Source organism: Pan paniscus, chromosome 7, assembly GCF_029289425.2.
Source record: "Pan paniscus chromosome 7, NHGRI_mPanPan1-v2.0_pri, whole genome shotgun sequence".
NCBI classification, from domain to species: domain Eukaryota; kingdom Metazoa; phylum Chordata; class Mammalia; order Primates; family Hominidae; genus Pan; species Pan paniscus.
In genome coordinates this window covers 149,276,035-149,405,366 of record NC_073256.2, presented here as the reverse complement: position 1 = coordinate 149,405,366, position 129,332 = coordinate 149,276,035, and the positions used below count along the sequence as shown (strand labels likewise).

General features: G+C 36.2%; 1 protein-coding gene across 8 annotated transcripts; it reads right to left on the bottom strand.

Annotated features, from left to right (window-relative positions):
• Nucleotides 1–8,265: 8,265 nt before the first annotated feature.
• Nucleotides 8,266–117,493, bottom strand: EFR3A (EFR3 homolog A). Of its 8 annotated transcripts, none has more exons than XR_008626514.2 (24): nt 117,241–117,493; nt 81,210–81,286; nt 76,912–77,039; nt 75,158–75,308; nt 71,711–71,832; nt 67,786–67,935; nt 65,848–65,985; nt 62,082–62,160; nt 53,325–53,460; nt 51,117–51,284; nt 45,607–45,721; nt 44,650–44,701; nt 42,720–42,892; nt 42,318–42,393; nt 37,437–37,598; nt 36,674–36,805; nt 35,474–35,541; nt 34,030–34,157; nt 25,246–25,337; nt 19,931–19,979; nt 19,030–19,133; nt 18,454–18,503; nt 11,052–11,157; nt 8,266–8,828 (listed from the first exon to the last, which is right to left on the bottom strand). XR_008626514.2 is itself a non-coding variant. In XM_024929850.5 (23 exons), the coding sequence occupies exons 1-23, from the start codon at nt 117,248–117,250 to the stop codon at nt 11,139–11,141; spliced, it is 2,379 nt and encodes a 792-aa protein (XP_024785618.1). In that variant the 5' UTR covers nt 117,251–117,482; the 3' UTR covers nt 8,266–11,138. The 8 variants fall into 8 exon arrangements, 6 of the variants coding, with proteins under 6 accessions (XP_024785618.1, XP_008953716.1, XP_034822503.1 ...); XR_010113034.1 differs by lacking the exon at nt 117,241–117,493 and adding an exon at nt 116,232–116,369; XM_024929850.5 differs by having other exon boundaries at nt 8,266–11,157; nt 117,241–117,482.
• Nucleotides 117,494–129,332: the final 11,839 nt, after the last annotated feature.

Sequence of the window (129,332 nt, the reverse complement as noted above, 5' to 3'; positions counted from 1 at the left end):
TATCAAAGGTCAAATTCTCCACCTATCATCTAGTACAATGCCCTGTTGCCTTCTCTAGGGTTTGATTCCTGCAAATATCTCCTCTTTGTTCTATATCAATCTCTCTCTCTCTTCTATATCACTCTAATCTGTGTAAAAACACAGCCTAAACTCTCCCATCTATAAAAATCCCTCCCTTGACTCTACATTCTGCTTTAGATATCACCCCCCATTTATTTATTTGTTCTCATAAGACAACTTCTCAAAAAATGTTTACATTCCCCGTCATCTTTTCAATAAGGCACATAACATCATTCAACAGAAACTGTTCCTGTCAAAGTCACAAATGACCTCCATATGCTGCTTGAACCACTGGACACACGTCTGTTCTCATCTTAACCTTCCAGCATAATTCCACACTGACCACTCCTTCCTTCTTCAACATTTTCCTGTTACCAGTAATGACTACACATTCTACTAGTTTTCATTCTACCTTTTTGGTTACTTTCCCTCAGTCTTCTTTGCTTATTCCTCTTTCTTTAGCAACCCTCTAAATGTTACTGTACTTTAGGGCTCAGCCCTAGGCATCATAAAAGAAAAATTTTGCACTAGATACTTGTTAAAATGGCAAGGCAGATTTTATTCAGTACTATTGCAGTAGAGGAGAGACCTCTGGGCAACTTCAGCTCAACTCTGCGAAAACAAAAGGTGAGAGGCCTTTTTTCAGGTATACAATACAATATTGTAAATTACTGTCCCCATGCTGTACATTAGATCTCTAGAACTTATGTTGCACAATTGAGACTTTGTATCCTTTGACCAACATCACACCATTCTTTCCTCCCTTAAGTCCCTCTTCTCTGCTTCTACAGGTTTGAGAATTTTAGATTTTACATATAAGTGAGATTGTGCAGAATTTTTCTGTGTCTGGCTTAATTTGCTCAGCATAATGACTTCTAGCTCCATCCATGCTGTCACAAATGGCAAGATTTTCTTTTTGTGGATGTAGCTGAATATTTCATTGTGCATATATACACCACATTTTCTTTAATCATTCATCTGTCAAAAATATTTAGGTTGTTTCCATATGTTGACTATTGTGAATAATGCTGCAATGAACACAGGAGTGCAGATACCTCTTTGAAGCCTATTTTTAATGCCTTTGGATATCTATATCTATCTATATCTACATGTATAGAGAGGAGTGGGATTGCTGGATCATATAGCAGTTCTATGTTTACTATTTTGAGGAATCCCTATACTGTTTTCCATAATGGCTGTACCAATTTAAATTCCCACCAGAAGTATAAAAGAGTTCACTTTTCTACACATCATCACCAACACTTTTTTGTATATTTGATACTAACCACCATAACAGATTTGAGGTGATATTTCATTGTGGTTTTGATTTGCATTTCCCTGATGATTATGAATGTTGCACACTGTTTTATATGCTTTGTTGGCCATATGAATGTCTTCTTTTGAGAACTATTTAGCTCCTTAGCCAATTTTTAAACTAGATTATTTGTATTTTTAGTATTGAGTTATATGAATTCCTTATATATTTTGGATACAAACCAAAATGTCTAAGAATATATTTTTTCTCACACTTTGTAGGTTGTCTTTTTACTCTGTTGTTTACTTTGGTATGCAGAAACTTTTTCATTTGACATAGTTCACTTGATTATTTCTGCTTTTGTTGCCTTTGTTTTTTGGGTCATCTCCAAAAAAATTATTGCCAAGATCAATGTCAAGAAGGTTTTTCATATATTTTCTTCTAGGATAGTGTCAAGTTTTATGTCTAAGTCTTTAACTCATTTTGGGTTGATTTTTGTGTATGGTGTGAGATATGGCCCTAATTTCTTTATTTTTTCAATGTGTATATCCAGTTTTCCAAACACCATTTGTTTCCTTTCCCCATTGCGTGTTCTTAGTACTCTGGTATAAGATCAGCTGACCATTAGTTTGTGCATTTATTTCTGCACTTTCTATTCTGTTCCATTGGTTTGTGTCTGTTTTTATGCCAACACCATACTTATTATAGCTTTGTAATATACTTTGTAGCCAGGAAGTGTGATGCCTCCAGCTTTGTTCTTCTCAAGATTGCTTTGGCTATCCAGGATCTTTTGTGGTTCCATATGAATTTTAGGATGGTTTTTTCTATCTCTGTAAAAAAAATATGCCATAAGGATTTGCATAGGGATTGCATTGAATCTGTAGATCACTTTGTGTATTATGGACATCTTAATAATATTAATTATTTCAATTCTTGAAGAATGTTTCTCCATTTATTTGATTCTTTTTTAGTTTCCTTCATCAATGTCTCATAATTTTTATTAAATAGGTCTTTTACATCTCTGGATAATTCCTAAGTATTTTATTTTCTGTTACAGATGTAAATCTGATTGTTTTCTTAGTTTCCCCTTAGCATAGTTTGTTGGCTGGGGTGTGCTAAAGGAAATGTACTGAAGGATGTAAGGGGGACTGGTCTACGTGATTAGCCATTTGTGTTTGTTAATTGCTGGTTATCTGAAGGCAAAACAAATTTATCATATGTTAAGGACAGGAGGCAGTTTTGCAAATGAGAGCAAGGTGGGAGATAGCTCTTTTGTAAACTGGAGCAACGTTGAGGGAGCTAGCTCTGCTGTCTCAGTTCCTGAGCCTACCCACCCTCAGGAACTGAGACAGGAGAGCTCTCTCCCTCAAAGTTGGCCTGTAAAAGAGACGGCTCCTAGGTCTGTGAGGAGACATTTCTGAGTGGTAGAAGATTTATATCTCAAAGGGGCAGGGAAAAGATTTATAGTTGCTAGTTCTGTAAAGTAAATGCTCTAAGAAAATGGAGGTCGGGGCCTAAACTCAGGTTTTCGCTGGAATGAAGAGTAAATTATTTTGTCAGCATTGAGCTTTCTCAGACAAGGACTTAAGTGGGGCTGGGGTCCTTATCCTAAGGGTGTGCCCTTGAGCTGTTAGGAGCTATACTGGTGTTTGCTCAAGCCTCCTAGTGTGGGGAGTGGACAAAATTGTTTGTGGTGAGAGTGGAAGTTCTCAAAGGCCTAGTCTGAGGCCTACTTGAGAAGAGGGCTCAGAGCAGCCTGACTTGATCTCCTTGGTCAAGGAGAGTCTTTATCAGTACTCTCTTCTTCTCTCTTCATGTAACCTGCTGATGATTTCCATATTTACGGCTCAAACGCTGGCCTTTTCCATGACTCCAAACTCGCATATTTGAATAGTCACTTGGATTTTTGCTTGATAGTCTGTAAGCATCTGAAACTTAACTTGGCCAAAACAAACCCGTTGATTCCTAGCCTGATGCATCCTTTCCCACTATGAACTTGCTCTTGCCCCACTCTTCCTGCCTTAGTGAATAACACAGCCAATCACCAAACCTAATCTGGACTAAAACCTTGGAAAATTTTCCTGTATCTTCCCAATTCAACCCATCAGTACACTCTCCTGGCTCTACCTCCCTTGGTCTACATCTCACCAGCAACAACCAGCTGCTCAGGTACTGAGAATGAAGTAGGTCTAGATTCCTGAAAAGTCCTGCCAGGGAGAGCGGTATTTGGACTAGAAAGCCTTTATGGAGAGCTTTTTTTTTTTTTTTTTTTTGAGACGGAGTCTCGCTCTTTCACCCAGGCCAGAGTGCAGTGGCATGATCTCGGCTCACTGCAAGCTCCGCCTCCTGGGTTCAGGCCATTCTCCTGCCTCAGCCTCCTGAGGAGCTGGGACTACAGGCGCCCACCACCGCACCCGGCTAATTTTTAGTATTTTTAGTAGAGATGGGGTTTCACCGTGTTAGCCAGGATGGTCTCGATCTCCTGACCTTGTGATCCGCCCGCCTTGGCCTCCCAATATGGAGAGCTTTTTAAAGGGGTGTCTTGCAATATGTCTGTCAGGTACAGCTTAAAGTGGTAGTTTGCTTTCTATTTACAGTAGTCCCCCGCTTATCTGCAGTTTTGCTTTTTGTGGTTTTAGTTACCTGTGGACAATTCAGGTCTGAAAATATTAAATGGAAAACTCTAGAAATAAACAATTCAGAGTTTTTAAACTGTGCACTCTTCTAAGTAGTGTGACAAAATCTCTCACCACCCAAATTCATCCCACCTAGGATGTGAATCACCCCTTTGCCTAGCATATCTGTGCTGTAGACACTACATGCCCATTAGTCACTTAGAAACTATCTGTTATCAGATTGACTGTTGCAGTATTGCAGCGCTTTTGTTCGTCACCCTTATTTTATGTGTATAGAAGTACATTGTTATAATTTTTCTATGAGCTTATTGTTGTTAGTCTCTTACTGTGCCTAATTTATAAATTAAACTTTATCATAGGTATGTATGATAGGAAAAAACACAGTGGTATATAGAGTTTGGTAGTATCCACGGTCTCAGGCATCCACTGGAGGTCTTGGAATATATCACCTGCAGATAATGGGGAAATAAAGTACATTTGTTTTATCTTAACAGCTTATGAAGAATTTCACCCTGGTTGGCTGACTGGTAAAGGCAGGATTCAGGCATCCCAGATCCCTGGTAAAAATACCATCTTATAAAAAATTCAGGGTTTATGCTTAACAATCTGCAGGGTAGGTTTAGATTGTGAAGGGCCTTGAGTGTCTGGCTAAGAAATGAGCATATTGGTTCTTTTAAAACACATCAAGTTCACTACTTCTGCTTAACAATCTTTAATGGTTCTCCCTATAAATACTGTTAAGCAGAAGTAGTGAACTTATGTTTTAAGAGATGATTCTGACAGTGCTTAACTGAACTAGAACTTAAAAGTCCCGCCATGTCCCATTCCCCGCTGTGTGTCTTGGAGTAAGCACCAACTTCTATCCTGCTTAGTTTCCTAAATCACTGTTCATTTCATGTCTTTTCCCTTGGGCCCGTCTTGCTGGCTGCGTAGCGGAGGGAGGGGACAGTCCCGTTCTGCTCCAGAAGGCCAGAGTGAAGGCGTTAGATTTGATGACTTCTAAGGATTATTCCAGGTCTGACTCAGTGAAAATAGTCTTCATAGCACCACACTGTAGACTGAATTACAAAAAGCTAGAGCCGAAAGGGAATTTAAAGGTGATACTTTCCCTGAGATTACAGAATTCTGATGGTAACTTCTCCCCCCACAGTATACATCAATAATGGATGGAGAGAAAGACTTTTTCCCCCACTTTTGAGTTTATACGGTTTCTAGGCTATTTTTAGATTTCAAATCCTAATACTTTGAAAAAGGGAACAGGCAAACACATGAACAAGCAGCTCTTATAACTTCTTGGTATCTTTCTCTTGATCCCTTTCGCAGCCCCTCTTTCTAAAGCTATGTGTTCCCAGGTGTCTATGTGGGGCCAGCAGCTTTTCACAAGTCACAAACCCTCTCTTCCTTGGGACACGCTCATTCATTTTCAGTTTTAATTGTTGTCAATATGCTTTTGACTTCTGAATCACTACCAAATCTCTGAATTCCAGGCCTGAATATTCAACCTCATGCTAGTATATGTTACTTGGATGCTCCCCAGGCACCTTAAATTTAACACATCCAAAACAGGACTCATGTTAGAGTCACTTCCTCAGGAAGCAGAAAGGCTGGTGTTATAACGACGATGGAAGCCCTATAATGTTGGGCAAGGAAGTTTGGGTCCTATTGTGTATAGGAAAGTCTGAGAAGTATTTTAAGTAGTGCTTCCTACACTTCAGAAAGATGTATGTGGCAGCAAAATAAAAAATTGGAAAGAGTGCAGACTAGGGACAAGAGGCTACAGCCATAAAAAGACAACCCCCAAAAAGTAAAGATTCAGAATATATATTTCTCCAAAGAAGATATACAAATGGCCAAAGAGCACATGGAAAGATGTTCAACATCATTAGTCTCTAGAGAAATGCAGTTGCCAAGGCCTGGTGGGGAAGGGGAAATGTGTGTCTGGTAAGGAGTATGTGGTTTCTTTTTGGGTGATTTAAGTGTTCTGGGATTAGATAGTGGTGATCAGTGCTTCACATTGTGAATATATTAAGTCACTGAACTGTACGCTTTAAAATGTGAATTTTATGGTATGTGAATTATATCTCAGTAAAGCATTTTTTTTTAAAGGAGCCTACTGTGCACTGAGTTGAATGCCCTGGATCCCTAATTTCGATTTCTTTATTCATTTAGATGACTTACAATTATCATATTTGGGATGATTACTTTTTATATTTTCTTGCTGTATTAGGGAATTGAACGGTATTTCTAATTTCAGATATACAAAAGTTGATGTCATAATCAGAAGTTTACTAGTTTAGTTAGTTGGTGAATGACTACTGTCAACTTTAAGTCTGAATTTCAATGTTCTCATCTGTCAAACATAAGCTTTGAATGAACCTGACTCTAAGATTCTTGCAGCCCTTAAGTCTCTTGAATCAGGAATTCTACAAGTGTATAGCTGTAACCTTTATGCAGGTGAGGTAGGATAAGATAAGAAAAGCAAAGGGTCAGCAAATACAACAGCGCAAGAGGTATTATGGCCAAAACCAGTGAGCAAGATGGGGGACATATGAAATTATAAACCAAATGCTCCCAGATTTAGTCTTGTTCTTAACTACCAGACTAGATGGTGCTATCTTGGACATCTTTTGCTTGACTTCACATCCTCTAATCCTCACATATCCCTTCAGACCCTGCTGTGATAACAATTTCCACACGGACTCTGACTGTCTCATGGAAGTGGAATGGCAATGCCTGCCTGCTTGCTGTACTGCTGTACTTCCTGCCTTCTGGCACAGGACTTCCCTGAGAATGAGGTATGGGAAACTTGGGGTAACAGCTCAGCACTCAAGCACAAACAGTCCAAAAATGTGGGGGAGTTAATGACCACAGGGCCACCTTCAACCATGAACAGAAGCCAAATAATAAATGCTTTCCCAATTTTTCACCCCCTGGGAAGTTTTGAGATTATTTTTATGAGACTCCTTAGAATGTCCAGTGGAATGGTTATCCAGGCACCTCAAGTGAGACAATCAAGAAATCCTCTTAATCGGCTTTTTCTGCTTCCATGTTAGATCAATTCCCAAAGTAATACCTCCACATACACCTTGTCTCAGGCTCTGCTTTAGAGAAACCTAGTCTAAGACAGTGCCTTCGTAAGAGTCTGCATCTGATTCAACGTTAAGAGTCTGCATCTGATTCAACGTACAGGTAAGAGGCTGAATACAGCAAAAGTAAGAGGCAGAGTTTGATGTTCCACCTTGCCTCCGCTTTTTCATTCATTTGAACTTGGCACTTGAGATTAATAATTTTATCAGATGAGAGAACAGGTAACAGGATCACAGCAAGTTAGAGTTGGAAGGAAAGTATATGGGATAGCACAGCAAACACAGCGCTCATTTTATACCCATGCAAACAGGTTCAGAAATGTGGAATGGCTGGCCTAAGACTACAGAGCTGAGGGCTGCCCAGTTGCCTATGTCCCAGTGTAGTGAACTCAAAGATGATTATTAATCATTTATTGAATGCTTACTCTGTGTCACGTAGGCGGGGCACAGGGAACCTCTTCTAAGGGGTTCACTTACTCCTCACAGCTAACCTCGGAGGGCAGAACTTACCATACTCACTTTACAGATGAGAACTTCATGGATCAAAGTTCAGTCATTGGCCTAAGGTCACTTAGGTAGTGGTGGTGCTGAATTTGTGAACAACAGCCTGAGCTCCTCACCGCTATGCTACATTGCCTAACAAAGGAGGTTCCTGAACCACATTTAGGCTATGATGCACATCTTTGTAAGTGGTAGAATAAGCAAACCAGGTGGGGATAGGGTACTGAGAGTGTGTGTGTGTGTGTGTGTGTGTGTGTGTGTATATATATATATATATATATTTTTAAGAGCTGCTTTGTGTAATTTACAGGACAAGGAGGTAAGGTTGAAAAGACAATCATTAAGACTGACACAGAGATGGCAACTACACTTTCACAAGCACACACTGTGAACTTTACCTTACTACGTCTTGTCATTGTCATGACTAGCAGTTATCATTCTGATACTTCCAATGTACATGGGAACGAATTCACTTGGCATACTGATTTTTACTAAAGCTCTTCAGTTTTTGTTTTTGAGATGGGGTCATGCTTTGTCACCCAGACTGGAGTATAGTGGCATGATCCTAGCTCACTGCAGCCTTGAACTATTGGGCTCAAAAGAAGCAATTCATTTTTAATTTAAGCAAATATTGAATAAATTTAATTAAATGTAACAATAGCTATAAAAATGAACTTATATACAAGTAATCTATGTTTTATTGCTTACATATGAATTGCACAGTGAATTTTTACATTTCAAAAACTAACTTTATTGCATTTAATACAGATATAAGCACGAATAAGACAAATTAGTTCCATTTTCAGACAGGAAGAAAAACATTTTGGGTAGGGAGAAGTTAATTGCTGGTAAAGTGTAGTAGTATTATTATTCTAAAAGATAATGAGTTCAGAAGTATTAAGGAAATATGTGTGTGTGTACGCATAGGTATTCAGGTAAACACCAATAACAATAAAACTCTATAAGCGGTCACAGACAACACAAGTACAGGAGGAACATTTAAATGTTAACTGTTCAATGTCATGAAAGAGTGATATAAGCAATTCTATACAGCAAAAAGAGAATGATTAACAATTTATTGAGTTTTATTTATCTACAAAAATATAGCAATACAGTGAACTTCATCAAATCCTAAATATTCAGTACCTGAACTGGCTACAACACCGTGTGCACACCCAGTTCCTGCAGAATCTCTTGCAGATATGGGAGAGTCAGCCAGTGAAAAGATCCATTTCTTGGGAATCCTTGTCAACAAGACCAGTTCAGAAATCCAGGATATATAGAAGCCTACTGTAATTTAAAAACAGTAACAAAAACCCCAACAAAACCCAAATCAACAAAGACCAAGATAAAGGTGTGATAAACATTAATTGTAATGGTTTTCCTTTACATGCAATACATGCATTTTAAAATCACTAAGAAACACGAAATTTTGTAGAGCAAAGTTTGTGTTTCACATAAGTGCAAATGAATATATATTTTATTTTTTATACTATTAAATTATATATATTTTTTCCATACAAAAGCACACAGTGTTAATCTATAAAATGACATCCAAGTGGATGATGATTGTTTTTGCATGTCCCCCTGCTTAGATTTTTTTAAAATGTATAGTCAAAAATTAACATCCTTCTTTAAAAATACAGAAGGAAAAAAGGGCAATAAAAAAAATACAACTTGGCTTTACTGACTGGTGAAGCATTTTTCCTGATCAAGAGGCAAAGTTCCAGTGACAACTGCCACAGGGCCCTTTAGTCCTCCAGTGGTAACGACTCCACTGTCACTCTGAAACAAGTCTTGCTGATCTACATTTATTTAAGAAGCAGCCCAGGATCTTTCAGTGTCATTTCATAGGTTTCAATGACTAGACTGGTTTTCAAGATGTTGCGCTTTTGTTTAAGTATTCAGAAATTTTCAAGTATGCTTGTCCTATTATCGTTTCCTTACTTTTGTCTGTTTCTACTAAAGGTGCCCAAATAGCCATAAACACAAACATCCCATTCTTCACTGCATTTTTTTAAACAAAAACAAAAGCCAAAAATTAAACTGTATTCTAAGCTACAGTTTTTGATATGTATGCTGTTTTATGTAAAAAGAAATGGAATCTGAAAAGATAGAACTATAAACAGGTGACTTTATAAAAATGTCCTAAGAGAATTTTATGAGTTACACAGAAAGCTGTTCATTTTACCATGTGATAGAATTCACTAAGATGTATGTAATGTTATGGGTCTGTCAGTGTTATGTGTAGAGTGCACCTGTGATCTTGGTAGCTGAAATCAAAAGCAGCTTAAATTGACAAACTTTAGCATACTTGACTGTTAAAACACAGGCAGCTTTTCAAATATAATATAATTGATTCTAAACAGATGTATACAAGTCACAGTTCAAATCTTACAAATTAAAAGTCCATCTGGAGAATTTTTTGACTATGAGGATTTAAAACAATATACAAATGTAAATAAATGTGCTCTTAATAGAAATCAAAATGTACAGACTCTTCACAGGTGAACTAATAGCTGTTTTAAATGTCTTTTTTCTGCACTAAATATATATCTCATTTAATTAATGGAGCCACAGCAAAATACTACTATAATTTCAAAGCACAGCCTGTAAACTAATACATCTTATGATGTAAAAATATTGCACAGTTTGGTACTCCAAGAGTAAGCTCTACACTTCTCAAGCAGAATGGTCAAACTCTTGGCAGGAAACACAATATTACAAGAACCAGACAATTTAAAGTATGGCGTTTTTAGGGTTATATTCGAGGAATGCTATTCAACAGATGTCCTATTATTGTGAAGAAGATGAGGAATGCCTATCACATATTATTATAGTAACTGGATAGCAGGGTGCCTATCCCAGCTTATCTAAAGCATGGGGACAAAAAGCCACCGAACAGTTTTGCAGCCCCAGGACTAGGAATATATTTAAATGTATCTGCCTTTGTAGAAAACAACAACAAAAATTCTACATCTAAAAGGCTGTGTAGATGCTTAAGAGATAAACAATTTATACAGTTTCAATCCTCTGAAGGCTTACTTTTTAAAAAACATTACATTTGTGAAAAGTTTAAAATATACTACTTAACAGTGGAATAAAGTGAAACCAAAACATGTTCAACTTAAAAAGGCAACAGGAACCTCAAAGCAAATTAACATGGCATAAATCTATCTTCGAAAGTACTCGAAATTATATATAGCTCCAAAACTTCTAATATGGTATGCCAAGCATTTGGTTAAAGATATGTTCCATCATTATTTTCAAGAAGTATGTTAATACACATTAAGTAAACCCTGAAAGCTCAGCTTGGCCTTAATTTTTAGGCTTTACAAATCATATGCTGAGGTCTTCATGAGCCGATCAGTACACACACAGATCTGGAAACTTCATCTCATAGACTGGGACAGATTGGTATTGGGCATGCCCAGAAGTAATGGTCAGGGTTCCTGATGGACTGGGAGGAGGACTATAAAATAACAAAAATACACTGTCAGCAGGTGTACTTACAAGCTGTTCATTTCACCGAGTATTCTATCTACTATCTGCGAATATCAAAGTCAGACTCCTTAATTGCAGTGATCAATGCCATTGTAGTTACTGGCCAGCTACAAGGCTGCATGGGAAACAGACCACAGTAGTGTCAAACTGTTTTTAAGTCTAAAGCAGACATTTTCCTTGGAAAATATGTATATACAATTTTAAATGCGATTATACTCTACCCATTCTTGTGAGCTTTGTTTCATTAGTAAAAAATTATTTCATGTATACAGATATTATCTTTTTTGATGACAGAATAGTATTTCATTATATATATATATCATACTTGATTTAATCCAGAGAACAAATGCAAGTTCATTTTCATTTTTTCATCATGATAAATAATGTTAAAAAGTCTGTTCTTATACATACATAATTTTATTCCGACTGGTTATCACCTTGGTTTATAGTCTTACAAGTAGAATTTCTGCATCAAAGTGTACTCAAAATGTTGACTTTGGTACATACATATTGCCGGAATACCAGCAATTTACACTTTCAGCATTTCACTGTACCTTTTACATTGTTACAAATATTAGATATAGTCAGTCTTTTTAAAACAGCTTTGCCAATCTGAGAGGTAGGAGATAATTCATTCTTATTTTCATTTTTAAATTTTATGTTACTATTAATGGTAAGTATCTTTGTAGTATCCATTTTACATTTCTTTGAAAATGTAAACTGCCTATTTAAGTCCACTGCCTCTAATCCTACTCAGGTATTTTTCTCTTATCAATTTGGGAAACTAACCTTTTGTCATATGATACAAATGCTTTCCTCCAATTCATTATTTAATTCTCAACTTTTTTTGTTGCCAAATGCTTAAAAGCCTTACCAAAAAAATCAATTATTTCCTTATAATTTTTAGTTTTTTAGTTATGCTAAGAAAAACTTTCCCTCTACATCAAGATTACAAGAAATACTCCTGTATTAATTCTAGTGTTTTTATGTATTTTTCTAAACAATGAGTGAAGTTGTCTACCTTGGCAAAAGAAGTGAAGTGGAAAACTTCCCCCGACCCTCCCTCGCTGGTCAGTAGTGTTCAGCAGTTGTCCAAATGAGATCAACTCAACAGTTGCCCTTTTCCTTGAAAATGTGAAATCTTATCTTTACCACAGATACCTTCTATACTTGAATTTTCCTCTCTTCCACTTACCCGTATGCAGGTCCAATCTGGTGTAAGTACCAAAGATCTGTCATATGTTTTTCTACCAAGCAAGGCAAATGCTCCCTTGTTTCTTTCTACAGCATTTTCCTGACTGCTCTTGCATGTGGATTCTTTCACATGGACCTTAGCATCATTTGTTCAAATACTTAAAAAAAATTATCTTACTAAAATGATAGCTTAATCTACAGAAAACTGATGTCTATGTTAACTTCCTATTCAAGAATAAGATGTTTCCATTTATATAAATATTCTTAAGCATATTTCAGAGATATATAGTTTCTTCATGTAAGTCTTACATACTTCTTTGAATTTATTAGCTCATGGTTAAGAGTGTTTTCATTTTAATTAATAAATGCACAGATATTAATTTCATATAATTATTTTTAACTGCAAACTGTCCTCAATTGTTAAGTTATTCAGTTGGTTTTCTTATATTTTCCTGGTATATCTATTTTTGGTAACTAACAATTTTGCAATTGTTCCAGTATTTACAATACACTTAAATTTTTTATTAAGGGATAATTTTCACAGAATGAAATAAACTGATCTTAAGGGTACTGTTTGACAAAAATTGACAAATGTATACACTCATGTAAATCACACCCATGTAAATCATAGCCCAATAGAGATAATGAACACTTTCTTTTTTTTTTTGAGATGGAGTTTTACTCTTGTCACCCAGGCTGGAGTGCAATGATGTGATCTTGGCTCACTGTAACCTCCGCCTCCTGGGTTCAAGGGATACTGAACACTTTCAATCACCCCCAAAATGTTTCATGTCCCTAACCAGTCAATTTCTCCCCACTCTGACATACCCATACACATACATCCACACGCAACAACTATGTTCTGATTTCCATCACTGAAGATTAGTGGTGCTTGTTCTTAAACTTCACGTAAATGGTCTATACAGGCTCTATGAACAGTCCAACAAACTGTCTTCTTTTATGTCTGATTTCTGTTACTTAATATGTTTTTTAGATTTACCCCAAAAATTGTGTTCCTTTTTATTGCTGAATAGTATTTCATTATATTATCACCATTTGTCTGTTCTCGTGCTAATGGACATTTGGCAACTATGAATAAAACTGTCATAAACATTCACATATATCTTTCTGTGAATATATTCAATTCTCTCATTTTATTGGGCACAAAATGGTATCTTATTTAAATTTGCATTTCTTTGTTAACTAATGATGTTAAACACTTTTACACATGCTTATTGGCGATTCAAACATTCCTTTTGTAAAACATCTACTGTCTTGGCCACTGAAAATTGTCTTTTTATTTTTCAGTTGTAGGGGTTATCAGATATTGGTATTGTGTATACTGTATTTTCTGAGTTTGTGGTCTGCCTTTTCATTTTCTTACTGGAGTCTTTTAAGGGTAAGTTTTTAATTTGGATGAAGACCAATTTACCAATTTTGTTTAGTACTTTGTATGTCCTAAGAAATCTTTTTGCTCATTTTAAGACTGAGAGGACTTTTTCCTATGTTTTCTTTTAGAAGTTTTGATTTTAGCTTTTACATAGACATTGATTACCCAACTTAATAATTAATGTTTGTGTTTGGTGGAAGGTAGGGATTGAGATTAGTATTTTTCTTTTAGCTTATCTAGTTGTTCCAGGACATTTGTTGAAAATATTTTCTTTTCCTCATTAAATTGTTTTGATTCCTTTATCAAAAATCACTTAAGTTTTTGATAGGACTCTCCATTCTGTTATCTTGATCTCTTTGTGTACTCTTATACCAATAATGTCTTGACTACTCTGGCTTTATAAATCAAGTATTGAAATTAGGCAGTGTAAATTCTTCAACTTTATTTTTCCTTTTCAAAACTGTTTAGCTACTCCAGGTCCTTTGTACTTTCATCTGAATTTTAAAATCAATTTATACGTTTTTACAAAAAAGTCTGTTGGGGTTTTGATTGGGATTTTATTGAAGCTACAGATCAACTTGAAAGAAACAGCATATAAACAATATTTAATCCTTCAGTTCATGAACATGGTGTATCTCTCCTTTGTTTAGGTGTTAATTTCTCTCATTCATGTTTTATATTCATAACAGAAATCTTACATACTGTTAAATTATGGCTAATTTTTTTTAATGCTATGTTTAAAAATTTACTCTTGCAATTGTTTGTTGTTAACATATAGATATACAACTGAATTTTGAATACTGACCTTGAATACCCTGAATCCTGTGACCTTACTAAAATTCATTTAATTCATGTATTAACTCTAGTAGGGTTTTTTTTCTTGATTACTTACGATTTTCCACATACACAACCATGTCATCTGTGAAAAGATAGTTTTATTTCTTCCTTTCTCATCTTTATATTTTTCCTTTTTTTACTTTACTTACCTAAGACTTTCAATACAATGTCGACATGGTGAGAGTAGACAACCTTGACCCAGTTTTAGGTGAAAAGCATCAGACTTTCACCATTATACATAACATCAGCAATAGATTTTTTTATAATTACTCTTTATCAGATTAAGTTCCCTTCTATTCCAAATTTTCTGATAATTTTTGTCTTAAATGAACATTGAGCTTTTTCAAATGCTTTTTTTCCTGCTACTGGTGTGATCATGCAACTTTGCTTTCTTACCATGTTAATGTGGTGAATTTTGCTGACTGATCAATTTTCTAATGTAAAACTGATCTTGCTTTCCTCATAGTAACCCCATTTATTTAGGCCATATCATCAGTTTTATACATTTGCTAACATTTTGATAAAGATTTCTGTGACTTTATTCATGAGGAGTACTTGTCTATAATTTCATTTTTCTTAAAATATCCTTGTCTCATTTAAGTGTTGAAGTTATACTGGCCTCATGAGTTAGAAAACGTTTCTACCTCCTTTGTTTCCTGAATATATATGAAACTGGTATTATTTCTTACTTAAATGTATGATAAAAGTAAGCAGTGAAGTTAAATGCATTTTCTTGTAGGATGCTTTTAAACTGCAAATCTATTTCAACAGTTATAGGGTTATTTGGATGTTTTACTACTTTTTGTGTCAATTTTAGTTTTGACTTTCAATAATTTTTGCTCATTTCATCTAAAGTGTTGAATTTATTGTCATAAAATTGTGTATAACATTCCTTTATTATCTATAATTCTTTTTTATTTGTAATATTGGTAATCTGTGTTTTCTCTCTTTTTCTTCCTTAACACTGACTAGAGGTTTACCAATTTTATCAACCATTTCAAAGAACCAACTTTTAGGTTTGTTAATATTTCCTATTGTTTGCCTATTTTCTGTTTCATTGACTTCTGATATACTTAGTTTAGCTTATGTTGTTCTTCTTTCTCTAATGTCTCACCAAATGTCATTAATTCACTGCTTTCAGGTCTCTCTTCTTTGCAAGCAAAAGCATCTAAAGATATAAAATTGCTCCTGAGCACGATTTTAGCTTCATCTTACAAAACTTTGATAGGTATTTTCAGTTTAAAATGTTTTCTAATTCGTCCTTGTCATTTCTTCTTTGAGGTATGGGTGTCTTTTAATTTCCAGATATTTGAAATTTTTCTAGATATGTGTTAATGCATTATACTTTTTTTGTGGCAAGAGAACATACTCAATATTGTCTTAACATGTCAGTTTCCTGACATTTACTTACACTTGTTATAGTCCCACATCTATTTTGTGAATGTTGTATGTGCACTTCAAAAGAATCTATATTCTGTATTTGCCTAGCATTGTGTTTTCTAAAGGCCACTTAAATTGACTGAAATGGTTCAAATCTTATATCCTTTCTGCATTTTTGTCTTCTTGTTAATTATGTTTTAGTACTCTTATGAGAGGAACATTAAAATTTGCAATTATAATGCAAAGAAACAGGAGACTATCGTGAGAATAAGCAGTGTCACACACATTTCTCTCCAAACTATATGTATCTTGTCCTTTAAATTCTTTGACGTGTGTGTGTGGGGCCTGGGTGGGGGGTGTGGGTGTGTGGTGTTCTAAGGGCCTTTTCTACTAATTCCAATAACTGGGTTATCTGTGAGGCTGCTTATTCTCACTGTATTTTACTGCTTCTTTGCCTTTCTTGTTTTTTTTTTAACCATACTCCGGTATGGTTAAAATGTAAATGAAAGAACAGTGGGAGCGAAGTATAATATTGTGTGTTCTGTTTCTTTTATGGAGGATACAAACTCTTTCCACTGTCTGATGGTTAGGGTGAGGCAAATTAACAAGAGAAAATGTACCACACAGGACCTGAAAACTCTGAAGACACATTTCTATAAAGTCTATTTAGTTTCTCCATAAGCTATTCCAGAGCTACTGCTTCCTAAATAGGTGACCCTGTATAAGTTACCTAACTTCCATGTATCTCTGTTTACAAACATGTAAAATGAGAATAATCACTATCTGTTTGTTAGAGTCTGTTGCAGATATTAAATAAAATAATACATTTAGCACAGTGCTTAGAACAACATAGGTGTTTAAAAACGTTAATTATTAGTAGTAACTGTTCAATGAATGTAAGTATTAGTAGTAGTTGTGGTACCAATGAAACAGAATTAGTTATAATACTTATTCTAAAATATTAAATTCATATAGTTATGTTAGTTTGACTAAATGTGATATGGTGATCTCTAGCAACATTCCTTTTAAGAACATCAGTTATGGATTTGAATTTTGACTTTGCCACTCATTAGCTGTATGCCCTTCAGCAAATTATTTTACTTTTCTCTAAGCCTTGGTGTCTTCACCTGAAAAATGAAAAAAATAGTGTCTACCTACCTTTCAGGGCTATGGTGAGGATTAGCAGAAATAATAGATATAAACCATGTAGCATAATATCAAGTACACAGTAGACATTTACTATTAAATGTTTGACATTTAGTCATCAAAGAAGTAAATGCCCACACCCAGCAATTTTAATTGAATCCTAAGTCTAGCACAACAGTCGCCGACCTTTTTGGCACCAGGGACCAGTTTTGTGGAAGACAGTTTTTCCAAGGATGGGGACTGGGGGGATGATTTCAGGATGAAACTGATCCACCTCAGATCATCAGGCATTAGATTCCCATAAGGAGCATGCAACCTAGATCCCTTGCATGAGCAGTTTACAATAGGGTTCCTGCTCCTATGACAATCTAATGCCGCGCTGATCTGACAGGAAGTGGAGCTCAGACAACAATGTTCACTTGCCCGCCGCTCACCTCCTGCTGTGGAGCCTGGTTCCTAATAGGCCATGGGCCAGTACAGGTCTCTGGACTGAGGGTTGGGGACCCCTTGTCTAGCACATATTGAATATTTTAGTCTGATTTTCTGTTCTTAAATTTTGTAAATGAGTGATTCTCAACTTAGAGAGTGTAGCAGGAATGGGAGGGAAATGTCTAGAGTAAGATATATAATGACAAAAATGTGCCTTGCTTATGAAAGCAGAAAAAAGACTGAAACAAAAAAGCAAGTGGCCTAGAGCATTTACCTGTCTCTAATATTAATATAATACAGGGTTGAAGCAAAACAGACTTAATTAATCAAGTTAAAAATATAAAAGATATGGCAGATATAGAAAAAATTTCCAGAAGCATAGACATCTCTACTGGCCACCTCTCACAAAGGCAGGTTTCCACACTGAAGTCAATGTAAGACTATGTGGAAGTTCCTTCTTTAGATGGAACCTAGAGTTCGCCTCTCCTTCCTTCAGGTGCTACATTTCTTATTAATGTATAGACATAGGATAATCAAAGAGCATAATAATTCACAGCAGAATTCCAATGAATATGATGTAAAAAAACTAAAGGAAAGTTCAATAATTCAAATGAGCCATCTACATAAGTAGACTTATTACTGCCCTGAAAAGAACCATGAGACTGACATATTAAAATGCAGTTTCTGCAGGACAAAACGATTCAATATGAGCAATTTCCTAATTAAGCATAATATTAGAATATGGGTCTTTCAAATTACCCAGATGTACTTAAGAAATCATCAGGAAGGAATGAATAATCTAAAAAAGAAGCTAAAAAGCTAGAGGACAACTAGTCAAGAAAGGGTATCAGACTCTGCCTAAAAAACAGAATCACTATTAAGCAAAGGATCACCTATATGATCTTATGTTAATCCTAAATGAAAAGCATTACTTTAACATGATAACTGAAACATAATGAACCACAAATTCATAGGGGTCTGACAGTTTCTATTCGTGTGTGTGTGTTATTGCTATTGTGATAACAAAACCCTTACCGTATGGTGAGTTCCAATATTTGGGCAAGTCTATCATGAAGCAAATTTGCCTGCAAAAAAGAAAAAAATGTTAAGAATGGTTTATTTTCTAGGTATCTATATATAATAATATCAATGTAACTTAAGAGACAAAGTATAATTGTGACTATTAAGCTGATTAATTATTAAGTACACAATGCTTTAAAGTTTTGGTCTGATCTGTCTTATCTATTAGAATTTAATGTAAGGGTTGTCTTTTTTTCCCTTTCCTCGTCTCAATGTTAAAAACATAACAAACACAAAAAACAAAATACCTGCAGCAAAATCATGGAAAACCACTGCAAAAAACTATCAAAACAATAACAATCACTAATACTTAATTTGGGAAAACAGTTCCACCATTTCCATCAGCTTACATCACACAAAGAAATTATTTAGGTCTCATAGATATGCCTTCAGAGTTTCAGTCCTTATCTGATATATTTTCCTGTGTTCCGTTGATTTGACTAAAGCTTGGAACTTATCAACTAATCACCAAGGAAGAGTTTCCACAAAACAACAGTCCACCCACAATCCCTTCACCATTTGTTTACTTACTTTGGATTCACACTGTGCTGCTATTTCTTCAAAAGGTGCTTTCTGAAATTTCTCTATCACAAGACGCCTCTTTTCCTTTTCCTGTTCTTCCATTCCACTGGTATCTATACAAATATTTATAAAGACTCATTAAAGGGAATACATAATTTCACAGAACCCAGTCAATGACCGTTAAGAGCTAATGATATATCATCCAAAATTAAGGGCAATTTACAGGGCTTCTATAAGAAAAAAATAAAAAGGCCTAACATCAATGAAATGTCTTGTTTAAGGCTAGAAAGCACACACACACACAAAAACCCAAAAAATCTAAGGGTTAAAACTACACATCACAAGATTCTCTTTCATAGAATGCCTTTGTCTCTCTTACCAAAAGACGGCAAGGGAATGGGAGTTTCCTACAAGTCTAACTACTCCACGGTCCTTCCTGAAGGATGATTCTTTTATACAACTATGTTCTTGCACATACGAGGTACTACATAAAATATTTGCTAAATTGAATCTTGGTACTGAGTGGAATAACTGAAATAAGAATGGGGTCATTTGGAACTATGTTGTTGTAGCCTTTTCCATTTATTTACCACAATTTGGAAAGGAATTTTCTTGGTCTTATGATGATGTATGGTCTGGCCAAAGTTTGTGAGAAAGTAAATTAATAAATGTCTTCTTTTATATCACTGCCATAATTGTGTCTGTTTGTTCAGGAATATGACCCTGAAGGGACAAGACAATTCTGAAGCCTAAAACATGTAGCTAAATAAATGATACATGTCTATAGAAGCCAACAAGTTTCTTTGGTTTTGTTTTTGTAATGTCCCCTCTACGTATTCTGTCATTGAAAAAAGCAGCAGATAAAGATAAGTTGAATATTGGTAGTACTAACAAGTGCAAAATATCTCACCAATTGCTTTCTTCAATGCTTCAAAAGTGATTTCTTCAGTGTTACTAACCTAGAGAAAAGTGATAAGTGAAATTGTGAGTTAAAAAGGGTCAATATAAATAACACCTTTACCTAGTTACAAGTCATCTAAGAAGTTTTTCAGATTTGTTTTCTTCTTTGTGTTGGGTCTGAGCTGTGAGCTGTGATTGTACTCCACAGTACCAAATAATCTCCACTTTTTCATTGGTTCTAACAATGGCTTACTGCAGTGGTTCCCCAAAACAAGTCTATAGATTAGCATTAGACTGCAATAATTAACATACCCTAGGCAACAAAACCACCCTTGAATTACAGAACTCAGTTCCAGTACTGTGATGTACAAGAAGATTTCAGTCCCACTGACTGAACACTGTGTTGTAAGTAAACAATGCTCTGAGAGAGTGAAGGCTGAGATTATACATAAATACATTTTTAGCCATGTGATAAAAAACAACTAAGTACTCTATAGCCTCTACGATTTTGGTACCACACACCGTTTACAAATCAAAAGGAAAACTAAGATTTTAAATGATTTAAAAGTAAGAACCACTACTTTGGGAAGTATTTCTCTAAAGTTAACCACCAATTTATAATCTCTGAAACTATCCTTTTAACTTATGTCTTTCAAGTCTCTCTTGCTTTGAGATACGTAAAAAGGTATGAAATCAACTGCTTTATGATAAAAGTCAGTAATACATTTTATGGCATCAGCACATTTTTAGGATAAATAATAAATCCAGTTCCTATAGTATCTCTGAATAAAAATTAAGAAACGATACATGAGTACTTGCCTGGGAATCTGGTCATCCCTACTTTTAGCTCATGAGCTTCTTTTGTTAAGTCTAAGGCAGCAAGACTAATGAAAGCAAAAGACTTCATTCTCTGCACCTTAGCTTCTCTGCAATACAAAGGCTTTAGCTGGAAATCAAGCAGCAAGAGTTCCACTCCCTCAGTTTTGCTACTGAGCTTCATATTTCTAGTTGAAGTCAGATTAAACTTGGGAATCTTCAGTTGTTTTGTTCTACATATTCGGAGCAGACATGTAAGATTAGGCTCTGGCTGGTCAATTATTTGTACTTATAAGCATTCTAGTCCTTCAGTGAAAAAAAGAAACTGCTTTTGTTCTTAGAACTGGCTAGGAGCTTCTGACTTTTGAGACACAACTACAGTAGAGGAAAAGGAACATGGAGAAGTTAGAAGGCCAGCATTCTTGATACATATAATTTTTACTTATCACCTGTCATCTCAGATAAGTAAAGAGCTAAAATACCTTACCCTACTAACTCTTCTCTTTTTGTCCCTGTTTGCCTTAATTCAGATAATTATGATGCAGCTTCCTAGCATCAAGAACCCCCAAGTCGGCCAGGCACAGTGGCTCACGCCTGTAATCCCAGCACTTTGGGAGGCCGAGGCGGGTGGATCATGAGGTCAGGAGATTGAGACCATCCTGGCAAACATGGTGAAACCCAGTCTCTACTAAAAATACAAAAAATTAGCCGGGCGTGGTGGCGGGCGCCTGTAGTCCCAGCTACTCAGGAGGCTGAGGCAGGAGAATGGCGTGAACCCGGGAGGCGGAGCTTGCATTGAGCCGAGATCGCGCCACTGCACTCCAGCCTGGGTGACAGAGCAAGACTCTGTCTCAAAAAACAAACAAACAAACAAACAAACAAAGAACCCCTAAGTCATGCCGTCAATGTCTACTTTTTTTCTTTTTTTTAATGTCTCCTTTCTTTAAATCCCTTTAAGTCATTTGTTGGTCCTATTCATTCTACTGTAAAGTAGAGTACTCCTGCCCTCCTGTCCCTCTTTGTTACCTCCAGCCTGGCTACTCTAGATCCTCATTCCATCAACTGTGGATTATTACAAGGATCTCCTAACTGGCCTCTACCTCCAGTCTCTTCTTTCTAATTTAGCCTTGTCACACTTGAGAGATTCTTTTTATGAAAGCACAACTCTTAATAATGACACTGACTAAATTTCGGTGTTTACCTACTTCCTGTGAAGTGACATAGAAAGCCCTCAGCCTGGTATACAACTTTCTATAATTTTGCTTCAATCTTATCTCCCACTCATCCCTTTTGTGGATTTTTTTTTTTTTAAGACTAACTGCTTTATACTAGCATTTAATGATTCATATTTTTATATACCATAGCTGGTAAATACAAGCTACGTACTTTATTTGGTGATCTACTAAACTACAATCTGTTCCAACTCTAGAGGGAAAACTGGTTATGTTGGAGTTATAGAGAAGTGGTGCAAAGGCACCATCCTAAAGGAATTTCAACATTCCCTTTATAATCTATGACTTTTGCTTTATCTATGATCTACAACACTAACCTACACTATATAATGCCCTTGGGCCTACATAAAATCTGCCATTCATCTTTTTCTAATTATAGTAGTTGCTATGTCACGTCTACTAATATCATAGTAATTTGATAGCATCTAGCACCACAGTGTGACTAATATTGACTAGATGCTAGCATACACACAAGCTTCTCCAGTTGTATTTGGGGAAAAAAGGCAGGAGTACATGGATATATAACAAAGATCTGTTATTTGTAATAGAAAAAACAACAATCTTTTACAGTCAACCAGTGACTTAATTTTATATCAAAAAATTTAACACATACTCAAAATTTAATATATATAACATCCTGCCCATGCCCTTAAATAATCAAGCACTTACTATAAGCTTTTAGAGAGAAGAGTAGTGTGATTTTCAGGTTTTACTCATATCAGTTATGCATATATAAGGAAGCAAAAAATCATGCCTATAGTGCTTTATTCTATTAGTCAAGCTGATAATTTTATCTCAGGAGACACAGATGCCTCTGTTCTATTTTAGTCATTTATCTTCTTGAATACATTAATTTAAATTAGGTATCGTTATAAAAATGTGTGTGTATACACACATATATGCATATATATGTGTAGTGTGCATATATATGCATTGGGAAGCATTCCTCTAAAGTCAACCACCAATTTATACTCTCTAAAAATACCTTTTACCTTGAGTCTCTCAAATCTCCCTCTTGCTTTGAGATATGTAAAAGGTATAAAATCAACTGCTTTATGATAAAAATATCAATAATACATTTTATGGCATCAGCACATTTTTAGAAGAAATAATGTATTATTTAGAAGAAAATAATATACATCTTTTTATATATGGCAACTTTTAGAAAAAGTTCACCAAATGATTCTCAGTAGGCCAAGGTTGGAATTGCAAATGTCAGAACTGGCAGATCTCAAGTGGATAAGGTATTTCAATAGACTAGAGTAACAATTTGAGTTTAGGGAAACAGAAGTTTGTTATGGTCTCCAACTAAACAACTTTCTGACTCTCTCTCTTTTTTTTTAAATTATAAGTTTAAAAAGCAAAAGCAAATACATCTCAGGATAAACTAGGATTATACATATAAAACTATAAATAATTTTGATCAAATAAAAAAGTTATTTTTTATGAGCAATGTTCTTATCTGATTCATTTTAAGAAAATAGTTTGATATTCTGCTGCACCATTAACTGGTAAAATATCTATCTGATGTGAATTTCTCCTGTCCATTATATGAAAGTAATTAATTAGTTTTAGCCTAGAAGATAGTATTATTCTGTCTTCTGGTATTTGAACAAACATCTCTAATATCCAAAAGAAGATTCCACAATGGTAAATGAGTCTGAAACTCAAATGTGCTCAAGCAAATGTGACACTAAACTGTACTTAACTTTTCAGATGCTTGGTGTGAGGCATATTTGACTTAGGACTTCTAGTAAATGAAAAACAACAGGATCTTGTAAAAGTTAATAAAAATATTAACAGACTTTTAATGTAAGATTTGTGTCAAGAATCTTTCCCCTACATTGAGTCTTTATGCAAATGTTTTTTCAGTTGATTTTATCAAAATAGACTGACTCTTTCCAACAGTTTCAAGTGTTCCCTATATATTTTTGAAAGAAGTAAGAATAGTTAACAAAAGGAGAAAGGTGAAAATACCAGTCAATAACACATAGTGTTCCCTTAACAAAATTAAGTTTATAATCTAAGACTCTGGATGAATTTCTTCCCTAGAAAGGTAATAGCGGCAAATTCATAATCATTAAAAGACAGAACTAGCAAGATACTCTTCTTACTGGTAAGGAGTATATAAATTAAATTGCTCTGAAGAAAGAGGTGAATTTGGGAAAAGTTGTTATTAAGCCTTAAACTGGTAAGAAACTTTAGCCTTAATGCGTTGAGTTTCAAAATGAACACTAAGTGCTTCTTCAACTACTCTTGATGCCGTGCTGATAAGTTCTTAATAAAACATAACTTCTATGTAATGGGAAGTTGAATGGCATAGAAAACATAAGTCAGCTGGCTGTACTCTGGCCACCAAATAGGTTTAGTACCTGAAGACAAATAAATCAATAGGAATTGTAAGGGGGTAGGAGGGAGGCTTGAGAAAGCATAATTCAGCTAACTTCCTTTCCCTTTCCCTATATGGATATTCTTTTAATTATGCATATTGTACCAATGAGAAATAATAAAATACTTAGGAAGGCAAACAATGGATAAACCACAAGGTGGAGGTTGACTTGACATGCTGGCATTTTGGCATTTTTACTTGACTATGAAAAAATTCTCTGGTGATTTGTGTAGAATAAGTCCTAGAGAATACTGGCTGCTTTTTCCCCTATAACTCAGGAGGGTACACTCTTGTGCTTTTTTGAAACGGGAGGAGAGCATGAAATCTATGATGTTTTAAATAAGCCACAGTCCTTACAGAGTACATAGTTCACTGACACAGCTTAAACAACATCCTTACTATCCAAAATAATTAAAACATTTTCCCTTATAGATGAAGTTTTAAAACTTTTCAAAGGTAGTGAGCATTTGGCTTCACATGAGGATGTATAGTTCTATTTATTTCTGTAATTTGCATTTCCTAAATTTTTTAAAATAAGTAGGACCTAGAGGGCCCACTAATTTAATGACAGGCTTTGTATAAAGTTCCTTAGCAAAAAAAATCTTATACTTTACAGTTCCTTTTATTACACTAAATTATAATGTGAAATCTGACATTGTAACATATAATGTTAGGTTTATATATCTTTACAGACAGCTGAAATGAGTTCAGTAAAATAAATTATAAATAAATTCAAAGCTAAATCAGATTAATTTCTACTAATAATTTAGTTGATTTGAGGATAATTTAGAGTTGTATTTCCTCCTGTTTGAAAGTGTGGAAGGCAAAAAATTCTTTTAAATGATGTCTACCAAGACAGTACTCTACCATAAACTTTCAGTAACTTACCACATCATCAGAAGGAACATTGTTGGATAAAATATCCACCTGAATGGATACGGTGTCCACAATGCTTTTTCTTCTAGAAAGTCGATCTTCATCTAAAATAAAATTGTTTTCTTCCCATTATTTGTTAGAAATGTTATGTTGGTTTTCATTTATAAACTCTACTTATTTCAGATTTCAAAAACTGTCAAAAAATTCAGACAGTTTGTCTTTTTTGTTCCTTCTAAATACATAAAGCAGCGTGTTCTCGGACTTTTACATTTCGTGAAGCAGATTAAAAAGTAAAATTGATGAGGTGAACTGAAATAAGGTTATCGGATTTTTATTTTTCAAAAAGGGGCATTTAGGACAGCAACATCAACAACCACTACCGAATAGTTTAATTAAAAAAAGCAAGTCAATGTAACAGCAAATGAAGGAAGTACATAATCTAAACTTAATACATTTAGCCTAAATGAAAACTGACAATATTGCCCTTATAACTCTAATATTTTCACGAAACAGTGAAAGCTGTCAGCTAACTCTGGTTCTAGGATGACAGTTTGGGAAGCAATGTCTAAAGGTGTTTACAGTGCATTACAATTTGTGGGCTGAAAGAATTTGCTGTTTCAATTAATATCTCATCCAGCATTGTCCATTCAGTCATCTCCATCAGCTGTTGTTATTTTGCTTTATAATTTGACCACTTCTCCAGAAAGATGTTGTCTTTACCTGAGTGCTCTAGCTAATCTACTTTTGTGCCCCCAATTCATTTGTACAGTCTGAACAAATTGCTCTGATTTTTCACTACTGACTATGCTGAAGTCCTGTAATTATAATCCCAACCCCAACCACTCTTCTGACAGCGCTTTTAAATAAAATTCCACGGTCTTCCAAATCACTAAATTCAAAAGCTATTCCTAGCCCATTTTCTGCTTAACCACTTCATGAACATTTGAATTTGTTGATCATAATGTCCTTACATACATTCTTTTCTACTTCTGTTTTTCTACTTTAGCATTCAATACTCAACAAATCTAGGAAGTGATTAGAGACCCTGTTAGGTGTTAGGGACAGTCTGCTGAATAGACATTACACATCCCGTGCAGCTTACAGTTTAACAGGAAAAATATACAATAAAATCACACAAATTATTAAAGTGTGATGAGAGTACAGGATGCTAGGAAAATCTCCAATAATCATGATTACAGTCGAAAAAAGGAAGTCACTTTGTGTATTCTAACATATAGTATTAGAGGCTTATTCAACCCTTGGAAAGCTGAGTGAGTAAAAGTTAGGCTAGCCATCGGATAGTCTCAGTCTGCAGCATGGAGATGGTAATTCTCAAGAAGCTTCTGGAAGCTTCTAGTCTGATCTCCACCCATTTGAATGCTACACTGTCTTTCAAAGATAATAGTTTTTCCTCTTCTACTTGCAAATTTTTCTGAGTGCTTTTCATTGTCATTCTCTGATTTTGAAAAAACATAGTTCCAATTTTTCCTTTACGATACAGAAGAGAATTCAGAAAGGGTGACAATGATGCCAAGTTGGCTACTGTTCTACTCCCAGTCCTAAAAGGAATGTACTCACCCAGGTCACATCCCAGGACTTCTAACTCTCTCAAAGAGTTCCCAGGTACTATTAGGGTTGCAGCTGGCACCTAGTAAGTACTCTATAAATACTTGTGTGACTGACCAGGATTCCGGCACCTCCTTTTCTGAGTTCAACATTTCCAATTTCTTATTAATCAATTCTATTTGACATGTTCTAAATCCAATTCTGCATCTCTAAATAAGCCATCTTTATCTCCACATTGTCCTATTTATTTTCAAGAGTGTCATCATTCAAAATCTTCATCTTTTCTTACCTAAACTCTTAGTATAGCTTTCAAGTGGGTCTTCCTAGTATGTTTCTCCCTTCTATACTACCAATAGAGTTTTCTAAAACAGATCATTTTCAGTCCTAATTATAATTGTTAAACAAATGCAGCCCACTACTTAATGCAGAGTTCCCAAGGTTTTCTACCTCACTGCACACATTAAATTATAATGCATGCATGGTACACAGAGATAAATGGAAGGGCCTGCTCATACTGCAGGCTCAGACTGCCCCAGGCCCTCTCCAGCTACCTGAAGAGCTAAGGAGAACAGTCCCCAGACACACTTATAATGTTCCCCCAAAACAGCAGGGAAGCTCAGGTCTAGAATCAGCGTTAACAGCAGAGTTACTGTATCATCTGGCAACACTTCATCTTTCTCTCTCTTTTTTTTTTCTTCCTGAGACAGTGTCTCTTCTCTGTCATCCTGGCTGGAGTACAGTGGTGTGATCAGAGCTCACTGCAGCCTCAAACTCTTGGGCTCACGTGATTCTCCCATTTTAGCCTCCCGAGTAGTCAGGACTACAGGCATGTGCCACCATGCCCCGTTAATTTTTTTTAACTTTTAAGTTCAGGGGTACATGCGCAGGTTTGTTATACACATAAATTTGCATCATGGGGGTTTGTTGTACAGATTATCTCATCACCCACATATTAAGTCTAGTATCCATTAGTTGTTTTCTGGATGCTCTCCTTTCTCCCACCCTCCACCCTCCAACAGGTCCCAGTGTGCATTGTTCCCCTCTATGTGTCTGTGTGTTCTCATCATTCAGCTCCCACTTACAAGTGAGAACATGTGGTATTTGGTTTTCTGTTCCTGTGTTGGTTTGCACACGCCTATGTTCATTGCAGCACTGCTCACAACAGCAAAGACATGGAATTAACTGGCTAAATTTTTTGTTTTAACTTTTTGTAGAGATGGGGTATTTTTTTTTTCTCAAACTGGTCTCAACTCTTGGCTTCAAGCAATCCTCCTACCTCGGCCTCCCAAAGTTCCAGGATTACAGGTGTGAGCCACTGTGCCCAGCCTATGCTCCATCTTTCTAATCCCATTCTGTATATACTGTGATTTTACTTTACTGAAGGGGCAAAGAATGAAGAATTAACAGCAATCAGCAAGAAACTGGTTTCTCTTTTACTGACAACTCTTCTACTCCAAGATAGCCTTCCATGGTTGTGACTAATGCTGTTAGTCAATATTATAGTTTGCCCCTTTCTGGGGATGTGACAGGATTGCAATTTCTGTCCTCTCTGTGGTTAGGAGGGGTTCTGTAACAAGTCCTGGCCAATACAGTATGAGTAATGTGCCAGACAGTGGTAGCTCCATTAGCTTGGATTCCAGAATGTGGATGATGTATAGTTATGTACAGCGAGTCTGAGCAATAAATAAATCTTTACTGTTTCAAACCATTAAGAACTTGGGGTTGTTTGCTACTATAGCATAACCTAGCTAGGGTTTCTTAACCTTGACACTATGGACATTTTTGGCCAGATAACTCTTGTTGTGGGAAGCTGTCCCTTGTATTATAAGATGTTCAGCAGCATTCCTAGCTTCTATGCACTAGATGCCAATAGGCCTGTCTCATCTCTCTCTGTCCCAGTTGTGACAACTAAAAATTTCCCCAAGATTGCAAAATTCACCCTTAGCTGAGAACCAGTAACTCAGTCCATCCTATTGACAGACCTTTCTACAATTTTACCTGTATGTCACCACCATGTTAACTAAGCTTCTTAAAACACTAACCACATAACTTCCCAAGCTATGCCCCCAAAACTGCTTGTGAATTAAAAGGACATTCTAGGCTCTCTCATCAGATCTTACCAACAGTAACTTCAACCTTCCCTAATTAATCTAGTGTTCAACTCAAAGATGCCTGTTTTCTAACCTCTGTGCACGCTGTGGGATATCTGCTTTCTAGAATCATGTCATTACCTGCCCTTCTTTGTCATCCTCTTCACTACAGAGATTCTTATCTTTCAAGGCCTATCTGAACATCACATCGCTTCCTTAAAGTGTTAAATATTACTCCAATTATTTCTACTTGTCCCTCTTTCTTCTGAGCTATAAAAACTTACTACCAGTTATTAATGAACTTCCCTTCCATCATCCTTCACCCTTGTACTACCGTCATGTACACTGATGTCTGACCTATATATCCATGCACGAAATTCAGTGAGACTCTGGGTTTTGTATCTCCCATACAAAAGTCATCCAGGTTCTACTGCATGAAGACTGAAGGTACAGAATCAGTACATACTCAACTGCAACAAAACAGGACACATTGTTTTGCAAGAATTTTCAGGATGAGAATATTTTATATCCTGCATGTGGCTACTGCTGAGTTAACCTAGACCCTGTATTTTTTGTTTTTCCTTCATAATCATATGCTTTGATACAAATAACTGGACATAAAGACATCAATGGAATTGCCACAAAGCAGTATGTGGTCATGCCTGCTGATCTGCTTATAGCATCTAGGTAAATTAACTTTCGAGGTCTCACCGGAAGTGAAAATAAGGGCTTCTCTCAAAGGAGGCTATAAAATAATTTCTGGGTTAATTTATGAAAGCTGAGGGGTTGCAGAAAGAAAGTCATGTTGAAGCCAATAATAAAAAAGAAAAGACAAGTATGGGGGCAGGAAAGGGGTCACTGAGTGGCAAAATCATTGAGAACAAAAAGGAAATATAGTGTTGTCTCAAAGGTGATCAATAATCACCTTCTAGGAAAATCCAAAGAAAGGTCTTAATCAATTTTCTACTTCTCTGAAGCTTCAGCAATTTGTGCCACCTTTCCCTTTTTGGAAGCTCCTCTACCTGCCTTCTCACCCCCCAACTTCCTAGCACCCACATTCCAACATTACCTTACTTTCCTTTCACATTCTTGAGACTTTCGGCTTTGGAGCTTTACGTTCCTTCCCAACATGGCCTCTCCTCAGGAAAAGAGAACTGTCTAAAGCCATTCCATCCTCTTTCTCTCCATGCCTTCACTGTGAGAAGTCATCCTCCCTGAAGGCTTTAGCAAAATCCCCTATGTTGCTGTTTTCAAAATTTTCATTATAACCTCCTAACCCTCACACAAAACCCAGTCCTATCTCCTAACTGCCTACAAGCTACTTTACTTGCATGCTCCACTGTCAAACTCAACAAGAGGCTTATCTCCAAAACCAGCCACTTTTTCCTATTCATTTATATTAATAAAAACTCTATCCTTCTACCACCCCAGATTCAAAACTACTTATAGAGAGTTTCAGCTGAAATATGTACTTCTTTCCTTCTTCACTTGAACGCAGCTGATATGGTTTGGCTGTGTCCCCACCCAAGTCTCAACTTGAATTGCATCTGAAGAATTCCCACCTGTTGTGGGAGGGACACAGTGGGAGGTAACTGAATCATGAGGGTTGGTCTTTCCCACATTATTCTCGTCATAGTGAATAAGTCTCATGAGATCTGATCAATGTATCAGGGGTTTCTGCTTTTGCTTCTTCCTCATTCTTTCTTGCCACTGCCATGTAAGAATTGTCTTTCACCCTCTGCCATGATTGTGAGACCTTCCCCAGCCACGTGGAACTGTAAGTCTAATTAAACCTCTTTCTTTTGTAAATTGCCCAGTCTCTGGTATGTCTCTATCAGCAGTGTGAAAATGGACTAATACACCAGCTATATCTGTCATCCCTCCCAGAAAAACAAAACACACACAAAAAAACTAGCAAATGAAATGGTAAGTAAATCCTATGCGTCCCCTCAGTTTTACACCATTCACTGTAGTGCCCAAGCCAGAATCCTGGACAAAATCCCTGGCTTTCTTCTTGTCTCTCCATACCAATCAAATGCCTATAAATTCTCTCTCATAAATTTTTCTAGAGTCTACCTACTCTGTATCCTCACTGATGCCTCTTTATTATGGGCCACTGTCATTTCTCCTAAGGATGACTAACATGCCATCAAAATAAATAGTCACCCCATCTCCAGTTTGCAAAATTACAACCAAAGTACTACTTCTAAAATGCAACTCTGATCATGTTATCCTCTGATTAAAATCACTCATGCTTCCCCATTGCCTTCAGAACAGAGTTCAAACTAGTTCACCTTGCTTTACAATTCCTAACTCCACTCCCTGAAGTCTGTTGTTACTCTATATTAATTCACGGAACAAATCCTGTTCTTGCCTACCTCATTCCTTCACACATGTTGTTACTACCATATGAAGCACAGTTCACTTGCCTAACACCTGTTTCAAGCTCATCTTAGAGGCTTTTTCCTCCGGAAGATATCCCTGGCCAGCCAAACCTGGATTAAATATTTGTATGTGCTATTGGAGGACCCTAAATGTCCCTAATAATAGCCGAATAGTCATATTACAATTGCCTGGTTATTTATCTTCTTAAAGAAAAATTATATAATGAAATTAACTTATTTCCTATGCACCCAGAATAATACCAAATCAGCTGCTGTGTTTTGTGGTTCAAGTGAACAATACATTTAAGAGAGACTGTGGGCTTTGTGTAAGTAGGGACCTACCCATCTTGTTCATTCTGGCTTTTGCTTGCACAGCAGCTGGCACACTGGAGGTGCTCGCTTAATACTTAAATAACTGTATGAGTTGACTGAAGCCACTGGTACCTCTGAACGATTCAGATGGGGGACACTACTGTTTTCCCCTCACAAAGCAGTACTTGGCACAGGCCTAAACATACACTATTCATTCGAATTCTAGGTTGATTAGAGACAAGTAAAATACAATAATCAGCTAACATTTATCAACCACATTATGATGATGCCAGGCATCAATAGTTCAATAAACTTTAGGTAGATCATCATTCTTTCTCTAAATCTATTTATCACTGTGTTTCATTCATTCATCTGCTTTTCCCACTAGATTGTATTCCTTGAGGCTAAGAATTGCATCTTAACATCTTTCTACCCTATGAAAGTCATAACAGTGCCTGATATATATTACATTGTAGGCACTCAGTAGAAATTAGAGAAAGAAATGATAAAAATCAATCTGGATCTTTCTGGATGCCTGAACAATATTTGAGTCCCTGAAAAATAGTGAAATCAAATAATTTATTAAGCAACTAACTGGAGAGGCTGTTAGTGGTGTCACCTAATCATTTAATTCAATTTTAGCCTCACTATCCTCATTTGTAAACAAAGATAATGCTATCTTCCTCACCAAACCATTATGAGAATTACATAAGAAAATGAATACTAAGCACTTATCACAGTGCCTAGCACACAGTGCATAATAAATGGTAGCTACTATTGTGATGATGATGGGTACTACATGACACACAACAAACTAAATATGTTCTGCTTTTTATTTTAATACATTGTTCTTAAATCCCTTGAATTTTTTAAATGAATATCTGATGGTTACACAGCAAAAGGAAATTTAATTACAGATTCAGTATCCCATAAAATATCACTGTTTATTCTGTTTCTGCATTAAGGTAGGATACTAATGCCACAGATAGGTTCTAAACTATCAGTCTTCACAAATCAGAAAAATCTAGTAGGATTTCTAGTAGTGCAGTTATACAATTAAGTAGACACTAAAATATTCAGAATTCTTCTAGTCATTGGTAGAGATGCATTATGAGAGAATACATCTTTTTTAGGGGTGGGAGGAATCAGAGAAGTGCAGACCATTTGTTAAAAATTTTGAAAGTACCAGAGCTTTCATTAAAAATTGTTAAGAGTTAAAGGAACAGGGTAAAAAGAAATAACAGGGGTAAAAATAAACTAGGGCTATAAGGAAGATAAAGGAAAATAATAATTAAACTAATTATAGAAAATATGCAGGCCACTAGCCCCATTTTCTAAAAGGCACATTTTATTAAGCTATTTTCCTAGAGGACAGGTAAGGGAAAGGGCAGGCCAAACTGACAACTGGATTTACCTTTGTGCTTGTGCCTGGGTTTAAGAGGTTTTTTGCTTGAAGGAAAGAGAGCTAAATTCAAATTATAAGAGTAAAATATTTTACATGTTTTTTTAATATTTTAAATTATAAAGCTCTTATAATCTTTTATTCTTAGCACTGTTATTTCCTCAAGGAGTTCCTGAGGAACACAGTCTTTTATAGCATAAAATTTAAAAGAAAATGCAAAAGCATTCATTAACATCTCAGACTGTTATGAACAACTATTACTGTACTAAATGTATATATTTTGGATCCATGTTATTAAAAAAAAGCCATTTAGAAAGACTGCACTACTTGTAGTGACTAATCCAGAAATCTTTCTAAGTGAAATCAAATGGTTCTCTTGTAGAACAGAGGTATCCCCAAAGAACTAATTCACTTACAAAATTTAATATTTATATAGTCACCAAATTAAAATGAAAGCATAAGACATAAATTCTTTGATTTTAATTTTTACAGTAAAAGTTGAATACAAGACACTATGCAATTTTGCCTTCAAACAGAATTATTTCAGGCAATGGGAAAAATAGAAGGAAATATATAGTTCACAGAGAAAAAAAAATCCCTAACTCAAAAAGTTTGTAGTTTTATTTATATAACAACAGTCTGTACTCTTTCAAATAACGAAAGTTGCCTAATTCATTAACCTAAATAATCACTTATCATTAAACAATTTTCATCAATTTCCATAACTTAAATAGAATATCATTTAATAAGAAAAGATCTCACTTTAAAATATACTATTAAATAAAATATTAAGTATTATAACAATAAATATTCAAGGACTTGATTTGCTCCTGGTAAAATCATATCTATGTCGTTAGAGATTTACTGAAGGTTTTCAATAGCAAAATTAAAAAACAAAGTAAATACTCTTAAGCATTTGAAAATGGCTGGGCTGTAGTAAGGACACACACCAGAATTAATTTTCATTGCCAACTGGGTAATGAAAAAATTACTATAACATAAGCAATCACCAGAGTGAGAGTTCTAATTATCCTCCTCTTACCTGTTACTTGTGGTACATACGGAACTGACAATCTCTCAACACTATATCCACTTCCACCTAGCGACTCTGCAATCTTGTTGGTCAGAAAGTACAAATCTTTTTCATGCTTCTCTAAAGATTTTGGAAGCCTGCGAAGTTCATCAAAACAACAATCATTCACTATTAAATTACTGAGCAAAAATAAGTTACTATGCAAAACATTCCAGAGCAAAAGCCTCAATATTCTAAATATAAACACAATGTAAACTGTAGTAGCAGAAAAATCAGTATATTTTAGGCAACTAATTTGAGCTCTTTAAAAACACACAGTATGTGGTCCCATATATTAACCATTCTGCAGTGATTCTTCTCTCAGTAACATTCCAATAGTGAATTCAGCCTTATATTACTCTGTTGATCTTTACTTGTTAAGTAATAAAGAACACTAAATGTAGCTTTTATTGTCATGTTAATTAAAAAGTGTAGTGAGAGACAAAATAAAAAAAAAAATCATTAGCCCACTGATTGTTAATGAAAACCACATTAGCCAGCTAAGTGTTCGGAAGTACTTGCCCACCCACATAAGGTTTCACTTTCCTTGCAAACTGCTTGATATTATCTTACGCTGATGCTTTCAAAATAAACTGCTTTTATAGCCCAAAAGTTCAAACAAAATATTATTCATATATATACTTTTCTTTAGAGAACAAGAAATAATGCAGGAAATAACACTGATTTTCCTTAATACATTCTTTCTTTCACAATATTTTGAGTATTGTTACCTATTACTGAACGTCTTCAACAGGATACTGTACTCTCTTAAAGGTTTGATCATTTACATATGAGAACATAAAATATGCTATATTTAAGAGACATATCCAACATTTTTTAAAAAGTGGGGTAAGTTTTCTTATTCTTTTTTTTTTTTTTTTTTTTTGAGATGGAGTCTCGCTCTGCTCTTTCACCCAGGCTGGAGTGCAGTGGTGTGATCTTGGCTCACTGCAACCTCCACCTCCTGGGATCAAGCGATTCTCCAGCCTCAGCCTCCTGAGTAGCTGGGACTACAGGCACATGCCACCATACCCAGCTAATTTTAGTATTTTTTAGTAGAGACGGGGTTTCGCCATGTTGGCCAAGCTGGTCTAAAACTCCTGACCTCAGGTGATTCACCCGCCTCAGCCTCCCGAAGTGTTAGGATTACAGGCGTGAACCACTGCGCCTGGCCAAGTCTTATTCTTAAAAAATTTTTTCAAGATTGACTCCATGTTGTGCATAAGTCAACATCCATAATGTGCAGGCCCTTTTATAACAAGGGAAATAATTAAATGAATTAAATGACAGACACAAAATGATGATTAGTATAAAGCACCAGGAATTACTGTAACAATATTTACTCCTTTATAATTATTACTGATGGGTTTATCAAGTCAGTACCCCATCCTTAAAATGTAAAGAATTAACATACATGCACTTATCTCTGAAGATATGCTCTGGTAGAAAATAAGGGGCTTCCATAGTTCGAATTTCAATAACCTAAAAAATATTCAAAAACAGAACAAAAATCAAAAACCCTACCCCTCAGGACCTTGCTATAAAAATTCAGAAAACAGCTTAAAAACAAAACAACTTTAAACATTTATAAGAAATACCATCACTTTGTTTTTGAATTTAAGCTAAGTTTACAGCCCAAATGTAAAGTTTGTTTTGTTTTCACATCTATTATTTTTAAAATTTAACAGATAAAACTGTGACAATAAAATAATATATAAAGCAAAAAATGATGACACATTACATTTGATTAAGCCTATTATAATAAAGCAAGAATATCTATTTTCTCAAATGCACTATTTTGGAAATCGCTTTACAATCACCATCCTCCACCTGCTGCATTACCTTTTGCAGCCTGTGTACAAGGTCTCCAGGCACTTGTGTGGTCTGGCTCCTCCAATGAACTGTGAGCAAAGAGGTACACTGCTTTTGTAGTATTTACTTCTCTAGTGGTGGGCATCAAATATTCACTCAAATGTCTGATTAATGAATGGATGAGTTTTGTTTCTTAGAGTACACTACAAGTCTACATTTTAGCAAGGACTAAATGATGTGCTTCCAATTTAAGAAAAATAAAGTTCTCTCTTACAGATGTCTTTAAAAGTGGACTTTTTCTGCTAGGTAACTTGGGGGCATTGAAATGTTTATTAAGTCATGCAAATAACGATGTAAGAGTTACAGCTAAAGACAACTAAATATATTTGAAAGACACAAGACAATTCTCTGAGATGCACATTAATTATTCAACTTTTGAGATCTGCCTCAAGTAGTTTAGATAAACAACAAAAGAGTGTAATTTAAGAAAATTTACATACTAAGAGTCATAAGGGTTCAAAGGAAAAAAGTCATAGAATAAATCACATAAGGTATTCTAGAAGAAAACCATATATTCCATTCAACCACTACATTAAACTATTATAATAAAACAACATGCATCTAAGAAAATATAAAAACAGTAGCTACAGTTTTAGCTGTAGTTTCAGTTTACTGGCTGTAGATTTTTATAGAATTATCTTAATTTGATACGTAATCACCAAAGTTAAAAATAATCATCATTGGAATAAAATTAGCAATTTTGTACAAAATTCAAGTTTAAGGACTTTTCTAAATACATTACCTTGCTAACATGCTGGCAAAATGCAGGGACAGCTATCATCTGACTTACAAAGTTGAGGTATGCTGCAACCAGTGCCATGATTCCACAACGATGGAACATTGGCAAATTATCCTCATTGATAATTGCACTGTCCTTTAATAAGAAACAAACACATCAGAGAGATCAAGTTCTTACACTTCACCAGCATTTTCTCTGATTACACTGGAAAACTGCAGGTAGTCTGGAAAGCTAACAAAAATGCCACTTTATCAGAAGTTATTTTCTAAAACAATTCTGAAAGGAAAACGAATGTTCTTTTACAAGAGAGTTAACTATTTTTTCAACTTAAACTCTCTTCCCTAGGAAAGCCTTTCCTGTTATCATATATATATACGCACACACACGCACATGCATATATAGCCATTGCATACTGTCCTTCTATTACATAACACTTATGCAACTCTAATTAAACAACTGCATGTATGTCATTCTTATTTAATGACTATCCCCCCCAGTGTAGGAAGTGTGGATACAGGCACTATGTTTGTCTGCTTCATCACACTATATCCCTATGGCCTTGAAGGATATTTAGCACACAAGTTGATGCTCATGCAACATATGTAAAAGGAATAAATGAAGAATGTAATCATAGTCTTGAGTATTTTAGATTTACAACTAGATACCTCCCTTTTAAAATTCATGTCCTTGGATAACGGCAACATTTCAAAGATGGTGTCTGCTTTATAAAAAATGTTTTCTGCAGTGAATGGTTATGAAAGCATACCTGTAAAGCAATGGCCAGTCGAATGAGATCAATAACTACTTCTTCATTAGCCAGTTCAATAGTTATAAGAGCAAGAGAAGTATAAAGTAGTTCATAGTTTTTCTGAACGTTGTCTTCCTCTTTACAACCCAAATATATGTGCCGATACAGCTGTTGCCCATTCTGAGGAGAAAAGACAGAGGACAAAGGTAATTTTGCTTAAAATGTAGAAAAGGCAGATTTCACATGCATACACTCTTACAGTGTAGCTATGTTATTATATAGCTTAACATGGAAATGAAATTTAAGTTGATCAGATAGTCAAATTTCAATTATAAATATCAAACAACATGCTAATATACAACTACAAACTAATGTTAAAGTTGAAGACAAACCTTAAATAAAAATAACCAGTAAAAAATAGTTCCTGTGCTAACAATGAAAATGTTTTTAATAGTGATTTGAAAAAACAAAAGCAAATTATGGACTGACTTGAGAAAAAAAGTGAAATGGATGACAGAATCCTGAGACACTTTGGCAATACAGCCTCAGCAATGATAAAGAATATTGTACTGAGAGGAAATGTACTGAGGCTCTCTTGACTGGGGAACAATCCCTGTGCGGTGGGTTAGCCGTACAGAGAAGAGCATCTGCAGGTTCTGTTACATTTTGGCATGGAGTCCCTGAAGGCGAGTCTAAAGCCTATTAACAGAGAAGAGGTTATAGAAACTCCCCAGGTATTGCACAGAGGTTTCCCCTAAACTAGACTGATCTAAGTAAAGATTATTATAATAAAGATTATTTATTATTATAATAAAGATTATTAAAGCCTTTCCTTTCTAAAGCATTCCTGGATATAGGTGCAATGCCACATCCAGTCACAATGGCGACATTAACTCAATTAGCTCTCAACTCTAACTGCCCGCTGGAATCACTGGACAACTGGAATGACCACCATGCTCTTGCCCTCCCCACTTCTCACTACTGTCCACCCTCCTCCAATATGATGTAACTGGTCAGTGGCAAAGCACAAGCATCAGTATTTTTCAAGTATAAAGCTCCCCATGTGGTTATAATGGGCAGGCAGGGTTAAGAACACTCAATTTTTCCCATGTGGAGAGACTTTAGGCTTAATATACCAAGTCTGTTTCTCAGAAAGTTCTTCTGATCATTTTAGGAGAAGAAACTGGGCGAGAACAGCACAGACTCTTCTGAAGCTAGCATGTCTGTAACAAGTATGCATTCTGCTCTGTTCTCTATTTAATATGCACTGAGGTCCCATCCCGGTAAGGAGGCCTATAGTTCTCCAGCTGTGACAATGACTGACTGGTTAAGTCGGCTTAAATCTGTGTTACAGTGTTAGTAAGCCTTTTTTGGCTACAGATATAAAGCTACCCACCAGATTCCTTTATTTCTGAAGTTGTTATTTTGGTTTCCGCCTTTCTGAATCTAGAGTTTGTCTCTCTCGTTCTTTCTCTCTCTCAAACACATAAGGTTTCTATACTTGGGTGGGGTAAAAAAAACTGTGTATTGGGTCCTCTCAAAACCTCAGAATATTCTTGAATTCTATGGTTCTAAACATCATTAACAAACATTAAAGTGGTGCATACATACGTGATAATTTAGACTTCAGGTTCCTTAAGTAATTCAAGTTTGTTTTTAAAAATTACCTACTACATAGTCACCATATTAGATGAAATAAAAAATTTGTAATATGTAATGTAAAAATACAAATAGGTATAATAACTTTACAAATTGGTATGGCATTATCTAGTGAATCTGAAGAATACATAACCTATTACTCAGCAATTCCTCTCCTACAGGCCTTGGAGAAATGGGAGTTATATACAGCATAACACATGTACAAGCATGTTTTTAGGAGCACAGTTCATAACACTCACTAACTGGAAAGAATTCAAATGTCTGACAACAAAAGAAAACTTGTGGTATATTCATATCATGGAATACTATTGAAGCCACACGCAGATGAATTTTACCAAAATAGAGCTGAATAAAAAAAAAACTAAACTTAAAAGAATACACAATGTATGGTTCCTTTCACCCAAATTACAAAAACTGGCAAAACTAAACAATATAGTTCAAGGACATAATGTATATTTAGGTTATCAAACTGTAAAAAAAATTTGAAAGAGTCAATTTCCATCAAAGTCAGAGCAATGATAGTGATTACCTGTAGGGGAGAGGATGGAGTTATGAAGAAGACAGAACATGTGGGATGCTTTTGGTTATACTGTTGTTCACCTTAAAATAATTAAAGTAATAATTCGCATGTATTTTATATTTCATAATAAAAAGTACTCTTTTCGACATAATTCCTTGATTTGGTGAAACATTAACAAGACCTTTTTCACACGGTGAGAAACTATATAGTGAGTTGTAGACTCAGTGGTGGCAGCTATTTTCTCTGGAAGAATACGCTTCACTAGGAAATTAGAGGTGAAGTGATACCTCCCAATGTATAAGGGGTTCCAGCCCTGGAACCGTTTTTCAAACAGACTCCGTATATAAGATGCCCCTAAAACATTCAGATGGAGTAGTTTTAGGCTGGGTAGTAATCTAAGACACAGCTGCCTGAACAATGTTAATATAGAAAATACACTGTCTATGCTAAACTAGGATTCTCTTAACTAAAGGCCAGTCCATCATCCTGTGGCTACAGAACCCAATTTTTTTTCTTTAGTTCTTTGTAGAAACTTATCTGAGTTGCTAGTTAAGGTTTCATATGAAAATCAAACAACATTTTTACTCACAAAACAAATTGGAAGGTAAATGAAAAATGGTGTCAAATTATAAAAATAAAATTTTGACAAAGGAAAAAAAGTGTGAACACATTGCTTCTAAAGAGAAAGACCCAAAAAGGAATGGTTTACATTAATGACAACAAATGCTTAGCAAGGAAAGTTACTTTAAATTATAAAACAGAGGAATAACTAATTCTGAGAACAGTTTAAGGATTCAAAATCTAACATGAAATAATAGTCTAATCTTGCCGTTAAATTACAGCCTTTCAAATTGGTTGACTAGCAAAATAAACAGCAGAAGTATTATTTCTATAACTCATAATGGATAAAATGAAATCCAGTCTCAATGTTCATGACTGTTTAATGTCATTGCATAAGGTCAAAAACTCAAAAATCAGTTATAAATTGAGTTTACAAAATTCATTATATCTGTAATGATTTAAAATTCCTCAGTATGGAATCAGCCTAAGTGTCCATCAACAGATGAATGGATAAAGAAAATGTAGTGTGTGTGTGTGTATATATATATATATATATATAAAATGAAATACTATTCAGCCTTACACTAGAGGAAAATTCTTTCATTTGTGACAATATGGATGAACCTGGAGGACATTATGCTAGGTCAAACAAGTCAGTCACAAGAAATACTGCATAATCTCACTTATATGTGGAATTTAAAAGAGTTGAACTCACAGAAGTAGAGAATGGTGGTTAGCAAGAGCTGGGGCCTGAGAGCGAGGAGGAGGGTATGGAGAGATTATTGATCAAAGGTTACAAGGTTTCAGACAGATAGAAGGAGTTAAGTTTTGAGATCTACTGCACAGCAGGGTGACTATAGTCAATAATAGTGTATTGTATATTTCAAAATAACTAAGAGAGTAAATTTCAAGTATGTCACCATAAAACAAGATAGGTAAGCAAGAAAATGGATATGTTAATTAGCTGGATTTAAACTTTCCACATTATATACATATAATCAAAACATCATTGTATCCCATAAATGTATATAATTATAATGTCAATAAAAAATATTTTAAAAAATTGTTTGAGGTTCCTCAGTTATGCAGAATTCATTAGTTAGGTGATATAAAGAAATACAAAAATAAAAATTGAGAGGAATTAATATATCTGTCCTATTTATTAACCAGTTTTTTGATATACAGTATAGCCTCATTTAAATATTTTATTCAAGGAATCACATTAATTTAGGAAGAGTGATATTTTGTAAATTATTTTTTAAATGAAGTTTTAAAATGGAGTTAACTTGAAACACAGCAATCAATAGTAATGGTAGAGACAGAAACATTAAAGACAGTGTCAGGGAGAAAGCATGGTCTAGTAAAGAGGCAAGAAAGAACATGGATTACGGGTCTCTGCACCTAGCTTCCTACGGGGCTCTGTCTCCTTTTCCACGCACCTCTAAAAACAGGCTCCCTTAGCTGGCAATACTGTGTTCGTTATAAGGGCAGCTGGTAGTGTCATGGTTATCGTATCTCTTAATATTGACTCAGTGTATAGCGAATATTAGGTGCCCAAGCTTTGGATGAATAATAACCGCACAGAAAGTTTACTCAATATGCAAATAACCATAAATATCATAATCTTCTAAATTCAGCCATTTGCCAGTAGATCTACAGAATTTAAATTATCATCATGAAAATCCAGCTAAAACCATTATTGGGGCAGAGATCCTGCCCAACTCATCTTTATATCCCAAATAGTGTAGAAAACAATGCCTAATAAGACAGTAAAAACTCACCATAGTTAATTTATTTGATGGTGATAGCTATTTTCAGAAACTTGAAGCTGTCTATAAAAAAGCTGCTAAAAGAGGAATCAGTACGTGTGTTTTTTAGTGGGAGAGGATTGCCAGGGCAAGAATTATAGGAAGACATTTTACTCAGAGAAGAAATTTAGAACTACTACAGCAGCCCAACAATAGAATGCTCAAATACAGGCTGGAGGAGACACCGACAGGAATGTTACACTTGAGGGAGGCTGAAGATGGCGTCTTGAAGTCTTTCAAATTCAAAATTCTATGGCTTCATTTCAAGGTCACAGATCAATATAAAACCACCTAACAATTCAAATGGCTGTAATTTACACTACGCATTTATTTTTTTAGAAGATGTCTTACCTTTTTCATGAAACTTGTGTCTTGTCTACAAATTTTTTCTCTCTTTATCTTTAGGTCAGCTACATCCGGTATTATTCTAGAGACGATCAATATATCATTTTTAATGAATAGCACACTTATTTACAATATCACATCTTATATGGAAAATTGTATTTATACTTAGGAGTTTGATAAGCCTGTATGTAATGATACTACTGAATTGCTTCTGAAGAGTACATACGTGCCCTCCAAAAATTTGTTATCTTAAAACATATTGATTAAATTATCTCAATACCAATTAAATAAAATTCTGGATTAATAAAACCTGAACATGCTAGATTTTTAAAAATCACAATACTTAAATACACTAATTTAGCAATTTAAAAACATTATCATGAGATCCATTTCAAAATGGCACATTACCTGATCCCTCGAAGCTTTGCCCTATTGTCATGACGATCCATGAGATTATGCATTACTTCCAAGACCAACTGTCTCAGTTCATAGTCCTCCATGAGAGATGGTGATAACAAAGGATCCAGGAAAGACCCTGGCAGTGCAGTAACAATCGTCTTCGCTTTATATCCAGAGGTCACCTGATTATCGAGAAGAAAACAAACAACCTTTTGTCATGAGTCCTTTTTTTGTAAAATTCTCATATTGTTTTATAAGAACCATAAACTTAGGAAAGAAAATATGGACCGAAGCCTGGAGAAAAGACATAAAAGAAATGTGCAAAGTAATGAAGGATTTTGCTGAATTTACAAAAACATCATTCATAAGAAGAATAAAGTTAATAATAGCACACATTTACCATGTGTTAGGCATGATTCTAAGCACTGCATATGTATTAACTTTGTCCTCACCATATCCCTGTAAGGTAGACACTAGTGAATCTCCATTCATAAGGAGAAACTGAGACACAGAGAGGTTAAGGTTAGTACAAAACAGATATAAGGAGCTTAGGTGACAAAGAGTAAAAGTAAGACCTACAAATTTTAAATTTAAGTTTGCAAATTATTCTTTCATTTTAAATTAGGCAGTTGGTTAATAGGAACACATTTTCATTTTGGAAAGCTGTACTTAGTTACTTGATTTGACATTTAAGAGTACGTCAATATCTTCTAAACATAAAACTTTTAAAGAGAATATACTTAAATGCTATTAAACATTTTAAGCATAACATATATTCACAGTTGACTATATGGTATAATCAGAAAGGCAAGGCAAAATAATTTACTTAGGGAATTTGTTTAATATAAATAAAGGCTTAGGATCAAATTAAATTGCAGGTGGGAGATCTCAACAGAATTTCAGGATTATAAACATGTATGGAATACTTAACATTTACATTTGGGCATTTATTATAGGATGGAGATAGTTTTATAAGTCAGCTGGGAAACTGGTGGGACAACTGTCTACCCATCTGGGAAAATCCATGCCTCATACCACATATAAACATAAACTTCAGATTAAAGTTCTAAATGTAGAGAGCTAAAATTTTAAAACTGCTATAAGAAAATACAAACAAATGTGTTTATATCATCAGAGGAGGAATGGAGTTCTTATATAAGATACAAATGAAAAAGTGCAAAACATATAGAAAAAACTGATAAATCTGGCTATATTAGAATTCAAAACTTCTAAATGACAAGCGCCATAAACAGAATTAAAAAGAATTAAAAATAAAACCATACAAGGTATTTCTGCACTTGAGAGAGTCTGTTTAAAAAATTAGATCATGTATAGTAAACATTTCTAGGATAAATCTGAAAGATACTGATTTTGAGAGGACGCATATGTGCTAGCAATGGCTGAATCAAATATGAGTACAATTGCCAGACAATAACCAGAGGACCTTTCATTCTGGGTATACTTTTCCTTTTCAGCTACTTATAGCCACTTCAAATTTTAAATGGCAAATATTCATTTTAATGAATTATTTTCCCAATCAGAAGCAATTATTTGGTCAGTATGAGAAAGAATTAGCATAATATGTTGAAAGAACTTTGGATTTCAAGTCTGAGTTCTGTTTTTTAGCCGAGTGACTTTGGTGGACCTCACCAACTCCTTCCACTCACAGTCTCTGAGCCCAGGTATCTTCATCTATAAGACAGCAATAGTTTCTGCCCTCTGTATGTTTCATCATTATGAAGATCAAACACAGTGACAGAAGAAGTGAGAAATAAACGGTAAAAAATATTGGATAATCTTTAAAATGAAGAACATAATAAAATACTAACCATAAACAGTAACTTACTTAAGAAAGAACGGTTGTAACATGAAGCTATTCAATTAATGTTTTCAGTAATTTAAGGTTAAGTGTGTCCTTTATTTGTCTTAAATGCCTTACCATAAGCAAAGATCTCAGCAACATTATCTGAATTCTCCTGGTTCCCAAATCCCTAAAATATACAAAAGGCTGAATTATTATACTAATTAGCATTTATATTACTTCATTTACTTCAATTACTGATTTTAAAATTCTATTCTTATTGGCTAAATAGATTTTATTTTTGTAACAGTTTAAGTCATGGCTCACTTCACATGCCAAAGTAAAATTTCACGTGAATTAAAACTATTATATTTAAAAATATCAAACAAAAAAATCTGTTATTGGCTCTCAAACAGTCCTATGCATCTGATGACAAGAAAATTAAATCATATAAACAGACAACTAAACAACCCAAATTAAGATACCTTAAATTGGAGAAAATAATTACTACAAACATAGTTGATGAATATAATCTTTCTTTAACAAATATGAATAAACAGGTAAGAACAATTTTAAAAAATAACAAATTATGGTCAAAGAAATGTAAGTCGAATAAGATACTATTACTTCCCTATTAAATTAACAAAACAACATTCACAAACAAAAACTTTAGCATATTATAAAATCAAATTAAATGTATAAAATAAGGGGGTCACATAATCTTTAAAATTACTTTCAGTTCTAAAATTCTAGGAATAAGCCAATATTTCTGATATACTGACATTAATGTTTAAAATTTATACAGGAAACTTGAAGCTTTACCCTAAATGTGTATGCACACACACAATGTCCAGGCCAAACAATTTCTAAAGATGGAAATATCTGAGAATTTATAAGCTGAAAATGATTCCAAAGGCCTAAAAATGTTAATTCAATTGTTTAGCAATCTACTGTCATAATAATACTAACTGCTTTCCATAGGAATGCTATTACTAATGATTTTTTTAAAAAAAACAAAACGTTAACATTTTCTAGATTTCGTTAGGATAAAATGTAACTCAAGATAAAGTTCAAATTTACAGTCTGAGAACATACCCTAGTTGACTGATATCCAAAGTATGGGTAGATGTTCCAAAGACAGGTACTTTCCCCATAATGAACATCATGATTTCTGACCTCTGATAATCTGGTAGGTTACTTCCAAAAAATCCTATGAAAGTATTAAGATAAATTTTAGAAACTGAAAAAGTCTACTTTTCCATATAATACAAAATTATTTTTAGCCAAAGTTTTCAATACGTGGTAAAACAATCCCTCACAAGTCTGTAAGCTACATGTAACATTAAAGGATATTACAATTTCATTTGTACAAAATCATTTAGTTATGTACAATATAAACTGTGTATAATGGACTGGTAGATAAAATGATAAATATATCAAAGTCTTTTTTTATATAATTATAACAGTGATAAACCGGCATTGACTTGAGTTGACTGGAGTTTTAGAAAAAGGAAAAATATTGGCCGGGTGTAGTGGCTCATGCCCATAATCCCAACACTTTGGGAGGCCGAGGTGGGCGGATCACCTGAGGTTGGGAGTTCGAGACCAGCCTGACCAACATGGTGAAACCTCGTCTCTACTAAAAATACAAAATTAGCTGGGCGTGGTGGCGCATGCCTGTAATCCCAGCTACTCAGGAGGTTGAGGCAGGAGAATTGCTTGAACCTGGGAGGTGGAGGTTGCAGTGAGCCAAGATCGTGCCACTGCACTCCAGCCTGGGCAACAAGAGCAAAACTCTGTCTCCAAAAAAAAAAAAAAAAAAAAGGAAAAAAAAAAAAGGAAAAATATTTTGGTAGTATTTCTGATGAAATTCTAGTTCACACATCGTAAGCCTAAATTTTTGTTCTGGTAGTCAGGCCACACATTGTCTGGTAAAGAAGTTAATAATTAGTCACTACTCTGGTTTTCCAAGATTGCTCAAATATTTGAATGTCATTGTAATAAGCCAAGTTTATAGTTTACCCCTGTGAATTAATTCAACATACATAATTCAACATACATAATTCAACTGATGTAAAAAATAAGTAAATAACTTACTTGTCATTTTTCTTATGCAGTCTAGTTTCTGAGAATATTTTAAATTTATCTGCTGTAGCTTTTGATACTTACTTCCTGGTCACAAAAGATTTATAACCTTTAGTTATCATTTACTCACACTTTAAAAGTTTCTTATTTCTTTGAAAGATTGGAACAGACTATCAAATCATGGCTGTTATGTTCCTTTCTTAAAATTCAATGTAGTCATTACAGAAACTTTCTGCATTTTTAGTATTTTTTAAGAATAAGCTGACTTTTCAATGTAACTGTTCAGCTTCTATTACTGGAGTTAATGATGTGTTTATACAAACTCGAACTGTTCTATTCATCATTTTGATTGGACTTAGGGGTAAAAGTCATTTCCCACAATCATGTACATTAGCAGTCAAAAATCTCATAACCTTAACATGACTCCATCTCCATAAAGTATATTGTTGTTAACACTTACGGAATACATATTTATGGAATAAGAAACTATTTTGTATTTGGTTCCGCAAAATAACCTTTTGAGTCTAGGTTCTATTATTTGTCTCAGTTTCCTCTTATGGAAATGAGGATAAGAGAAGTCAAGAACTCTTACCAAAAAATTACACAGCTAACATTAGGGCCTGAGGTAAGGGTTATTTATTTCCAAAGCTTATGCTATTATTATTCTATACTTCTTCCATACAACTAGATACATTCCTAGTCTTGCAGAAAACTGGACACTGACCTTCTGTTTCAAACAAGTTAGTTATTACCACAAGGACATAAAGTACCCTGCACTTCTCTTTACCACAGCACCTAACTACAGTAAAAGTTTGGAGTTAGCAAGCACTATCATACTTCCCTGTATTCAACAACATTTGTATCTCTGATTCAAGGTCATTCTTCATGCTTTTCAAATGCGTGGAATAGTTTCCTCTAATCCAGTGGTTCCCAAGCTTTGCTGCATATTAGAATTACCTAGGGGAGCTTTTAACATGCTGATGCATAGGTTACATACCAAAGTAATTAAGTCAGAATATCTGGGGGTGGAAGTCCAAGCATCAGTACTTTTCTAAGATCCTGAGGTAATTTCAACGTGCAACAAAGTTAAGAACCACTGTCCTAAGGAAAAACTCTTATTTTTGTCTCCCAAGTATATGGTCAACTGAGTCCACTATATATGATGTTAATTAGACAAACGACTATTAAAGATGTAAAAATAATAATAGTAGGAAAGAAATGCAACTAATATATGCTTTAGAATTGCTTTGATTTTTTTTAACTTAAAATTGGGTAGGAGTCTTCAACATGATTAACTCTAAGGATAAAGTCACCAAAAGCATCTCATTCACTATACCTACTGTTTGTATTTGAACTAGTGAACAGAAATGAGCCCAGAAGAAAAGAACACAGCAGGTAGCTATGTTCTTCACTATTTTAAAAGAAAGAGAAGTTGGCCAACAGCCTGATAACTTAAAGTGCAAAAGCTATAGCAGCCCTGTTCCATGGCCCACCGACAGGAATAACGCCATGATCTGACAACTGCCAGAATACTGAGAAATTAAAAAGGAAACTATTAAGGAAACCAGATTTTTTTTTAAAGTTTGATTTTAAAAGAGAAATCTTACTGTGCCACACTGCATTTCTTTCCTCTCATTTTTAAATTCTTACATGTTATTCTGAATGTGTTGTATCACAGAAATATGGCTTGAGTCTGCTATATATACATTTTATAATACTTAAGAAACAATACATTAAATATTCTAGAGTGAAAGAGTAACACTGAATTAATTAGAAGTCATTAAAGCAATGTAAATCCATTCTGTGAAAACAAGATTAGCTGATTTAACATCCTCGAATATCGCAAAAAATCTATAAATAACCGAAATAAATGTGAAAGTCACCACAGAAGCGAGGTTCACTATATATTAATACTAATTGTTTTAAGCAGTAACTAGAATGTCTATGCTTTATTATGACTCCATGGTAATGTTGGAGTTCATGATATTTTGTCTTTTCAGTCAATCTCAAAATCTTAAGTGCCTACTTTGTGTTAGTGTGTTGAATGAGACACTCCTGGGTATTTCCCTTAATGAGGACAATTTCTAGACATGTGATGAGACTGCAACTAGATGAAACAGAGGTACCACTCCAAGCAGATCAACAAATGCCTCTACAAGGTGAGAGCCCCATGTATCATGAGGCCCTAGTACAAGAACTGGTGTACGCATATGTCCAATAAATAAATAGTTGGTGTCAATGGAGATGCAAAATGCATGTATGCATATCCATAAACTTCAAAAACAAGATGACCAAGAGAAACTCTGTATTAAGTATCCCAAAGGATTATTATAAATAAGTAGCCCATAAGTGAAAAAATTACCCAGATAATAGGCATAAGCCCAGTTTCAGAAGAAATTTATATATGACTCTACTATTAATTGAAATTATTATTAGGTTAGAAATTAGGTACTAAACCCCAGGAATACAATCCAATTGTGAAATTATCATAGCAACCAGGTAGTTATATTAAAATATGATCTGGCTATCCTAAAGAAAATATTGAAAGAAAAAAGTTAAATGAGAAAAATAGCTTGCTTGCTTGAATCTGTATTTATACAGTCAGATTATTTCATTTCCAAAATTGTAAATTCTCATGGCTGTTTTCTTAAGGAAGCTCTTCACTGTTTGTACTTTGACTACCGACAGGAAAAAAAGAAAAGAAAATTTAAAAAAGAAAGAAAAGCATATGATATTAAAGTCCAAGATATTAGCATCCAGATCTTAGTCTCTAATACCACTACCCACTAAAAACAACCGCAGCTCCTTTGGAGAAATGACTGATTCCAGGGCTGGGGCAGAAAGTACAGAATTTGTCTGGAACCGCTTACTCAAGTAAGGCAGTGCTTTAAAAAAAAAAAAAAAAAAGGTTCAGGGAGGTGGGGGGATATCTTGAAGGAGCTCCCATGAGCCAAATCAGGGACAATCTGAGCACTAAAATGATTAACTACAGTAATGAATTATAAACCATTAAAATATAAATCCATTGAGTTCATACCAATAAACAAATACATGCATTCCTACATACATAGAAAGGTAGAAAAGGGGGCTCCTGCTTACAATAGAACATTGAGAGGCAACTGATAGGTTTGGAAGGAGTGCTAGAGTTTAAAAACCATCATTTTGCAGCCATTATGGTAAAGACTAATTCAGACAAGAATTATAAATGAATGCTAGATCTAACCTTAAGTCTGGATGAAAAGCAGAATATCCGCATGATCTGAAAGTGTCTTCTCAGAGGTTGCTTATTATTTGCAATGGAAAAAACTAAAACTATACAGTGGAGGAATATAATAATGCCTTAAGTGATCAAAATTAATATAATGAAAAAGGAGCAAGTTACAGTGTGCACCTCTGGATGTGCTAATCTGAGAAGAACATATCACGTATGTAGTATTCCAGCCAGGAATAACTAACTTGAATTTTTTTTTTTTTTTTTGAGACGGAGTCTTGCTGTCTCCCAGACTGGAGTGCAGTGGTGCCATCTCAGCTCACTGCAAGCTCCGCCTCCCGGGTTCACGCCATGCTCCTGCCTCAGCCTCCTGCGTAGCTGGGACTACAGGCACACGCCACCTCGCCCGGCTAATTTTTTGTATTCTTAGTAGAGACGGGGTTTCACCGTGTTAGCTAGGATGGTCTCGATCTCCTGACCTCGTGATCCGCCCGCCTCAGCCTCCCAAAGGGCTGGGATTACAGGCGTGAGCCACCGCGCACGGCCTAATCACAAGGAAACACCATACAAAACCAAATGAAGAACTTTCTATTTTTAAAAAAGTGGGAGGGGGACTTTACTCATAAGAAATGTCCATGTCATAATGGAAATGTTCCTGACTAATGGACCTAAAGAAATATTACAACTAAATGCAATATATGATCCTAGACTGAATCTTGGATTCAAGGAAAAAAGTCAATATAGTACATTATTGGGTCAACTGATAAAACTGAAATATGAAAGGTTGATTCAAGTACTGGATCAATCCTAAATTTAGTGATGTTGACAATTTTACTCTGGTTATATTAAAAAATACATTTATTTTTTGGAAAAATACATCGAAGTATTTAGTGGTAACAGACCATGATGTATGCAACTTCCTGTATCTCGTGGTTTAGAAAAATATATGCATGTGTATGTGTGTATTCCCACATATACATACACACACAAAGAGACACACATAGGGAGAGAAAGAAACAGGGAGAGAGAGAAGGGAGGAAGAGATGCAGGAAAGAGAGAGTAAAAGCAAATGAAGAAGTAAATGCCATAAAATGTCAACAATAGATGAATTTGTGTCCTGCAGATTTAATGGAACAACATAGTGTTCTTTCTTCCATTCTCATGCTTGCTTGTTTTCGAAAATTAAGTTTTCAGAAATTTAAGCTATCATTCACCTTTGACAAAGGTACTATAATAGTCCAGGACCTTATGTGAGAGCTTTGTAAATCACTGTTTTACATGATAGTTTTGAAAAGTGAAATGTACTGACCTATTGTTTGGATGATAGCATTCTGCACAATCTTCTCATCATTGTCTTTGGAACTTGTATTTAAGTTGACACTGCCTACAGATCCCCCCTGTAAATCATTTGCTTCGAATTCAACGCTGAGACGCAGATGTTTCAAAAGGGTATTGAAGACTTCCAGCACTGTCGGACCTATAAAGGATCACTTATGTGAGAAGATACATGTTTCTAGTATTGCATATTTGAAGTCAATTACCTTATTTCTCCACAGATTGTTTTTGTAATTTTCTAAATAGTCAGAAATCCATAGTAATTTATAAACTATTTCATTTTTTTTAAAAAGAGTAAATGAGAAATAATTAAGAAAGACCCTCATTATAACAACAAACATTTACTGGGCATTTATGAGCAACTCACCGTTTGAATCTCTGGTTCCACCCTTAAAAAATGTGTATAGGCATATAAGAATTACCAAAAAACTTTCTACCTATTTAATCTTATCTGTTCACAATAATGTGTACTAGGACAATATTTAACTTAACTGCTGGGTAAGAATCCACAAAATTATATAATATAGCTCACAGAAGCATCAAATATTTATTTTGTATTTTTTGAGACTGAAGGGAGAATATGCCTCAATTATGAGACAGAAACTACCAAATTTATTAGATTCAGGTTAACTGCATTTGTTCTCGCTTTTTGTATAAATCCTCTGCATGTGTTTCTATCACTGCTTCTGTCCACTTTATTTTAATTAGTGGGTTTCATTTCTGCCTTTTACTCTTAATTTAAGCTTCTTCAGGAAAGGCAGCCGTGTTTAAATGCCTCTTCAAACGTATAGAGCCTAGCACAGAGTACCTAACACACACAGTAGACATTAATCGATGTGATGATTCAATGTATCATCTATGTTTTATTTCATTATTTGCAATTAAATAACTTTCCAATTAAATAACCAGTTTTATCTCTTCAAGTTACAAGATAAAACAGAAAATTCACATCCAAGATGCCCACCTTTATCTGACAATAAAAGAACAAAAGAATACAGTTGGTCCTCCACATCTGCAGTTCTGGATTCACAGATTCAACCAACTATGGGTTGAAAATATTCGGGGGAAAAAAAAACCCCACGATAAAAAAAAAAAAACACAAATAAAAAAGCAATACAGTGTAACAACTAATCACATAGCATTTACACTGCATTAGGTATTATAAGTAATCTAAAGATGATGTGAAGTATATGGGAGGGTGTGCACAGATTATATGCAAAAACTACGCCATTTTATATACAGAATTTGAGTACCTGCAGAGTTAGGTATTCTCAGGGGTCCTCGAACCAATCCCCTGCAGATACTGAGGGATGACTATATCATTAGATAATATATTTCCACTTTGAATTTCAAGCAAAGAAACCATAACCAGATTCTCCTTCCAACTTCTGTATTTCTAATATGTACTATTTCATTTTTGTAGTTACATGTAAGTAAAATATCATAATTTTTGAACTATCCCTTCTTCTCATTAACCCATTATCAAATCCTATCAACTTGACATTGTCATTCCTACTGCTTCCATGCAAGGGCAAGTTCTTTTCCTCATGGATATAACAATGACACTGACTTGTTGTTTCTAATGTGCCCTACATTTTGCTGCCAGAAAAATTATCCTATAGCACATTTCTCATGAAGATTACAGTAAATCTTTAAGGACTATTAATCAGCTGAAGAACTATGTCCACAATTTGGCTACAACTTAATTTTAAAGCCACTTCTCTGACTTCTAAACTAACACCATACATTCTACCCAAAATGGGCCACATAAAATTTTGCTCGTGCTAATCCATTTTCCCTCCCTTCTGTAAACCCTGGCTTTTTAAATGATATGTGATCAAAGCTTGCCACATATCACAGTATTAGGTGGAGCTGTCTAATCACAAGTACACCATCAGTTTCTTGTATCTGCATTCTCTCAATGTTCAGTATATAATCAATACTCAAAAACCTTTATTAGAAGAAGGAAAGGGAGGAGGAATTGATGTGAAGGAAAATACTTAACTGTGTGCTAAAGAAGCCTGAAAATAATTGCATGAATCCAAATTTCAAAAAAAAATTATTGTACACCTAAAAATGTGTAGAAATATTCTTAAAGAGTTCTTCATACACTGCTACGCCTACTGAAAGGACACTTTGAACCAGATTAATGCACTATTTTATTTTATTTATTGGCACTCACCTATGGAACCTTTAGCAGCAATGGCGACAGCCTCTAACAGAACCTGAATAATACCTGCTCGAACCCGGGGAGCATCTTTTTTACGAGCATCAAGGTGTCCTAGAATCTCCTGGATCACATGGTGAGAATACTGAGCCTGAAGGAGACAAAACAGTACAAAGATGTATAAAAAGTACATGTACCTTGGCAGAATTCCTAAGAATAAAAAAACCACCTGACACGTAAATGACTAATTAGTGACTGGTGGTCATGTTATGAGACAATAAATAGCCACAATACAAAGCCATTCTTTTAAAGAATAAACAGAGATGCTGGAAAATATTTATGACACTCTGAGTGAAAAAAAGCATACTGCACAATTCTATGTTTAATAAAACTCAATCTAGTTTTTAAAAAGTAAATTAAAATTATATATAAAAAGATTAACACTGGCCACCTCTGAGAAAGGGATTTATGAGAAAACTTTATTATCTTTATATTTCTCTGTAATTTCACAAAGTGCATTTATACACTTTTATAATTTAATAGGACGAAATTTTGTAAAAAACATAAATTATGACATTCACAGTATTTTCCCATACCCAAACTAGATAAATACTATTTAACATGGACACCTAACAATGCTAAGGAGTCAAAACACTCATCTAATCAAGAGCTAGTGTCAAAATGAAAATATTATCCATGTGTACCTGACAAAATTTAAATCAAGGAGATATCAAAAGATGTGCAATTAACAAAGGCAATTTTATCACATATAAATAAATTTGTTCAACCATAGTGAATGATATTGGGGCCTAAATCAAAAAAAGGATAGCCAAAAAAATGTTTATTCTTAACTCCAGTGAATAGGTTTTTTTTTTTTTTTGAAGAACAGTAAAGTTTTGTTTTTTTAAAACCTACACTTACACCCATGAGTCACGATCAGTCTACTATCATGCACCAAGCTGTAAAAAGCACCTGTGGCTCTCAATCTCCCTGTCTGTATTTGTCTTCAGACAGGTCCCCTCTGCCCTGTTTTCAGGCTGGTTACCTTTCTTTTCTTTGGAATGTGTGGTTTGATAAGAAGCAGGAGTGCCCTATGCATAATGGTTACTCTGCTCAAAAGCAAAAAGTTCCCCTCCTCTATCAAGTAACAGATTTCATCTCTAGGTATTTCTCAAATTTTTGTCATAATACACATCTACTTTTAAAATCACCCAAGGTAAAAACTAAGTTTGTGTTTTCATCTTTACTTTGTTTCATTTAAAGTTATGTTAAAATAGATGAATGTTAGGCAGGAAGACACACACAAAACCTGAAACTGAACTTCTTGTCCAGGAAGCTGCATGCTTCTGATGTGTGAACCTTGTGCAATTATTAGTCTGCCTTTATAGGTAAGGTAGCCATTTGATTTATTGTCCAAATGAGGACACTGCAGAGAGTGAAGGAGGTATTATCAATAATTATAAAGTATGACTATACTAAGCAAACCAGAGCAGGTGTTCTTTCTACTTATAAAGAACAACTCAAGAATGATATCATGTATTAAACAAAAGAATATGGAGTGAAAGGAAGGAAAGTGAGAAGATGTAATACAGTATGTTGAAGTCACGTGTACTGAGGTTTCATTTACCTATGGTAAAATTTGCCCTTACACTGAAGTTTAAGGCAATGTTAACAGATGAATCGCTTTAAGACACAACATAATACAGTGGTGGTGAAGTACATAAGCCCTGGAGCCAAACTCGCCCAAGATCGAATTCTGACTATCATTTAATAGCTAAATAGCTCTCAGATTCAGAGAGCATTATTTAATCTCCCTGTAACTCAGTTTCTCTCATCTACAATATTTAAACAATAACAATTATTCATAGGATTCTTGGGGCAATTAAATGAGTTAATTTGTATAAAGCACCCAAATTGTGTCTATTGTATGAAAAATGCTTAATATGTATTAGTTATTATTACTACTTTTCAATTTGTGACTTGTGAGCTAATATATGACTATCAACATTGAACATAACAATAATGACAACAAAAGAGCATTTTATTCGGAAGTGACCAGAAGCACTGGCACTCTTCTAAGTACTATATATGTTATTATTTACACAAACAGTTCTAGGAGGTAGGTTCACCATAATTACTCCATGCTCTTCACGGTATAAATAAGGCAAGTTTTAGTAACTTGTCTAAGGTCATGCAGAAACTCTTTTTTTTGTTGTTTTTTATTTATTTATTTTTTATTAAACTTTAAGTTTTAGGGTACATGTGCACAATGTGCAGGTTTGTTACATATGTATACATGTGCCATGTTGGTGTGCTGCACCCATTAACTCCTCATTTACGTTAGGTATATCTCCTAATGCTATCCCTCCCCTCTCACCCCACCCCACAACAGGCCCTGGTGTGTGATGTTCCCCTTCCTGTGTCCATGTGTTCTCACTGTTCAATTCCCACCTATGAGTGAGAACATGCGGTGTTTGGTTTTTTGTCCTTGCCATAGTTTGCTGAGAATGATGGTTTCCAGCTTCATCCATGTCCCTACAAAGGACATGAACTCATCATTTTTTATGGCTGCATAGTATTCCATGGTGTATATGTGCCACATTTTCTTAATCCAGTCTATCATTGTTGGACATTTGGGTTGGTTCCAAGTCTTTGCTACTGTGAATAGTGCCACAATAAACATACGTGTGCATGTGTCTTTATAGCAGCATGATTTATAATCCTTTGGGTATATACCCGGTAATGGGATGGCTGGGTCAAATGGTATTTCTAGTTCTAGATCCCTGAGGAATCGCCACACTGTCTTCCACAATGGTTGAACTAGTTTACAGTCCCACCAACAGTGTCAAAGTGTTCGTTCCTATTTCTCTACATCCTCTCCAGCACCTGTTGTTTCCTGACTTTTTAATGATCGCCATTCTAATTGGCGTGAGATGGTATCTCATTGTGGTTTTGATTTGCATTTCTCTGATGGCCAGTGATGATGAGCATTATTTCATGTGTCTTTTGGCTGCATAAATGTCTTCTTTTGAGAAGTGTCTGTTCATATCCTTCACCCACTTGTTGATGTTGTTTTTTTCTTGCAAACTTGTTTTGAGTTCTTTGCGGAGTCTGCATATTAGCCCTTCATCAGATGAGTAGATTGCAAAAATTTTCTCCCATTCTGTAGGTTGCCTGTTGACTCTGATGGTAGTTTCTTTTGCTGTGCAGAAGCTCTTTAGTTTAATTAGATCCCATTTGCCAATTGTGGCTTTTGTTGCCATTGCTTTTGGTGTTTTAGACATGAAGTCCTTGCCCATGCCTATGTCCTGAATGGTATTGCCTAGGTTTTCTTCTAGGGTTTTTATGGTTTTAAGTCTAACATTTAAGTCTTTAATCCATCTTGAATTAATTTTTGTATAAGGTGTAAGGAAGGGATCCAGTTTCAGCTTTCTACATATGGCTAGCCAGTTTTCCCAGCACCATTTATTAAATAGGGAATCCTTTCCCCATTTCTTGTTTTTGTCAGGTTTGTCAAAGATCAGATAGTTGTAGATATGTGGCATTATTTCTGAGGGCTCTGTTCTGTTCCATTGGTCTATATCTCTGTTTTGGTACCAGTACCATGCTGTTTTGGTTACTGTAGTCTTGTAGTACAGTTTGAAGTCAGGTAGCGTGATGACTCCAGCTTTGTTCTTTTGGCTTAGGATTGACTTGGCAATGCGGGTTCTTTTTTTTGGTTCCATATGAACTTTAGTTTTTTCCAATTCTATGAAGAAAGTCATTGGTAGCTTGATGGAGATGGCATTGAATCTATAAATTACCTTGGGCAGTATGGACATTTTCATGATATTGATTCTTCCTACCATGAGCATGGAATGTTCTTCCATTTGTTTATATCGTCTTTTATTTCCTTGAGCAGTGGTTTGTAGTTCTCCTTGAAGAGGTCCTTCACATCCCTTGTAAGTTGGATTCCTAGGTATTTTATTCTCTTTGAAGCAATTGTGAATGGGAGTTCACTCATGATTTGGCTCTCTGTTTGTCTGTTATTGGTGTATAAGAATGCTTGTGATTTTTGCACATTGATTTCGTATCCTGAGACTTTGCTGAAGTTGCTTATCAGCTTAAGGAGATTTTGGGCTGAGACGATGGGGTTTTCTAGATATACAATCATGTCATCTGCAAACAGGGACAATTTGACTTCCTCTTTTCCTAATTGAATACCCTTTATTTCCTTCTCCTGCCTGATTGCCCTGGCCAGAACTTCCAACACTATGTTGAATAGGAGTGGTGAGAGAGGGCATCCCTGTCTTGTGCCAGTTTTCAAAGGGAATGCTTCCAGTTTTTCCCCATTCAGTATGATATTGGCTGTGGGTTTGTCATAGACAGCTCTTATTATTTTGAGATACGTCCCATCAATACCTAATTTATTGAGAGTTTTTAGCACGAAGGGTTGTTGAATTTTGTCAAACGCCTTTTCTGCATCTATTGAGATAATCATGTGGTTTTTGTCTTTGGTTCTGTTTATATGCTGGATTACATTTATTGATTTGTGTATGTTGAACCAGCCTTGCATCCCAGGGATGAAGCCCCCTTGATCACGGTCGATAAGCTTTTTGATGTGCTGCTGGATTTGGTTTGCCAGTATTTTATTGAGGATTTTTGCATCGATGTTCATCAGGGATATTGGTCTAAAATTCTCTTTTTTTGTTGTGTCTCTGCCAGGCTTTCGTATCAGGATGCTGCTGGCCTCATAAAATGAGTTAGGGAGGATTCCCTCTTTTTCTATTGATTGGAATAGTTTCAAAAGGAATGGTACCAGCTCCTCCTTGTACCTCTGGTAGAAATCGGCTGTGAATCCATCTGGTCCTGGACTTTTTTTGGTTGGTAAGCTATTAATTATTGCCTCGATTTCAGAGCCTGTTATTGGTCTATTCAGAGATTCAATTTATTCCTGGTTTAGTCTTGGGAGGGTGTGTGTGTCCAGGAATTTAACTATTTCTTCTAGATTTTCTAGTTTATTTGTGTAGAGGTGTTTATAGTATTCTCTGATGGTAGTTTGTATTTCTGTGGGATCGGTGGTGATATCCCCTTTATCATTTTTTATTGCATCTATTTGATTCTTCTCTCTTTTCTTCTGTATTAGTCTTCCTAGCAGTCTATCAATTTTGTTGATCTTTTCAAAAAACCAGCTCCTGGATTCGCTGATTTTTTGAAGGGTTTTTTGTGTCTCTATCTCCTTCAGTTCTGCTCTGATCTTAGTTATTTCTTGCCTTCTGCTAGCTTTTCAATGTGTTTGCTCTTGCTTCTCTAGTTCTTTCAATTGATGTTAGGGTGTCAATTTTTAGATCTTTCCTGCTTTCTCTTGTGGGCATTTAGTGCTATAAATTTCCCTCTACACACTGCTTTAAATGTGTCCCAGAGATTCTGGTATGTTGTGTCTTTGTTCTCATTGGTTTCAAAGAACATCTTTATTTCTGCCTTCATTTTGTTATATACCCAGTAGTCATTCAGGAGCAGGTTGCTCAGTTTCCATGTAGTTGAGTGGTTTTGAGTGAGTTTCTTAATCCTGAGTTCTACTTTGATTGCATTGTGGTCTGAGGGACAGTTTGTTATAATTTCTGTTCTTTTACATTTGCTGAGGAGTGCTTTACTTCCAACTATGTGGTCAATTTTGGAATAAGTGTGGTGTGGTGCTGAGAAGAATGTATATTCTGTTGATTTGGGGTGGAGAGTTTTGTAGATGTCTATTAGGTCCACTTGGTGCAGAGCTGAGTTCAATTCCTGGATATCCTTGTTAACTTTCTGTCTCATTGATCTGTCTAATGTTGACAGTGGGGTGTTAAAGTCTCCCACTATTATTGTGTGGGAGTCTACATCTCTTTCTAGTCTCTAAGGACTTGCTTTATGAATCTGGGTGCTCCTGTATTGGGTGCATATATATTCAGGATAGTTAGCTCTTCTTGTTGAATTGATCCCTTTACCATTATGTAATGGCCTTCTTTGTCTCTTTTGATCTTTGTTGGTTTAAAGTCTGTTTTATCAGAGACTAGGATTGCAACACCTGCCGTTTTTTGTTTTCCATTTGCTTGGTAGATCTTCCTCCATCCCTTTATTTTGAGCCTATGTGTGTCTCTGCACGTGAGATGGGTTTCCTGAATACAGCACACTGATGGGTCTTGACTCTTTATCCAATTTGCCAGTCTGTGACTTTTAATTGCAGCATTTAGCCCATTTACATTTAAGGTTAATATTGTTATGTGTGCATTTGATCCTATCATGATGTTAGCTGGTTATTTTGCTCGTTAGTTGATGCAGTTTCTTCCTAGCATTGATGGTCTTTACAATTTGGCATGTTTTTGCAGTGGCTGGTACCGGTTGTTCCTTTCCATGTTTAGTGCTTCCTTCAGGAGTCTTGTAAGGCAGGCCTGGTGGTGACACAATCTCTCAGCATTTGCTTGTCTGTAGAGTATTTTATTTCTCCTTCACTTACGAAGCTTAGTTTGGCTGGATATGAAATTTTGGGTTGAAAATTCTTTTCTTTAAGAATGTTGAATATTGGCCCCCACTCTCTTCTGGCTTGTAGAGTTTCTGCCAAGAGATCCGCTGTTAGTCTGATGGGCTTCCCTTTGTGGGTAACCCGACCTTTCTCTCTGGCTGCCCTTAATATTTTTTCCTTCATTTCAACTTTGGTGAATCTGACAATTATGTGTCTTGGAGTTGCTCTTCTCGACGAGTATCTTTGTGGCATTCTCTGTATTTCCTGAATCTGAATGCTGGCCTGCCTTGGTAGATTGGGGAAGTTCTCCTGGATGATATCCTGCAGTGTTTTCCAACTTGGTTCCATTCTCCCCATCACTTTCAGGTACACCAATCGACGTAGATTTGGTCTTTTCACGTAGTCCCATATTTCTTGGAGGCTTTGTTTGTTTCTTTTTATTCTTTTTTCTCTAAAGTTCTCTTCTCGCTTCATTTCATTCATTTGATCTTCCATCACTGATAACCTTTCTTCCAGTTGCTCGAATCGGCTACTGAAGCTTGTGCATTCGTCAAGTAGTTCTCGTGCCATGGTTTTCAGCTCCATCAGGTCCTTTAAGGACTTCTCTGCATTGGTTATTCTAGTTAGCCATTTGTCTAATCTTTTTTCAAGGTTTTTAACTTCTTTGCCACGGGTTCGAACTTCCCCCTTTAGCTCGGAGAAGTTTGATCGTCTGAAGCCTTCTTCTCTCAACTCGTCAAAGTCATTCTCCATCCGGCTTTGTTCCATTGCTGGTGAGGAGCTGCATTCCTTTGGAGGAGGAGAGGCGCTCTGATTTTTAGAATTTTCAGTGTTTCTGCTCTGTTTTTCCCCATCTTTGTGGTTTTATCTACCTTTGGTCTTTTATGATGGTGACGTAAAGATGGGGTTTTGGTGTGGATGTCCTTTCTGTTTGTTAGCTTTCCTTCTAACAGTCAGGACCCTCAGCTGCAGGTCTGTTGGGAGTTCGCCAGAGGTCCACTCCAGACCCTGTTTGCCTGGGTATCAGCAGCGGAGGCTGCAGAACAGTGAATACTGGTGAACAGCAAATGTTGCTGCCTGCAGAAACTCTTAAGGAAGAGCCTAATAGTGAACTCTGTCTGATCCCAGAGTACAACTCTTAATCACATCTTATTACCCTCAAGAAATAAATTTAGCACAAATATAGGCTTTAAGTAAAATACTTTCCCTTTACCAGAAATGCCTTACTATATTTGAAACTATGTAAACCCTTAAGGATATAAATCCTGGTCAAGACCAGCTAGTTTGTTTTATGGAGAGAGGGTGAAATATTACCTAAGAATGATACCTGCACCAATTTTATGGTAAATGGTAACTAAAACACTCAAAGCTATCCAAAGTTTTAATTGTACAATGATAATAAACAGAAATTCCTATTCTAGTATATACTACAATTTCCAGAAATATTATACATGTTTTCCCAAATTGCCAAACCCTGTCATAAAACAATAGTAAAATACTAGACTATAGCTATGCCTTGATATACTTGGGGATAGGTTCCAGCCCCACCCCATACCAAAATCTGCACATACTCAAGTCCTGCAGTTGGCCCTGCGAGGAAAAAAATCAGCCCCCATATACGTGGGGTTTTGAATCCGACAAATAATAGATTTTCAATCTGCATTTTGTTGGAAAAAAAAAATCTATACTATAAGTGGACCTGCACAGTTGAAACTCATGTTATTCAAGGATCAGCTATATATAAGACTTTCTGATATCCACATAAAGTGACAAGAAAGGAAAGTCCCTTAGTCTAAACTCCACAAGAAGGTAAGCATCTGGAAAGGCGAGTGCACATTGAGGCCAGCAGCAGTCCCAGGCAAATCTTCAGCTTTCCAGTGCCCAAAGCTACTCATTTAAATGGTTGTATACATAGGAGACTAGATACAAAGCTTAGGGCCCATCCAGGAAATGAAGGCTATGAGATTAGAAATCCCTGTGACAATTTGGAACCCCTAAAAGACAACACCCTCAATGAATCAGGGGATAGCAGGAGACTGTCAAGAAGCTTGTCTGTGTTGGCCTTGGCTCTGAGGGGAACCATGATAGAATGATTTAGTTATTTTTATTAGATCTATCTTTTTATCTTGGCAAATAAGAAAATAAGTAGCAAATGAAAATGAATGAGACAAAAGAGCTAAATTAAGAGCAATGATTTATATCCTACAGCTTCCCACATCTGTTTGATAATGTGCTTATCCATAGAGAACCAAAATTACTTATATAAATACAGTAAATAGTTAATCAAACCTTACCTGAATGGAATACATTATAATTTTAAAGCAGTGAACTGCAAATTCATTGGGATCCCACAGTTTGTGATGATCTAAATGCCTGCAAATAACAAAAATTACTTTAAAATTCTCTATTTTACTATACTTTCTTCCTCTAGAAACCTCAACAACAGGAAAAGCTTAATAGTGAGAATATTACCTAAAAGAAAAGCAAGATTTCAATTTAATTCTTAATTAATGAACTTCGTGAAGTATATGTTGCAATTAAAGCTACTTCTAAAGCAATGCTGTGGACCAGAAGTAGTTTCGTGAACATTTAATCAACAAATATTTATTGATTCCCTGTTTTTTTAATGTTGTGATTTATTAATTTACTTCTCTCAAAGGGTAATTTTAACTAACAAGTAAATCTGAATGAAAGAGGGTGAATGAAGGACAAATACAAGGCTGGAAAACAACAGGGGAACAGCCTTAGATTATATTCACAGATTGCCAGATCTACTTCTCACCTACTGTATCAAAATTAAATTTTAAAAATTGTCCTTCCATATCGAAACCAGCTTTATTGTAAACTATCATTTGTTGAAAATATACTTTATGCTAGGCATATATTATCAACCTTAATGGTTAATCTAGACCATGGGTTCAGGAATAAAATGATCAGAATTTGAATTCTGACTTCATTTTCTACCTATATGTCCTTGTCCATGAGTGAGTTACTTGACTTCTCTAAGGGTCAGTTCTCTGACCTGGAAAATGGGGATAATAACAACATCCATTTCATAGGGTAAAAGGATTAAGTAAGATAAAGTATATAAGGTTATTAGCATAGTCACAGGGCGCGGCCAGCACTTGATAAGTGGTAGCTTCTATTTTAACATATAAATAAACCATTTAATGCATGCATTCAAAACTCTTCAAAGGTGAAAAAATTGGAGCTCAGAGAGGTTGAATGAGGTTTTCAAGTTCATACAACTAATAAACAGCACATCCTGATATGACCTATATTAACATCTGTGCTGCTTCTTATAACTTTCATTTCCTTGAAAGTAATAATTACTTTTTGGGTCATTAAAAATGGAAATGGTACCAAAAAAAAAGACCTGAAATCCCTCTTGAATCATCGTAGTTATTAAGGTCTACTACGTGTTACATACTATGCTCTAGGCTCTATACATTCGAAGAAGAATTTGAACATGGCTACCTGTTCTAAAGAAGCCTGAATGAAGAGTAGAAGGCAGAAATGAAACCCACTAATTAAAATAAAGTGGACAGAAGCAGTGATAGAAACACATTCAGAGAATTTACAGAACAAAATGCAGAAAACAAATGCACAGTTAACCTGAATCTGATAAATTGGGTAGTTTGTGTTATAATTGAGGCAAATTCTTCCATCTTCACTCTCAGAAGATATAAAATCAATCTTTAATGCTAATATGACCTGTATTATCATGATCTTATGGATTCTTACCCAACAGTCAAGTTAAATATCATCCAATACAATATTTATCTCCTAAGAGGCAGAAAAATAAACTTTATTTACCGATTCAAGCATGCTACCAATTACTTATAGTTCGCATATGCACTTGTCAAGAATTTTATTACAGTAACCTGCTAACATACTGGCCCTGGCTCAAATGTGTCCTATATAGCCCTATCTGATTAACTTTCTCAAAGGGAAATTATAGCCACTTTATACTTTTGAGCTAAGGTCTCCACTAATTATCTATAAACTTAAATATAAAATTTTAAGATCTCTACAGTACAGCCTAAACGTGTTCCCTCTTATCTCACCGTAACCCCTAAACTATATCCAACACTCCAGCCAACAATATCAGTGTCTTGTGCTCACTGTTGATTAAAAATATGACATTCAAAATTTCTTTTAAATCATCTATTATTTTCTTTACTCGATCAAATAATAATTGAAATTAAAAACCTACTTCAATGTCAAACAAAAGCATTCTTTACAAATAAAATACAATTTCCAGAGCAGTTTTTGATAACTACCTTCATCTACATTAAAAGATACTGGCCCTGGCAGGGTGCTGTGGCTCATGCCTGTAATCCCAGCACTATGGGATGCCAAGGCAGGCATATCACCTGAGGTTGGGAGCTCGAGACCAGCCTGAACAACATGGCGAAATCTCATCTCTACTAAAAATACAAAATTGGCCAGGCATGGTGGCGCATGTCTATAATCTGAGCTACTCGGGAGGCTGAGGCAGGAGAATCGCTGGAACCCAGGATGCGGAGGTTGTGGTGAGCCAAGATCATGCCATTGCACTCCAGCCTGGGCAACAACAGCGAACTCTGTCTCAAAAAAAAAAAAAAAAAAAAAAGACACTGGCCCTAAATATTCAAATTAGACATGAATTATTTGTTTTGATCTGCTAGAGCACTTTTTGTCCTTTTCTCATAATCCATATATTATTTTATAAATATTATGCATGTCAATCACCCATCAAATTTGTTATTCATGCATATATTCCCCAAATATCTGGCACCTCACTTGCAGAGGGCATTTAATATTTAATTAACTAAATGATTAATGTGTAATCACATATTTACTTAAGATTAATTTAATTAATTAACTAATATATGATCAGAAATTTTAAGTTCTATGTAGAAAAGAATATAACTGAGTTCAAGTTATTCAACTCAAGTACAACTTATTTGGTAAATTCTTTCTTCCAAGCTAGCTCTCTAGATTTTTAAGGCCTTATAGATTAGTTCTAAGAGTATTAAGATAAAAAATGGAATTCTGACGTTAAGTCAGCACATCTAGATATTAAAAAAATAAATTTGCCCTTAGTATATTTGGTGTAATTCTGATTAATTTTTAGTAGGATTTCCATAAGCTTACGGAGCCTTTAAACAACAGATCTCAATATTTTGGAGGTGGGAGGAAACACAGATCCCTTTGAAAATCTAATGATTCTCTAATTTTTAATATAATTTTGTGATTTATAGATTCTTGTAACTAAGGCTCAACTTTGAATTCCAGGCTAAGAACATCCATCTGTCCTAAATAAAGAATTCTGGATGTTACATTTAGAATATCGTACATATTCTATAAAGCCACTATTACAGTCAGAAGGAGAAAAGGACAAGGTGAATTTTAACAAAAGAAAGACTAGCAAAAATGTCCAGAAATTACACAGAATATTATATAGTAGATCTATCATCTGGTGATTGAGTCAGAAACACAAAGGCTTGACAAGGCATGAGAGACCATATCTATGTGGAGAAACTCAACGCTCATTAACATATTTTGCCTGGAGGAGAGCATGAAAGTACCAACAAGATATTTAATATTCTTGCTCTGATTAATCACTATGTAAAAGATGAATTCACTCAGAGATGGGAATGTGATCTAAGGCAGCCCAGCCATGGCAAAAAGAGAGCCAATAAATAGAAGCCAGGGACCAGGAAAAACTGACCATGAAAGTTAGTAGAACAAGATACATCACGCTTAGACACTGTTTGTTTAAATATTTCACTGCACATATGCATTTCAAGGTCTGTAAGCAGATATTCAAGTTAATGCACATGATATTAACACATTATTACACTTCATACTTAAAGGGAAAAAGCTAATTAAGTAATTGAACCACTGTTCAAACATATCATGCATGACTCAGTCCTGTACTACTTTCACAATGTTACACTGGTTCCATTAATAACCCACTCATGCAAGTAAAAAGGTAGTTGTCCTCTATAAATAAGTTAACACAGAATTAATACAGCAAAATCACAAATAACCAGGAAAACACCAACTACTTACGCAAAAACTGGTCTAACAGCATTATTCATATTCCCAAAAGTTGCTCGACCCAGCAGTTCTCTGAAACAGTTTTCAGCCAGCACAGCAGGATTCTCTTCTTTGTCAGTTGCAGAAGGAGAAGAAGGAGGGCCTATGCGACTAAAAAAGAATGAGAAATAAAGAAAAACACAACAATTTTAATATTAGTTCTAATAAACAAAATATACTTTACTTTTTAGAAATGTTAAAATGGCATTTTCTTTTTATACTCCAGAAAATATATAGCTTAATTCTAATTTCACGAATTTAACACCACCAAAATGAATCATACACTCTTTCAAATTGAAGAAATAAACTTGGCTGTGCAAATTGTTTCTAGCTAACAGAATGTCTTTTATGTATAACTAAAATACTCAGCAGCTTGCTTTCACTTTCATTCAACTTTTCTATATTTATAGCAAAATCTTAGTAAGAACACAGGGCCCAGAGACCATCTTTAGGTATCCTTAATTTAACTGTAAATGGGCAAAAATAAAGTGAAAAACTATGACCTAGCCTGTAAATAAAAAATAAAATTTAAAAGCTAATTAGAGTATCTGTATACGTAGCTGTCTTCAGCAGACAATATTCTGTTCATATCCTGAAACATTATTTTAGGCTAATGAATTTATGAATAATAATTCTAAAAATGTATATGTGGCACAGGGATTATATCATGAAAAAATGTAATTTCTTAAGAACTGACAACCAATGAGCTTTGTTTCTGGTATATTACTTATGCTAATCCTGGACCTCAAGAGCCATAATTATGGAAAATGGGTTCCCAATTAGCTAGTGATCCTTTAAATAGTAAATATTTTAGATAAGGAAACTTTCACCTCAGCTACAGTGCCAAGAATAGGAAAAATACAGATAGTGCTAAAATATATCAAGTTTCACATTTTAGGAAAGGTTCCCAAAGCTGGAGACAGTCACATCTAAGGAATTAAGCATGAATCCTTTCTGTAATTAGTGTAAATTAACATGAACGTGTGTTACCATAGAGTTATCAATTACATCTCATTTCTAGACTACTTTTATGCTGCCATTACACATATAATCACTAAAATCATAAATAAAATTTAAATTTAGAACTATAGAATTGAATCACTTTTAAATTTGATTCAAATTTTCCTCTTCAAACTGCAAGAATCAGGAAAGTCAGGATAATAAGCCATTGGAGAATACTGCTTCTGAAATATTAATTTATTATTTATATTAAATATTTAAAATATTATTTATAATAAATATTTCACTATTCATTTATTATTAACTTATTATCTCTGTGTATGGCAACAGAAATGTGGGGGATAAGCATGCTTCTAGTATTTGAAAAAGTGTAATAAAGTACAGAATTCTAACTGCAAGTGAATGTTGTAGAGGAAAAAGAAAAAATAAGCCTATATCCTAAAACAATATTCAGTTACAAAACATCTTAGGACAAATCAAATACGAACAGTATCTAACCATTTGTTGAAAAAATAAAATACAGTGTGGGTAGCTATTATTATCATTATCATTATTATTTTGGTTAGTTCTAACTCCCTGTGCAAAAGTATGCTGGATCTTTTATATTAACAAAAGTAGAGCTATAATTTCTGTTTCTCACATTTGCAACTTTAAGTAGTATCCATTAAAACAGCAATCTGGATATTCAATAGTTGGTGGCAAATAAACTGTAAACTTATTCTAAAAGAAAATAAAGGCTTAAGTGTATGAATAATAATCTGTAGTCTGCTAAGCCTAATGTGATCACTACAGACTAAAAATTTTTTCAGAAAGGTACATATTTTTAAACTCACTTAACTTTATGAGACTACTGTTTACAGAGTACTAAAGACAAAACATTCTTATCCTAGCAAACACACATACATATATATAAAAGTAACACTGTCTCAACACTAATATCTTTTTAAATACCTGTCAACTTCTTCTATCTTTTGCATGTTAAACAGGAGGGATGGAACAATCTTATCCATATGCTGAGGTTCCCAAATGGTGGCCCGAAGTTCATCGTTGACTGTTTTGCGAACCACACCTTGAATACCTCTAATTCCAGCAATTCGTATCCTATTAAAAAAAAAAAAAAGGAAGAAAATCAGCCATAAAAAAAATTATTTAAACAAGTCTGTTTGCCTAGCTAAGAGAATGGATATCAAGTAAATACTGTTATCTTATCAATAAAATATCTTAAAATAACACACAAGTCTAAGAAAGTAAATCTCAAAAATTTAAGAGACACAGAGATGTGCCGCAAAAAGGCTTACTTCAAATATCATGTTCTTAAAATCCGCATTTAAAACGTTAAAAGGACTATAAAATACAGAAATATCTACTTTTCAATTTTAAAAAATCAACAGCATAGGTTTTCTTAAAATGATAATGATACTCCATTTCTTACCTAGAAGTCTTAAGAGCTGAGTGAAAACAGGATTTCACTGTTCTGAACACCCTTCATGCTTCTTCAGACTTCTCTCACTGTTCCTCCCTAACAGCCCTTCAACTCCCTTTGACTACCTAGATAGAAGACTAAGCTGGTTCTTTTAAAAGGTATTACAAATAAGAACTATCGAAATGGAGCAGAGATAACCTCAGCAATATATATACAAATATGTCTATAAACACATACATTATCATATAATAATCTGATAATGTGACTTAAAATGTATCAATATAGTAGTGAGAGAATGCTGCCTTATCCTCCCATCCCAGATCAGAGCACCAAACCTCCTTAAGCTCTTCCTTACACTTCTTTAAAAAAGCAAAAGAAAATAAAAATCTATAGGTTCAAGAATGAGAAGAAAAGTGACTAGAAAACAGTTTCTAAAAACCGCAAAAGAACAAAGTCTCAAGCAGAGCTAACTTGGTGGCCCAATGAGTCTCAAAACATTTTCCTTCTGGTCAAATATGATGGCTATTTACTTCCTTTCTTTCTGCTATCTAAAATACTTAGTTGTTTATTCAGTTTACCTAGCATTGTCTTCTAAAAACTGTAAATAGGTTTAAAGAATAGAAGATATGGGGAGGGAGGTGACATTGCTTTACATCTCCATGGCAAAATAATGCAGGCATTCAGGAGTAGCAGATGGACAAAACAATGGGAGGTGGCAGTAATATGATACTGAACAGGTGAGAAAAATGAATTGGAAGACACAAAGGCAAATTTCGCCTATTTCAAAGCCATGTCTATACATGCTGCTTTTTAAAACATAAAGAGTCTTGAGAGATTCTCGTGCAGCTATCATAGTGGGCAAGCCTAACATTCCTACAAAAGGTGCCTGCTTTACATACCTGCTGCTACACCTTGGGTGATGAGAAGGCCAAGCACAAGGTGGCATGGAGCACATTAACAAACAAGATGAAACTTTTATCATGCCTTGTGAGACAGTAGCCTAAATGGTGCAGCAGCAGATAGCTGTGCCCTTGCTCAAGGTTAAAGGGCAGTGTTGGTGGTAACTACCAATAGCTACTATAGCTACACAGCTTCATCCAATGCAGATCTAACATCTAGACTAATCAGTACATTCTAGCCATGACCCCCCAAAACGAATTCCACAGTTTCCCATCAGTAAAATAGAACAACCGTCACATCTACAGCATAGAAATGTTGAACAATTTAAATGAGTTAATTCATGTAAAGTGGTTAAACAATAACTGGCACACAGAAAGCACTCAGTGTTAGCTGTTCCTGTTTGTTGCTAACCACAACGAGGATGATGACAATGATGGTGGTGGTGGTGGTGGTGGTGGTGGTGGTGGTGGTGGTGGTGATGGTGGTGGTGGTGGTGGTGGTGGTGGTGGTGGTAATTTCTACCACAGCTGAAGTTTCTTCAGAAAATTAGAGTTAAAGATTGTGATGCATGACTCTACAAGTGGGAGCCAGTTCTTCAAGGAAAATAAGAAAATCCTAACATTTACCAGCCCCATCTCCTACTGTCCACGTCCCCTGGAGTTCTATTTGGTAACAGCTCGGTAAAAAAATAAAGGGACTGATGATTTCTCTAAGTTAGAACTTAAAATAGAATATAAATATACTTAAAGAAAATCAAAAGGGCTTTTAGTTAAGTTAAAGCAGAAATAATCAAACTAAGTATTTTATATTAAATAGCATTTTAATTTACTCATTTGTTTTACAGGAATTCAAATAAAATGCTGGCATTATGGAACTTCAAATATGATATAATACTGGAAAGACCTAGAGTTAGCAAATTGTACTATAAGTCCTTTCATTGGTTTACAGAAAATGTCAAAGTTTCTTTTTGGAAGCAGTAATGAAGAACAGGTAAAAATATATTCAAAAGACAAGATATTTCACTAGAGGATGATAAATACTTAGAAAAACGTACTACATTCCAGATATTTTCTATATTTTGAAAGAAAGCAAAAATGTTAAAATCTTGAAAAAATTGCCATTTTCTTTACCTAATCTTTGTATCTTTTTGCCCCATTAAAAACTTATTATCAGCCTCTGAAGAGAGAGAATAGTCTCATAAACATTTAAAAGATATCCTTTAGAGAGAGAAAAAAGAATTTTCCTGGTCATGGAGACAAATAGAAAACTAACAACTGTAAGGTAATTATAGTATTTTTTACCTCTGAGAAGGCTTTACACTTCATAATAAAGGAATAATAGCAGGACTCTAAATGGCCTATACTCTACTGAGCAAAAATCATACCAGCAGCATCACAGACAAAAACAAATCTTATACCTGAAAATAACTATTTAATCACCTTTAAGCTTTCTTTCTCCAAGTTAAAATAACATTTATACCTGTTTTTGTTTCATGTAAACCAGCACTGTAGCTTGCATACTTTAACTAAAACCTAGTTATATTTCTGTACATTCCTTTAATTATCTTAAAATAAAAGTAAAAGTTATAAAGCATGCTATATCTTATCAACTGCCCACAGTAACTCTAAATCCTGGTTGATTTCTTGTTTTTTAGGTGTAAGATAGTAATGCTCCAGTTACTTTCTATATCTCCTAAAGTCATTTTGACTTTCTTAACTTTAAAGTTTCTCATTTCTGTATGTCTCATTCTATCAACCTATAGTTGAGTTTATAAAATATTTGATTCCAGATTTTTAGTAGGATATATCCAGAAGAAATGTTTAAAAATGTCCAAGACAGTTGTCATGACAACCTCAGATGGACAGTGATTCAGTAACATACATTCATTCAATTTATCTACTTATTCACTCAAAAAGTACTAACTGAGAGTCTACTATGTACCAGGCACTATTCAAAGTATTCACGATACTGCAGTCCTCAAACCAAAGTCCTCACACTCCTGGAATTTATATTCCATAGAGGAGCAAGAAACAAGGAGATACATGATAAGAAGATAAAGATAACTAGGGGTAGAACGAGAGGGGTGACATTTAATAAAGGGTGGCTGGGGAGGGTTCTTGTGATAAGTTGTCATTTGGGCAGAAATCTGAACAAAGTTAGGTAACGAGCCATGTGGGCATCCAGGGAATTGTTCTGTGCACAAAGACCAATGTGTCCAAAGGGCCTGAGGAGAGGTGTGACTAAAGTATTCAAGAAATGGCAAGGAGATCCACATGGCAGGATTAGAGTGAAGGTAGGAAGAAATGATAGAGGATCTGACAGAGTAAGCAGGGCATGAAGAGACATTGTAGGCTACAGTAAAGACTGCATTTTAGTGAGCTGGAAAACCATTCTCATTTTGCTACTTCAGTCAGCAATTATAGCTTCTAACAGCAATGGAAAGCCATATTTCAGGCATATTCTTGTTTCCTCTGGTAATCATTATGTAACATATAAACACAATATTAATCTCTAAATTACTTACTATAGATCATAAAGTAAAATAATACATACTCTGTTCGTATTTCTGGATCACTATGACAGGAATGGCACATGGCACTGAATCGAGACACAAAAAAGTCATAACGTCTGTGATAGGATGGTGTGTCTTCTTCAATATTTGCAAATTTGACAAACTAAAAAACACAAATAATATAATACACTTCACCTTCAAAAGTGTGAACCAAATACATTTAATTTCATACACTGTCATATTAACAAGCAATATAAAAATAAGTAACAAACAAAACATCAAATACGACATTAATACAGAAGAAACTTTCTTTCTTGAGATAGGGTCTTGCTCTGTTGCCCAGGCTGCAGTGCAGTGGTGTGATCATAGCTCACTGAGCCTTGAATTCCTAGGCTCAAGTGATCCTCCCGCCTCAGCTTCCCAAGGCATCAGGACTACAGGCACGCACCACCAAACCTGTCTAATTTTTTGATTTAATTTTATTTTTGTAACAATGGGGGTCTTGCTATGTTGCCCAGGCTGCTCTTGAACTCCTGGCCTCAAATGATCCTCCTGCCTTGGCTTCCCAAAGCACCCAGATTATAGGCATGAACCATTGCACCAACCCAAAAGAAACTTTTTAATAATAAACTTTTAGAAAACAAGAGGAAGAAAAAAACATAATCTGTGCTTTCCCTAAATCTTAATCCATAATAATGACAGTGTGTTTATCATTGTACAAAGAACACAAGCTTCGAACTAAGAAAGGCCTAAGATTGAATCCTCCTGTTATATACAGCATTACTTCACTGTGTCTTTGGACAAGTTATTTAGCTGTAATTCCTCATCTATAAAATGAAAATAATATTTCTAAGCTTGAAGGGTTGAGAATCATGACATAATTAATATATGTAAAATACCTAGCATACACTGTATTATTTCTTTTAAAGAACATGAACCAATGTTGCATAGTATTAACATGTATTACCATTATGTATTATTTATAACAAAAATTATATTATCATTTATTGATATTATTTAATATTTTTCTTTCTTGAATCAGTAGGTATATAGCTATACTATATTATGCTTCACACTTTTCTATATTTGAAATACTTTACAATAAAAAAGAGGTAAAAATAAAAAGTATCTAGCACAATTTCTGAAACAAAGGAGAACCGAAATACATTGCATCTATTACTGTTATATTGAGTTGGCATTAACATGAAGAGGAAAATGTCAACAAATTAAACCGTACGAACACCATTAATAAATTTTAAATTAGCACTGGTCATGTTTGACAACATAAGGCACTCAGCACCACTAAGAAAATCAGACCACCAGGAAATACTAGGTAATTAATGTTGGTCAAAATAACATGGCATTTCATTTAATAAAATTCGCTCAAATTAAGGTAGGTAACTGGGGAATTTGGTCTTTTGCCCAAATGACTCACTAAAACAATCTAATGGCATTGCTGGGTGAAAGTAAAGAAATTTCTGGAAATGTATACTAAAATTCTCCCCCTAGCTAGTAAGCCACTTTCCCAAAACGTTCCTCACCTAATGTAAACAAAACAGGAGAAGCCTAAGTAGCTACCTTGCCTGAAACTAAGCTTGTCACATCATCTAAATGCATTTGGAAATACCCAATATATTCCTGCTGAAGTAAGTGATAAAAATCATATTAAGAGTTTTGAATGAGGGTTTATTTAACGCTCTTACTACCAGTAATAACTAACAGTGCCATGCACTCTTCCAAGAGCATCATATATATCAACTCATGTCACAAAACAATCCTGCGAGATTGGTATTCTCATTCTCCTCATTTCACAGACGAAAAACCGAGGCAAGGAGAGAATAAATAACTTGCTCAAGGTATACAGCTAGAAAGCGGTACAGGCGTAGTTCAAACTGGGGTAGTCAGACTCTGGAATCCACACTGTCAGCACCTCGTATACTTCCTCTTCCTATACCAGAAAATAATTATCCATAAACAATAGCAGGTAATATATGATTTTTTTTATTAAAACTCTGAATGGAAACATACAGTACTCATGTAGGTTGAATGCCTTAAAGCTTCTCAGAGAAGAAGTTGGAACTGAAAGACTGAAGGTGATACAATGAAACTAAAGACAAGAGAAGAAATATTATCACTATTTTCTTTTTAAAGTAGGTATGCTTTCCCCAAACTTATTTTAAGGGACAATGGTTCAAGATAGAAGAAAATGAATGTGGTGAGCAGAAATAGTTCAGAAGCAGTCTAAAAAAGAATAAACATACAAACCCTTAACTTTTATGGTAAATTTATTTTTAAAAGACTGCCAAGACCATTCAAAGGGAAAGAATAGCCTTTTCAACGGATAGTAATGGCATAAATATCCACATGCAAAATGTGGATAAAGTTGAATGCTGAATTCACATCACATACAAAAGCTAACTCAAAATGAATTATTAAATACAAACAAACTGTAAAACTCTTAGAAGAAACTATAGGAGTAAACCGTTCTGATGTTGGATTAGGCAATAGTTTCTTAGATATGAAACTGAAGGCATACCCGTCCACCACCCCCCAAACACACATTACACACCAACAACAAAAGGAAAAAAAAAAAAAGGAACTGGACTTCATCAAAATCAAAACTTTAGTGACTCAAAGCATACCATGAAGAAAGTGAAAAGACAAAACCATAGAAATGGAGAAGATATCTGCAAATCATATATCTGATAAAGTACTCTTATCAAGAATATATAAAGAACTTCTACAACTCAACAATAAAAAGACAATTGAAAAAAGGAGGGAAAGGATTTGAATAGACATTTCTCCAAAGAAAATATACCCAATAGTCAACGAGCACGTGCAGAGTTTTACCATTAATCATTAGGGAAATGAAAATCAAAACCACAATGAGATACCACTTCAGACGCTCTAGGATGCTTAAAATAAAAAAAGATAGACAATAACAAGTACTGATGAGGATGTGGAGAAACAACACTCATATGTTGGTGGTGGGAATGTAAAATAATGCAACCACTTTGGAAAACAGTTAAACACAGTTACTACATGACTCAGCAATTACACTACTAAGTATATACCCAAGAGAATGAAAAACATACATCCACACAAAAACCTGTACACAAATCTTCATAGCAGCATTATTCATACTAGCCATAAAAATGGAAACAACCTTAATTAATGAAAAGGCATGAAACTCAAAAGGAATGTAGGACACAAAGTTAGTGTTGCAATAAAAGACCAAGAAACAATAAAAATGACAAGTATGCATTCATTTACATGCAGACATTCTATTACGATTAGTTAATACCAGATTTCACAAGAAACAGCAGGAAAAGTGAGAGGCAAAGTATTCTAATTATCTTAATTTGTGTTGACTGTTCAAACGCTCTATTCAGGGAATTTGCTTTTACCAGGTAAAGTCATTCTAAGAAGTAATTAATTCTAGATATGCTAATTAAGCATATATTTAGTAACAGAATAGTTTTACTCACAGAATTTGTTCCAAGAACTTGAAGCTTTGGTTCCCCCGATTCCAGCAGCTTTGCCACCATATGAAGAAAGCTTTCTACAAATGGCTTAATGCTTTGAGAATGGCAAGCCATGAGAAGTTGGTCCAGTGCCTCCATAGCAATCAAAACATACCTACATGTAGGAGAAAAAGAATGTCAAAGCATTTCTACCTCTCTTAATTCTCCTAAGTGCTTTCCATTGGAAGAACTGAAATAAGTCTATTGAAATACATCAACGAAAGAAATGCAAATTTAGTAACTCCTAAGTAAAATCTTAATTCTCACACAGCACTAATATCTTGTAGGTTATAAAATAATCCTTTTATCGAAGTATACAGAAAATATACACTGTATTCCTCCATTTTCTCCTTAACTATCTGAGCTTAACATTAACTTTGTGTATATTTTGCTTTGTAAATATGGACATTTTCTATTTTCCAGACTTTTAACCATATTTACTTGTATCTGACCCAAAATAATTATTAATGTGACAATTTCCAATATAATCTACTTATATGTCTAAATATGAGTAGATAAAACACTATCAGCAACATAATAAAAAATCTCATAAATATTACTTTACAATTCATCAGATTTTACATCTTGTACTTAAAATTCAGACAGATACCAGAGGATAGGAAGGGCATGTAAGTGCGGTTGCGAGGGCAGGGTGTGGAGGGATGAAGAGACATTGGTTAATGAATACAAACTTACAAAATTAGATAAAAGAAATAAGTTCTAATGTTCAACAGCACAGTAGGGTGACTAAAGTTAGCAACAATGTACTGTATATCTCAGAGTGGCTAGAAAAGGACTTGAAATGTTCCCAACACACAGAAATGATAAATAAATTGAGGTGATGGATAGCCCAGATACCCTGACTTGATCTTTACACATTCTGTACATGTGACAAATACTCACAGGTACTCCATAAATATGTAAAATATTATGTATCAATTTTTAAAGGGTAAATCTAAAACAAAATTAAAATTCAGTCTTTGGATACTTTTCCTTCAACAATCAACCATAAAGCTATGTGTGCCATCACTTACTAAAATGTTCTAAGTGGTAACAATGCAAAGGTACAGAAAGCTAATATATCACTTGGAGAATAGAATACTCCAATAAACTTGGATCATAAAATGACAGAATGAAAAAGTATTTATAATCCAAATTGCAAAGTTATTATTGTTCGAGCACAGAAAATACAGTAGGATGGTAGACTTCTATTTATCAGTAAGAGTATAGCTAGCACAGTTCCAAATCAGCATGCTTGAATTTCCTGGGCCTTGCTATCTAAGCCTAACACGGTTCTCTCTTATTACTCCTCCAAGAGGTAAAACTGCAGCTGTGTGAAAAAAAATCATCTGGTTAACAGGATCTTTCTGTTTGTTTTCAATTTAGAGACTGATTTTTAAATTACAGTATTGCACTGATAGACTAAGCGAGTCAATTTCTACTATTTCCCATTAGAAAAGACTCAAAAATCAATAGACACAAGCAAAAAGTAACTCAGTTAACTAACATAGTCTACTCACAAAACCTGACCACCAGGAAAATAATAAAAGCCACAGCATCTATTGGAGTATTATACATTTCTTTGTATAATATTACAATGTTTTATCCTCTATATATTATCTTTGTCTCACTAAATGGCAAAATAATCTACAGAATGATTTAAAAGTCCAGAAAGAATTTTCCAAAGATCCTATTTTAGCAGCCATTAGTTTCCTTACCCAGAACGATGTCTGACAACATCCCTGCTCAACCTTTCTGCCAGGTAAGAACCAATTCGATCCAGTTTCTCTGGAGCAGATACTGCATAAAATGTCAATTTCTCCATATCAGCTTTCACAAGGCCATCCTAAAAACAGTAACAAGATAAATAGATTATCTATATTTTCATGCTTATTATATTTTTAAGTGTTGCCTGCTTTACAATTTCCCTTTTTGGATTGGGGATTAAACGATATTTATGTAGAACCCTTCTGCACATAACCTCCTTAGTGCTAACATTCACCATGATGGATACATAGAACTTTCAAAATTTTTTTTACAATGCCCCATTTATGCAAAGCACAAACAGTAAATTAGACTCTAACATCTTCCTTTATAGAGACATAGCTCAATTATCTGCAGTATATAGGGAATGGGATATAGATGTAAAAAGATTTCAAACAAAATTTGTTTCAGTTTAAAAATGTGAAATGTTATTAAGCCTGTTTTACTCATTTACTTATACGATATAGTCAACATATGGCTTTTTAAATGATTCAGAAGTCAGTGATATCATTATAAGTTTTTGTTGTAATTAATAAACAAGAAAGTATTCAGAGCTGTAGAATCTATACTTATTCAACATATTTAAAAAGCAACAACAGGTCCCTGATATGGGATTATAAAACGGTCATTTGTCTCTGCCTTTTAAAAGATGATGTGCAACAGGTGCATAAATTCTCCCCAATTACCACGTAAGTTTCTTGGCCATATATAACCCAAGTAAGTGTTGCTTAGGAATATTGGAATAGGTGAGAAGGGAGAAAGGGAAACTATGTTAGACAGTGAATCTGCAACAAAAATTGTGTAGATGTGTGTTTTCACCTTCAACTGGTCCCACAATGTTCTTTGGCTATTTTGCTGTTTCCTTAGTTGAGTCACCCCCTCATATTTTGTACCTACTCCGTTTTCCTCAAACTTGCTACTTTGGTGCCTCTCTCCTCTCTCAGACAGCAAATGAGCTCTTCTCTTTCCCAGAGAAGGTGGGAGCCATCACATTAGTATTTACTGGCAAAACATCCCTGCTTTCTCAGTGCCTGCCAGGCCAGTAGATCTTAACCAGGGGTAACTGAGCCCCTCCAGGGCAATGTCTAAAGGCATTATGGGTTGTCATAGATGGGTGAAGGTGGGTACTGGGATCTAGTAGGTAGAGGCCAGGGATGTTTCTAAATATCTCACAATGCACAAAATAGCCCCCAAAAGTAAGCAATTATCTGGACCAAAATGTCAAATGAACCTAAGTTGAGAAACCCTGCCCTAGGCAAAGTGAAGCAATCTAGTTTTCCTGTCTAGGAGGAATTGGTTTGCCTCTGCTCTGGCTGTCTTCCACACACAGTTCCATGATCTGGCTCCATCAGTTAGCCCCTCTTATTCCTGGTTCTTTGACCTCTCCCTCTGTATCAGTTTCTCCACACCATCACTGAAATACAATTGTGTCTCTCCTATATTTTTAATCCCTTACTAATTTTACTGAGGAATAATCTATATATAAATAACTGCATTGACCTACGGTATATAATTGGAAATGTGACAGTTGTATACATCTGTGAAGACACTGCTAAAAATAAGATACAGGTTGAGGATACCTCATCCAAAATGCTTGGGATCAGAAGTGTTTCAACTTTGGCTATTTTTTCAGATTTTGGAATATTTGCAGATACTTAACTACTTAGATATCCCTAATCCAAAAATTCAAAATCCAAAATGCTCCAGTGAGCATTTCCTTTGAGTATCATGTCAGTGCTCAAAAAGTTTTGGATTTCAGAGCATTTCAGATTTCAGGTTTTTGGATTAGGGATGTTCAACATGTACAGAACATTTTCATCATTTACAAAAGATTCCCCATGTCCTTTGCAGGCCATCTCTCCCTCTTCAGGCAACCACTGCTCTGCTTTTTATCACTATGAATCAGCATGCATCTGAACATAAATAGAATCATACAGTTTATAAATCATATATTTTGTGCAAGACTTCTTTCACTCAACTCATCTCTTTGCCCAGGAACCCTTCTCCAGTTCACCTGGATAATTCCTACTCATCCTTTAGGTCTTAGCTTCCTCCAACACTGTGTTGCACCCTCCCAACAGCCCCCGCTCCAAGTTTGGGTGAGATGTTCCAACTACATGTTCTTTTACCTCACAGTACTTATCTCCACTATTATATTTTATCAGATTATCTTTTCATTCATTAAACAAATATTGAGTGCCAACTATGTGCCAGGCACAATGATAGACATTAGGAAAGCAACAGTGAGTAAAGAGCTGCATTAACTCATTTAGTCCTCATGAGAACCTTATGAGATTGGTACTACTTATTACTTCCATTACATGATGAGAAAACAAGGGACTTGCCCAAGATCATCTGGCTACTAATTTTAAGAAACTGTTTATCTGTCCCCCTTACTAGATTTCTCTTTCAAGGCAGGGACTATGACATCTGCTTCTGCATTTGGGTACATACTGTCTGACCCATTATGGACATATCACAAGATTTGTTTGTTTTAATAAATTAAAAATAAGAAATATGGCAAATTGAGTAATGTTTGCCACATATATTCAAGGTTCATGTAGATCTTTTCCTTTTTTAAAATCTTATTTTAAAGATTGCTATTTAAACAAATCTTATATAAATCCTTGGCAAAAATAAGGATTCTTTCTCTAATTTACCTATGGTCATTTCAATGATCAAGTGTTCAAAGCTCCCTCACTGCCTACAAGTTAAAGTGACTAAAGTAGAGGCCTTCCTTGTCATTCACAATCCTCTAAAATCTGGCCTCCACCTTACCTTCAGTAACCATATGTCCCAGACTTCTCAGGAAAATAATTATTTGGATATTCAGTCTACTAATTGATAACATCTGAAATTTCAAATGAGAAATCATGGTCAACAATGATTACCACCCTTACACTCTACAATTAGGTTATATAAACCTTCGCTTGAAGTCTGATGGATAACTTGCTCTAGGCTTCAAATATATGTCTTGCTTTCCCATGTCTTTTCTCTTTCCCCTCACTTGCAATAAAGAGACTAATCTTGTCTACCTCTCCAGATGGTATACATACTTCAAAGCTCAGCAAATCTCATTTCCTCTGTGAATGCTTCCCGGAGGTTCCCAACCCACAGTGATACCTCCCTGCTTTAGAGGCAAAACTTTCCACCTGATTTACTTAGCATTTTACTTACTGATTTATGCACTGTAATTTCATATTTAGTATGTTTCTGCTTTATGTCAGTTACTGGATGGAAAGGTCCTTCAAGGCAGTACCGTATCTTAGGGTTTTTAATATGCCACAAATTTTCCAGGATATCTGGCAGCCAATAATATTTAATTGATTAACCTCCTCTACATAACTGAATGTTTAAACAGATTTGGTTAAAAATAAGACATATCAACATTAAGTTAATATTAAGATAACCAAAAGCTTTATACAGTTTGTTACATTTTAAAATAAAGCAAATTTTGGAAGTCAAAAGCCATGTAACTTTTTTTTTTGTTCCTATTCATTTAACAGGAGACTACAGAAGTCTTAGAAAGGTTGAGGCAATGTGAAACAAAATCACCCCAACCAGTTGCTTTGAAACCAGTAATCTTCACAAATAAAATAATTGTTATAAAAAAATTAAATAGTATTTAAGTAAAAAGAAAAACTCTGCCTGAAACAATCTTTCTTTACCTCTCAGTTCTCTTCTAAAAACTGTGTGGTCAATCCCTATTTATTCTTTGGATCTTAGCTTAGATTTTATTTCCTCCAGGCTTTCTTCTCCTCAACCCAAATTGGGTATCACTCCTATCTTCTCCAGGAGCAGCCCATACTTCATTTGTCTAGTACAACATTTTTTTTTTTACAAGAAATTGTAATTACCAATTTACTTATATATGTGCATAATGAGAGCAGAAAACCTTCTCTCTGTTCACAGTGGTATCGTGAACACTTAGTTTAAATAATCTGGCACTGGTTCATAAATTAATGAACATAAATTAATGAGACAGTGTTACTTAGACACTATATAAACTATAAAAGAACATCAACTGTCCATTTTTCTAGATTTGTGCCTAATCTACTAAAAGGATCTGAAAACTAGACAAGCAAGCATGGGTCATTTAAGAGTAAAAAAAAGAAAAGTATAAAAAAAGTAGTATAAATGATGAGATGTAAGGGTAAAAGTAGAGAAATGAAATTAGGGAAACCTTAAGGAGGTCAGCGGGGGGCAGAATGGGTCAGCAAAGAGAAGGATCAGTAGATGTAGATCAAATTACTTTTGGATCTTCAGGGAATATGTTGTCCACCAGGCGTTTGTAGCGAGGACGCAAAGCGGAACAGCAGCAGCATACTCCTGTTTAAAAAAAAAAAATCAAGAAATACAGATATTATTAATATTGTAAACTGGCCTGGAAATTCAAGTTTCTGAATATTAATGGGCTATATAAAATACAAAGTTCAAACTGTCACAAATAAAGACACACAAATGTAATCAGTGATTAAGAAAAGACAAAGTTAAATTTCTTATCCTTACTCCAAAGACACACAGCTTCTAAGAATTTTTATGTAACATGCATACACATCCTGCCAAATTCATCTGACAAAGTGAAAACATCATCCGTGCCCCCTTTACCTCCTTTCTGATGTCATCTGCCCGCAACTCCAGCATACCCCCACCCACCTGTTGCAATCCACTCTACTCAAGCCACAGTGGTCTCCCTGCTAATTCTAACCAGCTAGACCCCCTCCTTTGGATCTTAACTCTCACTGTTCCCTCTGCCTGGGGCATGCCCAAGTATCTACTAACAGCTATAATAACTCTGTCACCTTCTTCAATTCTTCATCTACGCCTCTCTGACCACCCTTACCCTGCTCTACCTTCTTTTTCCCATAGCACTTATCACCTACCACATTAAATAAACTTTCTATTGTGTTTACTGGTCCTCATCTGTGCCCCCTCACCAGGACAAACTCAGATGAAGGCAGGGATCATTGTTTTGCTCACTGATGAATCCCAAACAACTGAAATAATCTAAAAATACTTTAGATCAACATTAATACTGACACTAAAATAAATTAAAATCAAATATGTATTAAGCACACAAGCACTGAGCCACGTCCTGTATTGCAATGATGAAAGAAGCTTATAACCTGAAAAGAAGATTAAGTGAGTACTTAGTGAACACTAATGCAAAGCCAAATATAGTAAATTCAAATTGTTAGCATGGCACAGACTAGCCATACGTCTAAAAAACAAGTCCTCATGTTTCAAGTTTTCTGTAACAATGGGAAATTTTGTTATTTTCAATAAGAAAGATTCTTAATAAGCTATTAAGTTTCACTTACATTAACATTTCTGATGTTATACACTATACACTGCTTTTAGTTTAAAAGAGCTTGAAATATAAATGTAACCTTGGAATGCAAACAATGTCCAGTTCCCACTTTTGGGAAGCTTAGGTTTACCAGGAGAGACAGATAAGCAAATGGTAAAGTGTCTAGTGGACAGCCATGGGTTAAAGAACATGGGCTTTGGAACAGACAGATCTGAAGTGAATCAGTCTCCCTCCGTCCAGCTGGGCTGGGTGCGTTACTTTGTCTTACTACACACAAGTTTCCCCATCAGTAAAAATAGATGCAATAATGCCTTCTTCATAATAATAAGAATTAAATAAAATTGTATATAAAGCTCTTATTAAGCAAGCACTCAATAAAATGGTAGCTATTATTAGTAATGCAGTAAGAGGAGTATTACAATCAGGGTAAGCAGATGATGATCAAGGACCCTTAAGATAGGATTCCCAATAGCATAAAAATCTTTGTTGTAAGCCCATAATTTAAAAATCACAATAAATTTTACATATGGTTCACAACCATAACTATATCAATAGCAGGAGGGACAATTACCATTTTCTGAAGATGACGTGTGCAGCACTGTACTAAGGACGTTACAACATTATTCACTCACTCCTATCGTAACTCTCTGAGGGTTATGATCATCTCCATTGGATAAATGAGGAAACCAGCTTAGAGAGGCCAATTTTGTCCAGTAACACCCAGCGGGGGAGGATCTGAGGAACTGCAATTCCAACCCAGACCTGATGACTTCAAAGAGTAACTGCCACACTAAACTCAAGTACCAGCAAATTTCTAAATTACTTTAAATATTTTAGCTTTCTATAAATCATGACCAATGAACATAATTGCAGAAATGTGTGTGCCTAACAGAAGAGGGATGCATTGCCATATAGGGAAATAAATGATCACAGTGAGTTTCTCAGGAAGGCCCAACACAAAACAAAAACACCTTTTTGACCACTTACTAAAAATAAAAAACTACCCACTATAAAGAAGGCATATAGGTTAAAATTTTTCATTTATAATTTCAGGTTTTTATAAAATTATATCAAAGACAATGTAAGGTTGAAATAACTGGCAATAATAATCACAAAAGAAATTACTATATAGACTTTTAAATAAATACGAATATTCTACTTATAAATATCAGAAGAACAAGTAAAATAAAATCATTGGACCTACTCAAATATAGAAATGTAGGTGACTCCCTTGTTGAAGTAAATTCATAAGGCTTTTCGAGTTCAGCTGCAGGTACCTGAACATAGTCCTTCATGTTGTATCAGACTATTTCCTAGTCGATCTTTCTGACTCTAGATCCTTTTACCTACTGTTCAGGAAGTGCCTAGTTCACTTTACTTCTAATTAATTAGCAGAGGGCACAGAAGTACTGTAACTTACCTAACTTGCCATTGACATCAAATATAAAGCTATCAAGAACTTGATAATATCCATATCAAGTTCTGCTAGCAAAGCCAACTAGCTTAAATAAGATACTATTAAAGTACTTATATTGCTAGCTTAATAAAAGTAGGTTTTTCATACAGGTTAAATAAGAAAGCAAGCCTACTTACAACCCCTTTCCTTAAAGCATTCCTTTAGTTCCTCCTTATCCTAGCTTCTGATCCCTTCCAACAAACTCACTTGGGTCCCAAAACTAATATATTTTTGACCTCTTCCCAACTTCCTCTTTCCCAAAAGAAAAAAAAAAAAAAAGAGGGGGATGAGCATATCACAGAAAGTCTCCAACAACCGGCAAGTCTAAGCAATATAAATTCTTCCTTTAAATTTAATTCTATATTGTAGTTCTTTTCCCCAATTGTATGTCTAGTGCCTTTGCGGTGTTTGTCACCTAGGAAATATTCAATAAATACTATTATCAGTAAAAATAAATTAAGTCCAGCACATAAAAGAGAAAACTATCCACTATTCTCCTCCTACAGCATGTGGAATTCAGAACTCTGATTATGATACACTAGAAGAATATGAAATAGGAAGGCTCAAGTGGGATAACTTTGGGAAAATAGAATTCAGACACAGTGGATAAATTATAACCAAAAAAGTGCCAGGCTGAATATTATAGTAGTGTACACATAAGCTCAGAAGTAATCTATTCAATACAGCTCTCTGAGCCTTAGTCAGTGAACAGGAAAATCCTACTACCTACTTCTCACAGTTAAGGGTATTAAATTAATAATACATAAAAAGTGCCTGGAGTGTAGAAGCCACCTAAACACACTTAATAAGCTCTTTTTTTATGAGTAAATTTTACATACTCCTGAAGTAACATTTCTTTAAAGACATCTGTGATATTGTGAAATATATATTTGGTCTTCCCATTTCCTAACAAATAGCTTCTGATAGTCTTAGGTTCTCCAAAGTGCCAAGTGTCATTGTGTATACTAATAAGTTGACTGATGGCTGGGGGCTCAAGGATAGCTTCTGGTGTGGGTTAGTCACAGTAAAGACCAAGGCATGACCAGAGGATGGGGACTTTCAGCCACAACCCCTAACCTCTAAGGATGCGGGAGGGGCTGATAGTTAAGTTGGTTACAGGTGGCCAACGATTTAATCAATCGCGCCTTTATAGTGAAGCCTCTATAAAAAAACCCAAAAGGACTGGGTGTGGATGGGCTTCCAGGTGGCTGGACACATGGAAGTTTCCGGAGCGTGACTTACCTGGAGCAAATATATATGGAAGCTCCTCACTCCTTCTCCCATACTTGGACCTATGCATCTTTTCCATCCGGCTGTTCATCTGTCTCCTTCCTAATAGCCTTTATAATAAACTGGTAAATGTAAGTGAAGTATTTCCCTAAGTTCTGTGAGCCACTCTAGCAAATTAGCTGAGCCCAAGGAGGGAGTGTGGGAATCCTGATTTATAGCTGGCAGAGGCACAGGTAAAACAACCTGGGGCTTCCAACTGGTATCTTGAGAGAGAGACAGAGACAGAGAGACAGAGAGAGCATGTGTGTGTGTATGTGAGTGTGTGTGTGTGCTGGAGGGGAGGGGGGCGGAGGGAGGCAGTCCTGTGGGACAGAGCCCTCAACCTGTGGGTTGTGACACTACCTCCAGGTAAATATTGCTAAGAACTGAATTACGTTAGAGGACACCCAGCTGGGGAATTGCTGGCTCGGTGCTTGGGGAAAATCTCCCACACATTTGTTCACAGAAGTGTTCAAGTGTTGTGACAGTATAGTAGAAGAAGCAAGCAGTTTGTTTTATCTACTCAACACTGCAAGAAAATTCTTCTCCTTTGCTCCCCTAACATCATTCTCATATAGATTCAGCAATGCCTCTTAGTCCCTAAACAGTAGTGATGCCAACTGACCTCTAGAAGAGGAAACATCCTCCTCCTTCAATAATGAGGTATTAGAGCTAATTTCCAATCCATCCTGTCTCAAAGAGGCATTCATAGAAGGACTTGAGCAGCTGCATAGAGAAACTCAAGGTGAAACTGATAGTATGGATTAGGCACGCAGGCACTCAAAGGCACTAGGAGAATTCTGAATACTGGGAGCCAATATTGTAAGTGGTTGGTTGACCACTGAGTACTTCTGGTTTGTGATATCATTTGCTTTCTTATGCAACTCTATAAATTTGGGGACTTGGATCATTAAAAAAAAAAAAGACCCCTTTAAAAATAAGCAACTTCCACTTTCAAGGGACTATATTATTCAATGATAATTTAACTGGAAATATTGATGTCTCCACCACTAACTGCCACCATGCCACTGGCTACTTGGGATAAAGCTATCCTCCAAAACAAAAATGCTAAGTTAGTAACACTGTCACTGGAGATGAAGAATGTTTAGATTGTATTCATATTATGGAAACTGACTGTATGGCTTTGAATTAAGTTTGTTTCATAATCTATAAAAGCATACAATAATAGTATCTACACCTTCTATGTAGCAATTCTCTCATTTAATTCTCACATGTAACATAATAGAAATTGACTGACATATGTATGGCTCACTAGATTTCATACTTTTAAATGACAGTGCCTACGATTACTGGATTTTGGTCCTTCATGCCCTCATTATATATTTCTATCACAGCACCTGTAACAATCTACTGCTCTTGTTTACATATATGTGTCTGTCTTCACCACCAGAATATGAATTCCTCAAATGCAAAGCCCATGTATCTTACTCATTGTTATGCATGTCAGGCATAAAGCAGACATTTATAAAAATGCTTTTTCCTAAATAAATAAGGAAACAAAATATAAAGTGAGTTTAACATCTGCTCCTATACGCTATAAAAATCAATAAAGTACACTGTCCACCATAAAACACTAAATAAGTGCCAGAATGATATGATTTTTCCAACAAACAGATGACAATGTCAAATGAATCACTTTGAACAATTCATGCTTTATTTTTAGGTCTAGCAGAGTCCACCAGTAATCAAGGTGAAAAGAGACAGACTTTCTATTAGAAGATTTTTAAAATTAACCACTTCAAGAACTCTAGCTCTGTGGTGTCCAAAACCCTTTAAAAGAGTCTGCCTCACAAATATTCCCTCCAAGGTTAAAATTAAAAGTCAAGTTACTCATTCAGTTGATGTCAGAACAAGACATTTACTTCATACAATCAAAAATATTTAGCAATATTACAGTTCCACTCACACATATCCTTTCCAGGTACCAAAACAATTTACATATAATATGTGTGTATGTGTGTGTATATACACATATATGTAATACGCAGCAGTAAAGCTAAATATGTCTGTGTACTGCATATTATCATACTTATCAGAAAAAAATTAAATATTACTCAACAGAGCTACCCAAAGAGCAATACACACACACACACACACGTATTATATATAATTCTGTATTTATATATATATACACACATACACACATGTATTATCTATAAAGCCTGTAATATAGGTGTTATTTTAGCACACTATGCTACAAATGACAACTACAAGGACTTAAAAAGGTGACTACATACTTTAAAAGACAAAGTTTAAAAATTAAGTTTTAAAACAAAATTTGGACATTTTAGGACAAAGGCTCTCCAGTGTCAAATAGACTGCACAGCTGTAAGCACCACAGAGGTTCAGAGGAGAGAGAAAACAACTTGCGGCTAAAGTGAAAAGAGGTTTTACCAAGGACATGGAACTTGAACTGGATACTGAGGACTCCCGTGAAGAAGGAGTAAGACTGAACTACAGGAATAAACTAGAGACAGTGAAGGACAACTGTAATCAAATGGAACAACGCAAGCAACACTAGGCAGGACGGCACATGGGAAAAACAAAATGCATATTCTAGTGTCCCAGAGCTTTGAAAGAAAAGTGGGAAAACATGAAAAGAGTTTGGTGACTAATTAGATATGGGGTCAAAAGAAAGGGAACAAAATAATCTTATCTTCAGAAAAGTGTTCCTTTTAAAAGGATTTTAATCCATTAGAGGAGTATTTTATTACATGATTCTTTCCACATATAATCGTATACCTTCTCTCCTTTCATTCTCAATTTCACTACTTGTTTTTAATTCCTAGGCACATAAACCTTACGGAAAAGAGGACAACAAAGCAATAAATAGAATTAAAGCTCCAATTCTGTTTTAAAAGATGGTCTTCTCCTTACATTGCAATACTTTGCTCTATAATAGGCATAACACAGACAAAACTGTTGTACACTTCTCCAAACAATTCTGGGAAACTGTAGAAAAAAAAAATAGCACCTTTTTTTCCTGAGGCAACTAACTGGTTTATACTTTATATCTGATTTTTTTCCCCACTATTACAATTTCTAATTTAAAAAGTTTTAATTTTAGACATTATCCTACTTATTAGTAATCATGTTGTAGACTTACACTTCAATTTAACTTTACTGTATATTATCATATTTATTGGAAAAAAATTAAATATTACTCAGCAGAGTTACACAAAGATAAGAGCAATAAAATACAGAATAATCCCAGCTTTTGGAAAATATTATTCTGAGAGATTTCATTCGAAAAGCTTCTAGAATCATCATTTGAAAAAAATTAACACAAATATTAAAATCAGATAATATCATTCCCTTTTCATTTCATCTGATCCTGGCTTAGTTTGCAAAATAGGAAACAACCCAATGGATGAAAGAGAAACCAGAGCTGCAACCAGGAGAGAAAAGTACTCATACCTCTGCCCCACCACTGTACAACACTGCATGGTTCATTCCTATTTTCAAGACCATGTCCCTGGACCCTACATGTCACTGACCATCTTCAATGTGCTCAGGGGGAAGAGTCTTGGCAAGAAGACTATACCGCCCCGGTGTCCCAATCTACAGAGGTAAGTAATCAAATGATGCAAAAATAAAAACTGAAACAGTATGTGATTCCCTTTTTTAATATATAAAAGATTGGCTAACGTCTTCTACAATGTCAGTAGTACTCTTAGAATTAAAAAAAGAACATTTTCATTGTTGTAACTGTTTTTTTAAAAAGATGTAAGCAGTGACTTTCTTCTTTAATGCAAACCATGGTACTATCACATTGAAATTTACTTTGCTAATTAATATGTTTTAGAGGAGTGTAGTAATTATGTAGTGGTCTAAGACAAATGTTAGGGATCGTGATTAAGAGGGAGAAAAACAGAGGAAAGACATAAGGCAAATCAGACTATCCACAGTTTATAATGGAACTGAGAGTGAATTTATAATAGTACTAAGCACTAACATGTTCTAAGAGTCCTGCTAAAATGCAGTCTAACAAAAGCACTTGTTGGCAAAAATAAAGTGTTTCCCTATATTTGTAGGGGAACAATTGGTAAAGTCATTATGGAGACAGTTTCCATTTATAGAGTGTATTTCAACCAATCAATCAATATCTTTGGAGCTTTCTATAGGAACTTACTTCCATGTCTTAGAGAAAATCTTGGTAAATACACAAAGTAACAAACCTAGCTAACATGTATAGGAGTATTTTACCTTAAAAACTGAGATCTGTTTTTCTGGTAACAGCTTCCTTTAATACCAAGAGGACAAAAGAAACTGAACTTACAGCTTCCCTTTTATTAGCCTATTTATAAGCTAAATATTTCCTGTAAAGGACTTTTAACAACCTGAATAAATATTCATGGAACACCAAGGAACATTGTTAAATGTCTTTTTGAAAACTGCTTTTGTTATATCAATGCTTGAACATAAGCTAATGGCCCAGGAACTGTCTGTCACTCATTTCTAAACCATTTTAAAAGAACAAATTATTTTGAGACAACTCAAATCTTCTATAGTTTGAAAATACTATTAAGGTAAATTAAAAATTCCACATACAAAACAGAAAAATTCTCATAAAAAATAAAGACACCTCAAATTAGGGGGTCTCAAAAATGTTCACAATTAGAAATCAAAATACAGAAAGAACCAATAACATTAGTACAACAAAAAATGGGATTGTGGCAAGAATATGTGAAGGCAAGAACTCAACTTGCAAATCACTTATTTACATGGTTTCAAGCTTCAAAGGAATTTATATAATTTGGCATTTTGAGAGTGGCTGGGGGGTGCTATTATTAATTATGCCAGGACCAGTGGCATAAACTTTGACCATCCCAGGCAAACCAGGAGCCAGGATATTCCTACTTATTCTCCTGCGTATTGGAACATGTCTAAAGGTATCAAATAGTCAAATTTTCAGCTACAACTGCAAAATGAAGAAAAGCAGCAAGAATCCAGTCAGGGCAGACAAAGATGAAGACAAAAAGAAACATAGAAGACCAAATGAAAAACCCTAAGATGTTAGCTGGCTTTTTTTCATATATAATAACTATAATACTTACCATGTATCAAATAATGCAACAATTTTTATAGAAAGCTCATTTACTCAACATTTGTAATGAAAATGTTTTATAAAATGTCTACTACATATAAGGCATTGTGAAATTTGCAAATATTCATACAACTGGTTCCTGATATTAAGCAGTTTAATATATATTGAGATTGTAAGAAATCAACATTACAGAAAACAAAATATATAGTTCCTTTACTAAAAACAAAGCTAGATGCAAACAAAATAATAACAATAGAAAATGACTGGATTTACCCTCAGTCTTGGGGTATAACTATATATACCTAATTATACTGATTTGTCTATCAAACGTTTAACATTAACACATCTCTAAGAAACAATTACCACAACTTCTAACTCCCTAACAAAATCAACATTCATAAAAATCTTCTCTTACTGTTTGTATTTATTCTTTAATTATACAAGGTTGCCTTGGAATAAATACAATCAAAGCGAACTATGTTTCCATAGTACAATGCTTCTCTAAGGGTGGCCTATGAGCCCTCTGAAGAAGAATCTCCTAGAGTACTTTTAAAAGTGAATACTCCCTGCCCCCAACCCAGGACTTTCTGAATCAATCCCTGGGATGGCATACCAGAATTCTTCTTTCTAAAAATAAGCCTCCCCCTCCCACCATGGCCCTCATGCACACCCACGTTCATTCGGGAGCCATTGCTCTAGAGAACCACTCCCCTTGTATAATGATGTAGAGAATTTAGCATATAACTTTTTCTTATTGTGTACTTCAGGTATTCGGGAAACTGTCTTTATCTAAGTTATGCAATAGGTAAGTTACAATATAGGCTGCACCTCGTAAGATCATCTTATATATTACAATAACTGAATCATAAATAGCACTATAAAGAACCAGGAGACCAAATGAGTGAGAAAGAAAAGATTTCACAGGAGATGCTGATGTGATAAAGACCTATCACTGGCAACAGGGAGCTGGTATTTGTGGCTAACACCACTAGAATTTCCCCATTATTTTCAAATGCTGCCACCAGACCTCATTAGGGAGTAGATTTTCTAAGTAACTTGTATAAATGAATACTTAGCAGACTCATGTCAGAAATAAATCATGACTAAATGGTCTTTAAAATCCTAAGCCAAGTATTTCAAGTATAGTAAAGGAAAAGTGAAATTATCATGATCAAATTTTCCACGTTTTTCTAAAACATGACCAGACCTTTGAAATTTCTCTTAAGATTGTGCTGATATGTTTCTCTGTATTTCATTCCACTGTGTTCTTAAAATTATCAGTCCTTGGGAATTATTTTACATGCAATGGCTAGAGAACAGGTTATACCTTTGGATAAACTATTCTATTCATCTGTTCCTATCTTCCCTAGAGAAGACTTCTGCTATAAGAGGAAAAGTGACTTATTTTACTCATCAGTCTGGAAAAAAGGAACCTAATAGGCTCTAAAACATAAGCACCAAATCTATATCTGCACCATCTGCACAATGTCCATCCAGCACATGGTAAGAGCTCAATATCTATTTGTTAAATGAATGAATAAACAAACTCTTAAGAGTTTCTCCTTCAGATGTGCAGTCTGCAATTCATTCTTCCTGCTTATGAGCATACCTGGGTCTGGAAGCGTGTATCTTTACATGATCTCCATGGAGTTATAGGGCAGTTTGAATCAATGTGCCTTCCTCGCAAAAGGCTTGGTCAATGTGTTTGCTCTGCTAACTTGGGGTGTCCCTCAGATACATCATTGGAAAGTTTAGATTTGGAGGAAAAGTAACAGAAAGACTGATAATGGACAAAGATCAAGATGCATTCTCCAACCCAGCTTTACTAGTAGTAAAACTGGTATTTTGACTTGCTTCAAACTGACTCTTATATTTCTGTATTTCAGTTGGTTCTCAACTCAGAGAGGGACACAGGTGAAACTGCTACCCTCTGAAAACCAAAAAACAAATGTGCCTCAGAAATATACATAATTGGGAAAAACAATACCCAATCTCATGTATTCTTTTAACAATCATTTAGTGAAGCCTACCATGCCCTAGGCACTAAACTAAATGTAGGGAATACAAATACAGGCCACAATCCCTGGCCATTTAGTAGCTCGTAGTCTGGTGGGAAAAGATAATCACATACAGAAAGAATTATCTCTGTGATAACAACTATCACAGGTTGCTATGAGATAATAGCTAATGGGATAACAAACCTTTCTGCAAGAAGTAATGACTAAATTAAGTCTTGAAGAAAAAGTAGAAATTAGGCAAAGAGGAGAGGATTATTATTCCCAGGCAAAGGGAGCCACATCTATTAAGGCTCTTAAGAGGTTTAAACAATGTGGTTTTAATTTGAAAGTAAGCATAAAGTTCTGCAACATGAGAAAAATGCCTAGGCAAACTTGCAGGAAGCTGACTTGGAAACAACTGACTATAGAAGGTAAAGAGGAGGAGACAGGAAAGTTTGGACAACTGGTTGGATGCTAGTGTCACTGACCAACAAGGAACACAAGAGGATACACTCTGGGGTAAAAGGAGGATATCAAGAAGAGAGAATGAATTCTGTTTTGCACATATTAAATTTGAGGTAAACTTGAAGGTGGGATATACTGTAGCAGACAATTGATCTAAACTAGAAACAAATTTAAAAACCAAAAGCATTTAAGTGATAGCAAAAGCAAATCTGCTGAGATCAGTAAAGGCAAATAGGAGACTTAAGAGAATCCTGAGGAAAGAAAACATTTAAGGGATGATCAGCACAATAAGAGCAGAAAGAGAAGACCTCTGAATAAACAGAAAGAAAATTACAAAAGGATTGTGTTAGAAAATGCAAAGAATAATTTTTCAAATACTGTACTTTTTACAAAGGTACCAATTATACAGATAAGATACATGGACTTTAAAAAAACACTCCAGTAATGAGGAAACATCAGAAAAAGAAATTAAGAATATTTTAAATGCAAGTAAAAAGGAAAACATGATTTTACAATAATGTAATTTAAAATTTCAAGATGGACTAAATATTGTGACCAAAATAAATCACAACAGTGGCAGTTTCAGAATACCCAGACTGAAAATCATTGTTCTATAGACCACATCTGACATGGAAAAAGGAGAAACTGATAACATAGTTTACAACAAGATTATAACTTATTATTTAGGTAATAAGAAATTTCCTTTATGAGGATTTACTAATTTATTGCTACTTTAATCAGCTTTTGGCAAGATAAAAGTCTATCTAAAATACAGAACTTAAGATTACATTTTATAATTTCTAGTAAACGCTGAAGGATAAAATAATTGATCAGAATAACAACAAAAGGAAAGTCTGATGATAAATATCTGAAGAAAAAAATTGTATAATGTCTGCAGAAACCCCACCCTTCATTTAGCATTTAATGTCGAACGTATAAGAAAAGCAGAGATTTCTTCTAACAGGATCAAGAATTGGGCAACTATCTTATTCTTATAATACACACAGTACAGTTGTCAGATTTTATTTTCCATTGTCAGAAGACAATTTTAAGATTATAGCAGCAGAATTACTATCAATGCTTGCAAAATCATGATGAACAGGAAGTTCTAAAAGGATGGGAATTTGCAAGGCTTTCACAGTTCATCACATCTATATCTGTTCTTTAACTTGTTTCCGGGTAGTTTCATAAGGGAAGGGCTCTTCTCATTCATCTTTTTATACTCTCACTTTTTAACTTTTTGGTTTTTTTTCTAAAATAATAAACGATAATTCAATTTCCAGTAAGTGAAGAGACAAAAGAAGTTGTAAATTGTAAATGAATAAACTCAATGCCAAAAAATTAACTGATAGCTGGTAACTGATTGGCACACACGTTATGGTTCCTAAAAAAACCTCTTGCTAAAAACCATTTCATTTTGTATATGAGTATATGTATGACCATCTTATAACCATGTAATACTATACCGACTTCGCTGCCCATGTTCACTTCTGTGTCTAAAATCATATTAGCACCAAATAATCACCTAAAATAATAATATTTAACTTTTCATGCAGCAATTAAAGTGTGACAACACTTTAATGGTCAGAGTGCTCAAGTTTGGGGAACAGTAACCTAGAGGAAGATTTCCAGTCACTGCCACAAAGCTCTGCATTTAGTACTTTTGCTTAATAATCTGATAGCTTGGATACTGAGCAAATAGGCAATGTTGTCTGCCACACTACCAAAAAAGGCAGTGGCAAACTAACATGTATGAAGAATAGGCCAGGCTTCTGCTCATGTTGTCCCTGTCTTCAGCTAACTTACCTCCCAGCCTCAGCCCAGCATTATTCTTCAAGTTGTCCTTAACCACGACCTAAAGCTAGGCAGGTGCTACTCTCTCTGCTGCCACAACCACTACCATTTGGGTTAATAACTTATTGATCTATTTTTCTCAGAGGTCTATAAGCTCCTCAAGGGCAGAGCTGTGGTTTATTCATTTTTGAAAGACTCACAGGGTGAAATGTTACATTGAGAAGGAATCCAGAAATGACTGCTAAGAAAGTCCACAGCTACAATGTACATCTTTCCCCTCCGTGAAAGAAAAATGCAACCTTGGAAATATGAAGTCCTCTCTAATGTATTAGACTAAAATATTAATCATTTTATGTTGCAATCAGTTATAGTCAAAATGCTATAATAAAAAATGAAAACTAACAGCATTTGACTCCCACACTTAAAGTACATAGAAAGTTTAAACTGATTATCATAAAAACTAGCTGGACACGGTGGCACACATTCATAGCCTCAGTTACTCGGGAGGCTAAGGAGGGAGTATCACCTGAGCCCAGGAGACTGAGGTTGCAGTGAGCTACAATCATGCCACTGCACTCCAGCCTGAGCAACAGAGCAAGATCCTTTCTCAAAAAATACCCTCCAAAATTTTTTTTTAAAAAAACAACTTACAGGTGTGTTTCCTGAGCTATAAAGTAAATAAGTTTTGGCAGTAAGCAGACATATATCTTAAAATGTAATTTTTAGTATCTAGCACCCCCATATGCCATTATAGGTCATTTTGCATCACTGTGCCACAATAAAGCTTTGACCACACGAAATAAGAAGATACAAATTTTTTTTATTTCTTCAATTTCATCATTTTTGATGTGGTTCTGGTGTTTAAAATGTGCTATTTTTACACCCAAAAAAGTAATAATTTCAGTCTGTTAATTTTAACTATATAGTACATCACAGATGTTTACAAAGAAGTTAAATTTGAAATCACAGACAATAAAAATGGTTTTTTAAAGTCACCATAATACATTCTGAAACTCTGACTAATACATTGCATTTCTTGATCAATGAATTAGCCTTTGAGACAGCAATTCATATTAATATTTGAAGTATATTGTTTATAATTTTTATAATATGAAGCTAGTCTTCTAGTCTTTTTTTTATCTAGTCTTACAACACAATAAAGCTAATAATCAACTATAACCCTATAATAGATTTTAACTATTTTATTCACTGACTGATCTGGCTTTAGCCTTGACAGTGTGATTACTGACCTTGTTGCATTTATTTTAAAACTCAAAAAAAATAATAACATTAAAATAAAATAATCTAGCCACAATGAATACCAACATTAGCCTGGCATATTCATTACTGTATACACTACTGTTCTGTTTTAGGCCTTAGCAAAATTTGGGAGGGGGATAATTATTTTAACAACTGTGAAGGAAAACACAGGATCAGGGACAAAGTACAGGTAGAAGATCTTTCTACTAAAACCCAATTTAAGGCAACTTTACCTAAAAGCACTCACTATACTTAATATAGCATTAAGAGTTATCTTTTAAAAATTATAATCAGGTCTTCAGGGAGAGAAGACCTTATTAAAAAAAAATTACTTCCCTCTGCCACAGGAAACATATTACTAAGAACTTCCTCATTCAGATTTTTGCAGAAGCCAGTATATTTGTATCATTTTTATGCTTTTGTGTTTTCATATTTAATGTCCTCAAATCAAATCAAGATAATTTCTTCATAATCATTTTTATATAATTCTCTGGATGCTCATCACATATTATTGATTGGAAATGGAGTGCAATGCATTACCTGCCTGCAAGAGCTAAGTAGGTATCTTACTGATAATTGAAGGACGTTTTGCCCCACTTCACAGATTCTGCAAAAATGAACTGCTGTTGAATTTAACTAACTGCACAGATTGTGGTGTATTTGAAGGCTACTAAGAACAATTTATAATGCATAATAAAAATCTTCATTATTTTAGTTACAAAATGCTTAGCACAGGATGTATCACATAGTAAATGTTAAAATATCAGATATTACTCAAATATTTAAAGGACATCATGTGAAAAAGGGACTAGTCTGTGATATCCTCAAAGGACCAAACCTGGATGTAAATATATTCCTGAGACTCAAACCAGAGGTTAGACTAAGGAACTAAGACTGAGAAACCAGAGGTTAGACTAAGGAACTAAGACTAAGGTTCATTCTATCAAGCACATGACATTCCAACTCAAATGCAAACAAACATTAACTAATTTTTGTTGAAAGTAGTATATAAGGTACTGTGGAAGATAAAGAAAAAAACCTTAATGGAAAATATTATCTAACAAGAACTTACATGCTTGAAAGAATAGAAGGACCCACCTATAAACAATATAAATAAAATATAAGAGAAATGAGAAAAATCGAAGTCTAGAAAAGCTTCTTAGAAGGTGTAAAAGACGAGCTCAGCCAAGCATGAACACGAAATGAGTAGAACAGACTATTTCTTACAGACCAGAAGATGAAAAGACTTTTCTGAGTTGGACTGATTAGGACAAGTTTCTCCTTTCAAGAAATCTGAGCTTTGAGCTAGCCTTTGAAGAAAGGAAGAAAATGAACAGAGGGAACAGAGTATTCCAGAAAGGCTGAGGGAAACAGGATGTTCTGGAGTAATAAAATGACTAACCCAGCTGAACTGCAGATTTAGCTCTGGGGCCTTAGAGAAGAATCAGAAAGATAAGTTAGCAGTAGCTGTACAAGCATATAATGCCAATATATACTTGTCTCTCCTCAAAACTTTAGACAACCTTGTACATATATATGGATGTTAAGCCTGGACTCTGTAAGCACTGTAAACAACTCAAAATGTTAGAGTAGGGCAGTAGCATGATGAAAACACTGTAATTATATGATTAGTCTTTTCACGTGTCAAAGGATAAAAAAATTACTTGGTGAAAAAATTAATTATATTAACAACTATGAAGAAAAATGCCGAGTCAAGGACAAATAATTAGATATTTATTAATGTTATTTCTCAGTATATAAAAATGCTGAATGGGGTATGCAGAAATAATTCCTTTGGCATAAAATCCTAATACTCATACTTTGGTAATAAATGATCTCTACACTGGTCCTTAGTTCTCACGAGAAACAATCTAATAAGCATTCATTTTATGACCTAAGAAATATCTAAACAGCAGGTCTTAGCAAGATACAGCAATTACAGTAAGTATCAGGGACTTACTGATAAGTCCCTGATACTAAGTCTCTGATACTAAGTAGCACAAGCTAAACGTCAAAAATGCCAATCACAGTGCTGCGGGCTTTTAAATTTTAATTGCTTAAAAAAAGAAACTAAATCTACCAATGCCAATTTCAAACTGTTTCATTCATCTTCGCTTAGTTCTGTTACCACTTCTTTGTAAGCCAAAGGACACTGCTTCCTACTGAAAGCTGAAGAGACAGATGTTTTGGTAAGAAGCAGTTCTTCCGAGTGCGCACTGGCAAATGAGGTTAAGCAGGGGATTGTGACTCAGCTAATGCTGGTTCCTAACTTTTCTCATTTTATTATTTTGATACGTTCCTTCTGAATTAACTTGCCATTCAGGTGACAAGAAAGCCTACTGAAGTTCTTGGTAAATAAAACACTTTATACTAAAACGAGATGAATCTTTAAAGTTCAAACCTAGACTCAGAATAACAACATTTTATTCTTCCTAAGAAGTCATCTGAATGTGGCATTTCCAATTTGTCAAAAAAAAAAAAAAAAAAAAACACCCTGACATTTTCCCAGATGCCTTTTTAAAGGCCGTGAAGTTTATACAGAGCAAAATGAACACATTAGAAAGAATGAGTACAAAACATTTTATTATATGTCACACAAACATTGAGAATAGAAAAGATAATATAGTATCCACAATCAAACAATTTAAAAGATAGTTCCTTCAGTGCATACCCACAAAAACTCAAATCACTTATTTTAAAAAGTATACATGATCAATGGCTTATTTTAGCTTTATACACACACATGCCAACATATTTTAAACAGTAAAGCCACATAATACTTTGCCGAAATAACGATCTCCCCAATTTATTTATGCTTCATTGACAGGCCGGTCTTGGAGGTGAACCTATGCACAATCTCTACCTTTTCAGCATTACTTCCCAATAAAGCATAACATTTTTCACAGCAAAACCTGTGAATACAGCTTTCAAATCAAGTCTCAAATGTTTTCATTCCAATGCATGTGCTCATACTATTCATTCTGCGGAGAACATTGTTGTCTCAATAGAAAGTGTTATTAGTAATAAGCATTCAGTAGTAAGTCAATATGCATTCCAATTACAAAAAAGTTCCTGGAGATAAAATCTACTGTAAGTTATAAAACAGAAAGTTCAACAATTTTAAATACAACTTATGACACTGAGTTGGTAAAGACAACAAGAAACCAAAACCAATCTAAGAATTTCCAACAAACTGCTGAAACAGAAGGACAAAGAGTGAAAGCATGATTATGTAGCTGGAAATCCAAGGCAATAGGTTAACATGCAGGAAAGTGGGAGAGTTCTCAGCTGTCACACTCAAGTACATTAATGTGTGGAAACAAGGCTGTCCATTTACTAGTCAGAATAACTGGAGAATTTAAGAGAGAAATTAACAGTAAATGTGATTTTAAGAAGCAATGGACAAGTGTTGTGGGTTGAATTATGTTCCCCAAAACAATATGTTTAAGTCCTAACCCCAGTAAAGGTTGAATTAACCTTATCAAAAATGCTTGAGACCAGAAGTGTTTCAGATTTTTAATTTTTTTTTAATTTAAGGGTACTTGTAGAATACATACTAGTTGAGTATCCCTAATAAAAAAATCTGACATTCAAATTGCTCCAAAAAGCATTTCTTTTGAGTGCTCAAAAAGGAGCTCAAAAGTTTCAAATTTTGGGGCATTTTAGATTTTCGGGTTAGGAATATTCAACCTATACCTGCCATTGTGACTTTATTTCGAAATGGGGTCTTCGCAGATATAATCAATATGAAGTCATACTGGATTAGGGTAAGCCCTAAATTCAATGACTGGTATCCTTATAAGAAAAAAGAAAGATACGGATACACACAAGAAGGCTGCATGAAGACAGCGGAAGAGATTGGAATTATTTTGCCACAAGCCAAGGAACTCCAAGGACTACAGTAAATACCAGAAGCTAAAAGAGGCAAAGAAGTATTCTTCCCTAGAGCCTTCAGAAGCATGATCCTGCCCAAACCTTGGTTTTGAATTTCTGGACTCCAGAACTGTGAGAGAAAAATATTCTGTTGTCTTAAGCCACCCAGTTTGTGCTACCTTGTTACGGTAGCCCTAGAAAACTAATACACATAAGATTTCGTACAACATGTACACCAGTAAATTCTATATTTAGTAGATATGTACCATTCTGAAACCAGTTTAAATGCCAAAATGACTTCAGGTCAGCCTCCAGAGAATTTAACTCCTCCCTTGATATTTCAGTCACTCAAACTCAAACATTCCTCCCTCATCTCAATAGTAACATACAAAATAACTAAGACAAGGAAATAAGGAATTTTTGTTCAATTTTACCAATCTTTTTCAAGTGCCACATACACTTCACTTAAGTTTAGGTAAATGAATGTCTGGGCTCAGTAAAAGAAAAAAAGATTATACCATTAATTTACATCAAAGTTTAATAAATACGCACAATTAAAAAAATGAAAACGTTGTAAGTAAAAGTCTGTTTCATTCTCATGTCTGATATACCTCTGTTATGGATTAAATTGTGTCCCTTCAAAATTCATATGTTAAAGTCATAATTTCCAGTGCCTTAGAAAGTGACCATATCTAGAGAGAGGGGGGTCTTTGTAGTAGTAATCAAGTTAGGATAGGGCCATTGGGGTAGGTCCTAATCCAATACGACTAGTATTCTTATAAAAAGGAGAAATTTAGAGACAGACACACATACAGTCAGAACTCCAGGTAGATGGCTATCTAAAAGCCAGGGAGATGCCTGGAACAGATCCTTCCTTCACAGCCCTCACAAAGAACCCACCCTGCCAACACCTTGATTTCAGAGGTCTACCCTCCAGAATAGTGAGACAATAAATATCTGTTGTAGAAATCATCCAGTTGGTTGCACTTTGTTACAACAGCTCAGCAAACTAATACACCAAATTCTAATCCAAGTGTTTTTCAAAAGCACACAATCTGGCTTCATGGATATTGTGCAAATACAGTGGAAAATCAGAAGACTTAACCAAATGGCAACAAGATCCAATCTACTCCAAGAATTCCCTGCTCCTATCTATCCCTCATCTACTAGTCTGAGTCTTTCAAAATGTATTTACCAAATATTTGAGTGTCCACTAAATTCTAGGTTTGGTCTTATTTAATCCTCAGAATGACCCTATGAGGTAGGTATTGTTATTTACACTTTACAAATAGAGAATCAGAAAGACAATAATATCCCCAAGACCATACAACGAGAAGCATGGAGCATGGATCTCGTTAAGGGCCTCTAAGCCTGTACTCTCAACACTATACACTATACTGCCTTTCTGAGAAAGTTCTTTTTGAAAAAAAAAAAAAAATCTGAACTGTCTACTTTGGAGACTAAAGCAACGTCATCAAAACATTGTGCAGCTGCCAAAAAATTATACAATTACTGCCACTGCTCTCCAGACGTACAAAACTTAAGTCAGATGGTACAGAATGGGGAAGCGACACCCTGCTTGAGAATCTGTCATATTACAAAACTTACCACTTCTAGAAGTTATCTTCTTTTCCTATCATAGGTTACTCTGAGCTAAAAAATGTCCCTAAGAATACAAGAACATGTGAGAAAGAAAAAAGAAGCCTTTTATGCTGTTAGAGGGTCTACATAAGAAGTTCCTGGTAAACTCCCTGCATACCAAGACCACAAGCAAGAGCTACAGGGAGGGCTTTGCCATCCTTGCTACATGCACATCTTAGGAAAAGGGGGAGAGAACGTTTTTACTTTACAAACTCACAGCAAAATGGCCATTGCTGCTTAGGGTCTAGAATGTCTTAAAGCTTTTCCACTGTCTGTGCACTGAAGTTTCAGCTTACAATAACAAAGCACTCCGGCACAAGTGTCCCAAAACTGACAAGGAAAATAATGGAAATATTTTTACATAATCTTTCACAAAATTCTAGCAGCAAATCCATCCCCAAGCAAAATCCAGTTTTGAAGCTAAGGCCCCTTTTTATTTTGTAAAACTAAGGTGAGAATCCTCTGCTGTACTGTAACTTCAGCATGCAGAAAAGTCTTTACTTTTTACTCTTTCCTGCACATATTAAAATGCTTGTCACAACAGTAATCTGATACTGGAAGCTTTCAGGTTTTTAAACTTAAATATAATATATATATATATACATATATATAAAATCCAGAAATAAATGTATCTTCCTTACAATTAAAAAGTTAAAAAGAACTGGGATTTCAGAGTCTTTCGTTTTCACAAGTCTCCTAATATTTACTAAAGTTTGAGTCCTAATGAACCAAAATCTAGGGAGAAGAAAAGGTGGAGCATCTGAAAATTCACATTTGTTAAAAGTATCTGTCCAGGTGATTTCCCAGGGATTTTGTTTAATGTAAAAATCAAGTTTCCTCATACCGTTAAAACAGGTAAATTTTTTTTTTTTTTTTTTTTTTTTTGAGACGGAGTCTTGCTCTGTCGCCCAGGCTGGAGTGCAGTGGCGCAATCTCAGCTCACTGCAAGCTCCGCCTCCTGAGCTCACGCCATTCTCCTGCCTCAGCCTCCTGAGTAGCTGAGTAGTGGGCGCCCGCCACCATACCCGGCTAATTTTTTGTATTTTTAGTAGAGACGGGGTTTCACTGTGTTAGCCAGGATGGTCTCTGTTTCCTGACCTTGTGATCCACCCGCCTCGACCGCCCAAAGTGCTGAGATTACAGGCATGAGCCACTGCGCCCGGCCAAAACAGGTAAATTTTATGGTATGCAAATTATATCTCAATAAAGCTGCTTAAAAAATTAATCATTTCCTTCGGTATACTTACTGTGACCTTAATATGCATTAGTAATACTAAGGTCACAGTTTAAAATTCTACTAGCCTATTGTCCAAAATGAAAAGCCGAATATGGGGGGAAAAAAGATAGGTTTGGGGCTTTCTGCAGATTTTTAGCTAAGCTTTAAAAAAAAAAAATCACTGACAAAGGACAGTGTCTGCTTAAACAAAGTAAGGCACCATAGTTTAGGAAAACCCCTAAATCAAAAAATACTAGTTTGTTACCATTATGAGCATAAAGAATCTATCACAGGCAATGACTAGGATCTTTCTTAGCTAACCAAGTTGGTTTGAGTTACTTTAATTAAAAGTCCTCTAAGTAATTCACAAATAGGATATGAGTTATCTCAGGCAAAATTTAAAACAGCTTTAAAACCTAACTACTTAAATTTTTAAAAAAATTTTATTTCCTCATTAGTCACAGAGCAACAAAAGTGTTAAATCTGTAGGAGTGTTTGTAACTTCCAAAATTATTTTTAGAGGAAATACATTTAATATACCAACAGCATTGATTCTTCTTATAGATTCTATAACACCCACAGCATCTATGCCATATGTTAGAGATTTTCATTTGAATTGAGATGATTACATTTTCTGATTAAACAGTAACCGAAAAGATAAGTAGCAGTCTAATTACATATCTAAATAAAATATATATTTTAAGTAATTTCTCTATCCAACATTTGAAGATAGCAACATATAACACAGGATTTGCTGAGCAGGACTAGTTAAGTAAAATGTTCAATTAAAAAATTATTCTACTAATTTAAGCATTCAAAGTTCAATGCCTGATATATTCTCTCCAATCTTCCAACTAAAACCAAGAAACCTTAAACATTTTATATTCACTCTATAGATGAAATTATAGTAACACAAAGTCAAAAGCCTAAGACTTCTTTAAATTTTAACCTATTCTTTGTTGTTGTTGTTGTTGTTGAGACAGAGTCTTGCTCTGTCACCCAGGCTGGAGTGCAGTGGTGCGATCTCAACTCACTGCAACCTCCACCTTCCGGGTTCATGCGATTCTCCTGCTTCAGCCTCCTGAGTAGCTGGAATTGCAGGCATGCGCCACCATGCCCAGCTAATTTTTGCATTTTTAGTAGAGATGGGGTTTCACCATGTTGGTCAGGCTTGTCTCAACCTCTTGACCTCGTGATCTGCCCGTCTCTGCCTTCCAAAGTGCTAGGATTACAGGAGTGAGCCACTGTGCCAGGCCCCTATTCTTTTAATTTATCACAAACACACACTGTGGTCACAACATGAACAAGGTATTTTTATGTTAATCATATGCCTCTAAGAAGAAAATCAAATCTTTTCTAATCAATATTCTTAAATGGCTCATAAACCAAAATCTGATGCTACCCTAAGAATTCAATGTATTACCAACTGACAAAATTACCTCAAGTTCAAAGATAAGGGTTACTACTACTGACGCATGGAAAAAAAACAAACCAACCAGTTTTTCTGTAGCATTATAGACAAAGAACCTGGAATTCTGTATATATTTGTATAATTCATTTTATTACTGCAACTATAAAGATAAACTTAATCTACTCTTACAAATTAAAAGAATCAACAGAACATTATCTCACCTCTATGCAAATACTTAAAAGTGTTTAGCAGGGTTTAATTACCGTGCAATTTTAGATGAAAATATTAAGAATGGTTGAAACAACTGCCAATTTTGGCAAAAGCAAAGCATCCAAACCACAATTATACTCAACCCTCTCTAATCTTCCCTGAACCACTGTACAAAATACTTTTAAAATTGTTAATCCCTTAATCAGCAGGTTGCTGTACTCCATCAGGACAGGCTGAACAATATTTCTATGTTGCTGAAAACAGAGAATAGAGCCTGTTTACTGTGTCATACCAAGTAGATGCCGAGAAACCAATTGACGGGGAGGAAAGGAGAACAGTATTCGCTGTATAAGGGGAAAGAAATCTTACTGAAAACTCCAAGAGCTGACTGATACTCTCAGGTGACAGCTCGTCTCTAATGTCCCTCAGTTCCTTGTGTGAATAAAGCAGTTTCCCAGCAACTCTGCATAAGCATTACATCTGCTGCCTGCAAATCATTCTGTTGTTTCACAAATATACATTATGATTCTCAAGATGGCAATGGGTTGATAAATTACTAACAGTTTAGTTCTATATTATTTATTTTAGCTTATATATGTGGAGCCACCCTAATTTCTACTTGCAAACTGCACAATTTACAGTTTACATCCTCTCACCCAATTATAATTTGACAATCACCTCCCCCAGCTAGGAAGCTGTGAACAGACAGTTTAGGCCAGACGTATAGGACAGAACTGCCACGGCTGAGACACAACAATTGTTCTTAAGTCCTAAAGCTTAAAAAAAATTGTTTCATAAATTACCTTTATTGTCATCATATCAGATCAAACTGTAAGAGACTGCCCAGTGTTTCTGCTTCTTGCTACATTGGAATATTCAAATGCTACTAAAAATAAGTGTGAGTCATTTGAGTCTTGCATAACTCTCATCCTGCAAACATTTGTTGCAATGGTATTTGTTTAAAAAATGACCCACCTGCTCCCTCTTCGGTTCCTGTGCCTCACTCCATCTTTAAATAAACATGTTCCTCAAGAGTTTGCCCTCAGCTTCTTTAGCCTCTATACAACCTATCCTTTAGTAATTTTATGCACTATTACTCCTACAAACATAACATGAATGTCTTTAAGGCACTATACTCATCATATCCTAAAATGGACTCATCTTCCATCTCAATTTCCCCAAATTGCTCCTCCTCCAAAAAGTCCCTATAGCAAACCAGAACCATTCACCCATATGATAAAGCCAGAAACCTGAGTAAATCCTTACTCCCCTTTCTCCCTCAATCCTTTGATCCAATTAATCCCATCAATTGTATTTCCTCAAAAGTGTTCACATTTGTTCACTGCAGTCCTTCCTACAACCACCATCCAAGTCCAAAGCCCACCAATTAGACTACTGTATTTTAATAACCTCTAACTGCTTTCCCTCCAGGCTCACTTACATGTTTACATAGCAACTTGTGTTTCTTTTATTATTAACATCTATTACATTTCTTTGATTCACTCTATAAACATACATTGAATGTGTGCCATGGCCCAGACACTATACCAAAACTATAAACACAGCAGTAAAGGAAAGAAACCATAGGCCCTCTAAAGCTCCCTGTCTCATCAGTGTAACTACGTGCTGAGCACCTTTCTTCCCCATCAGACCAAGATCCATGAGGGCAGGGACGACACCCCTGTTGGTGTCCATATGTCCTGTATGAGGATAGCACCGTATCCTCAGTGTCTAGCATAATAAATGACACATAGCATTCAATAAATATGTGAATAAAAGACAAAATTACCATGCGCAGGTGTGCACACATACACAGCCTTAGATTCTTCACCTTCCCTAGCACTACTGTCTCACTTACACTGCTTAATGGTTATTTCCACCTGCATAACTCATCTCAAACAGTTTCATTTCTCCTTTGACCACTGTATACTTTAAGGTACTTGGATTTAGAAAGCTGTCCTCCACTCATTTCCCCTTGCTCTCTTCTCCCAATCAGAGGTGCAGTCTCTCCCCTGGGCCCCAATAGCACCATTCTAATCGTGCTTGCCATTCTCTGTGTTATAGCAATTTATACCCTTCTATAAATAAGGTAAACTTTTTGAAGCTAGGGACTGCTTTATTCACCTCTGTATTCTCCAGCCAGCAGTGCTTTACAAATGTAGGCCCAAAAATATTTGCTAAGAGAAATCCAACAGGAAAACAAGAAAAATTGAAAGAACATTTGTGATTCTAGGAACATACTGACAGTACCTATGACTGAAATGACTACAAGAAGAGATTATAAAATCTCCCATCTTGGAGATCATGAGAGCAAAACAGGTGAGGCACTATCAACTAAATAGTTTTTATTTTTGCCTCTAGGTTCCCGAGCTATTGATTATAAAACAGCTTAAATTCTTGTCAGAGGGCATATTCTAATGTCTAATACTATAAACCTCAAACTTTTTACAAGTAGCCAACACTACTGAAACCAAATGCAGAATGTCACAAATAAAAGAGATAAAAATAGAGCTGCTCCACTATTCACAATAGCAAAGACATGGAATCAACCTAAATACCTATCAATGACAGACTGGATGAAGAAAATGTCGTGTATATATACCATGGAATACTATGCAGCCATAATAAAGAAGGAGATCATGTCTTTTGTGGGAACAGATGGAGCTGGAGGCTATCATCCTTAGCAAACTGACACAGGAACAGAAAACCAAACACCACGTTCTTATTTATAAGTGGGAGCCAAATGATGAGAACTCATGGACGCCAAGAAAGGAACAATGGACACTGGGGCCCACTTGAGGGTGGAGGGTGGGAAAAGAGAGAGGAGCAGAAAAAATAACTACTGGGTGCTAGGCTTAGTACCTGGGTGCAATAATATTACAACAATACAATAGTACTACAACAATCCCCTGTGACACGAGTTTACCTATTAACTAACCTGTAAATGTACCCATGAACCTAAAATAAAAGTTAAAAAAAAAACCAGAGCTGCTCCAGCTGAAGCTGGTCAGATAGAGAGGGCCACCTGCACAGTCTTGTCGGAATCCTTCCCATACAACAGTCCTTATTATACTCTGTGGAAGAAATTTTGAAAACTTGGCTCTAAAAGCTCAAGCTTCCCTTGGGCCACCCTCACTGATTGTATTCATCAATGTGGGTCAAGAGCAATATGAAATCCTCAGGAATCAACAATGAGGATGCTGTGCCAGGGGAAGGAGCTTCTGTATAGGTATTAGAAATAGAACTGTCCTGGGGCAGATACCCCCATCACTGGAAGACCAAACAAAGAAGCAAGATGGAACCAAGGGAAAAGGGGTCATGACAAGTCACTTAAGTCTGCTTCCAATTTGAGTTGTGAAATGAAAAGTAATTGGACCTCTGAAATTCACATACTCCAGCCCAGCTAAGAAAACAGGAGAAGCCATAGGGACTTAGAGCCGGAATCTTAGGTGTTATACATTTGCCTGGAGTGTCCTCCCCACTGTAGATGCCCTTCTAGAGCCAGCTGCAGCAGATGGTGGGATGATAATGCAAGAACTGATAACCTGCTGATTCTAACAACATGTTCATAAAGCATTTCCACCTCTAAAGCACAGTTACGTAAATTCTATTGCATCTAAATATGCGTAGGAGATAAAATCTTCTCCAGTTAGTGGGTTAAAAAGTTAGTAAATTATTTTTAACTAAGTTAATAAAATAAAACAATCCAAGTCAGATGTCATAAATGCCATTCCTTTAGCCTGGCACAGTACCTTCTGCAAAGTTTATGAGATTCCAGGAAATGACAACGCCAACCTTGGACACCTTACACTTCACTCGGCTCATCAGGAGTGAAATTCGTTTACAGTTAACTGTAACCACAGCAAGGGAACTTGGTAGCTAATTGCCAAGACAGCTGTTCAAAAACACCAATTAAACAACAGGGATGTGAAGAACACTTAGCGTTATCCAGAAAACTACTGCAGCAGAAATACCCTGGAGTTCAGGTAATAACAATAAAAAGGTACAGCTGAATAACTCACCAACTAAGAATAAAAACAAAAATAGCATTTAGAAGGACAGAATTCCTCTTAAAGACTGTAAAGCAAATGGCTTAATGCCTAATTTAAGAATACAGAAAACTCTTGATTCAGAAGTAAAATTAAAAAAAAAAAAACTGACTAGTGTTTCCTTCCTCCATAAAAATTAGAATCACACTATCTAATAACACTTAAAGTCAGAGAGCAAGAAATACATATGCAGAAGGGATATGATACCATACATGGAAAGAAGAAAAATAGTAGTTCCTGTTTGCTTTAGAATATACTTGAGAGCTGCCTCATTTCAAGAACTGAATAAACCCGGCAAATACACATGATGAGAGAATTTTGACAAGTCTGACATATTAATCATAGGAGGAACTGCCAACATTCATTTTGTGATCATACTTCCCTAGAACTGTATTCAACTCTACAACACAAGATCATTCCAAAAAAAAAAAAAAAAAAAAACAGAAAAATAAAAACCTGTCAGTTCCCAATAAACTGAACCCCCACATCATGACTCATCTCAACCTTTCAGGTTTTCATGATTTAAACCACCACTTAATAAGGCAGAAATTATTTCCTCCTCCTCCTCCTTTCAAAAAAAAAAAAAAAATACAAGTGATAGGAAAAGAGCTCCATTCCTATCCCTGAACAACATAATCCACCAATGACTTCTCAAAGTCGTTCACAGATTTTTACATGATAGCAATCAGACAGCTGATGCGCTGTTTTCCTAAGCCAGTATGGTCAAAACTACTTGACCAGTAACTCAAAGTTCTTTTCTACAGGCTAAAGAAAAACCAGTTCAAAGCAGCATTTTCACATGTCATTTCAAGTTTTTGAAAAAAATTATAAAAATTTTAATAAAATGTTGAATTATAAAAATGTTGAAAAAATTATGTTGAGCTGTAAAAACATCTTAAGAATCTTCTTCTCTGATTGTAGAATGCTAACTGTAGAAGGAAAACACCAATTATAGAGAAGAAAAAGGATAGATCCCCAAAAGTGAAATTACTGTGTCAGTGGTTTAAGATTTGCGTATTTGATAACATATTGCTATATTGCTTTCTAAAAATGCTGTACCAATTTAAACTTCTGTCTTTTCTACTGTACTTCACTGCCTCTACATGTTAGTGTTAAGTCTTTTGGTAATCTAAGAGACCAAAAATGTACTCTAACCACATAGGATTCATAGTATTTTGCTTTCAGATTTGTACAAATGCTGTAAATAATATCTTTTTTCCTATTTGATATTAATTTTGAATCTTTCTTCATATTGTTAGCCATGGTTTCTATCCTGCTTATCTCCCACCCCTTCCATGTGCCATGCAGGTCGTAGGAAGTATGTAGCTGTGAGCACACCCACCCAGGATTCAGATGAGCTGGGTTCTAGTACCACACCATTATCTAGCTGAATGGCACAGTTAACCTATTGTTGGGCCTCAGAAAACATACTCCAAAATGAAGGCCTCAAAAACAAAAGTTTTTCTCTGACCTTCTCCTGCCTTCCTGTCTCTCAGTCCCATTTTCCCCTAAGGCTAGCTATAGAAACCAGAATCGCTCTTCCCCAAGGTGGGTTACAAAAACCAGAACCCTTTTTCCCCAAACCCAGTCATAAAACTGAAAAATATTACTCTAACTTTCCCTCGGCCTTTCTGCGTAAAAACTGATCATAAAGAAATTACCTGACCCACCTTGTTTGACTGTGGGTCACAAGACCCCAAGCCAGACAAGGTCCTGCCCCATACCCAGAAGAAAAGAATGCATGCTCAGATAATCCAAGAAAAATCTAGATGGGCCTTGCTGAGTTTCCCCACTCAGTCTATTAACATTAGATCATTTGTATTTTGGCCAATATTTCTATATAATGTCCATACTTTGTTGAACCTAAGCATAAAAATGGGCATTTTCCCCCGTATCTTTGGGTCTTCATTCTGAAGGCTCTTGTGCATATATACGTTACATAAATTTGTATGCCTTTTCTCCAATTAATCTGCCTTTTGTCAGTTGATTTTTCAGTGAACCTTCAGAGGGCAAAGGGGAACTTTACCCTTGGCCCCAAAACTACTTTGGTTTCACTTTCCCCTTAATGATTGGATAAAACGGCCTTTTAAGTTCAAATTCTATTCAATTTCATTTTTCCCTCTCTTAAAGTTCCTTCTCTGGTGATCCTGCAATTCTTAAACTAACTCTCTTCATAGATACCAATTTTAGAAAAGCCTTACTGAATATCCATCTATATATTATATAATACCTTAAAGATTTCAGTAGGCTAACAGAGAAGGTAAGAAAAAACAAGATAATGTTAAAAGGTTAGGGGGAAAACAGACAAAAAGCAGAAAAAAGACATACTTATATTGGCATCATATATTTGGCAAATGATATTCTTCCACAACCTCAGTTAGGGTGCTTTTCTCAGAGAACTGCCACTGTGGTGATTTACTTCATTTTTCCATCTTAGTATGCCTTTGAATTGCTTCAAATTACATGCAAAACTTTGGGTGAGAATCTGCATTTCTGGGGAAGAATAATCATGGCTTTCATCAGATTCTCAAAAGGGTTAATTTAGCAAAAAGACTGAAGACTCCTTAACCTAGACAAACGACTCATGTCCTATCTTCCGGTCCACTCTTTCTTCTCTGAAGCAGTTGCGGGCCATATTGGGATTTTCTGTGCCCTTCTCTTTATTTTTGAGACTGTCTGGGACCCCTTTCCTTAAATGGTACCAATAAAAACCTCTCTACTCCCACTATAGGATGAAGATTCATTCACTGCAATCCATCCCACCACAACAGAAACAGTGCATATGATAACTGGATCATTCCACACCAGAGTTGAGCCATGTAATGAGTAAAATGTGGTTTCATCCTAAAAATCAGTATCTTATTTGACCCATGAAAAAAAGGGCCTCTGCCCTGCAAAACACAGAGGACTGTCTCTCCTTTTACAGAGGTGTGTGTGGGTGGGAAAGTGCATGGAGTAGTGATAACTGAAAATCACTGCCCTAGAAAACCAGAGAAAGACTGGGCACAGTGGCTCACACCTGTAATTCCAGCACTTTGTGAGGCCGAGGCAGGCAGATTGCCTGAGCTTGGGAGTTCAAGACCATGCTGGGCAATATGGTGAAACCCCATCTCTACTCAAATACAAAACAATTAGCCAGGCGTGGTGGCACACACCTGTAGTCCCAGCTACTCGGGAGGCCGAGGCAGGAGAATAGCTTGAGTCCAGGAGGTGGAGGTTGCAGTGAGCCGAGGTTGCAGTGAGCCGAGATCACACCACTGCACTCCAGCTTGGGCTACAGAGTGAGACTCCATCTCAAATTACCAGAGAAAGATGGCTGCAGCTGTTTTTGCTTCAAGTTCCCCATTCCATGTCACCTAGAGTCAGAGTCTAAGCAGAATGAGTTCCCCAGAAAGCTAGGCTTCCACCTTCTATCTGTCCAGCTACTCGGCTAGTATAGTTCTGGGAGATGCTTGGAACTATCTATCTAGAAATCCTGAGATGGAAAAGTACCGTATCAAAGGAGGGGAACCTGCCCACCCTGGCTCCCTGAAGGAAACTGACAGTCAATCCCAGGCCAGGGTCCTACTGACTGGATCAAGCCTGCAAGCTACTTGGACCTCTGCACTGAGAAGGCAATGCCTAGGGAGCAGGCTGGGGACCCTGCATGGGAAAGCAGGCCAGGCTGCGGGCATAGTATGGTCTATAACATTTAAATATTTAGGCCAGTGGTTCTCAACCAGGGACAATTTTGTCCCCCAGAGGACATTTGGCAATATCTAGAGACACTTTTGGTTGACAGAAGCTTGGGGCAGGAGGGTTACTCCTGGCTTCCAGTTCGTAGAGGCCAAGGATGATGTTTAATGTCCTATAGTGCATAGGACAGCCCCTGTTACCCCTAAACCTGTCCCAGACATCAATAGTGTAAAGACTGAAAATCCCTGATTTAAACTATGATTTGCAGACCTCCATTTGTATTCTTGTCTCAGACCTCAAATGTGGTACAAACAGGCCTGCAAAGAACACAATCATAAACTAAATATATATATTTTTTCCTTTTTAGAGATAGGTCTTACTCTGTTGCCCAGGCTGGAGTATAGTAGTGAGACCATAGCTCACTGCAGCCTCAGCCTCCTGGGCTCAAACAATCCTCCTGCCTCAGCCTCCAAGTAGCTAGGACTATAGGCATGTACCAACACACCTGGCTAATTTTTTATTTTTCTGTAGAGGCGGGGTCTATGTTGCCCAGGCTGGTCTAGAACTCTCAGCCAAAAGCGATCCTCTCTTCTTGGCCTCCCAAAGTGCTGGGGTTACAGATGTGAGCCACTGCACCTGGCCAAATTATAAAACTTTTATAACACTATCTTTATGGGAAAAAAAAGGTCCAGTTATGGTATCCAAAGAATAACTTATCTGACTCCAGTTACAATTCAATCTATTCTGCATATAGGCCAGAAGCATGGTGGGGGGGGAGCAAGGCGGATGAAGAGAGGTTGGTTAATAGGTAAATCATACAGTTAGATGGAGTAAGTTCTAATGTCTGATAACAGAGTAGGATGACTATAGTTAATAACAATGTACTGTATATTTCAAAGTAGCTAGAAGAGAGGATTTGAAATGTTCCCAACACATGGAAATGATAAACACTCAAAGTGATGGATACCCTAAATACCCTGACCTGATTGTTACACACTGTATGAATCTAACAAAATATCACATGTACCCTACTCCATAAATGTGAAAATATTATGTATCAATTTAAAAATTTTGTAAAGATTCAATTATTAATTTATTTGGCATTTACCAAGCACCTATTATATAACCAGGCACAGTGCTAAGCAAAAGTGACAGTGTAAAACTGATGGGATCCTGTTCAACTCCTGCCTGGCTCAGAGCACTATAGTATGAAAAAAGAGCTGGGACTTAAGAGGTCAGACCCATCTGGTTGCAATAACAGCTCTACCACTTACTGTCATTAGGAATGTTACTTAACTTTTCTGAACTTCAATCTCTCTATCTTCTAAAACAGGTCAAATAGGGCCTCCCTCAAAGTGGAAGAGTTAAAGAAGATAATTCAGGTAAAGCACAAAGTATACTGCCTACCACACAATCAGTATTCAATAATTACTTCCTATTACTAATAGCAAACTGTAAGTCTTCATAAAGTAATCAGTAAGTTGGAAACTGCTACTAAGCCTATAAAAAAGCCACCGTAACTGTTGATTGCGAGAGCATATAAAACCCCTCAAATGGCCGGGAGCGGTGGCTCACACCTGTAATCCCAGCACTTTGGGAGGCCGAGACGGGTGGATCACGAGGTCAGGAGATTGAGACCATCCTGGCTAACACGGTGAAATCCCATCTCTACTAAAAATAGAAAAAATTAGCCGGACGTGGTGGCACATGCCTGTAGTCCCAGCTACTAGGGAGGCTGAGACAGGAGAATTGCTTGAACCCGGGATTTGGAGGTTGCAGTGAACAGAGATCTCACCACTGCACTCCAGCCTGGGCGACAGAGTGAGACTCCCTCTCAAAAAAGAAAAAAAAAACAACCTCAAATTCTGGCTTTCTCTTTCTCCAGCATTATCTCCTACCACCTACATAATCATTAATGTAGTCCCATGTCCCCACAAGTGGGGACAGACTGAAAGATGAGATCTGGGCAGCAAACAGGGCAGTATCAAGCCAAAGGTCACTTCAAAAAAGAAAATTCATCAGCTACAACTCTGGCAGGACACATAGGTGGTGGGTAGAAGAAGGGAGGAAGGAGGGAGATGGGAGGGGAGGGGAGAAGGAAGCAAAGGGACAATGAGGAAAGGGGGGAAGAGGGGAAAAGGGGAAAGAATGAGAATATGAATGAACACAAAAGGCTAATAATCCAGTAATATGAAAGTGTAGGTCAAGTTTGCATGTAATGTGTCTCTAAAAGGAAAACACTTCAATCAGCAACCCTCTTTTATAATTCATTCTGCATTTCTTTCATAAAAATAAATTTAAAAATAAGTTAAATGTAATTAGCCTCATCAAAAGAAAAACAAACATGGAGTAACCATATTATTATTACAGCCTAAGAAATCTGCCTAGACCTCAACGTCAGTACCTAAATGAGAAAAGAAAGCATTCAACACACATAATTACTCAAAGTATAGTTTAACAGCGAACAATATTTGAGAGTTTTGGTTTTCCCTAGAAAATATAGAATAACTTTTCATATAAAATAAAAGAGCACATTTTACTGGACCTGTTTTGAGGCAAGTTATCTGTGAACTCAGGAGCCATTTTCACATAAGGAGTTTACTAAAAGTTTAAGTTTGTGTCTATATAAACAAGAATCTACTTAGCACACCAGTGATATCCACAGCTTTTCCAAAGATTTCTGTGACAGGATGGAAGCAAATGCATTCTTGTAAGTTCACAGAACGATTTAAATTTTTGACCAAGCTTACATTTATCTTAATGTAACTCAAGGGGAAAAAAAGGCTAAACTATTATCAATTTAGTGCTAGAGAAAAATTAATGTTACTATGCTCACTGCGGTTACTGATTATAGGGGCCAGTTCTGTGTTCAAGTCATGGTTTTACTCCATGGAAACTCTCAGAAGGCTCAGCTTCCCGATACACAACATAAAATGATTAAGAAGCTTCAACAGTCGTTCCAACTCAAACTCCGATTCAGAGTTTGAAAAATCTTTAAAATAAAACGCTTCTTAATGGTCCTTTGAATGGAGAATGAAATAAAGGCCTCTAGAAAAAATGATCTGTCAAATTATAGGTTTACAGGTTTGAAACAGCATTCAGCAGCATAGTCTTGAAATCTGTGCCTAAGGATTGTTTCAGACTACAGGCTTGTAACACAACCACAAAATTGTTTCTGTGTCCTGGCAGTTTCCTGTCAGGCATCCTTCCAGGTGGTTGCTTTCTCAAAGAGTCTACGGATCTCCAAAATAATTCTAGTGAAGTGGCTGTTAATATTCATGAGATATATCATTGCTTAGCCAGTGGGGTTACTGCATGCCTCACTGGATTCTAGTTATTAACAACAGTTTCAATGAGTACCAATATTCCAAATAAGCAACAAAATATCAAGAGTAGAATAATTCTATGACTTACAGCAAGGGTTGCTCTCAGAATTGTAGTCTGAGAGACCACAGTGATCACCTCCAACCCTTTGATTTTAATTAAAAATCGTACGGATTAACTAGTTTGGGCTTATCACTGAGCCTCTCAACCATTTAACATTAAAACAACCAATCAAACAAAAACACTTAGCTTATCTGAGCACAGTTTTCCTCCTAAGAGCTGTGAACTTCCTCCTAAATTCCTACAGAGAATAACAATTTTGCCATCTCTGTGTTGGATATATATTCTACAAACAGAATTTCAAAGAAATATTGTTGTCCACTGCACTATCCCAGCAATTTCGGCAGCTGTGACTGCCAAAAGAGAGAAAAGGCAAATATGAACACTACTCACCTCACACTGGTACCCCCAATCAATCCACAGCACACTTTTATTCAGTCATAAAAAATGTACCATGACAAATATTAACAATGACAGATAAAATAAACATTTCACTTGTCTTCCAGTCAGGGTGTGAAATCTGCATTCTTAACTATGTAAACTCCACCACGGCCCATCCTAAAATCATTTTGCAGAATAAACTAAACATTTGAAAAGAAACGAGTTTACTATATCCACTCTGTGAAGCTAGATAACCCTAGAACATAACTAAAAATTTTATTTCACAGGATAATTCTGGCATGTTACCAATAAATTCTACTTGAAGCCTCAACTTTCAATAGGTGCTTACCTCCTCCCCTTTGGTTTCTCAGAAAATAAAAGATTAGCATAGTGCTAGTCTCAGATATTCACTGAATAACGTGAACATGAATTTAGAAGTAATAGACTGGCAATAACAATGAAGATGATTGTAAATGATATTCCTCCAGCCAAAAGGAATAAAACAGAAATTTAAACTGGACATATTTACTGGATGCAAAGTCCAAGAACGTGAGTTAAGGACACACAGTAGTGTGTGAAGAAAACAAAATCCACAGTACCCACACATGTATGAGGAGTTAAAAGTAATCTCTACATCAGGACTATGTAAAGATTTGCCACAGGAAAATCTTTAAATCTCAAGAAGATATTTAAATATCTTTAATATCAATTTAAATTTAATATCCTTAAATATCAGGAAAATATCAATCTTTCTAATATCAAGAAATAACTCATCTTTTCCCACCACTAGACGAAACGTGCATTGGAGACTGACCTGGAAATTCAGCGTCCCAGATGGCTACAAAAACAAGGACAACTAGAAGTAGTTATGAATTCTAGGAAATATATTCACAAGTGTGTAAAGATTCTATAGTATTGAACACTTAGTCAAAAGAGTCCTACTTGAATTCTCAAATCAATGACAAAGTTGCTTCCTCTCTACCCAAGATCAGGAGCTTCCCTAGTTTGCACATATCCACATTGACCTGTGGCTATAAAGTCACACTGCGATTATCTGGGTCATTCTAAAATAGGTCATTAGCAGTACTTGTAGTATCGCGTCTGTCTAAAAATCCTCCAACACCGAGTGACTTTTAAACTTTGGGGTGCCTTGGTAACCCCAGGGACGCTTATTAGACATGCAGACTCCGGGGCCCAAGCTCCAGACTAATTCCATGGGAACAGGGCGGGTCCCGAAACCGGCATTTTTAATCATCTGCCCGGGTGAATCCGAAGTGTGGTCCAAAAGCCACAGTCGAGGTGCCTCTGCCTAACAAGCTCCACAGAAAGCTCCGACTTCAGCCGCCCCGACGGCGATACGGACGCCGAGTTAGGCTGTCGGGGGTCTGTCTGGCGGCCGCCGGAAGGGACTCGGGGCCGGCGCGTCCACTAGCGACGTCCGGCCCGAGGTGAGAAGGGACTGACAATGGTACCGCAGTTATTTTCAATATTTCCATAAAGTCCCACGAAGCCGTGTGGCCGTGGGAAAAGGGCTTTAACTTTGAAATCCCACGGGTCAGGTTACCACCAGCTCTGCCGCCTCCTAACAGCGCGTCCCCGCAGTTCCCTTAACGTTCGGGCCTCAGTTTCCCGATCCGTGCAACGGGCTCACGCCATCCCCGGAAGGCTAAGCCGAAACGAAACTAACTCCGCCGCTCGCAGACACTTCCTGGCTCTGCTCAGCGCGGCCCAGCCTCCCCAGCCGCCCGGGAGGACTACCCGGCCCAAGCGCGTCGCGCAGGCAGTCGCCTCCCAACGCCCCCGGCCCTCGGCCGGCCACTCACGGGTAGGCATGGCGACCTCGACCGCGCTCGCCGCCGCACCGAGGCTCAGCGGGGCCGCGCAGGGAGCGCCGACGGCACCATGACGGCCGTTGCTGGGCCGCGGAGGGCGGGACGAGGCGAAGGGCGAAGGGTGGAGGGAGCGGACGCGGACCCCGCGGTCACGCAACCAAGCGGGCGACAGCTACCGCCGCCAGCCCACTCCTCGCCGGGCGGCGCGACGGACGACCCACGCCCGTTACGTCAGCGCGCCGCCGCCGTCCCGGCCCCGCCCCCGCGGATGGCCGAGCTCGGCCCAGGATCCCTTGTCGAGCGGGTGGAATGGGTGGCTGGGGACAGCCACGTAGAACAACTTCGGGTGCCTTCTATTTTCAAAGCCTGGTGACCTGCGTGGCATTCGTTTTCCTTGATCTCTATTTGGAGTGCATCACTTTACGTTTGTGAGGATGATGGCTTTGAGCGCACGGAGTACCTGTGGGCTTTTTCTTTTGCAATCGGTTTAACTTGCAGTGCGTTTTGCATACTCTGAAAGCATGGTTTATTTGAGATGCACTAAGGTCATTTCGGGTGATGGCTGCTCATTTTTTGAGAGGGCAGAAAATGTAATTTCCTTTTGCTCTTGTGACTTTCAGAGCGACCTTATCCCTCAGGAGTTAGTCTCCTCTGGAGAGGGCAGCTCTGTGCACTTGGCTGAGCTACTCTTCTTGACTCTGGGTGTCATTAATAATTGAGGTATCTAATAGTCACCAAGCTGAGCAGACACCAGGAGTCAGAGAGCTGAGCAACGCACCTGCACTATGCTAGGCGCCGTGGGCTGCGGACAGCCCATACGGAGATATAAAAGCCAACCGCAGAGGTTTAACACAGCCTTCCTCAAAGTGGGTCAAAGTGGTCCAGGATCCTTTTGTGCTTGGATCCCCTGGGGACTTGTTGAAAAGCAGATTCCTAGGTGCTGAGCCAAACCTACGAGCACATATACAGATGATTTAAATACAATGTTAATATTGAGAACCTTTGTCCTAAAAGGTAGGGCTAACCTTCTGATTAAGAAATGATATTGTGCAGTACTGGGAGGAGAAGATGAAGAACATGAAGATCAGAGCTAGGAAGCGCTGAGGAGAAATTAGTCTTGGCTTGAGGTGGACTTGGAAGAAAGCAGAATTTGAATTAGCAAAGCCTAGGGGAGCCCTGAAAGAGACTGGGGAGAGGATGAAGGGTAATTTAGAGTGAGTCATGGCAGCTGGGGAGAGGAGAGTGTGTACTGTACCTATAAAAGAGACTGTCCAGCTGGGCACGGTGGCTCACGCCTGTAATCCTAACACTTTGGGAGACCGAGGTGGGCGGTGGGCAGATCACCTGAGGTCAGGAGTTCGAGATCAGCCTGGCCAACATGGCGAAACCCTGTCTGTACTGAAAATGCAAAAATTAGGCGGGGGTGGTGGCGCATGCCTGTATTCTCACTCAGCTACTTGGGAAGCTGAGGAAGGAGAATCGCTTGAACCCTGGAGACGGAGTTTGCAGTGAGCCGAGATCGGGCCACTGCACTGTAGCCTGGGCTACAGAGCAAGACTCCATCTCAAAAAAAAAAAAGAGACTGTCCCTTGCTAACAGTAAAGACCAAACTACCTAGTGCTTATTCATGTTTTAATGCCCTGTTGCATATTTTTTCATCTATAAAATCTTTCATGCTCCCAGTTTTCTCCCTAAGACTGGCATTATCTTGATTCCTCTCTGCTACAGCACTTTTCTCACTGCATCCTAAATAAACTGTCATGAGTGCTTGTGTTTTACCATGGGCCTATTTGCTTTTCAGAAAATGGCAAAAGCCATATTCTGTTCATATTTATGTATCCTTGGCTGGCACACAGGTGGGGGCCAGAGTATATTAATTCAATATATAAATAAAGGATTTTATTCAAGAGTATGAAAACAAAAACAGGTAAATAAAACTGATAAACAACTTTACATTCAACCTTGGAATTTGTCTTTTAAGAAACCGTTCTGTGATTTTTACAAAAAGCATAACAGTAACATTAAATTATCAGAAGCAGGGCCTTGCAGGGGGAATGGTGTGGTAGAGAAACCGTGGAGGTAGGCAGCCAAATCGGAAGGCCCCAATACAGGAGAGAGTGTCAGGTGCTCAGTCTTGGTGGTGGCTGTGGAAAAAGAAAGAACTGAATCTTACTTTGGAAAAGAATCCCTGGATTTGTTGGCTGCTGACTTGGGAGCAATAGAGAGGCATCTGTTAGTTATGTAACTCCAAGGTTGGAACAAGGAAAGTGATGGTGCTGGAGAGCAGTAGACCAGTCAGGAAGAAATGCTGTTTTAGGGAAGGGGTGTGAAGAAAGGTGTGAGTTTCTCCTTGACATATTGAGCTTGAGGTGGTATCAGAGGGAGACATCCGAGTGAATGAATCTGAAGGCAGCTGGGCAAGCCAAGATGAAGGTGGGCTGAGGGACCTCAGGGTGGGAGATTTGGAAATCTTTGGTCCCGGGACAGGAGCTGAAGCTAGGTGTCAACGAGAGGCCTTTTAGGGAAGATGTGGAGGCAGTGAAGGCACAGAGAGACGAGATCCACAGGATACAGTGCCCCAGGAGCCAAGGGAAGACATGACTCCAAAAGGCAGACATCTCTGCTTACATTACCTTGAAAAAGATGCAGATCCCAAAGGCCCTGAAATTGTCCTGCACATACTGGTTGTTTTTTTGTTTGTTTGTTTTTCATTTCTTTCTGTTTTTAATCCTCTTGGTCTTTTGGTTTTGTATTGTTGCCAGAAATAAAAATCAGCAGCCAAAGATTCTGAGGAAGGACAGCTGAATGTCAGGAAAAATAGTGTCATAATGTTTTGATTATATATACAGTACCTACGTGGTTTTTTTTCCCCCCTAGTTTGTGCACATTGGTAGCAATGTTACCATACTCTTTCCCTAACCTATCCTCTGGATCAGAGTTCTGCCGGTGTATCCACCACAGCCAGCCCCCGCTTCCTTTTTGATTTTTTTTTTTTTTTTTTTTTTTGAGACAGAGTTTCACTCTGTCGCCTAGGCTGGAGTGCAGTGGTGCAATCTCACCTCACTGCAGCCTCCACCTCCTGGGTTCAAACAATTCTCCTAACTCAGCCTCCCAAGTAACTGGAACTACAGGTGCATGCCACCACGCCTGGCTAATTTTTGTAATTTTAGTAGAGACGGGGTTTTGTCATGTTGGCCAGGCTGGTCTCAAACTCCCAGCCTCAAGTGATCTGCCTGTCTCGGCCTCTCAAAGTGCTGGGATGACAGGTGTGAACCACCACGCCCGGCCCCCTACCCCCTACTTCTGAGAGCAGAGAGTCTGCCATCATCTTTGGTACTTGGTCTTAGCCCCTCTTGGGCCACTCCTCCTATCCCCTTTTGCAAACACCCTTCCCCTTTCTATCCCCTCTGTGTCAGTGCTCCTCTCTTGGAGCCCAGTCTGGGCTGGCAGGAACGAGGATTTAGCCATCTCTCTTGGTGCCCACACTGCCCAGCTCTTGTCCTGGACACTGTGTATGGTAGACATGGAGACAAGTCACCAGATCCCTTTAAGAGAAGACGCACTGCCTTGGCATTTGAGCCACTTTAGTGTTTGAGCTTGGTATTTGAGGTGATGCTTTTGTCAAGGTGCAGGGCAGGCAGAGTGCCCTTTCTAACATGCAAATCTAATGATACCTCTGATATGGTTTGGATATTTGTTCCCTCCAAATATCATATTGAAATTTGATCCCCCACATTGGAGGTGGGGCCTAGGTGGAAGGTGTTTGGGTGATGGGGGTGGATCCTTTATGAATAATTTGGTGCCTTCCTTAAGGTAATGAAGAAGTTCTCTGTTGGTTCCTGCAGTATCTGATTGCTAAAAATTGTCTGGCACCTCCTTTCCCTCTCTCATGCCATGTGATGCCTCCTCCCTTCCCCTTCCACCATGAGTAGAAACTCCCTGAAACCCTCACCAGAAGCAGACACTGACACCATGCTTCTTATACAGTCTGCAGAACTGTGGGCCAAATAAAGTTCTTTTCTTTAGAAATTACCCAGCCTCGGGTATTCCTTTATAGGAATGGAAATGGACTATGACCTCTCACCTGCTAACACTTGTCTATGGCTCAGTAGAGTGTTCAGTCTACAGTTCAAAGCCCTTAGCTTAGCACAGGAAGCCTTTCAAGGCCTGACATTGAGAGCTCTTCAGTTCCCCTACATCGCAACTTACGCTTTGCTTCCCCTGGTCCTAATGAGTGCACAGTTCTCAGAAACCACTCTGCTGTAGCACTCTTCCATTCTTTTGCCCATGCTCTTTGCCCTGCTGGAATGGGCTTTTCTGTCCCCTGCTCTAGCTAACTTCCAAAGTCCTTGTGAACGTTTGGTGTAATTAAGTATGCCCTATGACCTGGAGATCATCCTTCTGAGAATATATCCTGGAAAATTTCTCACCAGGGTCCACAAGGAAGATGGATAAAAAGGTTAATTGACGTGTTGTTCATGGCAATGGGGAGTTGGAGGCCACCTAGGCGTTTGTCACTTGCAGAACGTGGTGGATTCATATGTACTGTGGATGCACATCAGCAACATGGCTTGATCTTAAAAATGCAGAATTGGCCAGGCTCAGTGGCTCACGCCTGTAATCCCAGCACTTTGGGAAGCCAAGGCGGGTGGATCACTGGAGCTCAGGAGTTCGAAACCAGCCTGGCCAACATGGTGAAACTCCGTCTCTACTAAAATAACAAAAATTAGCCAGACATGGTGGTGGGTGCCTGTAATCCCGGCTACTTGGGAGGCTGAGGCAGGAGAATCGCTTGGACCCAGGAGGCAGAAGTTGCAGTGAGCCAAGACCGTGCCACTGCACTCCAGCCTGGGCAACAAGAGCAAAACTCCGTCTCGAAAAAAAAAAAAATGCAGAATTAAGAAGCATCAATATTTATAGCACAGTACTATTTGTGTCATTTTTTAAAAAACATGCACATAGAAAACATGGATCTTAACAATGATATATAAGGAGGTGAAGGGAAAGGGAGTGAGAATAGGGAAATAAAATTAACAAAAAAAGGGCTTTGAACAGAAAGACGACAGTGTACAATGAAAAAGGAATGTGATTGCTGCAGTCTTTGCAACTGATTTTTTTAAAAAAGGAACAAATTATTTTCAAATATCACCAAGTACAAAAAGACCTTCCAAGACTTCTAAGTTGGCTTTAAGGTGTTTCTTTCAAGTTCTAGAGCTAATTTGCATACCTCCATCCTGTCTCTGAAGGGCCCTAGTGCTTCTTATGGTACATAGCAGATATTGGGGACTCCCAGTAACTGTGGTGGATCCTAAGGAGGGCTGCTGAGGCCTGCATGTGCAGGTGGGATAAAGAACCAAGGTAATGTGGGCATTAACTTGTCCTTATTTATACATATAGGCTGGTCAGGACTGGGACATTTGTTACCTCATTACCTATATATTAATCATTACTAATAGTACCTGTTTATTTTGTTTAAACTCTTCAAAAGCCAATGTTGAGTTCAAATCAAGAAAGACATTCACTAGCACTTAAATAGAAGAGTACTTTCTTTTTTATGTTTTCTGGCACATTTTCAGAATACATGCCATTAAAAATAGAAGTTCTTTGTCCCTTCTTTTATTCCTTCTCAGAAAATAAGAGGTCAAAATAATATTAGAAAGGTCGTTGTTGATATCCTATTAGAGCATTGGCTTTTAGCTCAAATTGTCCAAAATAGCTCTGTTTCCAGTTTAGCGTAGTATTTGTTCCAATTTCTAAATCCTGCACTGAGAGAATTTACTTTTAATTAGCATGCATTTTAGTGCTTCAAAGGTAATTGCCAGCAAATTTACAGTTTATAGGAAATAATTAATAAGGCTATAGATTCACTCCTAAAAGCTTATTCCAAAAAAGTCATAATGATGCAATCTGATGCTCTCATTGCTTAGTTTTTTTCTCACAATACTATCAATAATATGCCCTTTTTTTCATTTCATTCCATTTCATTTTACCATTGATTAATCATAACTTAAGGCTTTCCAGTTCTTATGAGGCATAAAAAACACAGACTTTAGACACAGAAAACCTGAGTTTGGATTCTGCTTTCCCCACAAAGGAATTGGAAACACTTATGAAAACATATGAAAAAGATAAGTCTTGCTAAAGTAAATTAAGATGCAGACCAGGTCTAAAGAACCCCTGAGCAGATAAAACCAGTTAGGCCTTGTGAGTGAACTAAGCCTTGCTTGATTTGCAAACGTAAGTAAAACTTAACTTGAGCTATTTCTTGTAAATGCTGAAATTCAAGAAAAACAGAACTTAAGCTCAACCAATCAGAAGTTATCAACAAATTTATATAACTAGGGACTTTCTAACAGAATAAACCAAGTATGGGGACTGTATAATTATAATCAATCAAATATTTTATTTGCTTTACTTCTATGTCCATCCTATAGAAACCTTCCCCTGGTGTTCCCTCCGAAGATTCATGCATCGCTATTTGTGCAAATAAACTCTTTAAAATTTTATTATGCCTCAGTTTACATTTTCTTCTTCTTCTTTTTTTTTTTTTTTGAGATGGAGTTTCGCTCTTGTTGCCCAGGCTGGAGTGCAATGGCATGATCTGGGCTCACTGCAACCTCTCCCGGGTCTAAGCAATTATCCTGCTTCAGCCTCCCAATTAGCTGGGATTACAGGCATGTGCCACCACACCCAGCTAATCTTGTATTTTTAGTAGAGACCGGGTTTCAGCATGTTGGTCAGTCTGGTTTCGAACTCCTGACCTCAGGTGATCTGCCCGCCTCGGCCTCCCAAAGTACTAGGATTACAGGCATGAGCCACCACACCCAGCCAGCTTACCCTTTAACAGCCTCTAATCCAGAAGGTCATTGCCCAAACTTTTCGGTGCCAACTAGGACACTGTGCAAGGCAGACACTCCCGATCATGTCATGAGCCAAATGTCTCAGTCATCTCTGCTTTATAAAGAGAATTGCAAATGGGTGGAGCAAAATCTTGAGATAATCAGGTTAAGAGTTCTTGATTAAATCAGACAAAACAGCTGGAAACCCTTCCTTAGAAACACTATCGTTTTAAACAATTAGAGGAAAGCATTAACTCTCATTGTTATTTAGTAAAATGTTAGCTAGCTTTAGCACTTAACACAGAGTGTAGGGGAGCTGCTGAAAGGAGAGAAAAAAATCTTCTAAATATGGTCTCGTGCTAGGCAGTGAGTTTTTTACAAGACTTTTATGACAATTGGTATCAAATCTTATTTATTGCTGTATCTCCTGCACATGAAATATTTTATTTAATAAATATTTGAGGAAGTGTGGGAATTGGAGGAAGAGAGGGAGGGAGGAAGGGGAAAAACATAAAGGGCAAGCATCACAGAGAGGTCAGTTGAAGTATTGAAAGGAGATCTTTGTGGTAGATTAGAAAAATGGCTTTGATTTTTTTTTCCTCTGGCTGTATCTACACTCTTGCAGTTGATTTGGGGATACCTCCCCCGAAGAGATAATTTTTTCCTCATCTCTGAGTCTGCATTGTCCTTGTAACTTGCTTTGACCAAAGAGGCAGTGACAAACATTATGTGAGCAGAGACTTAAAAAGGGTGAAGAAGCCCAAACTTTCTATTTGAAGAGAGAGGCGCCAATCCTCCTAATCATCCCAGATGAGGCCACCATATATCAGTCAGCCCCTGCTGGTCACCCAGCTAAACAAGAATTCAAAAGTCAGCCTAGCCAAAAGCCACATAAGCACCACCCAGCTGAGACCAGCCCAAATTGTCAACACACAGGAGCACGAGCTGAAGAAATAGCTGTTACTTTAAGCCACTAAGTTTGGGAGTGGTTAGTTATGTATCCCCTAATCACTATTACTAGTTTTCACTATAACTGTTGCTAATAATCAATAGCGTATACAAGTAATCATGGGTGGTATAATTTATCAAGCTTTTAGTACGTGCCAAATATCATGCTAAGTACCTTAAGTACATTTTCTGACATAATCCTCACAAAACTGAATGGATACGCTTAAGTATACCTGTTGTTTTAGTATGAGGAAACTGAAGCATGGAGAGATTAAATAGTTTCCCCAAAGTCACCCAAGTCAGTCATGACCCAGGAATTTGAAATCAGGCCTGTCTGCCCCCCGCAAACCCAAGATCTTCACCACAGACAGTATGCAAAGTCATCTGAAGAGCAAATTAGAAGGCCCAATAGGAGATGCATACTTACAACGGGTGGATTTAGAGGCAATTATTGTCTTTTTTCCAATCTGTTTTGCAGAAAGAATGTCAAACCCTCCAGAGGAAGAATCATGCTTTCCATCTGTTTCTAATTCCTTAAAAAAATGCCAGTAGGTTTTGTATTGAGTCTCCTTTTAAAGGCTTGAAGCTGAATTACAATCACCATGTAATTGTTTGTTTTTCTCTCATTTGGGAAAAAGATAGAAATAAGAAATTTGGACTGTTGACTATTGGTTTCAAACTATAACTGTTGTTTCAAGCAAGTTCTAATTGTATCAACCTTCATCTTTCTCAGAAAATAAACTTTAAAATATTGCAATACTTGTACATTCAATACTTGTGCATTCCTATGAGAAATCTTTGTCCATACATTGTTCCATCTTGGTCTTTAATGTAGCTAGTAAATGATGAGTGGGTGGAGGATAGTTATTAAATTTGCCTCAAATAAGGTAATGGAGTTATGATTAGCTATTATCGCTACTAATTATATTTACCTTGAATCTTGAACTGGCAGGGGTAGTTGGGGGGTGGGAGCAGGAAGTAGTTAGAAGTAAATCCAGAACATTTTATACCTTTAAAGCAGAAACCCAGTTCAACCAAATCCTATTTATATCTAATGAAATAAGGGAGAGAGGTGGTAGACCTGCTTGGAAATATGGAAAAATACATCTCACAAGCAGATTGCTGAAACTAGTGTGGATAATTCTGGTTGTTGTATCTTATTGTTTTTATTAGAGAATCAGGGGCATTGTTATGTTATAGACCACTTTGAGTGGTCTATAAGTCTCTTTGTGTCCTAGATTTTCAACAAATTATTTGTTTTAAAAGAGCAAGAATTAGGCCTAACACAGCAAAATAAATTCTCAATGTTTTTGACAAGTGCATGAATCGAACTGCCTTGCTAGATCCAGAAACATGCACTGAGGTAACAGGGAAGTGATGGAAGCATCCGAGGGCCAGTATCGTACTGTGGAGGTATCTAATGTGAGCACAAGAGATGCTCAGAGCTCAAGGAGTTAAGTTGCAAAATCAAAACACCAGATTTGCCCAATTCTAAGATGAATGTTTTTTTCTCATTTAAATGTTTCTGGAATAAGAATACAACTGACATTTGATGTCAGCTGAAACTTGCCAGCTATGGAAGGAAAGGTATAAATTTCTGCTCCCTAGCACTGTAGCTGTTACTGTCTGACTCAACCATACCTAGATCCAGGCAATTGTCCCAACAGTTATTTTCACTAATGTCATCACACGTGATTGAATTTTAATGTAAATTTGAATTCAATCAAATCTAATTGTTCCTTAAATTGGTTCAAAAATACCACACTATAATGCAGCATTTAAACAAAAAGTTATTGTGTGTGCAGGCAATGAGCCTAAAGTCAGTAAAAAATGGCTCTCTCTAAATCACAGCTCTGTTTAGATTACAGGTAATAGAGCATAATAATAGATAATTTTCAAAGCTAGGCGAGTTGGTGTGACTGAATCATGCAGCAAGCAATCATTCATCACCCAGAGTTCTATGGCTAAATACTTCCAATTGGTATTGAGAGGCCAGGTGTGGTGACTCATGCCTGTAATTCCTGCACTTTGGGAGGCCGAGGCAGGCAGATCACTTGAGGTCCAGGAGTTTGAGAACAGCCTAGCCAATATGGCGAAACCGTGTCTCTACTAATAATACAAAAATTAGCTGGGCTTGGTGGTGTGTGCTTGTAATTTCAGCTACTCAGGAGGCTGAGGCATGAGAATCGCTTGAACCTGGGAGGCGGAGGTTTCAGTGAGCGGAGACTGCGCCACTGCACTCCAGCCTGGGCAATAGAGTGAGTCTCCATCTCAAAAAAAGAAAAGAAAGGAAGAAAGAAAGAAAGATAGATTACTGGTAACCACAGAGTGAGCTTTTTTAACTGAGTAACTCATAATAAATAAATGAAACAGAAACAAGGTAGGAAGGAAAGAAGGCTATAGAAATAGAAGTTTAGCAGCAAAGTGGAAAAGAATGTAGTTTCCCAACAAAGGGAGTAGTTGATCCAAGGAAACCCTATGGACTCATAATATATGGCCAGTGGAATTTCCCACTTTGCTCTCAAACTTAGTTTTGAACTAATTGTCCAAAACCCAGTGAAGTTTGCACACTTTTAAATGGCACCACTACAGCCAGGCTTGGTAGGATGCAGAATTCTGAACATAAGGGATCATTAGACAACTCAGATAAACAAGCACAGCATGAAGAATGAGCTGTGGGGAAAGAGAAGAGAGAAAAATGTCATTGATTTCTGTTGATATGACTGTTCTCCCACCATGGAGGCAAAGTAATACAATTTTACATAACTAAGCATGTGACAGAGCTTAGACATTTAATAAGTCAGTTCTAAAATTGTCTAATTTAATTCCAAATCTTTTAAGAGTTGTTTCTCTCCATGGTCATTTATTCCAATATTCAATAAAATTGTTCTTAATATAGTCTGGCCTGCTTTACTTGTTTTATAACAGTGCTAACAAGAAAATAAAGCATATCTTCTAAATCATATTAAGACATATTATGTTAACAAATTTAGTATAATCTCACATAGACCAACTACAGTTTCCAACTGCTATTATAATGACGCAGGCTAGTGAAAAGCAGTTTTTGATAGGATTAACTAAAAATCTTTGCAGGTTTCAATGATTCCAGCTGGAGAGTAAAGTCCAATCTGTCTAATGGAAATGTTTTAAGAAGACAGGCATGCCAATTAGAGAGAAACTGTAAAATGCAGAAAAGTATTTTAAAAAATACTAATTATGTCTAATTCACCTCTCCCCTAGTCATGAATAACATTTTGCCTCTTTCCTTCTGATTTAAATACTCTTGCTTTAATGCCAGGAGAAAGTAATGTCATGAACTTCAAGGAACTGTAAATGTGGAAAAGACAACAGAATTAATATCAAACGTATTTTCATTATTATTCTATTAATATCTCCATCTCTAGCCTATAAGTTCCATGTAGGCAGCAACCTCATCTTCATTTGTTCAATATCGTTTCTGTAGCATCTGATAGCCCCTAGTGCCGGGCACATGATAAAAGTTCAATTAATCTTCATTAAATACATGGTATGTATTAGTCAGAGTTCTAAATTTCAATCAATAGAAAGCAAGTCTGACTGATTTAAGCCAAAAAGGAATTCAGGACATGATAACTGGGTAACTCATGGAGTAGTCAGGAAAGCCTGAGGTTTCAGCTCAGTGGCTATAGACAAGTTACACGAGACTGGCCTGTGCAGCATCACCGGGCTGCTGCTTGTAACATAGATACACGATTGTCGCGAGCCCTGTTCACTGACACTGGACATTGCTCCTATTGCCTCTGGCTACTGAGGGTGCCTGCTGCTACTGCTGCTGCCTCCCACCACAAGCAGAGATTCAGAGAGTCCCTGCCCTTTTTTTCTTTTGCGCCACTACCTTCTAATTCAGTTTGGCTTGGTTAAACCTGGTAGGTAATGTTGAGGTCAAGTACCTAGCTGTAAGAATGGTGGGAAAGCACACAGATGGTATTTTAAGATTCTAACAGGAAAGGAGGTCTGCCTTACCAGGGTAGATTTTCTATACAAAGGAGGCTTTACACACTGGACAGCAGAAAATCATGACAAATGCGCACCAATTTGACTGCTCAACATCACCATATCCACTTTGTTTTCTCCACATTTTCACTGTCAACAAAAGAAAACCACAAAATAAACTGGTCAACAAACATATCACCTAATATAATGCAAACATGCCTCATAAACTTGACAATATTCTCATCTCCTCCCATGAAAAAGCCAACACAATGCCATTTAAGTTGCTGAATTCAACTTCAAGTCTAGGGTGTCTGAAGGTTCTTT

Excerpts from the sequence above, each read along its gene's own strand:
- EFR3A (XM_008955468.4), bottom strand. Across the intron at positions 44,702-45,606 it reads TTGGATATCAGTCAACTAGG|GGATTTGGGAACCAGGAGAA; the intron begins GTATGTTCTCAG and ends TGTATATTTTAG. Across the intron at positions 36,806-37,436 it reads GACTGGCCATTGCTTTACAG|GACAGTGCAATTATCAATGA; the intron begins GTATGCTTTCAT and ends TTCTTATTAAAG.